Raw genomic sequence first — 136,535 nt, 5'->3', positions numbered from 1 at the left:
TTTTAAAACAACTGTAGTTGTCATACTACATGGTTCATAAAGTACTAGTTTTGTGTTTATAGTTAAAGCACTATTAACTAGAGTCTAATGAAACTGCATTTTATGAAGTTTTTGCCATGTGGGTTAAAGCTTTGAATTAATGCAACCTCCTGTGATACAGTTTATTGCTCATCCCTGCCTTCTGTTGCTACTAAAGAGCTCTTGAATCTGTTACAGATGGTTAATACTTATGTCTTTTCTCTGGCATATTTTATGTCCGAATTCTATTGTATCCCTGGGATTATAATCTATGGAAATGAGGACCTTATGTCTCTTTTGAGCTAAGTGAAGCATATGGACTTCAGAGGATGGTGGTTCATTTGTGTAGTGAAAAATAGAAAATAAGACTATATCCCAGTTTAAACATTTTAAGACTTATTGTAATTACCAGTTATGAAATGGAGTATTTTATAAAGGCTCTAAGAGTCTCTGCTGGCCATAGAACTGTCGAACCTACTGGCACAAGCAGACCTGGAGCTTCGGTGGACACTTGTTAGGGATGGTGACTAGGGGCATCACATGGCCATGGCCATGCATCCAGATTACTGTAACAATCAGACTTTGCAGATGAGGGGGCCAGGGGAGGGAGAACAGAGAGGAGGGCAGACAAGACCAGAGAGCAAAACAAAACAAGAATAAACAGGCTGTGTTTTTATTGATGTTTCCTCATTATTCCGTTTTCCAGGTAGAAGGGGGAAATACCTTTGTTATCACATGGGTCTCTGTTAGACCTTTACAGCAATCTACTTGGTGAATGATGAATTTAAATTAAAACATTCAAACTTCTCCTGACCTCATCAACCAATATTTCTTTCAAAAATTTAAAACAGGGAACCAGGCAAACAGCCATGGAAAACAACGGCCAGGAATTCATAGACAACAAGCGCTATCTTCACAGAAAGCTTCCATCCAAGATTAGTTTATTTGGAGCTTCATGCTCCCTCATAAACTACAAAAACGAATGCAAAACCTGTACTCTCCCTCCCTGCCTTCTTCCTTCCCTCACTCTGACGTCATCCCTGCTTGCCCTAATAATACTCTAGAAACAGAGTAAGGAGATCTTAAAAGATTAAATTCATGCTGGAAAACACAGAGACAAAATAACAAATACACAGACACACAGACACACAGACACACAGACACACACACACACACACACACACTTAGACAAAATGAAACGAGAAGACGGGCTGTGGCTCAAGCAGTGCAGCACAATCTTAAATAGAAAAGCTAAAGAACAGCACCCAAGTCCTAAATTAAATCCCTATCAACAGCACACACACACACAGAATTAAGAAAGAAACCACTGTATCGCACGTTTACATGTCACACCTGTCATTTCCCAAGGACAGCGCCATAGAGACCCACTCTGACTTTGTACAGACAATTTGCACAGGTTCCTACTGATATTCTCTTGGGTGCCTTCTCATTGAAGCACTGAGAGAGTCACTGATCATAGGGCAGAGGAAATAATTAAAGGTAGAACGAATGGATCACAGCATAAGACATCTGTTTTAATTCTACAATGGCTTCCCAAATTTTGGACTGAGAATGTGGAAATGAACTAAATGTAAAAGTCATTCAAGAAGACTTGGCTAGCACGTGTGAGTGGCCAGAATACAAGAGCCAACCCTAAAATGTAGTTTAGAATGTAGAAATGGTAGATGAACTCAGAACTACTGTGCAGTTTCCTTACTAACACCTAGAATAAACTATGGAGCTTCAGCAATTAGTTATGTTTCTTTCCTTGCTCACATCTTTAGACTGTGTGTCTCTCAGGTCATTCAGTGGTTTATTATAAATTTATTGAATCTCTGTACTTAGGAATTAATGGGTGCTTTGCCTCTGGAGAGTTTGGCAGCCTGTCTTGGGTGCTTTGTCTCTGGAGAATTTGGCAGCGTGTCTTGGAAATCTTAGGAGGTTTGTACTGATTTCCTTTGAAGCAGTTCAACTTATCGGACTTTTCTTTGATGGATAGTGGATTTCTGTCACCCACCATAGCACCTACTAATCTCCAGGCTTCAGCTTTGTCCAGCCCAAATGTCACAGCGACCTTCCCTGACCTCTTCTGTTTAGGCTCTGAAGCTTCAGTGCTCAGTGGGTACAGGTAGAGGCTAAATGCTGATGGATGCCCTTCTGCAGGTGTGCTCCAGATGGACAACATCTCCTTAGAGCCAAATACTGTGAGCCTGCACCTCCATGTCTCCTGGGATTGACATGGTGAGCCTCTCTGCACAGATTCAGTCACCCTCCAACACCAGTGGCTTCACACATGCCTTCATATACCCTAGCAACCACACAGGTGAGCAGAACGCCACAATCAAGTTGCCCCATGCTCTGTTGGTTGATTGCAGCCATCTGGTGTGCCTTGAAGATCATGAGTTCAAGGCCACACAGTGAAAACCTACACCGCCCCCCCCCCCAAAAAGAAAAAACTCACTCAACATCATTACCCATGAGGGAAATAAGAATCAAAACCACAAGACATCACTTCAGAAACAAACAAAAAAACCACATAAAAATTATCAAGTATTGGTGAGAAAATATAGAGAAGTGGACATTGTTCATAGAAATGCAAAATTGTGCAGCAGCTGCGGAAAACAGTTTGGCACATGTGAAACAAAAGCTAACACTTGAATTTCCATAGGATCCAGCAGTTCTATTCCTACATATGCTGACACAAGTGTGAAAAAATTCACACAGAAGTGTGTGAATATATAAATGTTTAACAGCATTATGCACTACAGCAATTCGATGGAAACAAGCAAAGTATCTAAGACAAATAGGCAGTGTGCATGGGCAGTGTGCATCACTAAAGTGTTCAAGTCCTTCTGTATCATGTGAACTTTACTTCAATCTTTGAAAAGACTGCATTCCCAGAATACTCTTAGGATGAATTCGCTTCCCATTGTTACTCATATCTGACACAAATGTGATTCTTTCTCCCTCTACAAATTATGGAACCAATAACAAAACCAAAAGCAGTGATGGAGAGTTTATACTTCAGCCAGAAAATAGGGAAAATCTGTGGGAGAGACACAGCCCAGTTTCTCATCGAAGAGATGGGGTCCTGTTGCCTGAGGGGGTGGTGGTGAAGTTGGGGGGTTTGTGGGCTCGCGCTTCTCCGTCCAGCAGCCGCGGCCACTGCAGTCACTTCGCCCCACACAGTCTTCAGCCTCAGGGTCGTGCCGACAGCAGCCATGAGTGGCGGCGTGTACAGGGGAGATGAAGTTGAAGCCCTTGTTTCTGACATTGGATCCTATAATGTGAGAGCTGGTTATGCTGGTGAGGACTGCCCCAACGTAGATTTCCCCACAGCCATTGGTATGGTAGTGGAAAGAGATGATGGAAGCACGTTGATGGAAATAGATGGTGATAAAGGCAAACAAGGCGGTCCCACATACTATATAGACACAAATGCCCTGCGTGTTCCCAGAGAGAATATGGAGGCAATTTCACCACTGAAAAATGGAATGGTTGAAGACTGGGATAGTTTCCAGGCTATTTTGGATCATACCTATAAAATGCATATCAAATCAGAAGCCAGTCTACATCCTGTTCTAATGTCTGAAGCACCGTGAAATACTAGAGCAAAAAGAGAGAAGCTGACAGAGTTAATGTTTGAACACTACAACATCCCTGCATTCTTCCTGCGTAAAACTGCAGTTTTGACAGCATTTGCTAATGGTTGTTCTACTGGGCTAATTTTAGAGAGGGGAGCCACACATACCACTGCAATTCCTGTCCATGATGGCTACGTCCTTCAGCAAGGTATTGTGAAATCACCCCTTGCTGGAGATTTTATTACTATGCAATGCAGAGAACTCTTTCAAGAAATGAATATAGAATTGATTCCTCCGTATATGATTGCATCAAAAGAAGCTGTTCGTGAAGGATCTCCAGCAAATTGGAAAAGAAAAGAGAAGCTGCCACAGGTTACCAGGTCATGACACAATTACATGTGCAATTGTGTCATGCAGGATTTCCAAGCTTCAGTACTTCAAGTGTCAGATTCAACTTATGATGAACAAGTAACAGCACAAATGCCAACTGTTCATTATGAATTCCCCAATGGTTACAACTGTGCAGAACGACTTAAAATTCCTGAAGGATTATTTGACCCTTCCAATGAAAAGGGGTTATCAGGAAATACAATGTTGGGAGTCAGTCATGTTGTCACCACAAGTGTTGGAGTGTGTGATATTGACATCAGACCAGGTCTCTATGGCAGTGTGATAGTAGCAGGAGGAAACACGTTGATACAAAGTTTTACTGATAGGTTGAATAGAGAGCTTTCTCAGAAAACTCCCCCAAGTATGTGATTGAAATTGATTGCAAATAACACAACGGTGGAACGAAGGTTTAGTTCATGGATGGTGGCTCCATTCTAGCTTCTTTGGGCACCTTTCAACAGATGTGGATTTCAAAGCAAGAATATGAAGAAGAGGGGAAGTAGTGTGTAGAAAGGAAATGCCATTGAGAAAGCATTCCCAAACTTCTACCTTCCTATCTTATGTTTCATAGCTTTAGTACACTCAGGAAAGAATGACCATCTTTTGTAGAATGTTTATACATTTTTGCATTTCAATTTCCATTTAAATTTTTTAAGGCTTTAACTGGCTCTATAAAGAAAAATAAGTTTGTGCTTTCCTTGATATACACTTATTACAGCATTTTATAATTTTATATGAATGTTTATTTTTCTCTAAATATTTTGCTTTTAGTAAAATACTTTCCAACTCTGATTAGTATATTAATTACCACTGGATTGATAGAATTGCCTTTTATTGATAGGGAAAGTTACTGCCTATGCTTTTTTCCTTAGGCTTACCAAATTAACTAAAAAAGTAGTAGCCATTCCTGAAATGCTTTTTGGACATTGACTTCCTCCTTTTAAGTCCATGATGTATTGACCACTATTTTGAGTGATTTAAAAAACTAGGCAGAAGCACGCCAGATTTTGGTGCCTTAAGCCTGTAACCTAACTACTCAAGAGACTGATAATTGAGGATCACAGTCCAAAGAAGCCAGCTCGGGCAGAAAGTCCACAAGACTCTTATCCCCAACGACCAGCTAAAAGCCACACGTGGAGATATGGCTCAAGTGATAGAGCACCAGCCTTGAATGAAAAAGCAAGTGGTTCAGAGTTCAAGCCCCTAGTATCAGCAACAAAAATTAAAATGGGAGAAGTAATACAACTTCTCAGACTAAACATGCCATGTTAACCATAAGAACAACTAGTAAGTCATTTGATTTTTTAAAAATACTTTATTAACCACTTGATGTGTCTATTTACTTCAGTATACAGAGTATTGCAAGATAAACAAAACCAATATACTAAAGAGTTCAGACTTCTTAGCCAACACTTGACTTCTGGGCTTCAGAAAGACGTGAAAACTTTTTCTCAAGAAATTTTTTTTTCTTTTTCTGCAAACTTTTCTTTCTTGCTTTGATACGAGTTCATTTCTCAAATCTCAGTCTGGAATAAAAACAATAATTCATACAGAAACAAAATAGATGGGGTCCTTTTTAAGACTAAGGTCAAAAGAGACATTTTAACTGAGTAGAATCATTCACAACCTTTTTTTCAGGAAATGAATAAACAGCCAGTGGCTAAAATGGGTGTTGACACATCTCCTTCTGCATCCTGCCTCATGGGAGCAAAGGAGGCCACAGGTGTCTGTGTGGCTGGCTAGGTGGGGATCTTATCTGAAACAGGGCACTGGCTAACACAGGATAACTACTGGAGGTTAAGAAGTCATTTGCCTGGTGACACCATGGTGCCTCCTCAGCATAGTTTCCAAGTCCCTCCATAGCCCAGTGCTACCTAGAGCATGGCCAGCCAGAGTCTGCATTTTTGTGGCCCAGACACCTTGTTTACTCAGCTCCTAACATAAACCCAGTGACCATCTTTTCATACCAGGTCCTTGTCACCTTCTCCCTGATGCCTCCTCAGATGACTGGGATTACAGTGCTCAGTGTCCCTGACCTACAGTGATGCTAACTTCAGAATGGTTTCTGATGGTCGTCATCTCTCAATAAATGGAAATCAGTGTTCTCTCAGCACCAACCATGGGCAAGTGTCCTGCTCAAAAAAATGAAAACCTCACAACAACATGCTATGTGTGTTTAATCCCACATGTAGAAGGGAAGGTGAAGTCCAGGTGATGTGACCCCGATCCTGTAATTGCATAGCCTCTTAGTGCTTCACACTCAGATTCCCACCCAGGGTAAGAACCCCAAGAACTACTCAGGGAATCTAACAGCCCAGTGAACATAAGCACAGGCCACACAGGGTGGGTAGGGGCACTCCAGCTGTGGGGGTTCACGTGTGTCTGGCCCAGAAGTGGCACAGATTCTATGTGAAGCATCGGGAGCCTCACTAGCCAGAGTCTCCCAGTGGCTGGGCCCTGGAAGTGGATCCACACTGGTGTCTTACACTTGGTTACACATGAGGATGCCTGCTCCTCTCTTCTGCCCATACCTCTCCCACTCTGGATGCTAAAGACCTATTCTGGGCATGCCTTGCTCCCACTGACCAGGATCTGGCCACTGAGGTTCACCAGGAAACTCTGTCGTCTCTGCATATCCCAAGAGCAATGCCTACCTTAGCTAGAAAAGGCTTTGGCCTTAGGGAGCCTGTAGCTGCAACTACTTTCTACCCAGGTCACAGGGAAATTCGAAGCTCCAAGGAAGTATCCCAATGTCTCAGTGCCCAGAATGAGAGGTAGGAACCACCAATAGTGGCATTGTAGTGGGTGTGTCCCCTAAATTCATATGTGGAAGTTCTCACCACTGAGTACCTATGAATGTGACCATATACAGAAATGGGCTCTTGGAAGGTATTGTTAGGGTCATCGCTATGACACTTTTTTTTGTGCTTTCTTGTGTACAGTGTCTTTGTTCCCTCACTCCCACTCTCTAAACCACTATTATTGTACCCCTTAAAAGGTGGAAACTGGGTCTGGGAATATGGCCTAGTGGCAATAGTGCTTGCCTCATATACATGAAACCCTCGGTTTGATTCTCCAGCACCACACATATAGAAAATGGCCAGAAGTGGCACTGTGGCTCAAGTGGAAGAGTGCTAGCCTTGAACAAAAAGAAGCCAGGGACAGTGCTCAGGCCCTGAGTCCAAGGCCCAGGACTGGCAAAAAAAAAGTTACTGAAGAGCTCAATAGACTTGTTTTACACTATCTATCTATCTATCTATCTATCTATCTATCTATCTATTGTATTAAGATGAAGATTAATAAATGCTTTGAATAAACATGTTGTTGGATCTAAATGTACAGAACTACATCATATTATGCTGTAGACAATTACACTATATACTGTGCTTGTAAGAGAAGGAGAAAGCAAAAACACATGGACTAGTGTTATCATACAAACAGTCTTGACCTTATAGACTCCCAGTAGCATCTGAAGACCCAGTGACCATATGGTGAGGGATAGATGCTCCTGAGCTTGAATTCAGGACCTGGGCACTATTCCTGAGCTTTTATACTCTACCACTTGAGCCACAGCTCTACTTCCACCTGTTTTGACAGTTTAGTGAAGATAAGAATCTCACAGGCTTTCCTGCCCAGGCTGGTTTCAAACCACAGTCCTCAGATCTCAGCCTCCTGAGTAGCTAGGATTATAGGTGTGAGTCACCAACACCCAGCTATATGTGATATTTTAGTTTCACTTACATTGTGGTTACTTCCTACTCCATGACACACCCAGAAGTGTGACTGTTAACCCTTGTCTAATAGTCCACTCCTATGTCTTGCTTTATCTAGCCTTCCTTATGGTGCTGCATGCACATTGACTCATGCTGCTGTGCATAAATAGTAAATTAGGATAAGTCTCTGAGAGTAGAGTTACAAAAGCATTTAGCTCTTAACTGCATTTGCCTGGTCTGAGCTAGTCTGAAGTAAATAGGCTTAAAGTTAACACTACCAGTTAAGCAATAAGAAAAGTCTATTTAGATAGCTCTCGTCAATATCTTACTAGTCCAGCTCCATTTTCCAGTAAATTATCTGCTTAAGAGATGGAAAATTATCAATATAAATATAATTAATTTTTTCTAATAACAAGGTCTTTAAGCCAATTTTACTTATAAGTTAGTATTTTTAATATGTTCAACTTTTGTATGAGTTCAGCAACTATACTTAAAAGGTAAAACAGTTAACTAATTCACAAGCAATTACCATCAAAACAATAAAAGTTCACTGGTATTTAAATTTGCTCTGTGCAGATGCAGTGCTGGAGAGCTCTAGCAGGTGGATACAATGAACTATGCTGAACAGGTGAGCAGCCAGAGGCAGAGTTAAAGCTTCTCAAGCAAACAGAGCCCAGATAAAATCCTGTGTATCTCATATCACATTGCTGCCACTCATGAAGAAACCACGAGAGTTCTAAGTTATAAAACAGGTGGGGTTTTTTCAGATGACAGATAAAGGCATTGAGAAGTTGGCCAGCTTTCCAAAGGAGAATGACTAGTGAATGGTTAGCCCAGGCTTAGACACACTGCAGGGCTTAGGGTTCTCTTAGAATTGCTGCTGCTGCTGCCTATGAGGAGATGAGAAGTCACTCTCCCCAAACAGTGACAAAGGTTGTCTCCTGAGACTTAGACAGTAGGAATGATGGGCAGAGAGCAGGCCAGCCTTTGTGCCCCAACTCCTCCGCCACTAGCATCCTGTATAAGCAGCCACCACTCAACCTAAGAGTGCATTCCCTGTCAGAGTCCGGTGTATCCTGTGTTTTGTCTCTCCCCACACTATTTAACCTATTGGGCCATAACTTCCTTTTCCCTGTGAATTTTCAACCAAGCCATCTGGTAGTCTGGTTCGCATTCTGGGCTTCTGAACCCGATGGGCACATCTGCTCCAGACCTCTCCTTCCTGTAGGAGGAGTGCATCAGTGTGCGTCCACCGCAGCTTGGGAAAGCCGGGACCTTCTGGAGCTGGTCTTCACATAGAAGGAAATCAAGTGTCCCTGGCAGTTGCTTTTACTTATTCTGTCCATTTTTTGAAAGAATGCAATCTTGGAAATATTTTTTAACTTTCAACATTCCTAAACTAATAATCTTCTCGGGAAACCCACGATTTCCCCATCGCCTGAATTACAGTAAGGTAAGGATTTGACTGGACTCTTACTGAAAGCACAGCGTCCAGCCGTACCAGCCAGTGACCTCTGGACAGGAGCCAGGTACCTGCCAGGCTTATGGGTTCTTTCTGCTCAAATAAGCGACCCTAACTTATGAGGCATTTTCTTTCCTTTTATATCCTATTCCTTTGCAATAATATGTACTCAGGTAGAGACTGCTGAACTGAACATTTTCAAACATGCCGAGGTCACTTTAAGAATCCAAAGGACCAGAGGTATGTGTCCCGGAGGTCCTTCTCTGTGGCTCCCACCCACTTCCTACGAACCCCAGAACTCTGGGGGCTAGTGGGCAGCAGAGGAGACCCAGAGCTCAGGGACTCTTGTTCCTCTCATTCCTGGCTGTGGGGCAGGGAAATAGCCTGGCACTCCCAGCTTTGGCTCAGCTGCCAGGAAATTGGGAGTGGAGGGGTGGAGAGGCCTTGGAGACAGAGGTGGGGGCGGAGGGAGGCCCAGGGTTGGGAACACCTGGCCCAGGCCGGACGCCAGGGGCGGGGCGGAGCCAGCTGGAGGGCGCTGGGGTGACTCACCGATCCCTGCCGACTCTGGCTCGCCAACTCCAGACTTCGGCGACGGCCCCCAGGAGCGACTCCCCGCCCCACGGGAACTTCGGAATCCACCCGGGACTGACCGGCGCCTAACACTTAGGCTCCAGCGGGACCGGCAGGTCCGAGCTTGGCGAGGATGCGCGCTCCTCCGGCCTTGGGTGAGCAGCGCAGCCCGAGGCCATCTCCCCGAGACGCTGAAGGGACCCTCTACTCCCAACCGGCGCGTCCGGCATGCCGGAGCGCGGTGGAAAGGCTGGCCGCCGACCGCGCCAAGTACGCGCACAGCCCCCCTGGGTCAGGAGGGGCCCCCTCTTCCGCGGGCCGCAGCCCCGGGGCTGTCAGGGGGCAGTTAGGACTCGAGGCCCCCGCGGCCCTGGCCCCGGAGCCCGTGGCCCCGGCGCCCGTAGCTCGCAGGGCGGTCGCGCGGAAGCCCCTGAGGCCCGACTCGCTGGTGATCTACCGGCAGAAATGTGAGATTGCGCGCGGAGGAGCCGGAGCCGACCGCTCCAGGGGTAGCCTGGTGAAGAAGCTTTTCCACGGACCAGGCAAGGAGAAGGCGCCGGGGCCGCTAGAGACGTGCCGGGTGGAGGCGGGGGAGGCCTCGCGCCCCAAGCCCTGCTCGGTGGCAGCCGCAGCGCCCGAGAGCCCGGGGTCTCCCCTCGCCCCGGCCGCCTCACTTTCACCCCCAGCGCAGGCCGGGACCTCAGCCGTGCCTGCCGCTACGCTCCCTGTCCTCGAGAGGCGGGTGGCCAAGCGAAGGGACCTGCAGCGTTCCCGGTCGGACCTCGGCTCCCGCTTCTCCACCGCCAGGCAAGAGGTGGACACCTTCTTCAAGTACTGCGGACTGGACCCTGAGGTAGTGGAGGCTCTTGGGAGGGAGAACTTCTCTGCCCAGTCCGACCACACCGCCCTCAAGGTGCGCAGCGTGAGCTTGGCCACCTCTGACAGTGGCTTCTCCCGGCAAAGTGAGGATGGGCTGCTAGGGGAGGAGCTCGCTGAACAGGTGCCCAGCGCCACCTCTGTGGTTGAGAGGAATGCCCGTATCATCAAGTGGCTGTACACCTGCAAGAAGGCCAACGAGACCCCAAGGCAGGGGCTGCAGGGCTCATCGTGACCACTGTGCTTGAGGAAACCAGCCCCCAAGGTGTGTTGTGTGCCCCGGAAGCTGAGAGGGGTGGGGCTGGGGGTTGTGTGCGCGCGCACACACACGCACACACGCATGCACCCTCGCAAGCAGTCTTTTTTTTTTTTTCAAATTATTATTATCAAACTGATGTACAGAGAGGTTACAGTTTCATACGTTAGGCATTGGATACATTTCTTGTACTGTTTGTTACCTTGTCCCTCATGCCCCCCTCCCTCCCCCCTTTTCCCTCCCCCCCCCCCAGGTGTTCAGTTCACTTAAACCAAACAGTTTAAGCAGTCTTAATAGTTGCTTAAAGTTCAGTCCCTACGGTGTGCAGGGAATCATGAGATGAAAAAAAAAAAAAAAAAAAAAACAACAAACCGCTGGTCTAAGCCACACACAATAGGCTGAAGTTCTAGTCACTGTGCTACATCTGATTTCCTGGATAGTCCACTAAGATAACGCCTTCTCACCTGGCATATTATTGTGAAAACAGGAGAAATCAGAATCATAAATACTCTTAGCATGCAGTTTTACTTCTCTGTTGTTACCATTCCACTGGAATTAGTCTCAGAGCCCTGGCTTCTCTACGCCTTTGGACAAACTCTCTAACCTTCTGGAGGCTCCTAGGTGCGCATGCCACTCCAGACAGGCACTGCTGTAGCACCTCCAGTAAGGAAGGCTCCAGGTACTTGAGGTCTTAAATCTGGAATGATGGGTTCTTCCCACAGTTTGGCACTTATTTAGCAAAATAAGTTTGTTATTTGGCTTTTATTTTATTTGTCTTATGGATTCAGGTTTTGTTTTTTTTTTTTTCAGAAGGGAATGGGACTACATTGCATCAGACTTTAAAGGCTATGATGCTGGGAGCTAATGAAAACAATTCTAAATGGCTGTATTCTATTTGTCCTTATTTGTCTCTGAAGATAATATAAACTTCCCCTTAGGACTTCCAGGAGCAAAGAACTGACCTCAGGCCCTTCTGCTGAATGAGGATTTCCTGGTGGAACTAACCCTGTACTTATTTTTGGGAAATCATGAGGATAACTTATTTGTTTCAGGGTTTTCTTTGAGAACCAAGAATTTAAACATTGCAACATTATTTTTCCCTCACTCTTCAACAGCAGCTTGGTATATCTGCCTCTGTAATAACAAATGAAGACTGGGGGAAGTGGGCAGCAACAGAGATTCTCGTACTCAGATAATTTGTGTCTCAGGATAAGAAAAAGCCCCCAGAACTTCAGAGTGGCCTTACTGAAGAGGTGAAAATAGCAAGGAGAGGTAAAAACCCAGAAGGCTCATGACTGAATTTCTCCCTTATAATTCATTAAAGATTTCAACTTTATACTCACAAACATTCCCAGAAATTATGTACAAGAAGTCAAAACTTCTAAAACATTCCATGTAATTCCATGTAGTTTCAAATTGCAAGTTGTCTTTTGGATCAGATATGTGTGAAGGCTGAGTACCACAGCCACAGTGGACACCCAGGCATGGAGGAGGATAGATGGGGGGCTCAGAGGGAGATGCAGTCTTGGGAATAGGATGTAGCAGAGGGAGCAGGAAACTGTAAAGGGCCTGTCTCCTGTGCACACTAGAATCCTGTGCTTTAGGCCAGGCATTCTTTGTCTACAAAATGAAGGGAGATAGGCAGATGTTATCTAGTCTCTCTATGTTCTGTTCAGTCAACACTTTTATGTCTATTCTTAAATTGGAACCTGGAAGGAAATCCTGGGGATAGGGAAAGTATTGATTATTGGACTGTTGAGCAAGGACATTTATGAATAAGGTCCCTCCAGGTGGCCATTAGGTAGGATTGGAGGTATAAATACTGGTAAGATACTGGTAAATACTGGTAAGATGACATGCAATCAAACTGAAATAAAACCTGACACTGTAAAAATAAAAGCAGCTACTCTAATTTCTTTACTCCCTCATCTCCAGTGTTCCAATGTATAAGTAGTAGTCTGAAGTACAATTTAGGATGTTATGTACAGAGTGGCCTTCCCAAAGACCTGTTAGGTTTGACATTGGAAAAAATGCAACAAGTTTGGTTCACCTGTGACAGCTCTCACATTGTGACAGACAGAAGTGAACTGAAGCAAGGGGAAGTGAGGGCTAGAATGGGAAATTGCCCAGGGAGAACAGATGAGGGCAGAGGTTTCCTGGCTGTCTTACCCCTGTTTTTCCCTCTGCTTTACCCTGTTTCTTCCAAATGGGGATATGTCATCTGCCCTCTAAGCCACTGCACTTTATTGCTCAGAGCAAGAGAGTGTCAGTTCCTCAGAGCCCATCCTGGCTCTTATATGGCATGAGCAATCACCAGCACAACATTCTTTACAAAGTACTCCCCAAGACCTACAAGGCAGTCTCAGAAACCGTTGTACTTCTTGAAGTTGTGAGGAAGACTTAAGTGAGTTTCCTCGGTGTTTTCCACCTCATGGGTTGATATCTGCTCAGTGCCACAGCCCCCTTCATTCCCTCCTAATACATGTGTCTTCTGAAGAGAGCTTCAGTTGAGATAGCCAAGACAGGAAGCCCACAACCCAAACATGCAGCCATGGGTAGTGTGATAGCCCCAGCTACCAACACCGGAGTTACCAGTCTGAAACCATTCCTTCCATGTTTCTGCAAGATTTGGAAGTGCAAATCCAAGTTCTGCCTCTTCTCTAGTTTACCAGTACATTTGTGTTGGAATAATTAGGGATTTATGTGAGAATTTTATGAAAATTTCCAAAAATGTCCAATGAACATAATTAAGTAGGCTTTATAATTCAAAGGATAAAATATAATTTTATGTAGATTTTATCCCATTGGTAAACTTTGATTTATAAATTGTAATAATTAAAATGATTCCACCTGAACTAAATTGCAAGTTTCTTACCCCATATGAAAAAAACAAAAGGTTGTTGATGAAAAATGAAAAAATCAACACCAGACAATGGCTCCTAGAATCTGCACGCAGCCCACTGTGGGAAGTTCTGATTATATTTCTCCTAAACTTAAATTCATGAAAATTCAACGAAAATTATTTCGTTTTGGGGCGGGGGTCACCTTCCTATTTCAGTTTATCAAATAATGTGTCCCCAAATGTCTTTTGTATAATGTATAAAATGGTGGTTTTAACACTGGTTATAAATATTGCTGCAGACAAAAATATTCAGATTTTCACAGGCCCCTCTACATGACCCTGTGATAAAGAAGTAACTGTGAAGTTCCAGTAAGAGTAGGATAGACTTGAGTCTTACTCCTGAAGAGTGCCATTGTATACATAAAAGAAAAACACCAGCCTCTACTTCCTCTCAGATGCATTGGGGAGTTATGCAGTTGCTACCAGGAGCATAGTGTAAGTAAACAGGTGGATGAGGGGTACAAGGTCACAATCACCAACTTCCTGGTCAACTTCCTGTGGCTTTGGGAAATATTGGTGTTTGAAAAAGGTGGGTTGTTTATCTTCAAGTATTTGATTGGACTACCTACCATGTTTTCTATTTTATTTTCAGCTCTAGCTAGGACAATTAGCACTGGCCTTGTCAACATTTGAAGCCAACTATCCCATGAGTAATTGGAGACAAAGAGAACTTCAAAAGCACAGAGAAAGGCCTGCAGAGAAATTTGTTCCATCTGATGATACATCTTACTTCTCCTTGATAAACTGGCTGACTTTTCACAATTTCAAATACAAGAAAAGGGGTATTTCAAAACACAAAAGATGTTGAGCTCTGTAGCACAGTTACTATAGCAAAAGGAGGCTGAATCGTTGTATTTTTCTCTTCTCAGGAAGCAAAAATTCCTGATAACAAAATTGTGGGTGACTTGGGACTTTAGGGCCATTTGTGCTGTGTGCCCAATAACATGAATTTCTGCTTTTCCAGGAATAAAACACCCTGCTTGACAAGGCTTACATAATTTCCAAGAGTTTGAAATTCTATGGAGGAGATGGGAAGACACACCCCAACTACTGGCTGAGTTACCACTGCTAACAGCAGATCTACTGAGAAATGTTCTTTTTGTTAAAATGTATCCACTTCCTGTTCTCACTGGGAAGCTGTGAAAAGAAAAGCTCTTTGGAAATGTTTTCAGAGGCCTGTTTATGACTGACTTGCTGACATAAATACTGCAGTGCCTTTTGACAATATCTAAATTGACTTTTTAAAAGGAAAGCAAAACCCCCAAAAGAAGCTTGAATGCTGTGGTATTTTCTCATTGTGCTAATTTTCACTGCTTAAAGTAATTTAACTATGAGAAAGTATTTTCTTAAAATGATATGTGTTCACACACCATAGCATACCTAAATTTCCAGATATCATTACAATGTAAACTGAAATTAATTCCCAAACTGTACAACTAATTATTTTGTTGAATGAGTCAGAAAGCACATTCAAAATCACTTGAGGATCACGAGGTCATTTAATTAATGATACTCACTGCTGGGTTGTAGCCATGTGAAAATACTCACATAAGTGAGATAAGTGAGAGCTGAGGTGCTTCGGTGAAGTTTTGTTGTTTTTTTTCTCTAATGTTTCTCTATGGTTTAGACATTTGGCAAGGAATCTTAGAATGCTGTGGATTCTGTAGTAGCATTCACAGAGTGCATTCCACAGTGTCTTCTTCCTCAGAAGAAGGTAGAAACATGTTTCATGTGGAGCATGGGTGTGAAGGAAAAGTCTTACCTGTCTTGGAGCTGAGGTCTACACCTCAGATTTGGCACCAATCCACTCTTCTCTGCAGAAGGTGTGTTTCAAGCAAGAGGCAGCCTGCAGGGCTGGCAGGGTTCTTGGGTCTGAGTGTGAATATCAAGGAAGTGGACCCCTGATTCTGAACTTGCCATGAAACCCATCGTAACAGGATTTTAGATTCAAAGGCTTCTGACAGAAATTTTGTATTGGTAATAAACCCCTCAAAATCATCATCCACACAACTGTTTCTCAAAATACATCTGTCCAAGAGCAAAAGTATTTGAGATAAGAATATGGGAAGAAATGGGTTTCTCAATGGTAAAGTCTTTTATAAACCACTCACTTTTGAAACAATAATAGTTTAAAATATGTTCTGTACTTCTAACTTATACTTGAGAGGAGATATTTGCATGACATAACTATTTATTTTTGCCTGGTGCTGGTGGCTCACACCTGTAATCTTAGCTACTCAGAAGAATGAGATTGAAGATTTTAGTTTGAATTCAGCCTGGACAGGAAAGTCTGTGAGACTCTTACCGGCAATTAATCACAGTATAAGCCAGAAGTGGTACTGTAGCTCAAGTGGTAAAGTGCTAGTTTTGAGCAAAAGGAGGTTACCAATAGCACCTAGGCCCAGAGTTCTAGGACCTGGTAAAAATGTAGAGATTGATTATATCTATATGGTCACTAATCTTCAGATAGAATTTTTTTTCACAAAACTCTCCTTTTATAAGTTTCTTCTAAATTATTTACTTTTTTGTCATTTTTTGTATATTTTGTTTAATTTGTCTTTTGCATATGGAGTGCTTGTCACTTTGGAAAGTGTTCAGTTCTGTGTTGATTGCTTTCAGTTAAGTTCCAATTGAACACTTTTGGGGCTTTGTTGGCTAACAGATGGGCCTCCCTTGCTGTGTCACAATAGCAGGTTTCCTACTGGAGGAAATATTGCCCCAATGTTGCTCTGCAAATGCTACTGTTTTGCTGGTCACTATATTGTACTAAATTTAAAAAGATGTCAAAGATGACAGCAACTTTTTAAAGGTTCTCATATACCCAATTCCTTTATTTGTAAAAGTCCCATTAATTTATTATGTAGATGCTTTGAGCAAAAGCTTTTCTACTCTCTACTGTCAGAATAGGATGAACTGCATCCTGGACCATATTCACCATTGTGATAAGTGAAACATATGAAAAGAAACTGTTTTCCAAGCCATCAAAGTCTTTCAGAACTGTGAGTACTTTCAATAGTGGTATGATGTGAGAGAATCATTAGGTTGACATGAGCTCTGGAAAGATATACAGGAGACAGGGCCTGAAGAATAGGGGAAAAAGGCAGTGCAGAATGCAGAAAAGGCAAATTAATCCCCTCTTCCTTTCCTTCAAATTCAGACTCTTCTGAATGACTCTTGAGAATGTCATTAGGGGTAAGACATTCTTCTCTAAACCTGAATCCACCCCAGTTTGCTGAGTGACTTTAACAAATATTCATCTGTAGTTCCATCTGCATTAAAATCTTACCGCATTTTCTCTACTGCTGAGCAATGGTTATTGCTGTAAAACTTTTATTTTTCCATGAAAGAACAGTATATAAGTGATTTGGCTAAATGGAACAAAAGAAAACAGATTACTGTAAAGCAAGGAAAATAACTTGGTGGTGACCTTTCTCACTGGTATGTGGATTAAGATCAGTATTGTTCAGAAAGGTGTTAATGTACCTGGAAAATTCCCTCATATTGTGTGTGTGTGTGTGTGTGTGTGTGTGTGTGTGTGTATAGTCATATACATGGTTATTAAACCATGGGTTGCTGACAAGAAGAAGGAGGCTTCACTGGATTCTGCCCTTAGTAAAGGTTCAGAGTTCATTTTTATGTTATGATTGTTAGTGCCATAAAAATCTAGAAGAAGTGGTTGTTAACAAAGTTTATGTAAAGCATTTTTTCACATGCCATATGTAACTGGACTGCAGTATATTATTTTCTGTGTTAAAGAAATAAAAGTATCTTCTGAGTTGATCTTGAATGGTGAGTTTGAACAAGATGAGACTATCTTGAAGACAGTGTACTTATTGTAGTGTCTCCTGCCTGCACCTTCTCCCTTTCCTCTTCCAAGGTCACCTAATCAGATTACAAATGGAAATGAGAAAAGATGTCCAAGACTTGGCCTATGGGGATGCATGCAGCCTGAAGTCCCCTAGTTTTGGAGATGCGTTTCAGTATAAATAGTTTTCAGTATTTAGTACTTGATCTGTCTTCAATTGTCTTATCTTTTTAAAGCAAAAGATAGGAATCTTTTGCTTTAAAAAGATTTCATGTTCTATTAATTGTACAGTGGTTAGGTGTTTACATTTTACATATTTATTAACAAACTGCATATAATATTTGCATGTGGTACTAGGATGGAAACACTGAATAGAAGGAAATTGAATGTCTCAGACAGTAGCTTAGAAATACCTAGGAGAAGCTGATGGGGACAAAACTCAAACTTTAGGAAATGCACTCCTGCCCAATAATCTCATCCTTATTGTCTATGCCACCATGCCTTAGACTCTGGGAATGATTGGCATCCTTGTGATGATGTGGGTGTTAATCTAATAATAACTATTTGTTTTTAAGTGAAAATAGGTTATTATCATTTAGAAATTGAAAATCTCAACCACAGAACTATGTATATAGAAAGATCTGTATCTGGGCTTCAGTTGACCCTCTGGAATACTGTATTTCAGCTTATGTAGCAGTTTTACAATGCCAGGTCAGGGCATTACAGAACTGAATTAGCCCAGGTCTTGTGGTATCAAAACAGTCATGGTCCCAAGTAAGAGTGACTTTAATCAAGGTTGTCCTTAGTGAGAGGACTATTTATGCACATGCGTATATGAAAGAGTCCAATACCACAATAAGAGTTCACTAAACTTCCTGTTGTGATTGGTCTTCCATTCTAGTAGGGGTTTAGATATTTAAAGAAATAAAGAGGGAAGAAAAGATGATAGATATGTGTATGAGTGGATGTACATGTAGATGTATGAATGTATGCATTGGTGTATGTATGTATGAATGGATGAAAGGGTGGATGAGAATAGTTGGTGGATCTTTGGCTAAGTAGACATAGATGATACAAATAAAGGGAGAAAGCATGGGAGATATGTAATAAAGCAAAGAAAGCAAATAATAATGAAAAATGTTTTGAGTCTGATTTATAAATTTATACATCCTTTTTGGCTCATGAATTTTACTTGGTAGTCAATCTTCTTGAACCATAAGTAAAATTTAAAGTCAAAATCCTCAGAAGAATCAAGAGATGCATGCATGCAAATTTTCCTCACGAATAAGAAATATTTTCTTCAATGGAATGTTATGATGGATCTCTGTAGCTTTGAAGCTTAAGCTGAAAGGAAAGCAGAAGACTCAAATGAGGCCCTGAATCAGCCTGTATGCTGTTTAGAAGGTTGGTGGTCAGGAGCTACACGTGCTTTTCTTTTCCTTTTTTTTTGGGGGGGGGGGAGGGGGGTCTTATAGAGGAATTCTCTATTTCAACTTGTGTATAGAAGGGACTTACTTTAGCAAATTGTAGTATGTTTTCTTGAGTGACTTCTGAGAATTGCTTGTCTCTCAGACACAAACTGTGGGAATCAACAACAGCTTAAGTTTGGGCTAGTCAAGACAATGTTGTCAGTCCTTTCCTGGACCTGATTACCAAGTTGGATTGCAGTACTATGCTTCTGAAAGGCAAAATGCTTTCTGGTGCCCTGGGTGCCCCAGTGTGGGCTCCCTTCCAGGTCTGTGTGATGTTCTAGGAAGGAACACCAGATGGACATCTGAGAAGGCAAGCAGGGGCATGCTCAGACCAGAGGAAGTCACCACGAGAAACTACATAGTTCAGCAAGGAGGAACTCTCGGCTTCAAGCTCCTGCTCTGCAGCCTAGAAGACAGACCTTCTCCCTGCTGTTCTGGGGAGCCTTGCCTTAGGGAGGGGAACCTTAGTAGGGCCACCAGCTGTCCCAGTTAGGTTAGGGCCAGGGGCTAGGGGCAGGGCCAGGGCCAGTCCTAGCTACTAGGAAGTAAGTGCCTTGATGATACACACAAACCTCAACCTACATGCAAATAATTACCTCAAAAAACCAAAACCCTAAGTAACACACATAAAAAATGCAGAGGTTGGGGCTGGGAATATGGCCTAGTGTTAGAGTGTTTGCCTTGTATATATGAAGCCCTGGGTTTGATTCCTCAGCACCACATATACAGAAAAAGCCAGAAGTGGTACTGTGGCTCAAGTGGCAGAGTCAGTGCTCAGGTGGAAAGCTTCTTTATATATGTCAAGGAATAAAATTTCCACAAATTGAATTTATAGATCAAAGAGACTTTTGTTGGTGATCCTTGTATACCTGGCATAATCCCATCTAAGAAATGGATTGGCACAATGGTTAGCCTTGGTGTGGTAACCCTGGCCAGACTTCAGTGGCAGCACCAAAGCTGGGTGGTTGACACCAGCCACTTCACATGACTCTCTTTGTGGACTGAAGCACTGGCATGGATGATTGTCCCCTTGGTGGGTGACTGCTAACTTTCTGTTGTTTGCAAAACTGGACTGTTCCATGAATATGGGGCTGCTAACATGAGTGACACCATCATTGCTTGACCTGTTCTGCTGTGCTTTGTTCAGGAGCACATGCCAAAAAACAAACGACCTCCTGTAAAATTTATTAAACATATTTACTATTTTAGTATAGTTTAAGAATGAATTTTGCAATGTATATGGGTAAATTGTATGTTATGTGAGTTATAGTTAGAAAACAAACTCCTAAAAAACTCAAAAGAAATTAACTAAATGGGTAAATGATTGGCATAGACACTTTCACCAAGGATAGCATAAATGGCTAAGGAGAACAAAAGCTTTGGTCATCAAGACCTTATAGTACGACAATGAAAATTTTATCCTATCAGTTGTATGTGCTCAGAAAAATAGATTTACAATAAATCTGCTTAAGTATGTTGTAAAATACTGTAGTGCACATCTGAATGAAGTGATAAGCTTAGCTAAATGCTGGTGGCTCAGAAGCAGGGAAGTTGAAATAAAGACCCAGCTTCCTAAGAGAGCTCTTGGTCCCAGAGGTCCCAGGTTTTGACCTGAAAGAGGAGAGGGACCCCTCCATCCCAGGGCCTGGGCAGCAGTACAGCTGCCAGTGAGGGACAAGCAGCTATGGGTAGAACAGTGTCCTGAGTTCCGAAGACAAACACCCTACTTCACCCAAGGAAATGCTCTTTTTGTCAGTGTCACAAAATCTAAGTCTTCTAGGGGCAGAAAGAGGAAAATATGGAGACACTGGTGCAGGGAAGGAGAACTGGGACCCTCCTTGGGACAGGCCCAAGATGGGCCCGAAGGCCACAGCTGGGGCTCCTCTTCCTCGGGCTCTTACTGGAACCTCAGGACTGTCAGGAGGGGCTGGGGTTTTGGACATTTGCCTAGGGCAACTGTTGCCCTACCAGTGAGGAGTTTTCCCCGCCAGGCGCGCACAGCTGGGGCCTCCACGCTTCCTGCTTAGGGACAAAGCCCAGGCCCTGAGTTCAAGTCCCGGGATCAGCACCAAAGTAGAAAAAAGAACACATCACCTATTAAAAACTTGCTGAAAATGATATTGATACTTATGAAGGGTGGTGATCACCTTTCCTGGCTGATTCTCTCTAGTCTTTTTTCCTGAGGGACTGGCTGACCCAGACACCTCCTCTAGGGGCGTCCTTCCCTGGGTACTCCCTAACCCGGCACACCTCCCTCCCAGGGGTCTGTGGAGATAGGATTGTGATTGCCCCTGGACTGTGCCATCCTGTTTAAAGGCCCTGTACTCTTCCCTATGGTAATATGGCATCTGCTAGGGTGACCCAGACCCTTGGGTGGTCTGGTTCTGTGTGGATCACCTCTGAAGAGCAGTACAATGATGGAGGGTTCGTTCTGTGAAGAACATTTGGTGGAGTTGCTGGTACCCTGAGGGACCAGTTTCCTTTTTTGTGGCAGGGCCTCATGTGCCCCCACAGAAGGATCCTGACTTTGTTTCCTGTCCTGTGTGTATACTGGCATAGGTATCCACTGTCTGTTTCTGCTTCTAGAAGCAGATGGCAGGTATGGGGGGCAGAGGAGGTGGGAAGCTCTCTGTCTGCCTGCCCCAGGAGGACTGGATCCCTTTCTCCCACCAGGCTGGCTCCTCCAGAGTCAGAGGGAGGCAGCAGTGACTACTGCATTTTAGGTTGCTACAGTGAGTTCTATCTGTCTGTGTTCCACATGGAGAACCCCAGGCCCATTCCAGGCTTGTGGTCTTTCCTATATCCAGCAGAGCCCAGGTACCCAGCAAAGGACTACTTATGAGGAAGCTGGCCACAGTCAGAAATGCAGACTGCTTGAAGACTCAAAGGGCATTTGCTCTCTCCCATTCTGGGCAGGCAGCAGGCTCTCCTGAAAGTTCCAGAACTCTGACATGGCCAGCTGCTTCATGTCCACTTTGAAGAAGGTGAATTAATGCCCCTGTTGCAGAGTGTTGGTGGTCCTGGGCCTCCTGAGAAGGGTCACTTGCACACTTTTCAGAAGCCCTGATGTTGATGGAGTAGGAGCCCCTCATCAATCCTCAGTTCTGTGGGGAAGGGTCCCTGCCCTTAACATCCTGACACCCAGCCTCTTTCCTCCCTTTCCCCCTTATGGTTTTGCCCCAGGCCTCTCTGAGAAGGCCTTGGATACACATCCTGTTCTATGCTCCCCCCTTTAAAGGCCCAGCACCGGCTTGGTGGACACAGGTGAGATGCCATGACCAGGTAGAACAGCCTCTTCATGCATCTTCCTGAGTCACATTCCAAACTGAGTTTACAAGGGATGTCTTGGCTCTTCCAAACTATAGATGATCAAGCTCTGGGTTCTGAGGATGAAGCATCATCAGGGTAGAGGCTCACCAGATTCAGAAAGTTATACTTCTTGTCTTAATGTCCCCACTGCCCCTGAGATTGAGAGCTAAGGCAAGGGATGGCAGACAGACTGAAACAACCACCTGGCAGTAGCCATGGCCTGTGAAGGGCCCTGCTTCCCACAAAATCCTATTGGGTGACCTTGAGGGAGGTACCCATGGTCTGGAGAGAGTGTAGAAAGAACAGGACATTTCTGCGCTATTTCCCTAGAGTTGCTATGACAAGGCACTGCACACTGGGAGCTCTGGAGATCTTCTTTCACAGCTCTGAAGTCCACCAGTGTGGAAGGAAAGTGTATTATAGGCCACATTCCCTTGGGAGGTGCAAGGGCATGGTGTGTTCCAGGTCTTGTCCTGGTTTCTAAACCTGTGAGGGAAGAGTGTAGTTTCTAGAGTAATTCCCCTCTGTGCATTTCTGTGACTGAGTTTCCACTTTTTTTCTTTTCCCAGTCTGGGGCCTTGAACTCAGGGCAGGAGCACTGTCCCTGGCTTCTTTTTGCTCAAGGCTAGCACTCTACCACCTGAGCTATAGTGCCACTTTTAGCATTTGCTATATATGTGGTGCTGAGGAACACACCCAGGGCTTGATGTATATGAGTCAAACACTATACCACTAGGCCATATTCCCAGCCCCTCTTCAATAACTTTTAATAGTTCAAGAGTTACTCAAAAAAAGAAGAGGGCAAAGGGGAATGGGCTTTGAATATAGTTGCAATGTTTATTTTCAGAGAAAAGTTAAAAATAAATAGAAGAAACCTCTCTCAGAAATGTCCATTCATTACTTACAAATTTCTTTTTTTCCCTTTCACTTGTTGTTGGTGTCTGGTCTATAAAAAGGCATGTTGTGACGTAGTTACTGCTGTAAGTGCAGGGTGGAAGTCACTGGTACATCCAACCTAAGCAAACTAGGGCAGAAATTCTGAGATACACAGATCATCTGGAAGAGAATCTTGATGGAAAGACAGTTGGACTGTCTAAGGAAGAACAAGTTGGATAAAGTAACATGTAAAATGAAAGCCTTCTTAATAATTAAGGCTTGAAAAATAGATTGGTTCCACAGGAAATAGATTGGTTCCATAGGAAAGGGCTTTGAATGTTATGATTAGGAGCTTCCGTGTGATACAATCAGAGAATGAATAATTTATTGGTTTATAATACTAGAAATTGAATCAGCAGTTATATAGGATAGTTTCAAGTACAGACAGATAAATCTTAAAAACGACAATGATACAGAAGAGAGATTATTGGGTATAGCCAGCTGTGAAGGTGTCCAGCAGGGAGGGAAAGGGAATACATGTGAGTAATGGCAATAGGATGAATGTGATAGACAAGTCAAAGTATTTTACATAAATATACAAAAATGTTATGATGAAACTCACTGTTTTGTATAATTAATGCATGCTAAGTTCAATTTACAGTTCAATATAAAGAGGTGAGAATTTAGGGAGAAGAAAATTAACTGAGTTTTTGCTGTGCACACACCTGTAATCCTAACTACTCAGAAGGCTGAGATGTATGGGTTGTGGGTTGAAGCCAGCCTGGGCAGGAAAGTCTGTGAGACTTTTATCTTCAATTGTCCACCAAAAAGCCCAAAGTGGAGCTGTGACTCCAATGGTAGATTGATATCCTTGAATGAAAAAGCTAGGGGAAAGTGCCCTGGTCCTTCTTTCAAGCCCCAGAAATTGTACAAAAGTAAATAAATAAAAAAGGAAAGACAAAAATGTTAACTGGGTTTGGGACATCTTTATTTTAGGCTTTTGTAGTTTGTTGAAATAAATGAGGAATAGGTGTGGCTGCAAAGTATAATAAAGCTGTCTGGGAAGGTAACTTGTCAATTCTGTGGTATGAATTCAGGGGCTGTGCTTGTTAGGATACCACAAAACCATACCTTCATCTGTGAAGGTAATTTGTATTGACAATCAAGTAGTAAAACCCTGGCAGTGGAATCTGTGCCAGGTACAAAGGGAGTGTGTGGGGGCGGGAGTCTTTAAACAAGACACTACTGCCTAATGAGTGTGTGTTGGAATGGGGACAGGAGAACATGGAGGAGCATAGAACATGTTGCATGCAGGAAGGGGAAAGCGGTTAGTGTGATGCCTATGATGAAGAGTGATGAGAAGCTCATGTCTGGAAATTGTGCTGTGGAGACTACTACACAGGGGATTTGAGAGTGAATTGTACAAATTAGGATAGAGTCACTTTCTTAAGAACTTGATGGTGGAAAGCAGAAGAACAATTACTTGAAAAGACATCCAAAGGATCCAAAGGAGAGGCTTCCTTGATGTCAGAGGCATTTGTTGCCAACACCTGGACAGAAAAACTTCTATATACAGATAATGGAAAAATCCCTGAATTTAATGTGAAAGCCTTAAAAAATTACTAAATTCTAATCCTTGAAGAATGAATTCTCTGTATTCTTTTATTCATGCTAAGTAGTTTGGAAAATGACATTGTTACTGAATTGCATTATTATGTTCTAGTTAAGGTAACAGAAACCTATGATACCAGGTTGCTAATGGAAAACAGATTCAGGATTTATTAGAATATTTACTAAATGATAAAGCACTTTTCACATTTTGTGAAATGAAATATAAATTATATTCTCCATCAAAAGCCACTTATTTTCAGTAGACTTTTTGAACAAAAATACTGTTTACTGTTTTTTCTAAGTAGTCTTAAGGTAGGCCTACTATAGGAAGCAGAAGTCTGTAGGGCTGGGGAGATGGGGCTCTAATAAGGCCCTAGTTTGAACCCTGGTACTGCCAAAAAAAAAAAAATAAAGAAAAATGTTGTCTGATTGCAGTTAGCTTGTTTGCCTACAATATTCCTGCTTATGACTACTGCATAATTATCATTACACTGAATAACTATTCATACTGCCTTTTTACTCTTACAACTATCTTGGTTTGGATAGTGGTTTAAACAAACTGCCAGTTCTAACCAACTTTGGGGCTTTGTGCAGAGTAATTACTTTTTGTGGACTCAATCTCCCATCTTAAAAATAAGGCATTTGACCTGTGTCATACTTCACATTTGAAAAGCTATGATAACTTGTGAAGATCTCTGTTAGGTCTGAAGGTTGGTATTTCCAAGCTATTTAAGTTCTCAAAAAACAAACAAACAAACAAACCAAACTCCAAGAAATTAACATAAAATCTTCCCTAAAAGGAAATCAAAATCTAAAAGATCTCTGATTAAACTGTAGTATGCTGGTATTTGCAAGTTCTTTGTGACTCATCTCCCCTTGTATAGGCTTGTCCAGAATGTCAGAGCTCTCAACATCCAATTTTGTCATATGTAGGCACTTCAGGCTACTTTTTCTGAGTATGTAAGCCGAGGAAAGACATAAGCAGTGGAAGAAGAGGAGGAAGGCACAATAAGAACCATCAGCAAAATCTGTGACGAAGTAGATGCAGGCCTATCAGAAGGCAAGAAAAATGTATGTGGTGAACTTGGGAGGCGGCTCGATAGCCTCTAGTCAGTTTTGTTGAGAACACCTCTAGGAGAAGGACTTCTAACCCAAGTTCTCTTCAAAGGAATACCTAAAGTCTGTTTACTATTTAGAGTATTTTTTTTTGGGCTGGTCCTGGGCCTTGGACTCAGGGCCTGAGCACTGTCCCTGGCTTCTTTTTGCTCAAGGCTAGCACTCTGCCACTTGAGCCACAGCGTAAAAATCCACTTGGAAATTGTTCAACTATAGGCTTAATCAGGGCCACAGATTCCTGTGCTTTAAAACAGAATGATGTAATTCCCCTATGTGGTAATAGAGCATGAAGCACAGCCACATCCAGGTAGCCAAGCAAAAACAAATGAAATATCTATTGATATTGTTCTACTGGCTTCTGTCAAGCCATCCCTAACCAAACAGAGAATGCTGATATCCATGTGGTAGCAAATAACATTCCTAAAGCAGATTCTTCATCTTTGGACTTCATGAGGGAATAATGGCTTTTGTGGGAAGAACTGAGAGTGCCTTGGAGTCCAGTTCACAGTATGGAACACATGCAAAGATTGTCCAATATAGATGCTGCCATCCAATAATTTCTCCTCTTCAAGGCTTCATGCATGCTAGACAAGTATTAGGCAAGTACTCTACCATTGGACTGTGTCTGCAGCCCTAAAAAAATTCCTAATGATTTCTACATTATATACACAGAAATGTGCTAGATGCCCAATCTGCTAATGGCAAAAGTTGGTGCTTTGTATACAATGAATCTGACATAAGTAGAAGTGGGCACCAGGGAGGTAGGTAATGGGCAATAATGATGATACACTCCACAGAATGGGTTTAGGTTGGACTTTAAAAAGTAGAATCTGAGCAGGTTATAAAACTAGGTTCCCAAAGATAATTGGTTAGGAGAGTACTAAGGTCATTGGTCCCTATCAAATAGGAGCATAAATTACCTGGAGCACTAAACCAAAGTAAAATTGAACGCTCCAGCAGGGCTTCAATTGGCCTGTAGGAGTGCTGCTTCTCAGGTGGCTGAAGGGCTTTGTCACAGTTACAGGAAATGTCCCTAAGGGTCCCTAGAAAACAGCTATGGGATAAGCTCGGCAACACTCTTCTTATATATTTTTGTCTTTGTGATTAAACTTAAATGTCAGATTTTGAAGTATTAAGGACTTCGAAAAGTCTGCTTAATTTTGTTTGCTATGTGACTTCTCAAACTTACCAGAAGGAAAGTTGTTCTTTCAAATACTATTCCTAGGAGGCTGGGAACGTGGCTTAGTGGTAGAGTGCTTGCCTAGCATGCATGAAGCCCTGAGTTTGATTCCTCAGCACTACCTAAACAGAAAAGGCCCGAAGTGGCACTGTGGCTCAAGTGGTAGGGTGAGTGCTAGCCTTGAGCATAAAGGAAGCCAGGGACAGTGCTCAGGCCCTGAGTTCAAGTCCTGAAACTGGCAAAAATAAAAAGAAATATCCATTTCAAAAAAAAAAAAGAAATATCCATTTCAAATGCTATTCCTAGGAACATGACTGATGGGCCTGTGAGGAGGGTAGCAAACTCATTCTGCATAAACAATTTTAATACTCAAGAAGTTGAACAAGTATAAAAGGCAGGAATGTATTTCTGTATTTGTCTCCTCACTGTCAGTATCTGAAAACTCTCCTCTGGTCTGCTATAGTATCTGTTTGGTTTAAGCCAATTTCCTCCAATTGATTGCCAAAAACTTATGGAAGAAAATGAAAATAATCTCTTATAAAATCCCTTTACTTTAATAACAAAGGTTTTCTTTTTGGTAACTTCCTTTAATGTTTTCTTTTGCAATTTACTGATTACTTTGAGTCACTTCCCTTGCCTTCGTTCAACTCTGATTTGTTTCTTTTCTCTTTATTGTGATTTACTGTAGGTCAATTCTGGGTCAACAGAAAACAAGAGAAAATATGGGGAATTTGCTGAGTCATTGCCTGTGGAAGTTGGGGCTGAATCCCTGCCCTCGGCCTGAAGGCACCGGGAGGAGTCAGCAATCTATGAGTAAGCAGGTGAAACATTACCCACATCCACCCTGGGTGCAGATTCCTCAGCTTGTTATGGGAAACCAGTCAGAATGACAAAGCGGCTCAATTGTTCTTTAGCAAGAACTCGGGTGGGGGGGGGGGGGGGACTGGGGATATGGCCTAATGGCAAGAGTGCTTGGCTGGTGTACATGAAGCCCTGGGTTTCAATTCCTCAGCAGCACACATACAGAAAACAGCAAGAAGTGGCGCTGTGGCCCAAGTGGCAGAGTGCTAGCCTTGAGCAAAAAGAAGCCAGGGACAGTGCTCAGGCCGAGTCCAAGCCCCGGGACTGGCAATAAAAAAAAAAAAAAACAAAAAGAACTCTGTGTGCTTAGTATTAAGTTTAGCACTTCAAATGCTGATATTTCAACCAGAGTGAAAAAATGTTGGTGTCAAACTGCAGTTGTGTGTTATTCTCTCTGTAAAGCTTTAAAGGCATTAGGTCATGCTAATCTTCCATAACTACGGCTTTACATTAGCAGTTGGCAGATCCCATATTACCTGGATGTATTCTCATAGGCAGGTGATGCTACAAAAGCCATAAAGCCCATATCAAGAACCTAACTTCTATGTTCATGGCTGGGTCAATGCATGAAGAGACGCTGGGAAAGGGCCAGTCCTTGGCACATATGTGTTGATGGCCCAATGACAAGAATGTCTGTTTTTGCCAGAGTTTAGTAGTAACCTGTTAGGTTTTTAAAGTAGGTAGCCGGTAAAGGAGAATGCCACACGGTATTCAGGCAGGAGAGAAAGTTTATTACCGAACTGCTGGCCTGTGGCCAAGATGATCCATGGCCGGAGAGAAGGGAGAGAGAGAGAGAGACCCACCCAGCTCTGCCTTATATCTAGGGCAGGGGCAAGGGGTGTGGCCAGGTGGATTAGGATGTGACCTCAGGGAAAGGGGAGGTAACTGCCTCCAGGTCTGCAGGTTACCCAGGTAACTGGGTGGAGACTTAATGAGCTGGGGGCATCTACATGGAGCCCTCAGGGAGAGGACCTTACATTCCAGCCTTTTAATAGTTATGAAAAAGGAAGAAGACTCTCTCTGGCTGCTTCCTGCTGGCAAGGGGCGTCAGCATTAAGGGTAAAAGGCAGAAATGTGGCCTCTCCTGGAGAAGGCGAGCAGCAGGGTCCCTTGGTGGTAGATGCCAGTCCTTGAATGAAGCCTGGAAGAAGTCTCATGAGGCAGGGGCTGGACAAAAAAAAAATATATTAAGGCAAAAGGAAGGGCTTAGGGCACAAAATTAAAAATTGAGTGACTTGGACAGTTCTTATACTCAGGCATGGACATTAGAAGGACAAGCTATTATCTCTTGATCCCCCGGCTCTGATTAATTTTGAAAGGGCAAGACAAAGCGACTCCATTTAGGATGTGACATAATTCTCCTCTTACTCCTCTCCGTGATCCTTGTTCCCCGAACTGGCTGAGTCCCAGGGGGTCTAAGTGCTTGTTGCTGGGATGGCTTGCCCCCGTTGGCATTCACGGGGTTTGAACTCAGGGCCTGGGCACTGTCCCTGAGCACTTCTGCTCGAGGCTAGTACTCTACCACTTGAGCTCCACTTCCAGCATTTGGCTGGTAAGAGATAAGTCTCTTCAGCAATGCTTCCAGCCTGGCTCTTCGCTGATTAATTGGGAGATGGAGTTTGAGAGAGATTTTCAGCCCTGGCTGGCTTCGAACTGCAATCCAAGGAGTCTTTGCCACAAAAACCCTTTTTTTACTTCCAATTAAAACAACAAGGAGACCAAGGGGACTAGAGCTTACCTGTACCTTGCCGAGAATTGACCAAATACTTGCCAGAATTCTGCAATGACAAAACTCAGTAGATGTGATATATAGCTAGATATATAGCTAGATGAACATATTAACAAATGACATTTACACAGACATACACACTGTGCACATAGGTTTTACAGCATGCAAAAATGAATTTCAGCAGTAGACTCTTTTTGAATTCCAATAGTAAATGACTTTTTTTTTTGCCCAATATTTTAAAACCATGTGGTCAGTTAGAAAAACAATTTTGCTAGCAAACAACAATTATCAGATTATCAAATGGAGAAACCATATTTTGATAAACTCCAGTGGGATGCTATGCTGAGCGGGGTGGCAGGACACAAACACACTAACAGAGAACACGCGGCATGGCATAATGGCGCCTGAGCTGATGCCTGTTAAACCCAATATTCACCATGTGGTCAATGCTAGAGAAAAGAACTTTTAGATATCTTTGCTGACAAAGCACATTGGTGGTCAAGCCTCAGTTTCAGAGGTCTGTGAAAAGAGGCAGCTTTGTGAGCAAGGCACACAATGATGGTACGTACGACTTGGGAATTTTATAAAGTAAGCAAGTAAGCAGGAAGATGAGAGAGAGTGAGAAAAAGGAAGAGAAAGAGAGGAAAAGAGAAAGAGAGAGAGCCCTGAATATAAGTGACTTCTAACCATTTACCATTGCAGTGGCAAAAACTGTATCTGAGCGAGTATTTCGAGCAGGCCTCATTGCACTGTCAAGAGGCATGCTAGCAGTTTCCCGGCTTGGGTGTGACTGTGATACAAAACCCAAAAAGCACGGGAGGGAGGCGCCTGGCGAGTGGATGAGAGCTTACCGGGCAGAAGCAGCAGAAGTGGCGGACGGAGCAGCAGAGAACCCGAGCAGCAGCAGTTTCACTCACCAGGGTAGACAAGTGGTGTGGATGTGGATGTGGAGGTCAGCAATGGTATTAGTGAAAAGTACCAGTGGCGACTCGCAGCAGTTCGGTTCGCGGAAAAAGGGCCGTCAGGACTGGGGATACTCACAGAAAAAGAAGAAAAATAGATGGAAATTCTGCCTGTCCTGAGTCTTAAGCCCCATCCGAGTCACGGCACCATATATGTTAGGTTTTTAAAGTAGGTAGCCGGTAAAGGAGAACGCGACGTGGTATTCAGGCAGGAGAGAAAGTTTATTACCAAACTGCTGGCCTGTGGCCGACATGATCCATGGCTGGAGAGAAGGGAGAGAGAGAGAGACCCCCCAGCTCTGCCTTATATCTAGGGCAGGGGCAAGGGGTGTGGCCAGGTGGATTAGGATGTGAGCTCAGGGAAAGGGGAGGTAACTGCCTCCAGGTCTGCAGGTTACCCAGGTAACTGGGTGGAGACTTAATGAGGTGGGGGCATCTACATGGAGCCCTCAGGGAGAGGACCAGCATGTTCTGCATTAAAGAAGAAGAAGTCTCTAAAACCAATTCCTAAGAACTGGTATTCATTATACAGGGAACTAATTAATATATTACTTATTCAAATGTATATTTTTCTAAGGTGATTGCGAAATTTAATAATTAATTTTACACTAAAAGGAAGAGTTTACTGATTTGGAGACTGATTTTTTTTCCCTTAAAGCTTAGGTATTAATAGACATGTAGATACAGGCCATGGACATATGTGTTCCAGTTTTGGACCCAGAGGGAAATTTCTAATTATGAATTAACACAGTGCTTGAAATGAACACTGGTTTTAAAACCAGGTGGCCTGTGGCCAAACGTGACCTCTCACTTGCTGGTTTTGTGGCCTGGCCAAAGTCAGCAGCATCTTCTCAGAACTGGGCAAGGTGGCCTTTCCTCTATACCCGGCATCACAGGAGGGAAAAGTCTGGCAGATCAGCAGCTTCCTCGCATTCTCCAATAAATCTCTTTTTTCCTTAACTCATAGCTATTCTCTCTGCCTCTCCAGACTTTAGGGTCTCTGAAAGCCAGCACCGTGTGCACACCATTGTCTGTGGGTTTCCAGAGACATCTAAGGTGAACTTTGCTACACAGTAGTTAGAAAAGCACACTGAAAAGTTTTCCCAGAAAGTACATTGGAAACTTCCTACAGGAACCAACTACTACCCCAATGGTGAAGATTGATATTGACATTGCCTTTCAAGTCCCTGTTCAGTGCTAGAGTAGTAAAGAGGTACCCTTGAGCTCCAGGGGATTTGGATCATGTCCATGAAAAAGTCCTGCCATTCAATTAGAATTCTTCTAGTTTTTAAATAATACAGAGGTAAAACAATGCATTTGAAGAACTCTCTGTCACTACTTTGGTCTCTAGAAAAGCTAGGAATATATACTTGGAAGATCGAATACATGGTACAACTCATTAACTTCTCACCATTCCTTTCCTATGGCTGTGGTCTTGCAGCTCCTCCCACTCAAAAGAAGGTCCTCTCTCCTCAAGGCTTGAGAAAAGTGTGTAATTCATGTTATGAAGTATATCCTGCATTCATGTGATTATTTAATGTGGAAAATGTATATCCTGTATTCATATAAAAATATATCCTATATACATACTGTGTTCATGTAATCAATTAAAATGGAATTATTCATGTTTCTTAGGTCCTACTGGGCACTGGTGGTTCACACCTGCAATCCTAGCTACTCAGGAGGCTGATATCTGAGGATCATAGTTCAAAGCCAGCAGAAGCAGAAAAGTCATGAGATGCTTATCTCCAATTAATCTGCAAAAGGCCAAAAATAGAGATGTTGCTCAGATGGTATAATAGCAGCCTTGAGCATAAAAGCCAAGAACCTGTACACACACACACACACACACACACACACACACACACACACACACACACACGGCGGGGGGGGGGATACATGTAGAACCAAATAGCTCAAAACTGAAGATAAATGGGCAAATAACCATGGAATTTGGTGGCCTTCTAGGACTCAGGTTGACACACAATCATAAGCTGTTTAAATACATTGTCTTTTGCTCTAACAGTGCAATGCTTGGCTCTGGGTTTGCTTAGCTGAGCACTACAAAGAATATTTCCTAATAAAGAAGATACCTGTTTTGCACTGTTTTCAAGAAGAACTCTTGGACATCATTTATTCCATTTTCCTAGCAGAGCTATATAATCACAAAGAAAGCTTCATGCAAACCTGGCTGATCAGGCAGGATAACTTTTCAGGGAGAACTATAACAACAACAACAACAAAATAGGCCTGAGTTCTGGTCTCACTTACTGAGTGTTTCATGCTTGTCTCACATCTGAGGATGAGGCCTGAGTCAAATACCATGTAGTGTTTACCTTCTTTAGGAACATAAGATTCTGGCAATTGGATAAGTACAGCAGAATCTGGGCCTCAAGACCTAGGAATGTGCAATGAGAGGCCATGGCACAGGTGGCTTTGACAAGGAGACAGTATTCTTTCTGGCAACAGCACAGGAGAGGAAATGGGATGAATGTCACTGGGCAACTGGAGGGGGCAAATCCTTCTGCTTATTAGCAGAAACTGTGTGGGGTGTAGGTCATGGGGGCTGGAAAAATATTCCTTAAGGTGAACAGATGTAAGCATGCTATTCAGTATACACTATGTGGAAATGAACTATGTAACTTGTGGGTAGGGGTGGGAGGGGGAAACTGGGGGAAACTGAAGGGAGAGGTGACATTGTTCAAGAAAAGAAATGTACTCATTACCTCTCTGTATAACACCTAACTAATAACAATGAAATTATATTTTAAAAAGAATATTCCTTAACTATAAATTGCTGATTATTATTTTCAGAAATGAGCAAGTAGTTCAAATACATTTGGACACTATTTTAAAATATGTTTTTCAATTTGTTTTGATTTTCCCAGAGGGATTCTGAATCATGACTGGACATCCAGCAGTGTTCTGTGCACACATGCATAGCTAGGAATGTCCACAGATCTTGTGAGCTGCTGGGGATAGTATCTGTTCAGTGAGGAGGAGCTTAAGCTCTGTGCTTTCTAAACCACTTACTTTTTTATTTTCTGCTACTGAAGTTTGAACTCAGTTTGCTTGACTAGCACTCTACCACCTGAGCCCAGCTTTTTTTGCTGGTTATTTTGGAGATAGTCTCATGAAATTTTCTGCCCAGGTTGACCTTGAACCCCAGTTCTGTGGAACTCAGCCTCCTGAGTAGCTAGGATTACAGATGTGAGCCACCAGTGCTTGGCTTAAAAATTACTTTTAACAGAAATGTTTTTATTTATTATGTCAAAACTGAAACTGTCCACATTTCTGTCCTATATAGCTTTTGCACAGATAATAAATGTAATAGGGAGGCCAGATCTGCCCAGTGCCATCAATAGCTGTGGAGGGACTTTAGGTTGACTCCAGCTCAGATTAGAGCAGAAGCCAACTCCATCTCCACTAAGCCCTCCCACACCCTATTCAGGGAAGCTCCCCTTTACTATGTAGATTGACTACCTGAGGCCTGGGAGCTTCAAGGGAACCTGTGTCCTCCTCTTTATTATGATAAGTTATGTAGATTAACTGAGTCATGGGAGCTTCAAGGGAACCAGCTATGAGTAGGCATATCCGCCTGCATCATGTGAGCCCCGCCAAATCCATGCATCAATTCTAACTAGAATGATAGGTTAGTTCAAATGAATATTATGAGACAGACTGTAACTCTATTGGCCACCTGCGTGCGGCCTAGCATGCCCTGTAAGTGTTGTATCTTCATTGGTCACCTGCGTGTGACAAGTTTGTCTGTGATGTTTGCCTTATAACCAGGCTGGAAGGCCACACGGGCATGCGGTCCCAGCTCCCGAGTCTGGGCTGCACAGGTGTGTGCGGTCCCAGCTCCCGAGTCTGGGCCCTGATCCTGCACACGTGGTCGGCAGTTTCGGCTCCCGAGTCCGGGCTGCGACCAAGGCCGGTCGGTTCACTTTTTGTTCACTTTTTACTTCCCCAATAAAACTGTCTTTTTTTCACCTTGTAGCTGGAGACTGTGTGGTGGACTCTTGGGGGAACCAGGAATCCCCTCCCTTGGGAGGGGACCCTGTTTCATTGTAGCGAACCCCCACTCTACTTCAATAAATACATACACAGAATTCATTTAATAGTTTGAAGAGTTTAATTGATACAAGTGATTATTTTATTGATGACACATTTATTTATAATATACTTGAATAGCATGATTTTTTATTTATTATTTTACCTTTTAAATATTCAGTTATAGGAAAGAATAAAGCATATTTTTCCCATTTGCTTTTAATTTCTTGAAACCCCAAATAGGCTTCTACACATCAGAAGTCACACACACACACACACACAAATACACACAAATTCTCTCTCTCTCTCTCTCTCTCTCTCTCTCTCAGCTTAAAAAGGGAAGGTAAAGGATCTTCCTGGACAACTAGGACCAAAGCCTTTTCTAGAGAGATTTAGAATCTCAAAGTGGTGAGGCTGACTAGCCAATGGAAAGTACAATAAGAGTTTAATGGGAGCTTGTTAGAAGGGATTTCCTGGTGGCCCACTCAATTCTAGTGCAGTGCCCTAGATGTACTTAGTTCCCAGAGGGGTTGACATATGCATGTAGTAATGAATTGCTTGGAGCAGCAAACTTCCCCACTTACAGAGGCATCAGCCCCCACCTTTGGAAAGGGCCAGCAATAGACAGTCAGACATGACAGTGGGAAGCGTAGAAGATAAGGTTCCACCTAAGCCTCCTTAAGGCTCAGCACAGCATATGAGTAGGACCTCTATGAATTGGGATGCTCTATGCCTTCAGAGTTACTGCAGAAACAGTAGACTTACAAAAGAAGAAACATGAGCTTTCTGAATTAAAATAGTGTGGAACACTAAATGGTTGTAACCTGGTTCTTCTGAAACATCACTAACACATTGATACAATTTCAGATAGGCTTCATCCAATTAAGAGCAATTTAGAAATCGCAAATGTTTGACCTGAGAATGGGAAAATGCAATTGTTGTTGAAGTACTTTATTTGTAAACAATGAGTGTCCTTGGAATTTTCTTAACTTCTGGCTCAAATAACCACAGCAATGTGAAACCTCTTTATTTCTAATATAATAAGCAATTTCCTGCCCTGTCTCTGTGAGCCTGCTTGCCTGGAGGAAGGGTCTCTGGGTGGAAGGCATTGGAGTCTGACTCACTTAGGGACCCCATTGCTCCTCAGAATTGTGGCATGATTACTGGCTATAATCATGCCACTAGAGGGCACCATGAGATTATTGCTGGAAGCACAAGGGGCTAGGGTTTAGGGTCAGAAAATCTGTTCAAAATCTCTTGCACACCATAGACAATAAAGGAGAAGCAGAATAAATGTGTGCTGAACATGGATAAAGGGAGTATAAATTCATTTTCCCCTGAAAAAAGTTTAATAGCTACCAAACAATATTTGAAATTTCAAACATAGTATCAATTGATATGCAAAAGGAAGATGTCTGATAGCAAATAATAAGCCAAATCATACTAGATTTAAGTGTAACACTAAAGAACAGTTATTTCTCCAAATAAAGCATTATATGAAAGCTTAGTTCATGCTTCTTTAGTGTAAAAAATATCACACAAATGTGGCATAATAATTCACTCATTCTTCCATTGGAATTTAGGAAACCCAGTAATTTGGTGCCTAAATACTCAAATGAGGGTGAAATAGCTCTGTGGTAGAATGCTTGGCTAATGTGTATGAGGCCTTGAGCTCTATCTCCAACACTGTAAAAATAATACAACAACAACTATAACAAGAGTAGTAATAGTAGTAGCAAATGATCCTCAAACTTGGATTATTGTTTATTTTTAAAGTTTTCCCCAAGTTCTATGATTCTGCTTTTGGTATAAGAAAACACTTTCCACATAAAAAATGGAAGCCCCAACCTTCAGTTGTGATGTTTCTCTCCATTTTCCAGAACCACTATGATGACATGGCTTTGTTAGCATTTCCCTAGCCTCAGATCCTCAGCTTCTCCCACTAGCCCCCAGATCCACCCATACCTAATGAGCCACTCCTACTCACTATCTAACTACTTCACCTTTACCCCCAGAGAGAGAAGCTGCCACCTAGATAAGGTGCAGACGCCATGTAGCTCCCTCTCTTGTGGGAACTATGGCCCCACTAATAAACCTCCTTATGAACCTTCTTCTCCTGTCTGTGCTTATCTCTGCATGGTGCTCTGGGATGGCCGATACCTATGCTTTCATTTGTGCTGAACCTGGAATAGGCTCCCCGGTGGATTTGCTCCCCCATTTATGGGGGGTCCAAGCTGCCTCCGGGACTTATTCTGCTGTCCTAAGTCCACCCAGATGACCACCGAGGTAACTTCTGACTGAGTGCTCTACTTCCATCCACCAAGACAATCTACAAATTTGCCCTCAGACCCAGGGTAAGTGATCATCTAAATGAGGGCTTGGATCCGATTTTCCGATTTACCTAGGGCCACAGGGCCATGGCTTCTGGGCCACACCAAAAATCTTGGCGCCAAGTTCCAAGCCCCACTCAATGACCATAGCATAGGGCCACAGGGCCGCGGCCACAGGGCCACACTCTGCACTCGGTCCAAGACACCATGATTGGGGTGACAATTCCTTCACTGATTGTCTCTCACATTTCAGCTGACAAGAATAATACTGAGGACGCTCGGTATTTAACTCCTCAGCTCCACTAATCACTTACCATGGGAGGGGCACAATCATCCACCACAACAGATTTGAAACTCCAACCAGGGTGAATGACCAGAGTGAATGAATCCAAGCTGGGAGCTTGGATTTCCCATAAGGCCACTGGGCCACCGTAAATCTTGGCTCCAAGTTCTGAGCCCCACTTCCAGGGAAGGCCACTGGGCCGCCAACCTTAAGCCACTGGGCTAGGTCAAGGGAATCAGCAATTGTGGGTGTTTGGAGTCAACTGATCTCTAGTTCAGCTCCGCTGGTCACTCATCAAGTGGGGAACCGTCTAAAACTGCTCAAGTTTGAGCCCAATCTTACAAATTTGGAATATTTTACAGGACTTACATAACTTCTATGAGTGCTCGGGCAGATGGAGTTCTCCCTCTCTCTTTCTCTCTCTCTCTGCCTCTATTTGTTCCACAAAGAAAGGTTTTCTGTTCTTGTTATTGATGTTTGTTAAGCTTGGAGATTTGGTTAAGTTCTTCTTGTTGTTGGTTAAATCCTGTTTTCTCTAGCATTGACCACATGGTGGACAATAGAATTGGTTTTAGCAAGCTCCATCTTGGTTCCATCAAGGTTCCAAAATCTCTTGGAGGTGGAGTCCCACCCATTCCCCAGGTGATGGGTGTGCCAAATTTCTGGAGGCTGGGCAGGGATGTGGAGACTCAAGCTCCTGGTAACCCTGACCCCCACTCTGAGCTCTGTAACTGTGGCCTTGCAATTCAAATGCTGAAGGTGAAGGTGTCTTGCTGTGAGCCTGTTAAGGCTCTGACCAGCTCCACTGCCATTAAGCCATGCCACGTGTCTGTGTTCTGTTAGCCTCCTGTCTCCCATCTCCTGGATATTCTTGGGTCGTAGCATCCCACTTCAGCTCCCCATTGGAGCTGAACTGGTTTCTCAAAATGTGGCTTCTCCATTTCCTTGCAGGATAATCTGTGAAAATTTTTTGTTTGCTAAGAAAGCTTTTCTTTTCTAACTGACCACGTGGTTCTAAAATATGGGCAAAATAATATCATTTTGCCACTGGAATTCCAGAAAACTTACATGGCCAATTTAAAAGAAAAAATTTCTAAGTGCACCTCAAAGCTTGTGCACAACTTTCTGTGTAGCTGTCTGTTGGTAAAAAATGTGAAAAAAAAAAAAAACTGGCATCATGGTTTCAAAATTATTTGCTTTTTGACTACTATTTTAACTTACTTTAATTCTTATGTTAAACTGGTCTTTGCAGCCTGTGGGTGGAGTCACAGTGAACAAACAACCTGGAGGCAATCCTGACTCTTATCACCAGACCCCAAGCCAAAACAAACAAACAAACAAAAAACCCAGGTTTTAAACCCAAATTGATCATATTTGGGTGCAAGCAAATGTGTCTTAAAAAAAAAACTCCAAAAGGTTCAAATATGCAACACGTGGTACAAATACAATGATGTAAAACAGGTGTTATTCTTTATGTCCATCTATGCTAAAAGTCAAATGTACATCTGATCCTGACAATTCTTTGGTATACACTAAGATTTTGCTTCTCCATTTTTTCTCTCCTGTGCTCTCATAAGCTCTTTAAGATCAAGGGACCAGAGTCATTTTGGAATGAGTGTGGCTGCTAACCTCGATTTTCCTGACACAGGATTAATTAATATTTGCTTTATAGGATGCAGGTCAATATGTGTGCTAGCTGCGTGGACCGTGGACATGTGTGCTAGCTGCGTGGACTGTGGTGGTCCATGGCTACAGGAAGCTACCTCCACGGTCTGCTCCCAAACTGCCTGGTTTCACTACTAGTGATTCCTTATTCTCTCTCTCTTGCAAAACTGCTCAGAAAATCTAGAAGTCACCGGTGATATTCCTGTGAAGATTTTGACAGGCCCAGAGTGCTCCTGCTCTGGCTCTGGACCCCCCCCCCCGCCCCCACCCAGGTTAGAGTTGGGTTTATAGCAGGCCTATGATGACAGAGTTGCAACTGAGACTTACTCCAAGGTTAAAAACATCAGAGTTGTGTTTGGTGGCCACAGGGTTGCATTGGGGTAGCATTGGTGTCTTCCCCCTCCATGTCTCAGAAACTGTCATGGCTGCTGCAGACTGCAGACTTGGTTGGCCTTTGGTCTGTATGGATTTCTAAAATCTGTTTAAAGTTGTCACCCTGCTTAAACTAGTAGGGCACCAGCCTACAAAAGCCATAGTACTCAGAGTAAGCAACCAGGGAATAGTGGGAGATTTCAAATGTCTTTAACCAGTCTTGTGTAGAAACTTGCAGGCAACCCAGCAGGAGGTGTGACAATCTATCCAGGGAACTCTGAGATGCCACTACAGCCTCACCCAGATCCAACTCATCTCTCCTGCCTGCCTCCATCACGCATGCCTAACAAAGCCTGCTGATTCGGGATGGGAGACACAGCCACTTCAGATCCGCTGAAGCTGAGACTTTTACATTGTCCTGACCCTTTGCCCTCTTAATTGTTATTCATTTGTGCTATCTTCCACCTGCCAGTAAGGTTAAATGATATGATTTGATTTGATGGCACATGGATCTCATTCAGTCTGCTGTTCTCTAAGTGTTACATCAGAACTCTGGCAAGTACTTGTTGGTCAATTCTCGACAAGTTACAGGTAAGCTCTACTCCTATTGTTCTCCTGTTGCTTTAATTGGAAATAAAAAGGCCTTTTATGGCTAAGACTCCTTGGATTGCAGTTCGAAGCCAGCCCGGGCAAGAAAAAATATCCCTCTAAAACTCCATCTCCCAACTAACCAGTGAAGAGCCAGACTGGAAGCTTGGCTCAAGAGAACCAGCCACATGCTGAAAGTGGCACCGTGGCTCAAGTGGTAGAGCACTAGCCTCGAGCAGAAGTGCTCAGGGACAGTGCCCAGTTCAAATCCCGTGAATGCCAACTGGGACAAGGTATCCAAGCAATGAGCACCTAGACCTTCAGGACAAGGTCAATCCTGACAACGAGGAACCATGGAGAGGAGTTAAGAGGAGATGAAGTCTCATCTTAAATGGAGTCAATTTAAACTTCCCTTTCAAAATTAATCAGAGCTGGGAGATCAAGAGGAATAGTTGTTTACCCACCTAATATCCATACCTGTCCATTTTCCATCTGGACAGAAACTTGCATTCTTGCCTTTGTTACTTGCTATTTGTATATATATCTATATAGCCTTTCACTGGTTACTCCCAACCAGTCCACTATCCCTAAACACTTCCTTCCTGCCCCCAGTCCAGTTATTCCTCCTTGTAATGGGCCACAATTGGGTTTATGTTTCAAATGGAACTTTTCTGGCTTGTGCCAAGGGTGTGTTCTCCCTCTCATGTCATTCATGTTAACTGGTCCTGAGAACTTGTCAGCCTTTTGCCTGACCCTTTTCAAGTCTCTTTTAACAGGATAACATCCCTCACCTAGGACGCCACCTGGGAACTTGCAGTTCAAGACCATCCTCTTACTATACTGCTCTGCTCAGCACAGATCTGGACCCTGAAGACCCCAGCCCCAGTGACTCCTTGATGTGCCCAAGCTGCAGGAGGTAGCCAGAGGAGACCATGACACCCATTGTCCCTGATAACCATTCTCATGGAAATGATGAGGACTTTTACCAACCAAACTGGACAGTACCAGGCCAAATGACGAATCAGGGACCCCTGACTACTTCGCCCCTTTTCAGCAGGAAGTAGTTCCAGAAGAAACAATCTCTGCCCATACTCCCAGCCTGGTACCCCTCCTCTGTTATTAGTAAACAACAAATGGGGGAATGTTAGCATTTCCCTAGCCTCAGATCCTCAGCTCCTCCCACTAGCCCCCAGATCCACCCATATCTAATGAGCCACTCCTACTCACTATCTAACTACTTCCCCTTTCCCCTCAGAGAGAGAAGCTGCCACCTGGATAAGGTGCAGACGCCATGTAGCTCCCTCTCTCGTGGGAACTATGGCCCCACTAATAAACCTCCTTATGAACCTTCTTCTCCTGTCTGTCCTTATCTCCTCATGGTCCTCTGGGGTGGCCGATACCTATGCTTTCAGGCTTGACCGTAACTGTGGAAGAATGACTGACAGGAATGGAAAGTAGATATGTAACTAACACAAAAGAATAAAGGGTGCCCATAGCAGATGGAGACATAGTGCAAGGATCCTAGACAATGGGATTCAAGGGTATGTGGATTAGAATACATAGACAGATATCTGTAACAGTAATGCATCAAAATCTGTACAGTGTACAGTCAAAACTCTGTCTTTTTGTTGTTGTTATTGTTGTTGTTGTTGTTGTTGTTGTTGTTGTCAGTCATGGAACTTATGGCCTCGGCCCTGTCCCTATGCTTTATTGCTCAAGGCTAGTGCTCTCTGCTTTCTACTTTGAACCACAGCTGGTAGTTTCTGGTAGTTAATTGGAGGTAAGAGTCTCACAGACTTTGCATGTGCTGGCTTTGAACCCTGATCCTCAGATCTCAACCTCTTGAGTTGGTAGGATTATAGGTATGAGCCTTTGGCACCGGATAGAACTCTATGTCTTACCTCCACTCTCCTTTGGTGAATAGAGGATAGGCACCAGTAGCTAAGTCTCTACCTTCCAGTAAGAGGAGGAACTCTATTTTACAGAAATGACTTACATCACTTACTAGTATCTGGGAAATTACCAGCATCATGGCCAACTAAAATCAAGATCATTAGACAAGTCTCTGAATGGACAACCTGGATACTACTACTCCCCTTTTTGTATCACTCACAATGTGCATTGACAAAGGGAATGCCAGGAGTTTACAGAAACCACATGTAGATGAGAGACTGAGACTAGTCTATAAATTATGTTTTAGAAACTAATAGTGTAGCAACATGGGAAACAATTACGTTTTACATAATTATTCACCAATGGATACTGATTGGAATTGCAGTCTTTAAAATCCATCATTTTGGTATATTTTCATTATTAGGACAAATAATAGAGAATTGCTACTCAGAGTTCAAAATCAACAATGTATTCAAATATCAGCAATGTTACATGTTCAACATAATCTTTAAATAATGAAAAGTGAATGGAATTAATTTGAAATCTGGCAAGCAACCAAGGAAGAAGCTGGGAGGTTTTATAATTACATAATTCTAAGCAAAATATAAAATTTTTATTGACCTTTAAAATTTATAAAACATTTATTTATCTTAATTTGTTTGCCCTTTAAACAGCCCTATACTTATAATTACATTCCATAAACTTTTAAGTGTTGAGAAATTCTAGATCAAAATAAACTACCTGCTTGAGTGACAGCTGTAATGACTGGTGAGAAAGGGACAGAACTCAGATTGCCTAGCCTTACGTATCCAACCTCTACTTTGTAAGAGGGTCAGGAGATGGAGACTTGGGAGGGACCCAAGATGGAGGCCATGGGAAAAGAGCAGAGCCAAGGATGATACACAGAGGTAAAACAGGGAACAATCTAAACACAAAGCCATATGTCCATGGGGTCAGAGGTTATGTGAATCCATGTAATTAGAGAATGTCTTATAGACAGTCTCTTAGGCTGACCCAAGGGAATGTCCATGACACTGATTCCAAGAAGGATAAAGTTGAAATTTTCCAGATGTGAGCAAATGAACCCTGTCTCGGAAGCTGTGGCCCCAAAAGCTGTACACATGTTCACATTAAGAAACTGAGAAGAATGTGTACTCAAATAAAAATAGGGAAAGGCTGACTTTTGTCAGATGTTTCTGGAGACTAAATTGGTGATTGTGTCACAGTCATTCACATATCCACAAGTGAACGCACATCTTCTACACACTCATACTTATACACACACACCCCTTCACAGATGACTGACAGCTGTGTGAAACACTGAGCAGTCTTTTTCTCCATGGCACCTTCCTCCAATTCACAAACAAAGGACCATGTGCTGCTAAATCTAACTCAGTCCCTATAGGTCCCAACAATACTTCTGCAAGCAAATGATTTCTTTTTATTTTTGTATGCATCCCACAGGAAATGTGAGGACAGTTATGAGACAGAAAACATGTGCAGTACATAGATGGAACAGGTGCCTAAAAGTACCTTCTATATATTCTGTCCCCACAACACATGGATATTTGTGTGGTGATGAGAGAAATTGCTAAAAACCAGAAAACAGAACTGAGGTATAGCTCTTTGTAGTGAACATTTGCTGCAACCACCGAAGCAGTAGGATTGTCACCAGACAGAGGTGAGTTTAGTGAAGCTTCCCTTTTTTTTTTTTTTTTTTTTTTTGCCAGTCCTGGGCCTTGGACTCAGGGCCTGAGCACTGTCCCTGGCCTCTTTTTACTCAAGACTAGCACTCTACCACTTGAGCCACAGCGCCACTTCTGGCCATTTTCTATATATGTGGTGCTGAGGAATCGAACCTAGGGCTTCATGTATGGGAGGCAAGCACTCTTGCCACTAGGCCATAGTCCCATCCCGTGAAGCTTCCCTTTAAAGATAGGAACTCTTCACTTGGAGTCCTTGACTTTAATCACAGAATAAGAATTTCTGGACAAGTCACCATGGTAAGAAAACTTGGTAGAGCTTTATTAAGTAAACAAGCAGGCAAGCAGACGCACACAGAAGAGCAAGGGTACAATCTGTGGGTGCTCTCATAGGGAAAAACACACAGTTCCTTGACCTGTTGGGGTATTTGTAGGGTAAAGGCAGGGAGTCTAGCTTCCAAGTCATGTAAGGATAGGTGCTTTATCTTTGCTGTAATCACACCTGGTACTACTAAGCATGCTTCCTGCCATAAAACAGATTCTTATCCTTGAGATAAGAAGACACCCTGCTATCTACATTTGGGGTCAGGTGGCTTCTCAGGAAGGCATATATCCTTTCAGACAAGTGTTAATTCTTGGGGTGAGGAATGCCTCCCTCAGGAAGGAATGCATCCTGTTGTCTCTCTTTAAAGCAAAAATAGCATTTCTAGGTTTCTAACTACCGTGTTTCTGAGTTGCCTTTACCAGGCCTCAGTTTCCTTAAGTTATCATGCTTCATTTCCCCTAAAATGACTTTTGTCCCCTTAATCTTAAGGGAAGTACATGAAGGAATATCTCCTATATTTGCTGTAAGCTGACCATACCTCATTTTCCCCCCTAGTCTATTCTACTTCAGGAACAGATCTGCCTTCCTAAAAGATCCATAAAATACAAGGCATCCTGCCTCTGTTCATTCAGTTTCTCTGAAGATTACACATAATCCCTCCTCCCTCCACTTGCCAGCCTTCTGTTGAAAAAGTGACCAAGGTGCCCACTCCAGGGAGAGGGCTTGGGTTCTCTGGCAGTTTTAGAGATGTAGTGCTTTCCATGCTGTCACTCCCACTTCCAAACATGTTGCTTTCTTCTTCAAGAGGTAAGGCTCTGGCACAGAGCCGGGGAAGGCACTGTTCTTCATTGGTCTCCTGTTGGTTCCATATTACTCCAGTGCATTGCATACTGTGCTGTGCTCTGGCATTCAGACTGGTGCCTAATTGATTCAGATTTTCACTACTTGGGATATAGGCCTTCTTTATCTTTTCAATTATCTGTTTTGAAAATATATAAAGATCAAAACAAGTTGAAATTCTGTGACTACTCTGGAAAAGGAACTCACTGAAATGCTTACATTCTAGGGTATGCTGAGTCATAATTGATGCAAATATGTGATCTCTTAATCTCACTTGAATAAAATCAATATGGCAAGATTATTGCTGCTGTTCCTCAAAAGATTGTGACTATCAGCACCTATGTTATTGGCTTCTCTTTTCAGAAAAAAAAGGAAAAGGACATTTGAGAAAATGTCTAGAGCTCATTCTGCAGGTTTCTGGACCTGTAAGGTCCATACAAAGGAGAGAACACATAGCAACCAGGGCCTCACAGTCCCTAGGCACAGAGATTAGCATTACTACTGTGAGATACCATGATTTTGGCCTTATGGACATCTTACATTAAGCAGATCTCACTTGCCAAATGCTATAAGCCACATCTATAGCCTGCTTTTAAAGCTCATAGCCACCCAGAAGGCTATGCCTGCAAACTTCTATGCCACCACCCTCTCCGAAGTGTGTTTAGATTTTACACATTTTTGCTAGATATTGTTATATAAGTTTTATATTGTGAATGATTTTAATTTAAGATTTTTAAATGTTGACTATTCACCAACCTGGCCTGTAAAAAATACACACACACACACACACACACACACACACACACACACACACACACTCTGTTATATAATTTATTTTTTAAAAAACAAGCCTCATAAAAATTGTCCATGAAACTTTTATTTAGAATGTAAGATCATTTGGGGCTTAGTGTCATGTCAACAAAATTCTCTAAAATGCTTGAGCCCTTCTTTTGGGTGCTACACTCTGACAAGCCAATTGAGCCATGTCTTGTCAGCTGTTGGACAAACAAAGCTTCTAGTCTGGGGGCTCTTGTGCCAGCTGTCATGTCTCCCTGATGAGCCAAAAGCTCTCGATGGCAGAGTTACAGGAAAGCATACACATTTTAACTCCAAGCATTTCAAGCATTTGGATCTAACAAAGGTATATATACATTTTTTTATTGCAAGGAAAGTTGCAAAATAAAAGGGCTCTCTAGCTGGGGTCTCTGACTAGGGGAAAAATGGTATAAAGACTCTGTGTTCTTTCAGTGTCTTAGCTCATTGACAGTTTAGAGCCAGAATAGCCCAGAATACACAAGTGATTGGACTCTGAGTATGAAATGGACTGTGGAAAGAATCTGACACCACCCTTTTATCCAGAGCTTAGCTTAAAGGCTTGGGCATAACTTCTGAACTTCAATTTATTTTGATTACATATTTAAAACAATTTTAAAACAGCATGCATCGAGAAATTTGTTCTGTGGTGCAGTGCCAAAGACAAAGTTCAGTCCAGAAAAGGGAGTGGAAAAACTCACTCCTGTAGTCCTGTGTGAGGGCACAGAAGTCCAGAACCTTAAAGCATCAAAGTACCTTGTGTCAGTCTGTGAAACTAACAGTTTGGGTACATAGGAGCACTGTGGCTGCAAAGGCAATCAAGTCTGGGCCTGGGATCCAGAGGGGTGGGACCTCTCACCAAGTCTCTTTCTGTCTGTGTGGCTCTGCATGCTTTCCTCACTGCCGCACAGTCACCTGTAAGCAGTGCTGTACAAATTTACTCTCTCCTATGGAATAAAAGAGCAAGTAAAACGAACAAGGATATGTGGTTGGATCCAGGACGCACAGCCCTTCAGAACTGTTCAGAGTAGTCATAACCCCAGAGGAAGGGATTACTAGCCCAGCCTCTTGTTTCCAAGGCCTGTCCCATAGCTTTTACTCAGCAAAAGCCTGATCTGTAGACACCTCAAGCTGAAATAGGCCACAAATTAATTAATTTAAACAGTAGGGGGCAATTAGAGTACTGACAATACAGTTGTGTGCAACTTCTTTTGTATATTTGCAGAACAATAAGCAGGGTGACCATACTTTAAATGCAAGTTATTCCATTATCCAAATATTCACTACTCCCTGTTAGGCAAAAACAAAAACAAAAAAGACCAAAAACTTAATTCGGGTGTGTTTTGGTTTTGTTTGTTTGACTGGTAGACTTTTGCTTTAGACAGGGTGTGGCTATGTAGAAGACTGACCTCACCTCAGCTCTCTCACCTCAGCCTCTTGAGTACTAGGGCTGCAAGCATATGACACCATACTGGGCATAGAAAGAAACTACTGAGGGTATGATCTGTACTCCGATTCTTACAGGAATCTGAATAGAAACTTTTCTAAGGGAGGTAGAAATTCCAATTAATTTGTCAAAAGAAGTATGTCTCCATGGTAAGAGTTTGGAAGTATGATGTTTTTCTTTTTGTGGCATACATCATCCAACTGACCTGGAGGATGGGTTGGACGTGGTCAGCTGATGGTGACTTACTTCTTACTGGGAGCCCTTTCTAGATGGTGGCAGCTAAGCCACAGAGAGGCCAGTGACTCTGGTGCTGTGCTCCTGCAACTGCAAGGGCAACCTGCAATACCTGCTTCTAGCAAATGGAATGTAGCTAGAAGAATGAGATTTCCCCAACCATGAAGTCATCAAGTTTCTGGGCTCTGTGTTATGCCCTTATACCTGAGTCGCATCCACGACAGGCAGTTGTCCTCATCTTCAGAGACCTCAGAGCTGTGGCTCAAGCGGTAGAGCACCAGCTCTGGGAGGAGAAGAAAAAAATCTCAGGCCCTGAGTTCAAGCCTCAGGACCGCCACAAAACAGAACAAAACCAGAGACCTCAGGCCTGGCAATAATTCAGTTGCAGCTTTGTCTGGAGGCCAAAGAACCCAGATGTACAACACCCAGATTCCCAAAGTTAAAGACTGTTCTCATTCAATAAGCTTTGGGGAAAGTTTTTAGGTCTCCCTGTGAATAAAGATACATTTCTCCACTCTGGCTTCTTACCTTTAAGGAACATTCTAGGGGGAAATTAACCCATCTCTCCAACTGATTCTCCAATGGTTAGGAGAAATAGCATGTATTTTAAAAAAATGTATAGAGACATAGACTGAAAAATGAAAACAAGTGATGGAAAATGCTGAAGGGCAGATTTTCATGTACAAAGATTTCATTTTTTATCAAAATTAAAAATTACCCATCATGTAAATGAAAAAGACCAGCTTAAAAAGGCCATGACATCAAGGGTAGATTTTTTTTTTTGGAAAAAAAAAGAAGAAAGCAAGGGGGTAGGTTGAGGGGTTGGGGGAAGAAAGAAGGGAGAAAAAGAAGGAAAGAGGTCACAAGTATGACAAGAAATATATATGTATTCACTACCTTAAGTATGTAACTGAAACCCCTCTGTACATCATCTTGACAATAAAAAAAGGAAAAAACAAAAACAAAACTAAGATAACTAGAAAAAAGGACATGAGTTAAAATTGGTGAAAGTGAATATTAGCAAATGAATGTGTGAACAAAACAAAAAAAATTTAGCTTTTGTTTCTTTATTAAGTGTGAGCAAGTGCTCCTATCTGGAGTCTTGAGGACCAAACCACAGGATTGGAAAACAAACACTGCCTTCTTCTATTCCAGCAATCCCTATAAGGGAGATCTCTGACTTGTACAAAGAAAGAAAAAATCATACAAAATTAAAACATTAATTTGTACATACATTTGTCCGGTTTTATTTAGAAAATATAAAACAGTCCTTGGACCATGGGTATAGCTGCTCCCAGATGTTCAGACGAGAAAGCTCTGTGGGTGCCAGTGTTTTCATGCCCCATTCCATTTTCACACTAGCCAGAGGCTCCATGTCCATGGATCACATTGTTAGATTCAAGCAACCACAGACCCAAGACATTTGTAAAAATATTGTATCTGTACCTTCTTTTTTTTTTTTTCCAGTCCTGGGCCCTGGCTTGTTTGCTCAAGGCAACTTGAGCCACAGCACCACTTCTGGCCATTTTCTATACAGATGGCACTGGGGAATCGAACTCAGGGCTTCATGTATATGAGACAAGCTCTCTTGCCACTAGGCCATATTCCCAGCCCCCAAAATACTGTATCTGTATTAAAGTTTACAGACATATTCCTTGTTATTATCCCCTAAAGGATACAGTATGACTTTTTTTATACTCTCATACTTTTTGAACTCAACTTGTGACAGTACTTTTGTCATGAGCAGATACTAAGATTATACAATAATATGGAACTTCATTTTCTTGTTGGAGAAATGAATTTGGTAAACTACCAGCTTCCTTTGCTAAAGTGGGCATGAGGAAAAAAACAAAAATATTTTTGTGGTCATTTGAAAAAATGTGTTCATGCCAAAATGTAAGAACAATTGCACAGTTTGTTTTTTTAATAATATTTATAAATGGGGCTGGGAATGTAGCTTAGTGATAGAGTGCTTGTCTTCCATGCATGAAGTTCTGGGCTTGATTCCTCAGCACCACCTAAACAGAAAAAGCCAGAAGTAGCGCTGTGGCTCAAGAGGTAGAGTGCTAGCCTTGAACAAAAAGAAGCCAGAGACAGTGCTCAGGCCTTGAGTCCAAGCCTCAGGACAGGCAAAAATTTATAAGTGGTCTAGAGAGAGATGCTTTATTTTTATATCATTAGCATAAAAACACATGTCACATATAATGGAAATAACACTAAGTTGTTTTAAAAACAAATTCTATGAGCATACAGCGTTCAAATCACTTGCTAATAAAAGTTTTAAGCAAAAGTAAAACTTAAATTTCTGTAAAATACCATTTTCCCTTAAAGTCTTGGTGTCCCAAAAGATTAATGCAGAATCTTGAAGGAGAATGTATGGGTTTCTGTCATTTGACTACCTACAAATAAAAGACACAAAATCACCTTCACTGCAATGTGCAGTACTGTTTGTTTGAGAAAGAAAAGTGCTTAGAAAGTCCAAGGGCGTAGTATGCAGAATGGTGATTCCAGGGGGGCAGCAGCACAGGAACTCCCAGGTCCCTGCACAAAGCCACAAAGTCAGTGTCTCCCTGAGTGATTCCGACACACAGCATGTGACCAGGAGGAAGGTGCTGTAGCATCAGTGGGGAGTACAGGGCACTCACTGCTCAGTGTCACTCATCACGAACACTGCTACAAAGGAGCATTCAGTTCAAGATGCCTGCACTGCTAAGGGTGAGAAGTCCTCATGGAAATGGAACCTCAGAATGGCCTGTCCCCATCTCTGTGTGTGCATCACAGTTCCTAACAGCAGACCTTGGATTCCCGGTCCACTTAGCCCTGAAGGGGAAAGTCTACCAGAGGGTTTCACTCACCCAGCTGACTATGAATCCCAAGCACAGATGCTTCATCAGGAAGAACAATCTGGTTGCAAAGGAGGCAAAGAGTATGAAAAGATGGACCATCATACACAACAAAAGATACTCACCCTCAGTAACAGGGAAATGCAGATTGGAACTATGAAAGCTCTCACAAGCATTAGTGTAGTCTATTTAAAAGGAAGAAAAAACAATGAGTGGCCGTGTGTCAGTCAGAAACCTGTTCACTGCTGGGGGGATCTCAACCATGTAGTGACTTCAGAAAACAGTTTGGCCATTCATCAGATAGTTTAAATGATCCTGAATTCTGCCTCTGGGTGTATGCCTCAATGAATTTGAAGCAGGGTCTTGAGAACAATTGTCATTTCCAGGACAAGGATAGAACTAGAGGTCAATCACCATGTTAAACAAGATTAGCAAAAGTGGGAAGGTCAAATATTGCCTCTTATCTCTCAGATGAGGATTAATGATGGGAATTTTAAATGAGTTATCTTTGGGAGTGAATACAAGCAGATAAGAAGAGGGCAGAAGGAGCTGGTATTGGGGGAGAATATGGTTGAAATAGTCTACACACAGGTATGATAGCACTACAACGAGACTTACAGAATTTGTTTCAGGAAGTGGAGAGAGAAGGGATGAGGGAGAGTGATAGAGTAGAAGAGTTTGATAAAAGTACACTGAATGAAACCCTGTGTACAACTAACATATGCTAATTAAAATGAGAAAAGCTGATTTTGCATCCGTTTTCACAATGGCTAGAGTTTGGAACCAGCAGTGTGGGTACAGTGACATCAGTGAGGAAGGAAGGGCACCCTAGTGCAATCCAAATGCCCATGGGAGGATGACTAGAGAAAGAAAATGTGATACTTACAGTATAATATTATGCCACCTTAAGAAGAAGGGAAATCCAATACATGCTACAAAATGTATGAGCCTCAAGGACATTGTTAAATGAAATGAACCAGTCACAACAAGACATACATGAAGTATCTCAAGAAATAAAAATCATGGAAACATATAAAGTGGTAACACCTCTCTCTATACAACAGCTGAACAATAATAATAAAATAACATTAAAAATCATGGAAATAGAAAGTGGAAAGGTGACTGCCAAGCACTGAGGGAAGGGAAGGAAGGAAATGAGTGTTTAATAGGTTTAAAATTTCAGTGTTAATAAATGAAAAAGTCTAGACATCTGATTGCAAAAATGAAATGTACTTAACATTGCTAAGTATTCACAAAATAATGCCTAAGAAAATTGATTTAATGTTTTCTGATTGTAAATACAGTTAATAATTAAGCAAAAACTTCTTTCTTCTTTTTCTTTGCCAGTCCTGGGGCTTGAACTCAGGGCCTGGGCACTGTCCCAGGCTTCCTTTTTTGCTCAAGGTTAGCACTCTACCACTTGAGCCACAGCACCACTTCCAACTTTTTCTGTTTATGTGATGTTGAGGAATCGAACCCAGGGCTCCATGCATGCTAGGCAAGCACTGTACCACTAAGCCACATTCCCAGCCCAAAATCAAGCAAAAATCTAAGAAGCACAAATGCTTACCTAATCATAACATAATGATAATCACTCTGAATAATAGGACTAATACAAATTTTAGGACGTCAAGTGAACAGAATACTATCATAATAATGTCCAGAGTAGGCAGCTCTTCTTTCCACTCAGTTGGAACCCATTTCCGTCAGCCACATCTGTAGGCCCACTGGCACCCCAACACCTACTCACGTGGCCGTAGCAGAGCAGTGGTGGCTCTACCAGGAGGAAGGTATCCAATCTGGCTGCAGCTGGTACATCAGTGGTTGGTGAGACTCTCAGAGAACTAAGCTGAACAGAAGTTACATTTTCCTCTAACAGTAGTGGGAGAAAAACAGGTTGTAGCATTATTTTTTTTTTAGCAAGAACACTAACCTGGAAAGAAGCACGTATTGAATGCCACCCGTGAGCCTTTGCATGCTTTATGCATGTCTCATATCTTGTGCTAGGACCTGGGCATCTTGTAAGTCTATGACATCTAGGTGACTTGCTGAGGACACCTGGCTGCAATCAGTGAAGGACACTTGCCTTTCAAAATCACAGGTGTGAGCTTTGTCCATTTTTTGTTACACTGTTTAGCACTTTCAATCACACCTTCATTTTTACCAAATGGCTAAAGTACTTCTCTTCAGACTAGTGAATAGATCATAGGATATCTCTTCCACAGGAAAGCTACTGTTCTATGTCTGCTTATTGAGCAGATGCTGGATTCCCCCCATCCCCATCCTTCCTAAGGCTTTTCTCCTTTGGCTCCTGTGTAATTACCTGCTAAACTCCACTTCCTGGGAATGCCACAGACCATATTACTGAAATTGGCTCATTAGCATCTTCTTGGACATTGCTGTGCTCTGACTCTCATGTGTGCTCAGCTCTCCTCTGCATTGAGTTTTGCACTCTCGGCCTATGAAGGGTTTGGATCTGTGATGTATACGCTGGTGCCTGAGACCCCCAGGAGTTCCTTCAGTTGCTCTCAGGGCAACTATAAATAAGACAGAAACAAAGTTCTACTATTTGGAATTATGAACTCTTCCCAGGGACATTATTTCCCTTCCCAAAGCATCTGACTCCTAATGTTTTCTTGTGTGGGGAAGCAAATAGAGACAGACATTTATTTTCGATTAAAAAAAACTTTCCAATTTTACATGGTCTTGGCCCTTCTGTGGCCTGCACAGACATTTTCCCATAACCAATTACACACAGGAGCCCAAGGGGAAAATTGATTTTAAAAAAAGATAACACCTCAAAGATACTGTTTTTCTGCATAACACACAACCTGTTTCATGGAGAACAAGACAGAAATAAGCTCAAACTAAATGGCACTGTGGATGTCTGCACAGGTTTCAGGAGGTGGGAAGTGGAAAAGCCCCACTGATAGGGCGCATGGCAGAGATTATGAACAACACTGCCACACCACAGCAGCAGCAAGATCCTGGCGAGTGAGGCCAGCCACTGGCATCATGTTGACCTCTGCAGTGGGGGTAAAAGCCCACCACAACCTTGCAGACACGCCCAGGCACCTGTGTTTTCACTGCTGACCTTGAAAATCACATCACATGTACCTGTTATGAGCCTTCTGTTTTATAGAATCTAAAGATCATCGGATGCAGAAACAATAACATTAAAATACAAACCTCAGAAGTATTTTACTTGTGCTAACAAAAGTTGTCTGACCAAACAAAATAGCATTTGTTTGTATTTTCCCATGTTGGAAAAACTTGGTGAATGGTGATTTTCTTTATCTCCCAAAGTAGTTGCTCATGCTCTATCTTTCTTCCTCCCAACTCCCTTAGGAAAACCGAACATATGTATGGTTTGTCTCCATCTGCAGGAAAACTTTGCATTTCTCAGAGCCTTGGGCCTTTCTTCCCTGTCTTCTATTACCCTCTGTATTTCTTGCAAACAAGACCTACTATGAACAACTAATACCTAGAAAGTCAGTCTGAGGTGGATCAGGCAATTTGGCAACTCAGATTAAACAGCAATATATTTTTCAAAGTCCTATTAGTGATCTAATGGACATTGTTCATGTCCAGAGTTTCTACATGTGGCAGATCCCTAGGTATTTATCCACTAGTCATGAGCCATGCCAAGTCTACCAGCTCCACCGATGGGGCCCTTCTGGCCAGCATGGAGTTCACTTATTATTCTTCATTGGTACCACGGGCATCTTTATGTAATAGCCCCACTGCAATGTGTCTGGCTGACCAGACAGACACTCATTTAATTACTTGTCTGTCTTAGGTCTCATTTAATTAAATATGGTCTTATCCTCAACCCAAGTCCTCCCCAGTACCTCAGCCTCAGGTCCTACCAGCACTGTGGCTGTAAATACTGTGTGTGTCTCTCCTCTAACTCATTGTTAGGTTTGCAGACACACTCTAGGCTTGAAAGTTCTCCTAATAGGATTAACATTGTCAGGAACATCTCAGTACCCTTTCCTCAATTTAGGCAAACACACATGTCTAGCAGTCATCCTTGAAGTTCTGTTGCTGTCTCCTTTGTATCCAGTCACTTAGGATTGGATTTTCATGGCAGTTTTTCCATGCTCTCTCTCATCATCCCCAGCCTTTTGGACCCATTCTCCTTTCCCCAGCATTGGCTCAAGTCAGACCATTACTCTCTGACCAAAAATCTTTCAAGGCCTGAAATGTGGCTCTTACCTGCATAGAATTAAGCCCAGGAGTATCACTAAAACTTTTCTCCCCAAGGAATATTTGCATCTATTTCTGCTTATACTAACTTCACATGTCAAAACCAGGGTTTGCAGGATACAGAGGCCTTGTATTCAGGAAGTCTCTGTGTTGTTTTCTTTTTCTGTTCCAACCAGGATTCAAACAGCTAGGTATTCTGGCAAGCCTTGCTCTCTTCTTTGGTGGTGTTATATCCTCCTTTGGAGGACTTGAACTCCCAGGAAAGACAGCAACCTCAAACTATATGACTCACCTTCAGTTCCCTGTTATTATATGTCACTTGGTCTGTCTCCTTGGATGGTTGTAAATTTAAAACATTTTGTTAGCCTTTCCTCCTCTCTCACTCTTTGCTTACCCTCCCTTCCTCCTGCCTTCCCCTCTTCCCTTCCTTCCTTCCTTTCTTCCTCCCTTCCTTCCTCCCTCCACCCTCCCCTCTTCCCTCATTCCTTGCCTTTCTCTCTCTCCCCCTCTTCTTCATCTTCCCTCCTTCATTCCCTCTCTCTTTCCTTTCCTTTTTTCTCCTTCCTCCTCCTTCCCTCCCTTCTTTACCCTACCTCCCTCTTCCTAACCTGACCTCTCTCCCTCCATGCCTCTTTTCCCCCATCCCTTCCTTCCTTCCATCTGTTTCTAAGTCAAATGGTTTGTGATTGCATGTGTAGAGTTCCATGCTGTCTCCCTCATGGCCAACATTTACTGGCTTTTCTGTGTGTTTTACATGCTTTGTAATTAAGCATAGTAAACATATTTGTATTAGTTGAAGATATTCAATCTATTCATTGGTGACTGCTTATAATGTGTCCTTAACCTCTAGCATTGCCCCAGGCTCTCCATTGCATGAGTATCTTGATGGATCAGCAAAGCAAAGCAAAAACCCAAAGTTTGCCCGTTTCTCCTCCCCCCCTCCCTATCCTGGTCCCTTGCATTCCCACAGTTTAAAGTTTATTTTAAACTTTATCCTTTCCCACATTCTTTATTTCTCTTAGATAACATGCATGTAATTATGAAAATAAATTCAGACCAAGGCTAGTTTTGGGGAGGTATGGGTACAGGGCAGAATGACCAAGATCTGCAAAGAGAGTGCTTCACTATGTGCTTTCTCTGTGGGAAGAAGGCAATGAGATTATTCTAGAATACTTAGGAAGATAATGGATAAAGCACTAAAATAAATTAGCTCTGCAAGTCAGTGTTCATTTTTAAGTTCTTCAAATAGGCACCCATCTTATCATAACCTATATTATATTACCTTACTCTATTAATATGGTGTCAACTTCTTTGTAAGAATGAAAGCTACAGGAAGACTTTCTTCCACTCGAGCACTTGGGGAGAAGTATGAACTAAGAGGAGAATGAAGTGCACAACACAAAACACCTTATACACTAGGAACTCATAGCCCTAGAGAGGAGATATAGAGTAGGAAAGAAAGTCTTCCAGAAAACACTATGATGGCTTGGATGTCTCTAGTGTGCCAAGGTGAGAGTGTAGCATGTCTGGGGGCTGCACAAACTGAGACTTAACTGAAAGCTGGCCGGCCATGTTGCTTAGTAAGACATCACAGTTAGTTCCACTAAAAACTACATCTAACATATTTGTGTGCTAACTTTCCAAGCTTGGAAGAGGGATGAGAGTACAAGTCGTCTTTGTTTCATACCAGCTCAGCCAGATAATTATCCAACTGGTTCCTAGATAATTCTCATACTATAGAACAGGCAGAATGCTTCCTTTTTATTTTTCCTTAGTATGCACAGAGGCTCAAATAACGTCTGGCACATAGTAGATATTCAACATATTCTGTGGATTGAATTAGTAGATGATTGAATGATCATTTAACATAATGGATGATGTTGCCAGTAGCTCACAGTCCCCACTGAGTTTGCCAAGTAAAACCATTCTCATTTTCTGTAATGATAGAATAAAAGAATGGCCGGACAATATTGATTACACAAAAGGCATACTTTTATTATTTAAATAAAATATAATCTTATGATATTTTTACAACTCAAAGAAAACAAATTTTGGCATTTCAAGTAACATAAAATAATTATATGAAATTTAAAAGTTTTGTTTTATTGTTACTACTAAAGTATCACACCAATTAACTCTGTGACCAAAAGCCACTTTGAAGTCAGTCTATATATAGATACTAAACTGTCTCTTGACTTTATCTGAGCTAATAGGTATGACATCTCTTCATTCATGAAGCCAGAGGAAGTCTGGGGTCTGGCCATTGACATTCTCCCACCAAGGAATAGCAAGTACCCATTGCGACTGTTTCCAGACCAAGAAGGAAGACTCCACATTGCGACTGTTTCCAGATTAAGAAGGAGGACTCAAGACCAATTCTCTTCTGTTTCAAACTCACGATGAAGTCTGAGAAGCTTTCTCAGAATGATCACTCAACACCCAAGCATGCAGCATAAATGCTGTAGGGACAAAGCATTCAACACAAAACCTTCCTAGCACATAGCCAGATGCCATGTCCCAAGCAGTCTCTCTCCTCCCCTCTCTCATTTTCTGTTGAACTGCTTATACTAGAACCTATGTTGAGCAAAGATTTGTTTTCCCTGCTTTGATAATAAGAACATGGTAATAAATAGTACAAATGTACATATAAAAATACATAGGAACGCCAAACACAACAACAGGCAAGCCAAGCACAGAGAGTGTATGTAACTTGGCACTGCCATGAAGTCCTTGGCTCCAGGAAAGCCAAGCACAGGAACGTAGATCCTGCAAACAGTTCAAACAACCCTTTAAAACATCCATCGTAAAACTCCAAGTGAGGAGAGTCATAGAAATGGGGGAACAAAGGGTAAACAAATGCAGCAGTGGTACTCACTGGACACTAATGTTGAAAATGAACTATACAACTTGTGAGTGGGATAGGAGGGAAAAATTGGGAAAGAGCGAGGGAAGGGATGGCATTATCCAAAAGGACATGTATTCTTTTCCTGACTTATATAACTGCAAACCCCTCTGTTTTCAGTATTTCTAAATAAAAATAATAAAAAGTAAAATAAAGCTACAAGTATATAAAGGTCAAGTGCTTTTGTGTCTTTCAGTATTAAAAATAATTTTAGAATTATATAAAAATAGATATCCCTCATAAATTCCAATCAGTTCTAATATCAGGGTCTTACATACTTCAGGATATAGATCCAGATCAAGAAACAAATAGCTGCTTATACCTTAGGTAGATCTTGTATTTTCTCTTTGAAGTTCTCTTTCAAGATCAAATCCAAACTCACACAGTACATTTATTGTGTTCACAGATAACTTCAATATCTACCAGTCTCTTGGATTTTTTCTTTTGTAAAAATAACTTTTAGTACTTTGGAAGGACACTGGTCAGGTAATTGTTGACTTTCTCAGTTGGTATTACTGACAGAGTTAACCCTGATAGCCAGTCTAATTATGCAGAGTTAAAAATTTCCCTTTGTAATTAGTAAATATCTTGGAAGTGTAGTACTTGAGGCTGTGTACCCTGTTAATATATGCTACCAACTCCACATCCATAAGCTGACTTTGTGTGTTCCTTTTTCATTATCAACTCACACCTTCCTGTTAGGAAGAGTGACTAGTAACACTGTTGTTTATACACTGTGGATTGATTCATCAGTGTCAGTCTCATGTTACAGTAAGATATTTTCCTTGTTTATTTTCTCACTCATATTAAACTCTGTTTAATGGGGTCTTCAGGGTGGGAGGCTCTGGTGCTGACTGCTGTCCTTGCTCATTATGAGCACATTAAGGCTGCGGAAGTTGCTCCTCTTTTCCAGACTGATGAAACCAGCCAATTCTCTCAGTCCCCTTTACTGGCATTTACATGGCATGTTTTTCATGTGTAGAAACAGCAGACCTGGGAGTTGAGGACAGGTGTGATTGCTTCCAGGTAGAGCTTAGAAATGTTATTGGATTGGGGTCACTGGGCCCAGGGACCAGGAAGTTCTTATCTCATTGGAGAAAGAATTCATGCATGGGTACAGAGGAGATTTAAGTATGTTTATTAATGCAAAGCACAGCAAAAGTGAAGCAAAAGTGTATCTCTACACAAGAGGTTGGTAGGCCCAAGAAGGAGTGCCTGCTCTGTGTGTCCCAGGACCCAGGCTTCTAGTGGAGTCTGCAGACAAGGAAGTGGGCAGTTCTGGAAACTGGGTTAATGTGTCATTAACTTCTGGAGACTAAGTTATGAGTCATCAACTCCTCTCACATGCCAAATAGGAGAGTTCTTGGCCTTGGACAGTCAGACTAGGCTGACATTTTCACATGCTATGGGGGTTTTGGGTCAGCAAGTCCTTGTTGCATGCCATAGGTCATTCAGTTAGTGTCAGCACTCAGGCTATGATTCCCTACCAACCAACTTGTCGTTTTTAGCTGTCAGGTTTCCTTACTCCCTGTTTAAGTCTCTTATGAAAAACAGTATTTGACTTACATAAGCTTCACTTCAGAGTCTCTCTGGGTTCATACTATGCCTCGGATTCAAACCAACAGACACTAAAGCTTCACTCTGCCTTATGCCTGGTGTCATTGTAATTTCTTTCTTTTTTTGGACAAAAACAAACAAACAGGTCAGGAAATATGGTCTAGTGGCAAGAGTGCTTGCCTAGTGAAGCCCTAGGTTCGATTCCTCAGTACCACATATATAGAAAAGGCCAGAAGTGGTGCTGTGGCTCAAATGGCAGAGTGCTAGCTAGCCTTAAGCAAAAAGAAGCCAGAGACAGTGCTCAGGCCCCCCAGTCCAAGCCCCAGGACTGGCAAAAACAACAACAACAACAAAAAAAAAAACCCACAGCACTCATTAGCTGCAGTGCATTTTCTATTCATTCCACTTTAAGATTTCCTAATAATCTCACCAATGAACAGCAAATTTTCTAAGGTAGTGTGTATACTTTATCACTGATTTTTTTGAGTCTCACCTTTCTGTACATTTTGTGGTTTTAAATCATTTCTCATGCCTCCTGATGCTTTCAGAGCTGTGAAATGGGTGTTTCTGTCAATCGGGTCAAGAGTTGCCAATCTGTTTTGGAGGGTTAGCTGAGCTCCTTATTCTCCAGCAAACCATGACTTTCTTTCCTTGCCTGAGAATGACATTTATCTGAAGATTCACTATGAGTTAAGAGCATGGGCATTCTAAGTCCACTATATACTTGCTTTTTGATTCAAATTTTAAAAATTATTTCTGAAGTTTTATAGAGGGGTTTCAATTCAACATGTCAATTTATGAGTATAATGCATCCTGATCATTGTCACCCCTTCCATCCTGCTCCCCCCACTGTTTATCCCACCCCAATCCATCCCCACACTACCTAGTTTCATTTCCACATTGCATACTTACTTTAAAAAACTATTCCTTTGCTAATTCAATTTGTGAGGTGGGTAATGAGAAGACTTGCCTTTATCCTGGTTGAATTATATCACATCAGGTTTGGCCCTTTGTCATACTTTATGAAAACATGTGGAAACTGACAAGTCTATGTTTTTAATCCTTTTAATGCCTGCCCCAAGTGCTTGCCAGTTTAGAGCTTGGCATTCCTTGTAGCTTAGGGAACTGCCAAAGATCACACTGTCAACACATACTTCATTTCTTCTTAGTCTCTACTCAGAACACCATTTCCCCAAGCTTGAAATGCCTTCTCTTCTCGGTTGTTACTGTTGAAACATAAATTACCCTGGCTACTGTTTCTATTAGCAACTGTGCACAGGTATGGCCCACACAACCCTTCTCCATGTCTCTTTTCATGTCTGGAGTGTTGAACTTCCCATCAGGTGTTCCCACATCCATCTTCAGATCTCCTCTCTTTGCTGTGGATTCATACTTAGTCTGCTCAGAGGACTAGGGGTCACTCTAAAATTGCCATGGCTAAAAATTAGTCTGCTCCCAGTCCTTTCCAATGGGATTTTTTTTTTTTTGCCAATCCAGGGGCTTGGACTCAAAGCCTGAACACTGTCCCTGGCTTCTTTTTGCTCAAGGCTAGCACTCTGCCTTTTGAGCCACAGCGCCACTTCTGGCCATTTTCTGCATATGTAGTGCTGGGGAATTGAACCCAGGGCTTCATGTATGAGGCAAGCACTCTTGCCACTAGGCCATATTCCCAGCCCCTCCAATGGGAAATTCTTGATTCTTCCTTTCTACAGACACCCTAGGTAGAGTCTGCATCTGTACTGCAAGCCTTCTATAAAGAACATACCCCAATTGCTCAGATTATGTCCACAGCCCCTCGCTCTCCATAATCCTATCGAAGCACTCCACTTGAAGACTCTATTGGATCATTTTGCATCCTTTGTAAAGTATGTTGGGATTGGCTTAAGGGGAGGAAACCAAGTGCTGGTGGCTCATACCTGTAATCCTAGCTACTCAGGAGGCTGAAATCTGAGGATCAGTTTGAAGCCAGCCCAGACAAGAAAGTCCACAAGACTCTTAAAGCTAGAAGTGGAGCTGTGACTCAAGTGGTAGAGCACTATACTTGAGCAAAAGAGCTCATACACAGCACACAGGCTCTGAGTTCAAGGCTCAGGACTGGCACAAAAAAAGTATGTGTGTGTGAGGTGTTGAGATAGTGTTGGAGTATGAATTTGATCAGAGCACATTGTGTGCTTATACGGACCTGTCAAATGAAACTCCATTGTACAACTAATAGATGCAAATATAAAATAGATGAATGCAATGTTATCTGGGATAACATTTTTTTAAAGGTAACGAGGAATGCAGACAGGCCAGGATGAAACCCTCCTGTGGTAGAGCTCTGTGACTGATGACAAAAGCCTTCGTTCTGTGCCTGGCTTCGCTCTACCCCCCCCCCCCCATCCACATGGGGGGGTGGTCCTGGGCTTCTCTGCCTCTTCCATGTGTGTGATCCTTTCTTGCTCTCTCACATCCCCTGGCCAGTAGGGATTAATCATGGGAGCGGGGACCCCAGGTAGCCTCAGTTCGCGTGTGGTCGTGAGACCCCATGCCCGCCATCCCAAGAAAGACACGGCGCGTGGGTGTCCCGGAGAAAGCCTAAGGGGCGTTCTGGTTTATTCAAAGGAGGGGCCAACAGTTTATACTCCCAGAGTTGAGGAGGAAAGGGGCTATTGGATCGGCTGATGGACTGTCCCTCAGGTGATGTCACGGAACTTCCTCTATGGGCGGGGACCACAGCCCCCCAAGGACCGCTTGCCCCCAGGGGCCTGGGCTTCTCTTCCGGTTGAAGGTGGAAGGAGGGGGGATGGGCTAAAGCCAGCTGTCCCCTCTTAAAGGCACAGCTGTCCCCAACAGTTCTGCCTTCATTTCTTCTTCAGGTTTGTTGATCACTTTTCTTCTGATTAGACCATGTGCATCAATCCAATATTGCTTTCTTTCCTTTTTTTAAAAAAATAATTATTTTAATTGTCAGGTAAAATTGTATGTATTTGTCATATACAAGCAGTTCTGGGTTAAGTTTACATTGTAGATTGGTTTAATATGATTACTGTGTATATTACTTCACACACTATTTTTTGTAGTGAATGCATTTAAAATCTGCTGTATCCATGATTTGCAAGACTAAGACAAATTGATACTAACTATAGTGGCCACACTACACACTGGGACTTTCCTAATCAGTCCTCTCAGTCTGGGGCTCACCTTAGAAGGGTCTCTGTCATCTTCAGTGTGGTAATGTTCTTGTTTACATCCACCACCAGTTTTATTTTCCTTATAGTATTCTACATGGTTTATAAATGTCTAAGGCAACTGTGCATATTTTCTGTCTTCCCCTATATAAGATGGCCTCATTCAGTTTTCTGTCGTTCTCTCTATTAAACCTCAGTTTTCTATAAATAAAATAGGTACACTAAAAGGGGTTCAGCCCTGGCAGTGTCTCTATATGACCTATGAAGGGAAATTCCATAACAGTAAATATCCACCTTGCCTCTAGATTCAACAACCACCCTCCCATGTCTGGAGAGATTTCCTGAGCTGCTGATAAATAGGGATTCTGAGAATGGGCTCTAGAACTATGGCAGGCCTTGCAGAGTCTGGCTTCATGGAGACATCCTGAGCATCATAATGCTGCACTAATGTGTCATCTCTGAACCAGGACACAGGGACAGGACACTGTGGAGAAGAATGGAAGTGCTTGTTTGTCTTGTGCTGGAGTCTCCCAGTTGTTATCCTAGTTTCTTAGGAGGCTGAAATATAGAGGACTGTGGTCCGAGGCAAGTCATCTTCAAAATAACTAGCCAAAAACTGGGCCCAAAGTGTTACTCAAGTAGTAAAGTACCAGCCTAGTAAGCTTAAGGTCCCGAGTTCAAACCCTAGCAACACAAAAGTTAACTTTCCTTGCACTGTATTTTATCTACAGTTAGCTCAACTGGTGACTTAAAAAAGACTGTTTTAAGTTAGTGTATTGATATGCAATAATAGTTGTTAATGTTTATTAATCTCTTCAAAAGCTCAGCTCTGTTCTAAGGGTTTAAAATTGTGTTTCACATAATCAGATGTGGGAAAGTTGAAGCATAGAAAGGATGGGTAAATTGTTCAACTGGTTCTGGGCTTATGATTTCAATCACTGTGTGTACACTCTCATACAAGGAAGATATTTACTGTACCATTTAAGAAGACTGCATCTTGCCAACTGTAGAAGAGGAAAAGAGAACATCCTTCTTCCTGCCTACTATACCAGGTCACAGATGACACTGCTATTCCAAAAGACAAGTTAATAAGAGAAATCCACAGTACACTTATTTGCTCATCATTTTGTGTGTCATGGTAATCTTCACACTCAAGACGTAAAGGCCAGGGAAAAATCATCCAGTTTTATGGTAAGGTTGAAGAAATAATGTGCAAAACTGTGTCTGTACAGAATATTTTGATCTCCCGGTGCAGCCATCTTTCCTCCCAGACATGGGCAGAGCCCTCTGGATCAGGTGTTAAAATTTACCACACAAGGCAGGTCAAACTGTTTAAGACCAGCTCTAAGACAGTAAGGTAGAGGATTAGGGGAAGATCAATGTGTTTAGGCTCAATGGCTTGCTTTGGGGAAAGGGCAATCTATTTTCTTTGACCTGCCCTGGGAGAGAGAAGACCAAGTTGCTATGACTCTTCAGGGAATGGAGATAAGAGGACAGGAGGTAGTGGTCTCCACTTCCAGGTACTATTGTGGCCTTCCACACTAAATGAGTTCTATCACATATGTCTGTGTTTGCAAGGGAGTAGTTCCCCTCAGCCCCAGTTTAGCAATTACCTGCAAGAGGACTTCAGTCAAAACCACGTTAGAAGTTCCATGCATATGTGTAAAATTAAAATAGGTATTTATGCTGGTTGCTGGTGACTCATGCTTATAATTCTAGCTAGTCAGGAGGCTGAAATGTGAGGACAGTGGTTCAGAGCCTAGACAGAAACATTAGCAAGGCTCTTATCTCCAATTAACTAGCAGAAAGCTGGAGGTGGAGGTATGGCTCAAACAGTAAAGTGAAAGCCAAGTGGGAGGTCCCAAGTTCAAGTCCCAATACTGGAACAAAAGTAAAGAACTGACTTTTTAAATCTTCCCTGTGCTGTGATAATAGCCCCTTCTTGGGACTAACACTGTGTTTGTTACAAACATGGACTGAGCATGAACCTCAGGAATCCAGTGGGAGAAAGCAGGTACCTCTAGAATGGCCCCACTTTGTCCAGCTGGGGGCTATGAGTCTTCCTGTCCATTATCTAATTCCATCCTCCAAAACTTGTTCAAACAAAATGCTAAAACATTATCAAGGTCCTATAAAACTGATTTCTCTCCATAATCCATACTGAAGTGCCAGACTTTGAAGTCAGGCCCCACTTTACCACGTGAACCCCATTTTACCACCCTGAACCTGAAGGACTGGACTGGGAGGCCCTTCTAACGGGCGCCCATCCAGTCCACTCTATATTTGGGGTTGTCTGGTCCGCTCCTACACAGGAACGGGAGAGAGAGAGCCTCAAGACTGTGTGGTCTGCCCCCTCACAGGGGCAGGAGAAACACAGTGAGACTGTGTGGTCTGCCCCCTCACAGGGGCAGGAGAGACACAGTGAGACTGTGTGGTCTGCCCCCTCACAGGGCAGGAGAGACACAGTCCAACCTGTAAGCCGCGGCTCCCTAAGTCTGTCTGTAAGTGTTGTCTGGTCTTTGTGCCTGTGATTATTTTTGTGTGTTTCTTTATTGCGCTGTGCCTGACTGACAAACGGATGATGGGGAATGTTCCTTCCACTCCCCTGGACATGACTTTAGCTCACTGGAAAGATGTACAGGTGACAGCCCACAATCAGTCAGTCAGTGAGAGTGTCTGCAAAAAAGAACTCTAGGGGGACCCCCACCCAGCCTTCTTAAGCAGAAAATTGGTGCGCTAAAATGTTTTACTAAGACTAAAAATGTTTTACTAAAACTATCAAGCCCTGGAAAATGAGGCTGGAGAATGCTAAAACCATTTGTTAAAGGTTTTTGTCTTAAAATGTACGGCCGATGCTTATTCTGCGCGCTTTAAGATCTTTTGAAAATGTATGTGTGTGTGCATGTGTGAGTGTGAACATGTTCAAGACTGCAGTATGATGCAAAACTAAGTTTAAGTTTAAAGTCAAAGGGTCATCAAGTTTGGGCATTACCAAATGCTTTAAAGGATTTCGCAGGGTTCTTTAATTAAAATTAAAAAAAAAATCAGAGCTAAGTGTCAGAAATTTGGATTTAAAAGGATACATATATACATATATATATATATATATATATATACACTAAACTAATGGGGATAGAAGTAAACTCTCATTAACTCTATGTATGTAGGAAGAAATGACAAAATGGGCCAATGTTTCTCACTAATATATTGGAAAGCAGAATGGATAAGTATTTCTAATTGTAATTCTTGCATTAAGGAAAAATTCAAAGGTCTTCATGCCATGCAGTAACTGGGACTGAAGAAAAAAAAAAAAGAGGCTCTTTTGAAACAAGCAGCCCGTAGACAAAGGGCGGCACCTGGTTTCAGAATGCCTGTGAGCTTCAGTTTTTCCAATGCAGGTAAAAGCTAAAGTGTTGTGTTAGTGTTAAAAAGGCTTTGGAAATCAAGAATACATTTCTAGATAAGAAATTTGGAAGTAAAATTGTCCTAAATAATTATTGCAAAGTGAGAAAAGGAGAATTATGGCTACCAAAATGTTTAACTGCCATTCCAGCTTCTTTGTAGGTTTTTTGTAACCATTTCCAGCAGGCCCACAGAGAAGCACAGGTGATTCCCACAAGTTTGTTGAGATCTAATACTGACCCTTAATAAGTTCCAGGTAAGAGAGCATGCTTAAAAACTACTTCTGTGTGGACCACGTTGTTGCTTATAATTGGAGTAAAGTGGCCCCTTATAAGACTCACTGATCTGAATCTGCGGTTCGAAGCCAGCCCGGGCAAAGAAAGGTCCCTGTGAGAGACTTGTCTCTAATCAGCCAGCAGAGTGCTGGGAATGGAGTTGTGTGGAGCTCAAAGTGGTAGGGCGCTAGTCTTGAGCTGGAGAGCTGGGGGACAGCGCTCAGGCCCTGAGTCCAAGTCGAGTGGAAAGTCACTCCTCCTGGGACAAAAGTGATGGAGCATCCAGAGGCAGTAAGCCACTGCTTGGATGGCAGAGATGGTGTCAGATCCTAGAGTCACTCCTGTTTGGCCTTTCAAAAGTTAATCAAAGCCGGGAAGTCCTAGAAGAATAGTTCATAAGCATGCCTTTCCAATGCCCATGTCTGTCTACTGGGCAGGAACTTGCCAGTCATCTGTGGTAGTGGTTAGTAAGGGTAAGTTTGTCAAATGAGAGGATAGATTCAAATCTCAACCCCCCGCATTTATTCAAAGCTCTGACTGGCAGTGAGAATTTTAAGCTGATACATCTGTTGAGAAAAGAAAGCTTGTAGACCTGAGATTGTGTCCTTATTGAGATCTGTCAAAGGCCTGCAAAGGTAACTTTTTAGGTAATCAGAGATCAGTTCCCCAGCCAGTCAAGAAAATGCTTTTACAAACTAGAATGTTAAAAGGCACAAATTTGTAAACCTGAAGTCACCCATCTGGGCTTCATATTAAAAGAGAGCAAGCGTTGGCTGTCAGATGCATGTAGACTGTGCTGAAAATCCCTGTGCCTAAATCAGCCAGAAAAGTGAGAGTTCCTGGGAACAGACTTTAGTAGACCCAGGGCCATGAGCTTTGCCTCCTGTGCCCCAGTATTCCCAAGAAGGCTTCGAGTGGATAAAGAAAATTCCCGGGGCTGGGGATATGGCCTAGTGGCAAGAGTGCCTGCCTCATATACATGAGGCCCTGGGTTCGATTCCCCAGCACCACATATACAGAAATGGCCAGAAGTGGTGCTGTGGCTCAAGTGGCAGAGTGCTAGCCTTGAGCAAAAGGAAGCCAGGGACAGTGCTCGGGCCCTGAGTCCAAGCTCCAGGACTGGCCAAAAAAAAAAAAAAAAAAAAAAAAAGAAAAGACAAAAAAAGAAAATTCCCATGGCCCACAAAACCCCTGGACAGAGAAGGAAACAATGACTGGTGGAAAACTTGTGAAGGGAAACTTATCCTGCTACAAGGGCTGGGTAAGGGGATCCTTAAGAAAATCTGAGCTTCTCACATGGGAACCCGAAAAATGCAGGACTTGCTCTGACACTCCAAAGTGAAAATTAGACAAGGAGATCAACTTATTGAAGATATTGTTAAAAATTGTAAGGCCTGTCAGCTCACCAACACCCCCAATCAACCAGTTACTAAAGGAGCTCGCCTCTGTGGGAATAGGCCAGGCGTGTATTGGGAAGTAGATTTCACAGAAATTACAAATATTTGCTAGTTTTTGTAGACACCTTTTTCAGGATGGGTTGAAGCTTATCCAACAAAGCATGAGACTGCGAATGTAGTGGCTAAGAAGATCCTGGAAGAAATCCTACCCAGGTATGGCTTCCCATCCACCATTGGGTCAGACAACAGACCGGCCTTCATCTCAAAAGTAAGTCAGGGAATAACCACTGCACTGGGGATGGATTGGAAATTGCATTGTGCTTATAGACCCCAGAGTTCAGGACAGGTAGAGAAAATGAATCAGACTCTAAAAGAAACCTTAACTAAACTGGCCCTAAGACTGGTGTAGACTGGGTGTCACTCCTTCTTTTGCTCTGCTTAGAGTAAGAAATTCTCCCTATCAGCTTGGCTTTACTCCTTTTGAAGTGATGTGCCGGTACCCCCCAGCCCATTATCCCTAGCCTTCAGACTGAATTGCTTCCTGATTTGGATGATGCTGAATTTTTGTGTAAATTCGATTATTTGCAACTCGTGCACAAGAATGTGACCCCAACTTAAGGCATTATATGATTCTGCTTCTATCCCTACCCCCCATTTATTAAGACCAGGGGACTGAAACCCTTAGAACCACGGTGGAAGGAACCCTAGACGGCATCCCCACTTGGGTTCATTGCTTCCACGCCAGGCCAGCTGACCCCTTTGCCCTGGACGACAACTACCGTGGTGGAACATGGGAGGTCTCCAAGCACCCAACTCAGCTGCTTCACCTTCGCCTCAAGAAAAGAAAGTTAGACTGAATATTGTTATAATTTTCTTTTTGCCTTCTTTCCTTACTGCCCTGGCTAGTGTTGATGTTATTTTGGCAGCTCACTCCAAAGTGAGGTGACCCCCTTATTTTAGGTAGTTTTGGGCTTGCTCAGGAATATGGGTATAGCCACCTGACCCTTAGAGCACAGCTGAGAAGTTTATGTATTATTTTGTTGCTTACATTTGGATACTAAACACTATACAGCAAATGGTAAGTCTGTATAGCTGAAAGTTAATTTTCAGTTTGCAGTAATCCTGCAGTCCCTTGGTAAAGTAGATAAGGTTATATGTTCCTGGCTAGGTAAGGTTCAATGCCCCTAAGTCAGCCTGAAGAAGTTACAGAAGATGGATGATCTTCACCCATCAGCCCCCCTTTAAAACCAAGGGACTAGAGTTGTTTTTGGGAAGATGAGGCAGGATAAACTAGAGGCATGCAAAACAGAGGTACAGAGGTACAGAGACTGTACTTGTGAGACATGGTGACAGGCCCTTTGGTTACTACTTTAGGCCCTATTGGCCCATGCCTTATCTCTATATCATCCCCTAGACATGCAAGCCATTGAAATGGACAGAATGGAGCCATGATTGGCTCCAAAGGTACCAAAAAGAAAAAGGGGGAAATGAAGTGCCAGACTTTGAAGTCAGGCCCCACTTTACCACGTGAACCCCATTTTACCACGTGAGCCCCATTTTACCACGTGAACCCCATTTTAGAATCGAACCCTGAGCCAATCAGATTTGTACCTGTGTCCTAATCTTGCTTGCTTGAACAGCTGATTGTTGTAACCTTGTTCTTTGCCTTTATAAGCCCTGTGTAATCACAGCTCGGGGCTCCCTCCTAACCTCCGCTGTGTCGGTGGGTAGGACGAGGCCCGAGTTGCAGCTCGCTTAAATAAAGCCTTGCCTTGCTTTTGCATTTCAGAATGTCTGAGTCTCGGTGGTCTTCTTGGTGGTGGTCTCACGACTTGGCACAACAATACCTTCCTCTACACTAAACAAAGCAGATACAGCGCACAGCTGAACTACAGGCTTAGTAATGTTTGATCTACACAAAGGAACCATGACCATAGAAATGATGAATATTAGCTCTTAGTATGTGTGATAAAATTAGTACAAAATGTTGAAAGACATGGAAGTTAAAAATTTATTTATATAAAGAGAAAAAAACTTTTACAACTGAATTAAAAGTTTGAAAGGCAGATGTGTTTTAATCTTACATTAAACAATGCTTAGCTGATGTTGAATCCTGTCAGTGTAGAAATACTTTTTTTCTAACTATCAAAGAAGAAAATAATATAAAATCTAATCCATGGATACATAGTTGGCTGGAAAAATGCCAGTTTGACCTCGAAGTGTTCCTTCCCACCAATCAAAATGTGAGTCAGATTTTGAAATAACTGTGATTCTGTCTCCAGCTTGAAAACTCAAGTCCCCAGGCTGTTGCCCTTCGAAAGAGTACAGTGCTGTCACTTCTACTGGTCGGTTAGAGCTGCCTAAAACAGGAAAAGAATGCAAGTTATTCATGCTTTCTAGAGGAAAAACAGAAGGATGTACATGACAGATAGTGATTGCTTAGGGTTCAGTATTCTGCCTCGATGGGTGGAAGAACCTTGACATACAATCTCTGTAATGCTTGCACAACATCAAACTTTTGAAAACATCAAATGTTTAGCAATATTTCCCATATCCACACAAGTCAGAACTGCACATTATTACATATCTGGCAAGTGTTTGTGGTATAACTGTGAATTTTTTGTTTTTTTTGTGTGTGGTTCCTAGTGTTTGATATTCTGCAGTAATCCTGCAGAAAGTATATACAGGATGAGGTTGTGTGACTGCTTGTCTTGTGTCTAAGTAAAGACACAGGTTCCTAGTGTATGATGTTCTACAGCAATGATGCAGAAAGTATACACAGGATGAGTACCTGTGTGCACTTATCTTTGCTTCCTGATACCCTGTGAACTACCCTTGGAATACACCCTTTGGATCTGTTCCTGAAATTGACGTGAGCAGACCCCTGTAATCCTTTAAAAGCAGAGGAAGGGAAAGATTTTGTCAGTTTTTCATTTCTTTGGTTTAACTCATTCTTTGTCACATGGTGGAATTTAAATATTAAACTATTAAAATAATTGTAAAATATCATTGCATGGGGAATCCTTCATCCATCATCATCATCATCATCATCATCATCATCATCATCCATCATCTGCTGGACAGCACTAGCAACATCTCAGAATTAAATGATACTACAGACTACATAGACTTGACAGACATCTACAGAGTATTTCATCCAACTATTGCATAATATGTATCTAACTTTCCCCCAAACAGGTCACATTTAGGACATAAAGCAAGTCTTACCAATTACAAGAAAATTGAAACAATTCCCCATATTCTATTAGACCATATGGTACAAAATTAGATCTCAACAACAAAAGAAGCTACAGAAAATAGAGACAGAATAACACATTATTGAATAATGAGTGGTCATTAAATAAAAAAAGCATAGAAACCCTAAAGTTCCTAAACTTCACAGAAAAGAGAATAAAACTTAGCAGAACCTTTTGGATTCATCAGTTCCTATATCAAAAATGAAAGTGTTATCTTAAATACATAGCCTAATGATACATTCTGCTCCTAGGAAAGTAAGAATTAGTCAAGCTCAAAATTAGCAGATGGAAAGAAATAACAAAAATCAGGGCCAAAAGTAATGAAATAGAGCCTTAAAACCTAATGAACGAATCAATGAAACACAAAGTTGACTGTTGAAAAAAATAAGATAGATTAGTCAATCTGATTAGGGGAGGAGGGAAAATAAAAGATGACATAAAAAGATGTAAATAAAGGATGAAAATGGGGACTATCACAAGAAATACAAAAGAACATTCAGAAGTCATGAAGAAGTATTTTGGAAATTTATATTCAAGTAAACTGGAAAATCCTGAAGAAGCAGATATATCTCTATGCATTTGACTTACCAAAACTAAACCAAGAGGCTATACCACTTGAACAGATCTATAAAAAGGGAATGAGACCGAAGCAATGTAATGGTCTTGCAGCAAAGAAAAGCCCAGGACCAGACAGATTCACTGCTAACTTCTATCAGACCTTTAAAGAGAAAACTACCAACCAACACTTTTCAAGTTTTTCAATGAGAGAGGAAGGAAAAGAACACTACCAATGTGCATCCAACATGCACACACAAAAATAAAGTAAATTTGATACATATAAATATACTTATATACAACACAGCCATAAAAAGAATGAAATTATATTGTGTACAAGAAATGGATGGAACTAGAAAACATCAGGTTAAGCAAATAAGCCAGGTTGGGAACGACAAAGAAAGCATGTTTCATATGTGGATGCCAGCACTAAAAGATAACGGTATACACAAACACACAGTGTCCTATATCTGTATGCCTGCATATGTTTTCATATAAACTCTCTCTTTTCACATTTTCCATTGTGTAACTAAGAATATTAGAAGAAGGTATGATAGAGGGTGAATAATACCAAAATAAATATATTGTATCTGTGGATGTAGATAGTAAAAATGAAATTGGAGTTACTATAGATGGGGAAAGTGGGACTAGGCAAGGGGTCAATTTGATTAAAATATTGTATATGTATGTGTAAAACCCCTTTGAATTAGTAACATACACTAAAAAAAAGTGAGTAAGCTGGGTGCTGGTGGCTTATTCCTGTAATCCTAGCTACTATGGAGGCTGAGATCTGAGGATCATGGTTCAAAGCCAGCGTGGGCAGGAAAGTTCATGAGACTCTTAGCTCCAATTAACCACCAGAAAACTGGAGGTAGAACTGGAGGAACAGCATCCAAGCCCTGAGTTCAAGCTCCATGACCACCACCACCACCAACAACAACAACAAAAAAGTGAATGAAGATTAGGAATGTTAAACAGGACCTGTCTGGAATGAGGATGGGAGGAGAGAGGGCAAATGGAAAGGGTTAAAGAAGGTAATATAGACAAAATATGTACATATGTATAATGTAACAATGAAGCCTGTTGAGAGTGGCTGGGGAAGAAAAGGAGGGGGCTGAGGAAGAATAACAGGAAGGATGTGTCTTATTAAGGTCTATCATATATAAGTTTGAATAGTTCAAAATAACCCCCTCCCTTGTATAACTAATTAATGCTACTAGAAATGTAAAAACAAAAAACTGATTGTAAGATGGTTATGATTCACTTTCAATGAACCATTTTTCATTTACCAGCTCTCTCATGATAGCCAGAAAGCTCAGGATACAGCTTATATTCATTTCTGTTACCTGAAAGAAAGGGAGAAGATTTAGAAACTTATTAAGGCTTACTAAGGCTCAATCCTTCCTAGAGGCGTGGCTCAAATGTAGAGTCCCAGCTGTGATCAAGTAAGCTAAACAAGAGCATGAGACCCCGGTTCACCCCTGGTACTTACATACACATACATACCTGTTATTCCTTAATTGAAATAAATGCAAAATGTGCTGCAAATACACTTTTTAAAACTATCAAGCTTATACTGAACTGAAGATGTCAGTTAAAAACTATGTAGCAGCATGACTACACATTGTCTAGAATTGTTTTAGAGATTAAGCAAACAAGAATACGTAGAAGTCATGGATTTGGGAACTACACTTCTTTCCCTGACTTTTGTGCTCAAGGCTAGTGTTCTACCAAGTGAGCCACAGCTCAACTCCAGCTTCTTGCTGCCAAACTGGAGATAAGAATCACAAAGACTTTCCTGCTCACACTTACTTTTGAACCTCAATCCTCAGACGTAGCTAGGATTACATGCATGAGCTACTGGTGCCCAGAGGTATTACTGGATTTTGAATCCAGGTCTTACTGCTTCCTAGGCTGATGTTCTACTGCTGAAGCACCTCCAGTGCTTTTGCTCTGATCAGTTTTGAGACAAGTCTTGCTTTGTGGCTGGCATGGGACACTAGACTCTGATACACGCTTCCCACCATAACTGGGGTAACACACCCTGCTCCTTCTGTTGAGATGGGGTCTCATGGCCTTTTCTACCAATTGGCTTCAATCCTCCAATACTATCCTTCTGAGTAGCTAAGATTACAGGCACAATGCACTCATTAAGGTATGAAGTACATCTTATTTTTTTAATGAGACTGTATAAGTTCCAGTGATCCAAATCCCACTATCACTAGTTAAAGAAAAGCAACAAGCTACTTCTAGAAGTAAGAATAAAAAAGGCTCACTTTCAACCTTTGAACCATATGTCCTTTCATTCACCCAAAGATTGTACAGTAATACTATGTAATACTTTCTATAACAGAAATCTGTATGTAAACTTATTTAAGTAATCAGGGGGTCTGTTAAATAGCTTCTTGTAGACTATTAAGAGTCAGATTTGTAGACAAATATATATACTATGAATTTGTTAGTTTATTAAACATAAAAGTAAGTTAATTTGAAATGCATCTCAATAGATGGATGGGATAAAACTTCCTAAAATTAGTTTGTATTCATAGAATGGTATTTCTCATAGCTAGAACATCAAAGTTATATTTCAGTGTTCCTTTCTTTAGATACAGGTGCAAGAGAAATAAAATGTTGTTTGATTTTTGAGACAGTCTCACTACGTAGCCCAGGCTTTGAACTTCTAGGCTTAAACAATTCTCCTGCCTCCACTTTCTAAAGTACCTAGGACTACAGGTGCTACAACAATAACAATAGGATAGTTCTTATTAAAACTAGGCAAGGCTGGCAGGAGGTAATTTATAATAATGTAACTAAATTATTTTACAGTCCTAAGACAGAGAAAGAAATTTCAGTCATCATCAAAGCAACATAGTTAAATATTTATAAGATAATATACTATTATGATGCTAGATGTTTCTCTGGATGACCACTATGTGACTTCTAATTACTATATAACTATATTAATAATTATGATACAATTATGATATATTCTCAGTATAAATTCTCATGATAATTCAATCAGATCTTTCCTCAAAGTGAAGAAAGAAAATAATCTATTTATAAGAAGAAATTATTTTTTTTCTTGAGTTTTTCTTCCTTATGGTTTAGCCACTGTTGTCCCTAATTTGATTTTGGTGTTTATCTGAATTAGGGAAGGAAAGGAGAACATCAAAATTGTGAGGCAAAAGACAAAGGGCAAACCAAAGCAACAGTGATACTTGCAAGACAATACGTTGTAAACGAACTGTGCAACTTGGTAGGGTCACTGGGGAGGAGGGAAGGTGGGAGAAAAATGAAGGAGGAGATAAGTTTGACAAGAAATGTTACATATGTAACTGTACCTCACCTCTGTACATCACCTTGACAATAAAATTAAATTTACAAAAAGATTAGTTGCTGAACAATGAAGATTGGGGAAAAATGGGTACAAGATATATAGGAGGAGAAGAAGCTTGCTGATCTCTGAAGACTTTTACTACTCTTTCTATTCCCCCTTCCACTAATAATAGTTTCAATTTCTGAATTTTTCTTAAGGCACAATCTAAATTAAAGTAATCTTTGTGTTTCCCAAAGTCACAGATAATAATCTATAAATGAAAGATTTCCTAATTCAACATAATTTTATCAACTGGCAACTTTTATTCACGACATAAAGAATTTTAATAAGTGATTCATAAAAATAAATAATACAAAAAGACAGGTAAAGAACAAAACAGTGTTTCATAAATTTCAAATAATTTAAAAATACTTTACAGCTACTTAGGAAGCAGAGAAGGATTGCAAGTTCAAGGCCAGTTAGTAAGATTGCCTCAAAATTAAGAGAACTGAGGGATGTGGCTCAAGATTTTGTAACTCCTGCCTAGCAAACACAATCCATCCTTGGGTTTAATCTTAAGCAGAAAATAAAAAAGAAAATAAGAAAGTAAAGGAAGGAAAAGAAAAGGAAGAAAAAAAATCACCATCTTATATAATCCTGAGTTCCCAGAATGTATGGTAAAATAAATATTCAGACATGTACATCTATGAGTATGCATGAAAAGATAGACTGTTCCTTTTTAAGTTACTAGGATAATAGTCCTCAGAAGAAATAACAAAGTAACAATTAAAAATCACAGACAAATCAAGGTAGATTTAAGAAAGCATTTTAGGAATGAGAACAAAAGTTTTTATAAATTATAGGACTGATAACTTGACTCATGATTTAAAAGCAACAGAGCATTTATTTTTCTCTTAAATGCCCATTCATTTTCCTATTTGAAAGTATAACAATACTGCTTAATAACAGTATTTACAAATTACTCATTAAGTTTTCATTTAAATTGCATTAAAATATTTACTTTGGGAGCCAGAGTTCAGCTGGCCTGGTCCAGATGGCTGCTGTGGTCTTGATGATGGTTTTGGAGGCAACTCCTTAGCCTGAGTAAAACAAGGACAAATACAATTTTATGTGAGTGACTCATGTAACTGTAACCCTTTTTTTTAATAAAAGATTTTTTTAATAATAAAATTTTTTTAATAAAGATTTTTTTAATAATAAAAAATTCTGCTCTCTCTCCCTTCTCTCCGGCCATGGATCATCTTGGCCACAGGCCAGCAGTTCAGTAATAAACTTTCTCTCCTGCCTAAATACCACGTGGCGTTCTCCTTTACCGGCTACCTACTTTAAAAAACCTAACATATATGGTGCCGTGACTCGGATGGGGCTTAAGAGTCAGGACAGGCAGAATTCCCATCTATTTTTCTTCTTTTTTCTGGGAGTATCCCCAGTCCTGACGGCCCTTTTTCCACGCACCGAACTGCTGTGAGACGCCACTGGTACTTTTCACTAATACCATTGCTGACCTCCACATCCACATCCACACCACTTGTCTACCCTGGTGAGTGAAACTGCTGCTGCTTGGGTTCTCTGCTGCTCCGTCCGCCACTTCTGCTGCTTCTGCCCGGTAAGCTCTCATCCACTCGCCAGGCGCCTCCCTCCCGTGCTTTTTGGGTTTTGCATCACAGTCACACCCAAGCCGGGAAACTGCTAGCATGCCTCTTGACAGTGCAATGAGGCCTGCTCGAAATACTCGCTCAGATACAGTTTTTGCCACTGCAATGGTAAATGGTTAGAAGTCACTTATATTCAGGCTCTCTCTCTTTCTCTTTTCCTCTCTTTCTCACTCTCTCTCTCATCTTCCTGCTTACTTGCTTACTTTATAAAATTCCCAATTCGTACCATCACTGTGTGCCTTGCTCACAAAGCTGCCTCTTTTCACAGACCTCTGAAACTGAGGCTTGACCACCAATGTGCTTTGTCAGCAAAGATATCTAAAAGTTCTTTTCTCTAGCATTGACCACATGGTTTTAAAATATTGGGCAAAAAAAAAATGTCATTTACTATTGGAATTCCAAGAGTCTACTGCTGAAATTCATTTTTGCATGCTGTAAAACCTATGTGCACAATGTGTATGTGTGTTCCATATGTGTATGTCTGTGTAAACATCATTTGTTAGTGAAATATTGGAAAAGGGAATTGAAGAAACAGTGTAGGAAGAAGATGGTATGGGTGTGTCTTAAATTCATACAAGACAAAGATTGTAAAATTGGCGTACAATTGTTGGCTGTGACTTAAACACTGATATAAAACCTGTATGCCATTCTTTGTATGTCCATCTAGCTATATATCTGTGCTAAAACTCATCACATCTACTGAGTTTTGTCACTGAAGAATTCTGGCAAGTATTTGGTCAATTCTTGACAAGGTACAGGTAAGCTCTAGTCCCCTTGGTCTCCTTGTTGTTTTAACTGGAAATAAAAAAGGGCTTTTGTGACAAAGATGCCTTGGATTGCAGTTTGAAGCCAGCCGGGGCAGAAAATCTCTCAAACTCCATCTTCCAACTAAACAGCGAAGAGCCAAGCTGGAAGCATGGCTCAAGAGACTTATCTCTTACCAGCCAAATGCTGGAAGTGGAGCTGTGGCTCAAGTGGTAGAGTACTAGCCTCGAGCAGAAGTGCTCAGGGACAGTGCCCAGGCCCTGAGTTCAAACCCCATGAATGCCAACAGGGGCAAGCCATCCCAGCAACAAGCACTTAGACCCCCTGGGACTCAGCCAGTTCGGGGAACAAGGATCATGGAGAGGAGTAAGAGGAGAATTATGTCACATCCTAAATGGAGTTGCTTTGTCTCTCCCTTTCAAAATTAATCAGAGCCGGGGGATCAAGAGATAGTAGCTTGTCCATCTAATGTCCATGCCTGAGTATAAGAACTAGCCAAGTCACCCAATTTTTAATTTTGTGCCCTAAGCCCTTCCTTTTGCCTTAATATATATATTTTTTTGTCCAGCCCCTACCTCATGAGACTTCTTCCAGGCTTCATTCAAGGACTGGCATCTACCACCAAGGGACCCTGCTGCTCGCCTTCTCCAGGAGAGGCCACATTTCTGCCTTTTACCCCTAATGCCGACGCCCCTTGCCAGCAGGAAGCAGCCAGAGTCTTCTTCCTTTTTCATAACTATTAAAAGGCTGGAATTTAAGGTCCTCTCCCTGAGGGCTCCATGTAGATGCCCCCACCTCATTAAGTCTCCACCCAGTTACCTGGGTAACCTGCAGACCTGGAGGCAGTTACCTCCCCTTTCCCTGAGGTCACATCCTAATCCACCTGGCCACACCCCTTGCCCCTGCCCTAGATATAAGGCAGGGCTGGGTGGGGGTCTCTCTCTCTCTCTCTCCCTTCTCTCCGGCCATGGATCATCTTGGCCACAGGCCAGCAGTTCGGTAATAAACTTTCTCTCCTGCCTGAAAAAAAAATTTTTTCTAATGAAGTAAGGTGGTCAAGTCTAGCCATTGCCATCTTGGCACATGGTTAATGGTAGGGTCTAGCATCTTGTCTTGATTGTGGGGAAAAGTGACACCCCCAACTCCCAGGTGATGGGTGTGCCTGAATCCCTGAAGACAGGGGTAAGCACTTGGCCTATAGGTTACTGAACCTGTCACTCCAGTGCCTGGGAGATTCCAGTGACCCTGCCCCATGACCTGACACTATTTAGGCCCAGAGCATCTCAGGTGCCATTACTCTATGCCATGTGTGTTCTTGTCCTGTCTCCTATCTCCTGGCTGTTCTCCGGTTACCATGGCATCCCAATTCAGCTCTCCATTGAAGCTGAATTGGTTTGTTGGTATTGTTTTTGTTCTTTCTTTCCTCTCTGGCCTGTTTTGTAACTGTGCTAAGGGTATTTGTGGGCTGCAGGCCTTTGTAACAATTGGCTGTCTGCAGATCCCTAGTGCTCCAATAAAGACTCTAAGATTTGATCTCTCAAAATGTGGCTTCTCTGTTTTTACCACCTTACAACACTAAGACTTGGTTTTAAGTCACTGAGCACAGAACAGTTTCTGTTTCTCATGAATTTGTGGAGCAAATTTTGTCCTATGTACTACTAAGGAGGTACCCTGAGTGATCACATGTAGGCTTTGTGGCTCTATGTGGAAGAGGAAGCCTAAATATGGGCAGGTGAATGCCCACCTTTTATTTTTGGTTTAATTTATTTTCAAGGACCAAAAGGAACCTGAACACTGTTGTGGGGCAAGGTGGTGACACACACAAGGGCTGACAGTAGCAGCAGCTGGTATTTATTAGTTTTATTGATTAACACCACCAAGTTTCATTCTTAGGGAAACTGTCGTTAAACTCTCCATAGACAATGACAAAGTCACAGGACATTTTAAACCAAACATTATGTAAACAAGTCACAAAAGAAGCCTAGTTAGATATAGAAACCTGATACCAGAGGAAAAAAATTGCTGGGACCACAGAGAGAAACAGTGAAAGTAGACACCACCATACCTTCCTCTGCTCCCTGGCTGCTTTTCTGGCATTGACTCGTTGTCCTTCATTCTCATACTTTTCAGTAAAGGAATCAAGAATTTCATAAAGATCTTCTGCTTGAGCAGGTCGTGGAACATCTCCAAATAAAATGTCATAAGCTCGAATGTCTTGACAGTAAAATCTAATAAAAATGAAGATTTAAGAACATTTCTTTAAACTTAAAACCATGTCTTTTAAGACACAGATATTTCCTAGTGTGAAACATACAATGTGCACACATGACCACATTCATGTCAAGTGTCCACATTTTAAACTCTACAAGCTTTAACTTGTTCAATTCTTAGACTCGCCTCTAAGCTCTATACAAAAAGCACAACCACATATACATACAACACAGACACCTATACCCACATTCATAGAGAATTACACATATATATATGCATATGTTTTCATAGGTTTTCACTTTTTTAAAAATTTTATTTCTTTATTGTCAAAGTGATGTACAGAGGATTTACAGTTTCACATGTAAGGCAGTGCGTACTTTTTTTTTTTTATCTGACTTGTTACCTCCTCCCTCATCACCATCCCCCCATCTGCCCCCTCTCAATTTCCCCCCGATGAGTTGTACAGTTGGTTTACAGCATACAGTTTTTTTTGTTTTGTTTTGTTTTTGTTTGCCAGTCCTGGACCTTGGACTCAGGGCCTGAGCACTGTCCCTGGCTTCTTTTTGCTCAAGGCTAGCACTCTGCCACTTGAGCCACAGTGCCCCTTCTGCCCGTTTTCTGTATATGTGGTGCTGGGGAATCGAACCTAGGGCTTCATATATGGGAGGCAAGCTCTCTTGCTACTAGGCCATATCCCCAGCCTGGTTTTCACTCTTTAAATCTGTTATAAAATTAGTTTTCCCAAATATGAAATTTCTTTAAAATGTCCATTTTTTAAATCAAAATTAAATGAAATTTTCCTTGAGACTGGAAGCCCAACAATTCATTAAGGAGTTGTTTCCGTTTTTCCAGGATGAAGTTGAACATTAGCAGAAATATCAGCCAAAGACTTAGAAAAGGAAGTTTCTAAAATCATGTGTTAGGCATACTTCTCAAACTGGGGAGACCACAAGTGAAAACATTGCTGATAGCAGGTGGTCACTTTTTCCTATTTCCAGGTCTGGTGGTTTGTTACAAATGCCCTACTAATTCAGAAACTGGCCAAGGGCCTGGTAGAGGCTCTCTTCTCCCCCAGGGTGTATGGGAGGTCTGGGCCCTATCATCATGCCTCATGGGTTGTCTTGGACCTGGGGACTCTGGAGTCTCCAGGTCCCATGAGTCCCATTGTCCTTCTCAGCCACTCACACTCTCTTGTGCCTTATGCATTACACAGTCATGATTTCTAAGAGCAAATATGGGAAAAAAAATATCCAGACACCAGTCAAACTTTTCCTTTCAGCTTCTATGATACTTCCAAACCTTTTTTTCCCAAAATTTTAAAAATAAAATTGATCTCTATTTGATATGGAGGGAAGACAAAGGAAGAGTGGGAAAATAGAAAGAAGTCTGTCACAATGAGACACTTTTGACTGACCCACAAATTTTGTCAGCAGGTCCTCTATAAATGTTTGCAGAAAATAGACTTATGGTGTCTTCAGCTAGTAGAACCATAAGTGAATAACCTGTGCTTATGAATCTTATTCTAAATGAACAAAACATATCTACAATTAAGCATGTATCATGATTATAATTATATTTGGCTAAACAAAGGGAAATCATGCAGAAGAAAATGTTCTAAATTAGAAAAAGTAAAATGTAAAATCAGTCTTAAAGTAGAATGTTTTGTCTTTTTTCTGAACTTTCTATAAACATATAATACTTTTATCTTGAATTTCAAAATATAAAATATATACTTAGGAGCATATATATATTTTTGCCAGTCCTGGATTTTGGCTCGGGGCCTGAGCACTGTCCCTGGCTTCCTTTATGCTCAAGGCTAGCACTCTGCCACTTGAGCCTCAGTGCCACTCCTGGCTTTTTCTGTTTATGTGGTGCTGAGGAATCGAACCCAGGGCTTCAGGCATGGAAGCCTACCACTAAGCCATATTTCCAGCTAGGGGAACATTTTGTTGCATTAAAATATATATGTGTATTTCAGAGTCATAAACGCTACATCAACTTTGAAAGTATGATCGTCTCATCACACATTGTTTAAATCACTTAAAATAACTTTGATTTGAGCTTACTTCCGATTAGTTTCTTTCCTTTCAATCAGGCAGCTCCCTTCTAGGGAGATGCCAGCAAAGAGTCCCCTGGATTTGCAGTAGGTGAAGACAGCTGCAGAGCTTCTCAGGGCCACATTTCCTTCTAGGTTCCTGAAAAGAATAACAGGGGCGAGATGACTGCCTGACAGTCTAAACTTTTAGTCATGAGAAATGTCTCATTGTGCCCTTGCTTGTTTGTCTCAGGGGGGATTTCAGATGGCTATGCTAGTATTTTAACGTGGCCTACACAGAAAACAGGTCAGCAAGAATACCTCATGTGGCATCACTGCAGAATGGAATGACGGAGTGAGAGGGTCACACTGGAGGAAGAGATGGGAAGCTGGCATTTCCACACAGGCAAACTCATCTCAAGAGTGCTAAAGAATGTGGATGCTTCTTATATCTGGTGTTTTTGTGCATCTGTTCCATGATTTTACTGTTAAATTTCTACCTTGCTTAATAACCTAAGAACAGTATTTCATCAGCAGAAAAGGAAATACAATTCAAGTATTTTAAGTACTGTTCAAGCAAGGCTTAACCATTTCAAAATTTCATGACTTATTTTAAGAAAAAAGTTTTTCTTTCTTGATCAAAGCTGTCCTTTTTTTAATTAGTAAAATTTGACTTGATTTGGCTTTGCCAAACTCAAGATAAAGTTTTGTGCTCAATTTCAATAGAAGCTATGATTGTATTTCTGAAACTTGTTTCTTCTTGTGAGTTCTGCTTTGAGATTTTCTAGTGCATCCCACCAGCTAGTATGTTTGTTTTTTCTGTGTATGTGCATGATTTTTTTTTTCTTTGTGTGATGGCTTCAGTCCTCTGGTGGATATATAAGTCATAATTTGGTTTTTTGTTTTTTTTTGCCAGTCCTAGGGCTTGAACTCAGGGCCTGAGCACTGTCCTTGGCTTTATTTTGCTCAAGTCTAGCACTCTACCACTTGAGCTATAGCACCATTCTATATATGGTGCTGAGGAATTGAACCCAGGGCTTCATGTACATGAAGTGAGCGCTTTACCTCTAGGCCATATTCCTAGCCCGATTCATTCTTACTTCCAAAATATTTTATATGGCTCACCTTCCCAAAGGCCCAACTGCCACAGTAAAATTTCCTCCAAGTGTCAGGTTTCCACCCTTTGCAAAAGCTTCTACTGCTCTGTCATAATTCAAAATTATTACCAAATCCGATACCTAAAATGTAGAAAGCCACTTCTTTAAAAACTGTTACAACTAGGAGGATACAATGTATGACAAATACTGAAAGACTATAAAACTCTAATGTGACATTTCATAGTTTAATTCCCAAGCAATAATTATTGAGTACACTTAAAGCATCAGCTAGCGGAAGGATGTTGGGACAGTGGGGATGGCTGGGTCCTTGCCTGACAGGCCAGTGTTGAAAAACAGTCCAGTGAGCAGCAGAACCAACTTCTTTCCCTCAGCTCTGATCCCATCTGCCGTCCCTGAGGTCTGATAATGAGCCAGACCCAGAGAGCAACAGTTGAGGAGATTCTCCTTGCCACTCAAGCAACACATGCCTTTTCTGGCATGGGAAAGATAGTGTTTTGATGATAAAAGAAAAAAAATAAACACCAAAAACTGTCACAACTAAATACCATGTAAAGTACATGTTAATTTGAACTCAAATACATCATAAACCATGTAATTTCAATGTAGCGAGAACAAATATGAAGAGCCATTATTTTGGGCAGATGCAGGAAAAATCCAACATTGTGGTGATAATTATGACAGATGCTTGTGGCCTATGCCTGTGTCAAGCTTCCCCGTGATGTTTCCTGCCCAACTTTATTCCCACCAACCACTCACAGTGCAGTTAGTTCAGCTGACACCCAGTGATGCTGCAGGAAGTCACTACTGATAATCAGAACAGAGCAAAATAAGTAGCCTGAGCCACCTTGCTGCCCAAGTAGTCTTCTTTTTTATGGTAAGGAAACTTGGTGGAACTTTATTAAGTAAGCAGGCAAGCAGACAAACAGATGAGCAGAAGGTCAGGGGCACACTCTAGCAGAGTGTGGGTATTCTCACAGAGGAGAGAAGAGAGAGAAAGGAGAGAGAGAGAAGGAGATATATATATATATATATATATATATATATATATATATATATATATATATCTCAAGTAGATTCTTCATAAGTGTCGAATGCCTGGCCCATGCAGGTTTCTCCTTGTGAAGTAGGGTACTGGGTTTAACTGGTGCTATCTTGGCAACATGGCAGATGATAGGGAATTTTTAACAAATCTTGTAGATGACACCCCTACCCCATCCCCCGGTGAGAGTGTGTGCCTGAATGCCTAGAGTAAGGGTTAGGGACTTGGACAATAGGTTACTGAACCTGCCAGACCTGAATCATGAACTCCAGAGACTCCTAAGACCCTGCCCCCTAATCATGACCCTATCTGGGTCCTGACCACCTCAGCTGCCATTTTGCATCATGCCTTGAGTCTCCTGACTTTCCTCAGGTCCACGGTGACCCTCTTCAACTCTCCATTGGAGTTGATCTGGTTTGTTGAGATGTTTTTCTGTTCTCCCTTTACTCAACTACCCTGATGGCTGTTTCCTAACAGTATTAAGTGTATTCGAGGTTCAAGCATTTTTGGAAATATGTGTCTGTTCATAGTTGCCGGCTTTCTAATAAAGACTCCTGATTCAACCTAAAAAAAAAAAAAGTGGCTTCTCTGATTATCATGATTGAATTCCCAAGTTGCTGCTCTTTGCACCTTACATTTAGATCCTTTCTAAGGATTTTGGCATAGAATGACAGAGATTTATACAAAATCAATCACTTCTGTCAGTGATCATGTAACCTGTATGTAATAGGCAATTGAGATAACACATGACTTTTGTGGGTTTTGGTAGTCACACTCAGACAATATAAAATTTTGACCTGATCTTGCAGCCTCTTTAGTTGTTTCTCTATTAAGTTCCTCTGAAGTAAGATGATCTTCTGTTCATCCAAGTGTGGTTGCTCAAGCCTGAAAACTTAACTAATTGGGAAGTGGAAATCAGGGATTCATGATTGAAAAGTGGGGAAAAAAGGGGTTCAATCAACGAATATGTGCAGTGCTAAGTACCACTGCACAAATAGGGACTGTAATTCAGGCTAGTTTGGATGTAAAGTAAGACTATCTTGAAAATAGCCAGTGCAAAAAAGTCTTTTAAAATTTATCTTTAAATAATTGTGCAAAAGTTTCAGTTCAAGATGCCGATTTGTGAGTATAATGCATTTTTTCACTGTTTCTTTTTTAATAAATTTTATTGACAAGGTGATGTGCAAAAGGGGTAGTTACATAATAAGGTAGTGAGTACATTTGTTGTCATATTTGTTACACCCTCATTTTTCTCTCCCTACCCTAGTAGAGGTAAGCATATATACAATATCCAGTGTACCAAAATCATAGTATAATGCATCTTGATCATTGTTACCCTTTTCACTATTCTTCCCATTTCCCAATTACCTAGTTCCATTTTCACATATATACACTGAATATTATAACCGTATTTTCCTCTCCTTCCTCTCTCCATTAGTCTGACACCCCTTCCTTTCCCCTCCCCCACCACAACACATGTTCCAGTTTCCTAGGATTCATTTTGCTAAAGTGGAAATTAGTTGTTCAAAGGAGTTACATAACAGAATCTTCTTCTGCATATACCATATTTTAGTTAATATGTTTGTATATGACCTTGAACATGTTTACATGTATATTTAAACTTTAGATCTAACTATCTGATCTATCTGTTCCTGACTTAATGTAACTTTTTCCTGTCCATTCATTTTCCTAATTATATATTATCATCCTTCCTGATGGATGGCTAAAAGTCTAATATATATATATATAATTTTCTTGATCTGGGTTATTTCCCTAAGTTTGCTATTGTGAATAGTACAACAATAATCATGTATGTGTATGCAAGTGATTTTATTGTATCCTGTCTTGTAACCTTTTGGATAAATGCCTCAGAGTTTGTATTGCTGGATGGATCATGGGGTAATTCTATATTTAGTTGGTGTTTTTTTTTGCCATATCTCCAAACTGTGTTCCACAGTGGTTGCACCAGCTTACATTCCCACCAGCAGTGTAGTAGGGTTCCTTTTCTCCCACATCCTCGCAAAAAAAAAGCATCTTACAGTCTGGCTTAAGTTGTAGAAGGCCTGTCTAGAAAGTATGAGGTCCTCAGTTCAAGCCCTTTTTAATACTTAGGAGACACAGAACTAGCCACAATCTTTTGCAGCTACAAAAGTGTGTGAGCACTGGCAGCTCTGGGTTTATTATTTCCACAGTTGAGAATGAGGAACACAACAAATTCTCTGCAAGATAGCTGGGCAACAGGGCAACACTGAAACAGTGGGCTATGATTGAAAAAGAATGCACCCAGATATAATTAACAATTAAGGTACAAGTTATTCAACTGTGATAAACCCTTAAATGTAAGAATTTAAAATGGCAATCACCAGAAGGAAAAACTCAGGGCAATATTCTCAGGAACCTTCTGCTCTATGACCTACTCTCTTCAAGCCATTTCAGAATCTGTGACATCTCCTTATATCCCTGAATGGCCCTCCCATATTAAAAAAAAAAAAATCTTGCTCCATTGGTGTGATACATGGTGGCTAAAAGTGGAAAAGTCCATATCTTGGTAAGAAGGCCTGAGGTTTTGTTTGTTCCTGGAAGTGTCTCCCTATCAATCTTCCATAGATCTTGAGCCTTTTTCCCCTTCTCATTCTTTAAGCCCACCTTAGACCTGCTTAGAAGCTTCCTAACTCCCCTGAAAACCTTAGTGTCTGGGTGAAAACCTTTGCATACCATGTACATGAGTGGCACCGCCAATTTCACAAAGAAAAATCAGGTTTGGATATCATCTCACAATATCTTCCATCCCTCACACAATTGCTTAGTAATAAAGTAGCAGATGAAAAGTTAGCAGATCAATGAGAAAGATGAGTCCCACTTGGCAGACCTCTGCCAACAGGTACAACCTAATGGACAATTTTTAATGCACTTTATAACAGTCATAATCACCAGAAGAATTATAAACAGAAATAACATGAAATTAATCTTCAGTTAAGGCATTTGAACATCAAATGTTCCAGAATAGCAATCTGCCACCGATGACGACAGGTTGTATTAAGCTTGCTTAGCCCAGTGATCCAACTCCAACTTGTCTAAGAGCCCATGGAGGGAAGTGCCAGGTGATGGGGTGCATTTGTTATATGGATACATACAAAATGGAAACAGATAAAATTGTGAATGAAAGAAGCATGCATAAGGCACTGCCTTCCATCTTCAGTATAAGGGAGAGAGAAAGAGGACTAGGGGAGGAGGAACAAAAGGAGGGGAGGATAAAGGGCAAGAGGAAGAAAAAGGGAAGAGGGAAGGGGGGGGGTGGGAAAAGGAGGAAGGGAAAGAGAGGACAGGAGGGAGGGGAACAGGAACAGAGAAAAGTGAAGTCTTGCACTAGGAAGTCTCTCTGTTTTTGTGTGTTAAGTTTCTACATTTAATCCACTTACCTCAATTCCTATTTCAAATCCCCCACCAAGCCCAGCTATCCCAATGGCTGAAGGCGCAGACCATTCTGATAAAGCAAACAAAAACTTATTGAAGCATTTAATGTTCCTACTATATGAATATAGGAAAAAATATTTCTTTTTAAAACAAGACTCACATGTTTTTCCTATGTATTAAAATTATTTGTAATCTTTTAAGAGCTAAAGTTATTTGACAGATATTGAATATTTAGCATGTATGTCTCAGACTCACAAACTCATGCTCTCTAAAGCCTTCCCTAACAAACGTGCATGATACCAGACCATTAGTTTCCTGGCCACTAAACACTTGATAATTTTATTTACATATATATGTATATATATATATATATATATATAATTTTCATTTTCTGGAGTTCATTTTAATATTTTTATAATTTAGCTGCAGTCCTAGTCTTTGGTTGCAATTTTTTCAGACTTAAGGCATCAGGATTCAAGAGTTCATTATAATCACTCCTATGGTTAATATGGTACTAAATTGTGCAGCTGTAATTTTCTCATGTCAAAAACTGTTTGGCTCCCTTTGTGCCTAGAAGCATAGAGCTAGGCTATAAATTCAAGATCATAAAACTCTAAGGTGAATGTCTTTACATTTGGAAACTAAGCACAACAGTTCCATTTGGCATGATAGAGTGTACTTTAGGACTGCTGTGTACTTAACTTTTTCTGATATAGAAACCATTATGTAAAGCAAGACTAAAAAATGTATTTTTAATTTGGTGGGGAAGGTCACAAGAGTCTAATAATGCCTATCCTCTCCTCTTTTTTCCTTTCCTTGCTGGTACATGCAAATACATGCTAGCAGACAAGTGTTGCTTGACACATCAAAAACCTACCTGCTTTGAGGAGCTGTGAGTATAGAAATCAGTGTCTGATAACCCTAAAGTTATTTTCCATTTCCTATGTTAGGAACGGCCTGGCTTATGGTTTCTCCTCTGGGATTAGGAACTTGCCTTGCCTTATTTGGACAGCTTTAAAATTACTTAGCAGAGTGTACAGGAGGATAGGGGAAATAAGTTTTTGAAACCAATAGAAAAGCATGAACAGGTACATCCCCTTTCAGCAACAATCCCCTGACAGAGGGACTGAATGGCCCAGATTCAGGACTTACCTGCAGAGACCAGTCCCTTCTGACAAGGATCCCTGCCTTCCCTAAAGGTGCCTATGGCTTTGGTTTCACTGCTGAGATGTTTTTTTCATGAGCATTTTGTCAATGCTTAATAAAAAAAAAAAGTATCAACTTTTACAACTCTTTAAAGATCTGACACTACATGTATAAGCTTTTGCTTTAAAATTTGTGTATTTAAAAACTTTTGACAAGTAATTGGTTTAATTAGCTGAACTATTTTGAACACATGCTTCTTTTATATTAAGGGTCCACCGAGGGAAGACATTTAGTGAATATGATATAGGGAATACAATGTGCCTCAATGATCCGAGCCAACACTGATCTGTGAAAGCAGGGTTGCTATGCCAGTAGAAATTCCTATCTGTTATAGGGACACAGTGGCAGGAAACACCAAATCCAACCAGTTCATACTTAAAGAATGTGTGCTTACCAACACCTGTATTTATTGTCTGTAAGTGTAAATTATTTATGATGAAAAAGCTACAACTGATCAACAGTTTTCCTTGTATGACAGAACAGCAAATGTCAAATTATACAGAAGGTATTTTAATTGATTATGATATTTACATAAGCTTCAAATATTAATATAAACATTGTTTATATTTATATTCAGGGCAAGTATATTTTGAGTTTAGTTTTTAAAAGAAAAGTAATAGATTTTATCTCAGAAAGTAACACCAAATTATACTATCCCAGACATGATTCAGAGGATGGAGTGGGAAGAATATTTACTTGACTTTACTTGTCACTTCCCTATGGGAAAATCCATGAAGAAAACAGAACAGAGAAGAAATACAGTGTCTACAAATGTTAACTTACTTCCATCTGGAAGGCGTGCCAGGACAATCCCACTGCCTCCCCTAGCTGTCACCAGAAACCCAGCTTTTATCACAGACAGAACTGCAAGGCCTTTTGCCTTTGCAATCACATGGGCTGTAGACAAACAAAGAATAATGATTAAAAGGCAGCTTGTATCAGAATTCTGATTTTAAAACAATGCAACTATGTTTGCCTCTTATTAAAATGAAATGTTAGGTTTAACAACAAAAATTAAGTGACATTTTCCCACTTCAAAAACTTCTAATTTGGGGCTGGGGATATGGCCTAGTGGCAAGAGAGCTTGCCTCGTATACATGAGGCCCTGGGTTCAATTCCCCAGCACCACATATACAGAAAACGGCCAGAAGTGGCGCTGTGGCTCAAGTGGCAGAGTGCTAGCCTTGAGCAAAAAGGAAGCCAGGGACAGTGCTCAGGCCCTGAGTCCAAGGCCCAGGTCTGGCCAAAAAAAAAGAAAACTTCTAATTTCATAAAATGATTTTATATAGTATTCAAGTACTTAATCAGTACTTGAATTTAGTATTAATTATAAAAATACTATCAATTTACTTTACTGGCACACTACTAGTACACTAAAGATACTATTAATTTACAAAATACTAGTTGAATCACATTTCAGAGATTTATTACCTAAAATGAGATTACTAAATTACATAAGGCAAAGCGTCCCTGTTCTGGGTTCTGTGAATTTTACTCAATAGCACATCATTCAAACAAAGAAACTAAATATCACTAAATGATAGTTCTATAACCTTCTTTGTCAAATATTCTGTCAAGAAAATGGGAGCAGATACTGTTCTAGAATACAAAACGTCTTGTAGATGTCCCTGGAAATGTGAAATTTCTAATATAACTCTGCCATTTTAAAACTTACATTAGTGATAGACCCTTGGACATTATGCATTGCAAAGCACTATGCCAGGCCAACAAGCAGAAGAGCGGAGGAGATATTCTATAGAAGAAGTTATAAATATATGGCAACAGATTGAAATCTATAATTCATATTAAATGTTTACTTTTATAGACATGTCTTGACTGTATGTCCCATATATCACATCTTCTGACTTCAATGCTTCTAGAGTTATTATTGTATTTATTTAGAAACATTAACTACAACAGTATTTAAATGAACAAACTCTACATGCCAACTATATTTTTATACATTATTCAAATTCAGAGAGGGCAAAATGCCAGTACAGGCAATCCATAAATCATTTTCCAATTAGTCTTTTCACTTACAATATAGGATGCATCCATGTCAAAATTACTTCCTAAATTAAGTTCTTACATCCCAGAGCCTTTTCACATTAGGTGAGGACAAACTTATACCACTGAGCTCATAAAGTGGCACTCAACTACAAGTCTGTGTACATCAAATGCTTTCCATGTCTTGCTGCAGAAGACTGTTCTTGAAAATTCAGGGTTTTCTGCTTGACTTTTAAGCCTGAAAGCTGTGCTTCTGAAATGGTTCTATGCACACAGCCACTGGGGACCTTGTATGAAGTGTAGATTTGTGAGGCCTGGGCAGGTATTTCACAAGCTCACAGGGGATTCCCAGCAGCTGAGCCAGTCTGCACATAAGAGGAGTAGTGGAGCTTTCTTAGGATGAGGGAACACGCCGCGCCAATGTAACCATAAATAACATTACTAATACTGATATAATGACAAAACTCTAAAATGAACCTAAAACTCTTGTTAATAAATTCAGAAAGTCTGGCTCAGGATAATTGAACTGGCTTCCTTAATTCAGGAGTCATATACTGTGATAAATTAAGCAAGAATGAGTCTGCAGTACTATCCAAGCTAACTGCATATGAATCCTCATGAGGCAAGTACCTCGTGAACCACCTTTGGAAATATCTGTACAGTGGATGTGATTCTCAATGACTCACCTTTGAGCCAGGTTACATGTGATCAGTTTGATCACCAGTTGAATGAAGAGCATGTTAGACAGAAGCATCCCTAGTCCACTGCTCTAATTCAGGGCCTATATCTTAATTATTAACTAGGGGGATATGGAGGCACAGCTGTGCTGGGAATTATTGATCAATGTGTTTTTAAACCAATATTAAATCTAAATATGCTAGGTAGAAGGAAAAATAGTAAGACTAAAATTTACTTGTGAGACTGGCTTGTGAGTTTGCAAGATCCATCTCAATGTCTTCAGGATGTGATGAAAAGAACAGGAGAATTTTAGGAAATCTGGAGCAGTTTCCTAAAGAGACTTGGGGACTTAGGGCTCCGGCACTTCTGAGCAGAGGCAGGAGGCAGAGGGTGGGAAGATGCCCTCACTCCTTGGCTGTGATCTGCTGCCAGCTCTGTTGGGAAGATTGCCCAAGAAGCACATCCTTGGGTTAGTTCTGATTTAAAAAAAAAATTATCTAAATACCAGCTATTGTCAATGGAAACAGCCACCTGACAAAGCTCAGGAATGCAAACGCAATTTGGAAAACAAATTTAGAAAATTTTACCTACCAGGAATGATCTTATCTGGTCCATTTCTGGAAGTTATTTCTGTGAATTCTCTTAATATTTTTGCAGCCTTCTTTGCTTCTGATTTTAGGTTTGAAGGTATAGGGTTATTCACTGAAAAAATTAAAAAGATACAGTAATTAAAAATCCACTATATATTGTTATTCTCATACAGACTAACAGGTCACATGCTCCTAACAATTATGACTCCTAGATCCTCATATTATTAACTTCATCTGGCTTTTCCTAAAACATCAAATATACTTGTAGGAAAACCCTAAACTCAAAATGTCAGAGATTATAAAATGATGGGATGCTAAGGATTTTAGACAAAACCTGTTCCCATTCCCCAAGATGTCTTCTCTCCATAAAATTAACTCACTTTAGTGGAGTAACATTGTTTTTTTTTTTTTTGGTGTATTTATTTTTTATTGTAAAAGTGATGTACAGAGGGGTTACAGTTACATAAGTAATGAGTACATATCTTTTTGAACAATGTCACCCCTCCCGCATTTTCTCCCAGTTTTTTCCCTCTGGATCCCCCTCCCTCCCAGATTGTATAGTTCATTTCCAACAAAGTATATAGTGAGTATCACTGCTGCATTAGTTCACCCTCTCTAAATGACACTAATTTACAGCCAAGGTTGAGAACTACCATGGCTAAGCACTGCACCTGCAGTGAGGGTTTCAGACATGTAGGAACAATTACTGATTTTCAGTAACAATTTGATTCTCTAAAGATTACGTTTTTTTTTTCTCAAATTTTTATTATCAAACTGATGTACAGAGAGGTTACAGTATCATACGTTGGGCATTGGATACATTTCTTGTACTGTTTGTTGCCTTGTCCCTCATGCCCCCCTCCCTCCCCCCTTTCCCTCCCCCCCCCCGAATTTTATGCCTCTATCAGAAAGAATGACATTGTTCCATTTGTAAGGAAATGGAAGGACTTGGAAAAAGTTATACTAAGTGAAGTGAGCCAGACCCAAAGAAATATGGACTCTATGGCCTCCCTTATTGGGAATAATTAGTACAGGTTTAGGCAAGCCATAGCAGAGCATCACAAGGCCCAATAGCTATACCCTTAGGAACACATAAGATGATGCTAAGTGAAATGAACTCCATGTTATGGAAACAATTGATATATCACAGTTGTAACTACTTTCAACGTCCTATGTGTATGTGTAGTTTCTATTATGATGTTCTTCTATCACCTTCCTATGGTTGTACCTACACTATCTCTGTAATCTTATCTGAGTATATTGGAAACCGTGTTTACTGGTATTGGAAGTAGGAAATTCAAAGGGAATACCAAATTTGAGAGACACAGGGTAAAAAAAGAGAAATAACTACAAAAGCAATACTTGCAAAACTGTTTGGTGTAAGTAACATTGTTTATATAACAGACAATATAAAATTTATCTATTCTCATCAGAAATGTTTGAACTGGCTGTTGGAATGCTTTCTTTTTTTTTTTTTTTTTTGGCCAGTCCTGGGGCTTGGACTCAGGGCCTGAGCACTGTCCCTGGCTTCTTTTTGCTCAAGGCTAGCACTCTGCCACTTGAGCCGCAGCGCCACTTCTGGCCGTTTTCTGTATATGTGGTGCTGGGGAATTGAACCCAGGGCCTCAGGTATAAGAGGCAAGCACTCTTGCCACTAGCCATATCCCCAGCCCCTGTTGGAATGCTTTCTACAAGTAAAATTCTGAGATACTCAGGGATTGACTACATCCAGCAATACATGCTTGTCTCTGTATAGCATTTTATATTTCCAGTGTTGTCTGAACACCCACAAACTCCTGTTTCTTTTTTTTTATTATTATTATAAAGGTGATGTAAAGAGGGGTTACAGTTACACAAGGCAAGTAAAGAGTACATTTCTTTTGGACAATGCCCCCTCCCATGTTTCTTTGTTATAACTGTGTGTATAACCTTTGAACCCTTGAATGTGCTGGGGAAAGCCATTCATTCTCTTACCACTGAATGAGAGATCAAAAGAACCAGCAGATTCTAGCAGTTATTGTGTGAGGCCAGGAGATAAAAGGATTCATTTTTGTAGTTTATGCAAAAAAATATGTGTGGTATGTGTGCATTCCTTTAATCCTTTGGCATTGTAACAATAGTTTTGTCTTGGCATTCTGCATGTTTTACTCTATTGTATTTCAGAATAAACACTGGCTCTTTATGTAGTGCTCACAATGTAACTGACAAAAATGAAATTCAAAGGTATGTACCACATTTCTGTTCCCTCCAAATGCTTCTTCCCACTGTAGTCAATTCAGTCTACCACCAGCACCAGCTGGAGATAAATACCAATTTGATCTGTCACTGCATGTTAGTTCGTTTACTTTCATTTATAAGTATACCATTTTCTAATTTCATAAAGCATAAAATGAACGGAGGATTTTATTTTATTTTTTTTTCTTACTTCAGGGTGTCTTCTCATGTCACATTCTTCATGTTCTTCCTGTCACATACTGAAAGACAACTATTTCGCTTCCAGTTTGGGATTATTCCAAATAAAACTGACATAAATATTCCCATAAAAATCTTCTGTGCATAAATGTTTACTTTCTCTTGGATAAATATTTAAAGTAGAAAATGCTATTTCAGAATGTTAAGTGCATGTTTTAATTATATAAGGAGCTGTCAGGACATTATCTGAAGTGATACTATTTTAGTTTCAGCACCAATTCCTAAATGGCCCAGTCACTTCACATCTCACCAACACTTGTTATGAACAATGTTTTAAATGTTACTTCAGTGCAGACTTTCATTTCCCATAAATAACATTGTTGACATTTTTCTTATTGTATTTCTGTTTTTATGGCTTATGTTCAAGTCTTTTACCCATTAAAAAAAAAATCAAAAACCGGTACTCAAACATCTGACACTTTGTGCTCATTGGCATGCACCCTTCCCATCTGAGCCATGCCTCCAACTCTTCTTTTGCCCACTTTAAAATGTGAATATTTCTCTATTGTGAAAAATCTCAATACACCCACTTCTCACACTCACACACACGCCTTTAATTACTTTTTTTATGGTTAACCTTGTCTTTTCTTACCTTAAAATTTATGGGCATTATTTCTTAAAACACATTTAAAAGTTCCTTCCCAATCTTATTGCTCCAAATCTACTAGGTCACTGTTTTATTTTCAAATGCATCACACCCTTCGCTATTTTTGACTGCTGTGTCTTCAAGTTCTATGCTATCTTTTTTAAGTCCTACAGTCCATTTCACAATCATGTTGGATACCTGCTGGTAGCAGTCACTTCCAGTCTGTAGTCATTTTTTACTGTCTCCTTTGGGTTTCGGATTGTGTTTTCCTGTCTTCCCCTTTTAGTAGTCTGAGAGTGGCTAGACTTTGTAACCATGGCCAGGTTGAGAGCCTACATCTTCTGTGTCTGTCATGGTGTACTAGAGTGTGGCCTATGGCTGCCCTGGGCCTGGTTCAGCCTCCCAGGCTTGTCTTGGCTGATATCAGAGTGGCCTTCCAGTTCAAATCCTCTGGTTTTCCTGGTGTGCTTAGTGTTGCTCTCCTTGTCCCTTCACTTCAGCTCTTCCTCTGCTGGAAGGACCCCCTACCCCAGTGAATTCCACCAGATCAAGAACCTCTACAGATTCCTGATTTTATCTTGGTTCTCTTTCCAGTTGTCTTTCAATTAGATCCCAGGTACTAGTATCTCTGCCCTCTGGATTTGCTCTCTGGATTTGGGGATTTGGTTTTGTGGTACTAGTGTTTGAATTCCAAACCTTATATTTGCTCCACTTGGCATGCTCATCTGACACAGTACCACTTGAGCCATGCCCACAGCCTTGTTCTTTGTTGATTATTTTGGAAATGGAGTTTCACAGACTTTTCTTCCTAGGTTGGTTTCTAATTGCCATCCTCTGGCTCTAAGCCTTTTGAGTATCTAGGATAACAGGTTTGAAGCACTAGTGCCTGGCTAGAACCAACTGGTTTATATCTGTATTCTAGTCACTTGAAAGGTAAACTATACATCAAATATGATCTCAAATATGTTAATATGGGAGATCTAACTATGTGGTATACCCAAGGCACTATTTGCAAGTCCTTTAAAAAAAAGCAAAACCACAGTGCTGCTTTTTCATTAATTGTTAAAATGGATATAAAGATATGTTAGCTTTGCTGTAGCAAGAGTTCCCAATGGCCTGAACACCTTAAAACAATGTAATGTTGTAGAGTTAGGCCCGGCACTGGCATCTCAGGACCTTGGCTCTGCTGTCTGCTACTATGTTCTCCTGGAGCAAGATTCTCCAGGGTCAAGATACAAAGGATAGAAACTTGAGGGCCAGCTATGGAAGGTGGATTCTGAAGCCAAAATTAATAGCTACAGCAAAAAATAAAAGGAAATGACATACAGGGCTTCTGGAAGCAGGAAAAGCTTCCAGCAGACTCAGTTTCCTGGGCAGGCTGCCAGGTCCTTGAGCAGTCAGCCAAGGTGAGGGTGCTGTGTCTGGATGGATGGGCCTGAGGAGGAACTTCTGCTTGAGGTCCAAAGGCCTGGCTGGTGAGGTACCCATGACCTTTTGCGGGGCTCTCCATGACCCATGAGCTCACACTAGGGGTTCCTCATTTCAGGGGTATCTCCAAGTGCTCTGGGAGGGCAAGGCCCTCCTGTGAATAAATGGTCCAACAGGTTTAGCAAGCTATGCCAACGCCAGAGCCAGCCTCTGCCTCCCCCTCCGCCAGAATTAATACAAAAGAAGACCAATATTTTATGTGGAAAAACATTTTCAGGAGCATTGCATTAGAGATTGATTAGCAGTGAATGTTGGCATTTGTGTTGTACTAGATAAAAAAAAAGTGTAGGTGAACCTACATTTCTTCCAGTCTTACCCATGGACCTCACTGTAGAGAAGCATTCAAATAATATTGTTTGGATTTTTACTTATTAAAATAGTTATTATAAAAGTATGTTTTCTCTCTTGATAAATGCTAACCTGAGTCGGTGCAGTAGCTCTCATTTGTAATCCTAGCTACTTGGTATCAGGAGGATATAATATCAGGAGGGCAAAGATTTGACTCTGGTCCAGGTAAAAATTTAGTGGCACCCCCATTTCAAACAATAAGGCCTATGTAGTGACGTATGCCTGTGATTCAAGCTATGTATAAAGTATAGGTAGGCAATAAATAGCCAAAGTGAAAAGGGAAGGGGGTATGGCTCAAGTGGTAGAGCTTTTGCTTAGCAACAAACCCCTAAATTTAAACACAGTAATGCCCTTCCCCAAAAAGTGCCAACACAACATCCTAAATTCCACTCCCTGCCCTGTGAGGTCTAATTTAGGTGCCTTCTTGTCTTTTACAGAAAACAAAAGCAACCCCTGACCTGAAGAGTTATACTGAATGCTGCTTCTAATGGATACCATTCTGCTGCAAGCCCCACCAGCACTTAGCTCCCCATCCCAAGAATGGGGTGACAGCAGCCACCTTAGGTCTCCTGGTACCTTGGGAATTCCCCTGCCCCCTACGTTGGATTTCTGCAGGAGCCCCCCACTTCTGTCTTAAGTGGAAAGGGATACTTTGCTGTTGTTAATTGCCTTCAAGGCTGTCATCCTCTCCCAAGTCCTCCCTTTCAGTATCTGAACCTCATGTGGCCTCAGAGGCTTAAAGCATCATTTATATTTGACTGCTTCTCTCAATTCTATTCACCCCTTAACCTCTCCTGAAACTCCAGCCTCAACTGTAGCAGCTCCACAGGAGCCACTCACCTCTACTCAGATCTGACTCCATCCGGACCTGCTGGTCACATGATCCCAGGCTTTCTCAAAAGACAGGGTTAAGAGAGCCCAGCCCAAAGCCACGTGGTAACTTTTCTCCTTTACCACAGGAGATCAAAGCCTGTGGAGTTTACTTATATTACAATCAAATCTTGCTTCCTTCTCTACTGTCCTAGAGTATATTATTCCCTGCTGTGTCTGCTCACAGCTTCCTTTAATCCATATGGCCATTTCTACAAAGTCAGGCTCTGTCTAGATAATATCTCAGAAAACATGATTCTGTTGCTTGATCTCTCAAGGTTTCCATGTACCCCTACCATATGTGTGCAAGAATGTGTGGCATGCACATGTAAATAAGTACAGACATGTGGTATGTGTATGGGCTATGTCCACATGCATGTGGGGATAAGTGTATAGTACATGTGCATATGTTCTGTATGCACACATGTTGCAGGCATGTGGTGTTTGCACATGAGCTGTGTGTGCTGTGCACATGCATGTGATGTGTGCAGTATGTGTACACGTGTATGATGTGCATGTGTTGTGTATGTTTGTGTGCATATTGTATGATATTTTAATAACTAATATCTCCAACACTTACAGTAATGTCTATTTGTAGTAAGCACTCAGTAAATTGTGGTAAAAGGAATACAACATTTGTGTGGTTTGGGGGGTACACATAGCCAAATACCTATGAGCAATCCTTAGGAAGATCATGTACAAAAAACCCAGTGAATTTAGGTGACAACATTCTGAGGAGTAGCATATCTTCTAGACTCTCAGATTATATTTTTGAGATCTCAAGAGGAAAGGAGGACCAGATAGTATCAGAGCAGCAGAGTTGATGGGGGAATGCCCAAACAGCTCTTACCCAGGAGGAGACCATAGGCGCAGATTTAAAAAATAACTGTAATTCTAGCTACTCAGAAGGCTAAGATCTGAGGGTTGCAGTTCAAAGCCGGCCCAGGCAGAAAAAGTTGCTGTGACACATTTATCTCTAGTTAACCACCAGAAAACCAGAAGTGGTGGTGTGGCTCAAAGTGGTATAGCGCACAGACAGTGTCCAGGACCTGAGTTTAAGCCCCATGACTGACCAAAACAAAATAATACTAACAATAACTTTGAGGTCTGAATTTCTGTGGAGCCCAGAAGAGTGGGTCATGGGACCAGCCTTACTGCACAAGCTCAAGAGATGGACCACAGGTATCCCGGCATACCTCACAAGCTTCCTCTAACCCAGGAGGCTCTGGGAGCAGTGATGTCATTTGTGGAAGGAAACCTCAACAGTCTGAGAGAAAGCTGGTCTTTCAGATTCACGAAGGATACAAAGTCACCAAGTAGTGTCCTTAGCATTGATAACAAGGACAGCATGATCCCATCTGAGTGGCAGGAAAAAAATAACTAGAGCAAGAGGGTTGAGGATGTACTTCAAATGGTAGAGCCCTTATCCCACAAATGTGAAATTCTGAGTTTAAATGTGCGTGTGTGCACTTCAGTCTTAAGTGGCAGAAAGCTATAACTATGTCTTATCATACCATGGGCAAATAAGCCAATGAGTACAAGGACTGTGACTCTCCTGGAATAGACACATAGCACAATATTTACCTCTGACCAGTGTCAACTTTGCTTCATTTTGAAACAGGAAACCCTTGTTTGAGAAGTCTTAGTAGTAAGAAGTCTTCTGAGTGGAACATCTCAAATGTTTGTATCTTGAAGATGAGGGGTAGTACTGGCTAATCTCACAGAAATGTTTAAATAGGATGAGTGAGTCAGTAACCAATTTTCTTTAATTTAAATGTAACAAATAGGACGGATGTTACCTCTTATTCTGAATACTTTAATTTCCAACCTAGCAATTTTCAGAACCTGCCCGTATGTTTCAATAACAGGCCAGCTTCTTGGGGTAAACAGCACCTTGAATCAGAGACCTATTATTCTCCAAACTGCATATGCAGATTTTCTGACTAACTCATCATTTTTGTCTGGGCGCTGTCCCCGAGCTGGGCAGCTCAAGCTAGCTCGCCAGCACGCGGAGCCACAGCGCCACTTCCGGTTTTCTGGTGGTTAACTGGAGAGGAGAGTCTCAAGGGAACTTTTGTGCCCCGGCGGGCTTTGAACCGCGATGCTCAGCCCGACCTAACTCATCATTAACCCAAACATTTCCTCACGACTGAATGCGGGACAAGCACATCCTATAAACAGAAACAGGTTTCTCTCAGAGCAGAGCGGTCCTGGCACATTCCCGCCCTGCCCACGGCCGGGCGCCGGTGTCTCCAGTCCGCCACGCAAGTGGTGGAGACACCCGCCTTGGTGGGGATGAAGGGAACGGCGGTGCACTTTCAGCCAGCGGTGAGTTTCCAAGTCCTTGGGGTTATAAACCAACTCGGAGCCGTTTCACACTTTAAAAAAGAACTGTCACGGCGGCATCAAGACCCTCAGCAGCGGCGGCAGCTCGGCGGCCAACGCCACCCCTGGGGTTGCCACCCGTCCTCGGTCGCGTGAACCAGGGGCGCTGCCCGAGGGTCGGGGGGGCTGCCCGCGACCCAGCAGAAGCAGAGGCGCCGCCCAGATGGGCTGGGCTTATGAAAGCCGTCTACCAGGGCAGTTTCAACCGGAAGATAGCGAAGGGCTAAAGGGAAGCCTGGCGTCTCTTTCAGGAGCGGAGCCGCGGCTGGCGCCCAGGTCGGCTAACCCTGGTCCCGGTCGACCCGACCACCGCCCCCGTGTGCGCGTCACGGCGCCAAGCAGGGGAATCCCAGCCGCCTGGAGTTCGCCGGGCCCGTCCCGTCGCCCTCTCTAGAAGGGAGGGCGGCTGCGGTGACCACCCACCCGTCCGGACCCCAGGCCAGGCTCCGGCTCCGGTACTCACTTGTGCCCCCGCGCTGCCGCTCGCCGCGCCCCTGCGGCTCCGCACACCTCCCGGCGAACAGGAAGAAGCCGGGGCCGACTCCGCCCCGGGGCCGGCGCACACCGAGCCCAGGTGAGGCAGCAGGTGTCCGCCCAGTTTTGGCCCGGGGTTTTTCTCGGGCACTACCCCGCAGCGCCCCAACTCCTCACCCCTGGTAGTCCTCCACGACCAGGCCTTCCACGACGCCCTACTTCCGAAGCAGCCCCCCCACCCCACGACGGGGGCCTTCCACGACGCCCAACTTCCAAAGCGGGACCCCCCACGACAGGGGCCGTCCACACGCTCAATTTCCGGTTCTTCGAGACGCCCTACTTCCAAAGTGGGGTTCTCAAAGATGGGGCCCTCCAAGACCCGGCCTTCCACAAGCCCTCCGTGGGCCCTCCATGAGGGCTCTCCTTGAGAGCCTTACACGACGCCCTCTTTCGCGTCGGGAAGCCCACCCACTGTAAGGTGGCCGCATCAAAAGGCTTGGAGCGGAAGCGTGGCCTAGGGACCTGCGTCCAGGCAGAACCCGGCTCCCAGGGCACGTCCACCAAGGGCCAGGGGTCCCAGAGGTCACCGGGCCTCCGCCCCTGAGGGCTCGCAGGCAGCTCTAGCCTCCGTGCCCCGCCCCGCCCCTCTTCCCTACGCCCCGCCCCTCCCGGGCGCGAAGGCCACGCCTGCATCAGCAGCACCCACCTGCCGGACGAGACCAACCACAGCAGGCCTGACCTAGCCTTGTGGCCCCGCCTACCACCCCGCCCTCAGCCCATGAGGACACGCCCACCCCAGAGATGCCGGGCCTTCCCGCCTACCGAGCGGCGCCTACTCAGGGAAGCCAAGTGCGTTGGCGCGCGGGATATTCGCAGTGCGCATGCGCTGCCTGAAGACGCGCCGACGTGGTCTTTAGGCGCCAGCGACCACCCAGGAAGATGGCGGAACAGAGCCCCAAATCCGTACTATTCGTGTGTCTAGGTAAGGGTTTACCCGCCTAACACTCTTGCTGCTGGGAACGCTCGTGTGCTCCAGGCTGCACACTCGGATGCAAACTTTGGCCTGGGGAGGCGGCTTTGGGTGGGCCGGGCTCCCAGTGCACTCACCTGGCCCTCTTCCCCAGCCTGGGTCCACACTCATCCGCGCTCCTCCCTCACGCGTCCTTTCTCTTCAAGAAGTTGACCACCGCCTGCCGTCCTGGGCGGCCTGGCGTCGGCAGCACGGCCCTGACGCCGGCCGGCGTCCCTGGTTTCCATCGCTGTGCCGGGAGGGCCCCACGCTGCTCGAGGACGTGTTCTGCGGGACCGCTCCAGCTGTAGCTGCACTGGCTGGTTGGCGGCGCCCTGGGCTGCAGTTCTTAGGTGTAAGGTTATCCAGAAAGGAAAGGAAACCCGCCACGTGTTTCATGCAGAAAGGAGTTTATTGGGGCGGGGAGGGGGGAAGCAAACTGCCAGCCCACACAAGATGGAGGCATGTGGAGACAGAGGGGAAGGAAGAAGAGAGAAAGAGAGCAAAAGAGAGTAAGAGAAAAGGAAAGAGAGCGGGGACTGTTTTAAGCCTGATTATTATGGTCAGGTGGATTGGATGTGACCTCAGAGAAGGAGGAGGTAATGGCCTCCAGGTGTGCCAGTTACCTAGGTAACTCAGGTACTGGGCGCAGACTTAAAACAGGTGAAGGCCATCTGCTTGGAGCCCTCCCGGGGGTGGACCTTACATTAGGAATATCAACCAAGGGAAGATGAAGGCCTAGGTTCCAGCTTCTCAGTATTCCACATTTTCTGTAACCTTGGTCTCCAGCCAAGCGCATGAAAATTGAAGTTTTAAACGTTAATCCTTCAAATGCTTTCTCAGAATTAGTTTGACTCTTAGGATTTCCACGTTGAGGTTTCCTTACCCAAAATAGAATTCACTCTTTAATTTTTTTTTTTTTGGCGGGGGAGGGGGGGGCGGTCCTGGACCATGAACTCAGGGGCCTTGAACTCAGGGCCTTAGCACTGTCCCTGGCTTCCTTTTGCTCAAGGCTAGCACTCTGCCATGTGAGCCACAGCACCACTTCTGGCCATTTTCTATATATATGGTGCTGAGGAATCGAACCTAGGATGTATATGAGACAAGCACTCTTGCCACTAGGCCATATTCCCAGCCCCACTCTTTACTTTTCAGCACTCATTTTCAGTGCCTCAAGTCCCTGAAGAGGAAATGCCCAACTTGTCAGTAGTCCAATTCTTTGAGATACCCATTTTCTACAGCACAAAGCAGCTCCTCTTTAGGATGGACTTTTGCCAGAACTTTGCTGCCCTTCCTTACCTGTTTCCACCCACATCATATGGGTACTGTCTCCCCAAATTTGCTGGCGTGATCCAAATACAGCTCTTATTAAGATGCCCTGCTTTATGCCCCTGGACATGTATATTCAATACATGATCCTTCTTAATAGCTAACCATGGAGAATTGGTACACTGTGTGGGATGAAAATACATGTGGACAACAGTTTCTATGATAAGGAATGTTGATAGCATACATCAAGGTAGATTGATAGGATAGTGTCTGTTAACCCTGCCATACATAACTAAAGATTTTTGAAAGGGAAGGATTTATCTCCCTCTCAAAATAGTGTTTTGAAAGGGCAGAGGGTGAAGTTTGAAGCATAAATAGCTGCTTTAAGTTTGTCAGAGGCACATAGATTAACTTCTTAAAATGAATATTTTTATTGACAAAGCATCAGGATTATTTTCATGGTGAAAAAGTTGGGCTTCTGGGTATCTTAAAATGTATCTAATCAAAAAACAGTTAAAATGTATGAAAAGTAGGACTATCCTGAGTTGGTTTAAAGAATGATAAGTATCAACTCTGATAAAAAAACAACACTGCTTTATGAGTTAAATTTCACACCATTTTGCTGCTCAAGAAAGGTCTTAAAGTAGTTAAAGGATGCCAGCATCTGTAATCAACAGCCAGTGAGTCAAAAAAGATATATTGCTTTTACATTGGGTTGCCCAATAGTAGCTACAGGCTGGAAATGAACAGCCATCTATACATGATGGGATTGCTGATTCAGACTTTCCTACTCATAAAATTTTGTTATGTCAGTTCTAAAGCCATTTTATAGTTCTGCAGTATCCCTTTTCTACAGCCTTAATAGCTACAGGTTTTTTTCCCCCTAGTTCAGTTTTTGTTTTTACTATATATCAAAGTTGTACTCTGAAGATCAACAAACCAATTTGAGGTAAATTACATAGCCCTTTTTTCCTCAGGTGCTAAACAAAGGCTTATAAAATGGATAACTGCTTTAGTAGAGTCTGCTTTATTAAAAATACATTTCTTTTGCTAGGTGTAAAGATCTGGTGTTAACAAGTGGTTTTAATATGTAAATATGATCGAATGCCTTTAGTTGCCCTTGTTTATTATTCTGTTGTCATTTATCTTTTATAGAGGATCCTTTCAAGATCTTGAATACATTTCATTTAGGTATTGCAATTTTAGAATGAAAACAACTGTTAGATTAAGCCTGCTGCTGCTATGAGAACTGAATAAAAAATGTGATGCACTTTTTACATTACTGTATACAGTACATATACCATAGTTTGCTTTGATACATTTTCTGTAGCACAGTCACTAACAAAAATGAAGTTCATAATGCCCTTTGGGAGGAAATTAGTACAAGTAACTAATCGTAGTTGGTATTGGTCTATGAAGGACAATAACTTAGGAAAATAAAAATTCTATTAACACAGTTTTTGGCATTAAAATGTCTTCGACTACTGAAAATATTTTAGCTTTGTTTCTGTTATTCCCTCCCTGCCTCAAAAAGAATTGGGAAGAATGACCTAAAGGAAATAGTATCATTGGTTTGTTACTGATTTTTAAGAAAGAAAACAATTGTCAACTCTAGTTTAGCTGGAGACTTTGTGTCCAGGAAGAAGTAATGCTGTTCTGTACCAGTCAGATATACTCAAAAGTTTCAAACTGTTTTGCTTCTCTAGCATTTTTTTTTTTTACTTAGGGTGATAAACTTAAGTATATTAAGAATGCTACTTGACAAAAGGAAAAGTCATTTCTCAAGCACATACTCAAATGTGAAGGAGATGGAATTCAAAATAATGAGAGAACATTATTGGAGGAATAGGAAAGATTTGTGGTCCAGTTACCTGGGTTATATTTTGATGTTGCCAATATTGCAGAACCAAAATTTTAATTTGCTTATTAATATATTTGTTGGCCAGAGATCTATTTTTATATCAATGTGCCTTGCATGTATATTTAAAAAAATTGGAAAGACCATGTAGTAATGTCTGAGATAGTTGATGGTTCTTACCACCTCACAAATTTTTATGCAGTATGGAAAGCTGATTCTGTTGTGCAACTGGTGCTCTGTTCAAAAGTTATAGATCTTCTCAAACTGTAACTATTTTACAAACTAGGGAAGTGACTGCCTTTCGGGTTTATTTTTTTTGTTTTGTTTTTAGTCTTGTTAGTGGCTGTTCTCTTGTGAGAAGTAGTAAAAAGAATTCTTCACTCCCACCCCTCCAGCACCTTCAAATGTGATAACACCATTTCTTGTGTGCTTTGAAAAAGTTTCAGCTTGTTGTCTCCGTTAGTGTTATAAAAAGTATTATTAAAAGCGTTGTTTGCAAAACATAGGGAGATGATGGAGTCCACATTAATTTGGGATCCTGTATGAGCTTTAATCCAAGTTACTGGCTTTCTAACTTAAAATTTTTTATTGTTAAAGCACCTTGCTTAGAAATTTTTAAATATTTATGTCTGCAACAATTGTCTCAAAATAATAAACTGTGCAATTTTGTCATTAAAGAAAAAAATCTGAAAAAAAAGATGCCCTGCTTTTATTGGATACTGTTTTCTTGGAAAAACCTTGTGTTTTATAAGGTCAAACTCAAATATACCCCTTTGCTTCCTCAAAGGAGTATATTGCTTCCTTTAGCCCTTGAGACATTTTGTTCCATAAATTTCATTATAATTATTTGACAACCTGTTGATCCTAGTGGGATTTAGCTTTCTTGTAATAACTGTGGCATATTTTCCTTTTTCTTTTTCAGTTTCAGTGTAGTATGGTATATAAACCTCATTAAGTATTTGTAGTAGTTGACTTTTATGAGGCAAAATGTAAACAGCCCATCCTGTTGATAGTGACCATCATTTACGTTTTGAGGTCCTTAATGAACACCAACTGGTGAAATCAGCAGACTTATTAAACAGTTTGTTTCAGGTTGAGTAGTTATCAGTGTCCCATTGCTGTGTTTATTTTTTCTTAATGTTGATTTTTTTTAGCATAATGGCTATTAATAGGCAAGCATATGCTTGCCTATATTTTTCTTTAATGCAGCAACTTTCTTTTCCAACTCACTATATGCCAAGCACTGGAAATGGTAGAGTAGTGAACACCACAGACAAAACTTCAGAACTATCTCAGTTACTATTTGTCAGTTGAGCAGTTCTAGTGGGCTGGGTCACTTAAAGAAAAACCAGGAGTGGGATGTGAGTGGGGTGCAAGTCTCACCTGAAGTGACCTGTGAGCAGAGACTTAAAGGGAATGAGCAGGGATGTTCATTCTGGCCCAGACTGGTCAGCTGGTGTGGTTTCAGGCAGTTCTACTGGCCATAACCCCAAATAGGGAAGCCACTGTGGCCAGGCCTGGAGACCAGGTGGTCTTTCTCAACCAGGGTCCTCCTTTGCATCTGAGGAGCCTGCAGATAACTTGACTGTTTTCTCTGCTTCCATAGATAAAACCAATATGATTCCAGATGCATGTAGAGACATTAGGTCCTTACACATAGTGGATGCTGTAGGCCTGATTCGGCATATCCTGTAAAGAGCCAGAGTGAATATTTTAGCTTTGAGGAAACAAGTGGTTTTGCCCCAGACAACTCTTAAATTATCAAACTTGACTATATTCCAGTAGAACTTTATTCATAGACACCAGCAGTAGAACTTTACCTAATTGCTACATGTCACGTTTTTCTACTTTTGCATTTTTTTCAACTAGTTAATAATTAAAATTACTCATGGCCCTCTGTGCAATATACAAAGGTGGTAGGCCAAGAGATGTAATTTCTGGACCCCTATTTGAGGAGGCTCTGTGCAGACTTGGGCTTGCTGTGGGTTAGATAAGTCATTGTAGGTTTGGAGCAGGGATGGTGAGGGATGTAATTTGGTTTCGGCTGCAGCGATGAGATTAGACTGAAGGAGGGGCTGGTTCTAATGAGGATGCCCTTGCTTAGTGAGGTGGAAAATCTGGTGGAGGGAAGTATGGATGCATTCTATATAGTAGCCCACTCTGGAGAGGAGACAGTTGGAGCTGTGTGCTCGGAGCCTTTAGTTAGGCTCTTGATACCGAAGTATAGAAAAGCAGCAGAGGTTTGTTAGTGTTTGGGCTATTGGTTGGGCAGAAGAGCTTCTTATTTCAGCAATGTTGTAAGAAGAATTTTGTGCTCTTAAGCCATAGAACTACTGGGGAAGGTGGCTTTGATCTGAGCCCCAGCCAGTGTGGCTAGTAAGAGAAGCGTAGTTATCTGGCCTTGTTCTGAAGGCAAAGACTGAGGTTCTGCTGGTGGCCAATTGTGTTCCATTTTCTATTGTTTTTATCGGTGGACAGGATTGAACCCAGGGTCTTGCATATGGCTAGGAAAGGTCCCTGCCACACAGCTACATCCTCAGTCTTTAGGGATTTTAATAACATATTTTATAGTATTAACCTTGGGAATCTGGAGACACCAGATTGCAAATTACTAGCATTTGGAGCTCTTTTAGGTTGATTTTACACTTAGTATTACTTGTGGTTTTTGCAGTAGGGCTTTTTTTCAGTCTATACTTTATAACACTGCTTTAAGTATAACTATCTGGAGGCAAAGTATGGGTGAATATGCCCTTAAATCACTGACTGGCTCAAGTTTTTGTATTATTATGGGAAAATTAAGCTGTTATTTTTACAGTTGATGATAATTATTCGTAAAAAGGTGGAGTAGGGCTTGTTTGGTGGTGGTTCTGGGGTTGAATTCAGGGCTTGTTCATAGGTAGAAACTATTATCTCTTGAGCCACAACCCTAGCTGGTAGGGCTGCGTGCACGTGTCTGTGTCTGTGTGTGTCTCTGTGTGTGGCTGTATGTATGTTTTCCCTCCAAGCCATCCTAGATGGCATACTGAGGTGAAGTCTTATCTTTTTGCCCCTTGTGGCCTCAAACTGTGATCCCTGATCTGTGCCTTCCAAGTAACTGGGTTTACAGGTATGAGCTACCATGCCCAGCCTAGAGTTCATCTATTTATTGTGGTTTTTAAGTGCTGAAATGTAGACATCTACTATTTCTAGAGTGCTGAAATAACACATCCTGATTTGGCATACAGTGTTAGGTGTCAACGTATTGCCAGGGTATACTCTGGTGACAAGTGAAGGGATCATATACTCTTAGGAAGGCTTTCAATAATAAGATGTTTGCTGATGACAATACTTGTTGAAAAATAGAACAAAAATTAGATTGTGGAAAGGAAAAATTCATGACATGCACTAGTATATAGAGGTCACTTAAAGTTAATTCTTGTCTTAGGTAGTTTTTTACAGCCATAGAAAACCACAATGTATATGAAAAGGGCTCAGGTCTTGAGGAAAGTGGAAGTGAACTGGTCTAGGGACTGGGAGATTAGTGTTTATCACATGCCAGAAGATTCTGCTTCATCTTGTTTACCAAAAGTTATGAGAGTCCAGCTTTGGATGATAATGTCTGTCATGTAGTATTCCCTCTTCTGTTTCACTTTCCTCTCTTCATTGTCTATAGCCACCTTAGTAGTATTTCCTAATGTTGTCTTACATGATACCCCAAAATATGGTGATTTATCTTGCTGAGTACTTTGAACAAAGTCTCTGATCTTCTACTTTATTATTTCTTATCCTTGAAGCAAAGTTAAATTTCTCTAAGGCATATTGTAAGAATAAAGAATTCCTCTCTCTCAAGCCGTACACCTAGAAGGATTACTCCTCCTTCCTTGGGCACCTTCATTTCAGTAGGGTCCTGCCCCATATTTGGGAAGACAGAATACTATATAGAGAAGTCAAGAATAATCTGTCTTGCTGAATTATGCTCTGTCTTTCACCATCACATAGTAGTCTTTGTCCTGTCATTGAGCACAGTTTTGCATTCTTCATTGAATCTTAGCATGAAATTGTAACAATCTTTGCATTTTCATTCTGAAGGTTTCTGTGGCACATAAAGTTGATTAAATTTGTCATGTTTTTCTTTTGTTGACCTGTCATGTTAGAATTGAGTGGGTGATGCTTAGATGAATGAGAAAAGGGATCACACCTTTCTACCTCACACTGTTCTCCATTGGCTTTTTAATATTCACCTCATAGATGTTTTCTTTGCCTTCAGTTCTGTGTTCTTCCAATGTTCTCTTAAAGGGTCAGCAGTTATTTTCCTAACTTGTAGCAAGGAATTGTGTTGTAAATAGCTTCCATCTGTGTGCCGTAGTTCAAAAGTAGTAAGGTATTAACTCTTTGTTGAACTGATAGTGTTGCCTTTTCCCTGGGGCTTACAAGTACTGCAGGCTGTACTGAGTCTAGACCTGGGTATGTTGTTAAGACTGCCAAGGCCTGGCCTCCTTGCGTGCATCCACTGCCATCTGTTCATGAACCGGCATAATTGCACCCTTAATTCTTGCCATCCCTGAATACATTGCTTCTTGATGCCTTTTAGTACCTTTCATCTGTCTAGTCAGAATTTTCCTTAATTTTGTCTTTGTAGAAAACTTAGCTTTCTGTGCTTCTGTAGGATAGTGCTTGTCTGCATTTATTTTATTTTGATTATACCAATTGTGTCTCCCCATGGACAGGGCTGACCCTTTTGTCCTTTTCCCTGTGTGGCCCTTCTGTTGGCTCTAGGGAAGTCACCTCTAGTTTCTTGGGGACTTTCTAGGAGTAATAGAGTGTCTGTTACAGTGGCCCTGTACTTTATACTACAGAGAGAAACAGTCTTGACCTAGAAGCCCTGTGAGCCACATACAGCAGGGGGAGAACACAGAAGTGAGTTTAGCCACATGACCATTTCAGTTAATTAGTTGTTCTTCTTTAAATCTCAGTAGCAGTCCTCTCTACCAGCTTTAGAGTGAGTTTTCTGAGTAACAGTAGTACTCTTGGAGTACTGTCAACATTTGTGGCAAGAGAGCTCATCATCCCCAAGGGCAAAGAAACTTTGTAGTTTGTACTTTCTCCTTCTCTGGCTAGGTCCAGTCAGTATCTTCTTTTAGTAAAACTGTGACATGTGTATCAAACTTCTTGAGTATGGTGAGTCATTCTAGAGATTCATAGATTCACAGGGTCTGTGAAAATTCCAGATTTGTAGTCAGCTAGAATGGAGTGAGAGCAGCTCTGGGGACTGTAACTTGGCTATTGCTGTCAGAAGTCATGGGCAGATGTGGCAGGAAGGCCTAACCTTGAACCTCAAGCTGGCTGTCTTCTGGTAGCTACACTCTTCCTAGCATAGGGCTTTTGTACATGATCACTGGGTAGATCGTGTTGACTAAAGTTAAACATATTTGTTTATTTGGGTGTTGTTTTATGAATTAACTCGTCCTCAAGTGTGATGTGCTCCAAGACCCCCCCCCCCCAACTGCTGGAAGGGGAGACAGGCACTTCCAGTTCTGATGCTTCATTTTAAACTAAGAGTTGCAACCTGGGGCTGGGGATATGGCCTAGTGGCAAGAGTGCTTGCCTCGTATACATGAGGCCCTGGGTTCAATTCCCCAGCACCACATATACAGAAAATGGCCAGAAGTGGCGCTGTGGCTCAAGTGGCAGAGTGCTAGCCTTGAGCAAGAAGAAGCCAGGGACAGTGCTCAGGCCCTGAGTCCAAGCCCCAGGACTGGCAAAAAAAAAAAAAAAAGAGTTGCAACCTACTTTGTTGATTTCATGACCTGCTGGCTCATTAGCATCCTTGTAAGGGGTGATTTGACTATTACTACTTTCTTCCTATTTTGTACCTGGGCAGTTGGTAACATCACTGTACTTGTGTTTGATGGCTGCTGTACATGAGGGTTCACCCTAGACTGCAGTGTTGGCCTGTGGCCCTCCACAAGGAAAATTACAGCCACTCTGCCTTAGACACACAGGGTGGACTGCCTTCATGTTAGGAGTCACTGTCCACCTTTCTACCACAGCTAACACTTTGTGTGCCCTCTTCCTTCTTTCGAAGGTAACATTTGCCGGTCACCCATCGCAGAAGCAGTTTTCAGAAAACTTGTAGCTGACCAAAATGTTTCGGATAATGTAAGTACCATTCAGTATCTTAAAGAGGCCAGCCTAAACACCTTTGGGCAGGAAGTGCTGGAACGTTCTTTTTCTCTCCCACAGTGGAGGATAGACAGTGCGGCCACATCCACGTATGAAGTGGGAAATCCCCCTGACTATCGAGGGCAGAGCTGCATGAGGAAGCATGGCATCCCCATGAGTCACATTGCCCGACAGGTACTGTACTAGAACTTGACTTGTGTTTTTTGTTACAGTGGGCCATTGACAGCGGTGCTGTTTCTGACTGGAACGTGGGTCGTGCCCCAGATCCAAGAGCTATGAGCTGCCTAAGAAATCATGACATTAGCACAGCCCATAAGGCAAGACAGGTAGAAGAGATCTTGTTATAATTTCTGCTGCATAGAATCTCATAACCTGAAAAGTTGTGAGACACTGACCAGGCCTGTGTATTAATGGATGTGTTTGTATAGGGTAAATTAGCCTAAAGTTTAGTGTACTTCTGAAAGACTTGCATGACTGGGATTCTGTACTAAAATGTACATAAAGGTTACATAAATCATAATGGAAGAGCAATGGCTACAAGCTAGCCTGAGCTTTCCTATTGTGTAACAATTTCAATGAAGATAGCTTTGTACTAATATATACCAGAAGATAACAGGTGTAAAGGACTCTTAAGAGTTCTTCATTTACATTAAATAAGGAAGGTTTTGCCATATCTTAAATGGAATTTTCATTGAACAGAAAATTAAACATTTTCATAGCATTTATTCATTTTGATCTCAGTCTTTTGCATACCTGGCCAGTCTTTGCCACTGCCTAAGGATATGGCTTGATTTTGAATAGTCCATCAAATTAGGAGCCATCTGATTTTAAGGTCTATTTTTTGTACCCTGAGTATATAATAAAACTGGATGCAAGTCAGTATATTGGCTCTGTTTATATGCTCTTTTTCTTTACTCTTGCCACAACTTGTGTGATAAGTATTCTAGTATTTTGTAAATCTTAGTTTTTATAGTACTTTGAAGGTAGGTTTAATAAATAGCATAGCCTTAAGGTGCTATTTCTTTAACTCATGCTGTGTCTTAAATGTGAGCTATCACTGTGGTCAGGTAGGTAGAGATTTCCTCTTGTTGTATATACTTTCCTTTGTTCAGTAAACTTCACTAACTCAGGCACATTCTGAGTTCCTGAATCCCGTGACAGCTGCTTCCCACTCCTACAGCGGTGATCTTAAAAGTTGTTTCTGCCTTTCTCTGCTGAAGTGGGATCTTAGCAAGGTCACATTCTCTTCAGTCAGCTCTGTGAGAGTCCCCAGGCTACTCCTCCCAGCATTTGTTCTCTCTTGTTCTCTCTTGTCTCTCTTGTTCTCTCTTGCTGGACACATGAAGAATTCCAAGTTTGGAGTTAGATGGTGCTGCTGTAGAGAGGGTATGGCACGTGCATGTGGTTCTGAAGGAATTATACCCAGCATTGTATTCCAAATGTCAGCATTACACAGCCTCATGAAACAGCCCTGGAGATCTGCCTTTTTTTTTCTTTTTCTTTTTTTCTTAAGAAGACAGAAGTAGAAGACAGTATTTCTGATTTAATCTTTTGGGAAGTTTTAGCTCATTAATTTTTTGTTGTTGTTCCTTTGAAATGGCTAAGTGCTGTAAGGGTTTGTTCAGTCATTAATGTCAGCAGCTTTGTTACGGGATTTAAAGAATGCTTCCTGAACTGTGGCTGGATGTTTTTCAACAGTAAGTTGTTTGGAAGGACAGCCTGAATAACTTGAGAGTTAAAGCTACTCTTGGGGTGTAAAGGTTGCGATCTCTGCAGTAAGGTTCAGTCAATGCCCACAGAAGTCTGGAGGTAAAGCCTACACTGTTAGGTGCTTAGGGCATTTGGAACACATCCAGACCTAATTTTCTGCTGCTTGTGGATGCATTCTTGTTACAGTTACAAAGCTGAATACTTTCTGGAGAGAGAGTGTCCTGCAGAGCCAAGTCATGGCTGAGGAGCATATTTATAACTTTGAAGATGAATTTTGATTTCTGTGTGTTTTCTATTTTTTTTGATAATGGGGTTGATTTGCAGAAGCTACATCCTGTCTTGCTGTAAGCAGAAATGCTTTACTGTGCATTTTTGTAAGATGTAAATCAAATCTCCTTCTCTTTTTCAATTATTTTAACATCTAAAAATCATGTGTTGGGCTGGGGATATGGCCTAGTGGCAAGAGTGCTTGCCCCGTATACATGAGGCCCTGGGTTCAATTCCCCAGCACCACATATATAAAAAATGGCCAGAAGTGGCGCTGTGACTCAAGTGGCAGAGTGCTAGCCTTGAGCAAAAAGAAGCCAGGGACAGTGCTCAGGCTCTGAGTCCAAGTCCCAGGACTGGCCAAAAAAAAATAAAAATAAAAAATAAAAATAAAAATCATGTGTTGATTGACTTAGTAAGTTCCTAAGCATTTTTTAGGATGAATTAATTACATTGAGTCCCAAATAAGCAATAACACAACTACTTTGGAAAAGTAATATAATATTTAGTATTATAATATTTGTTCTAATAGATTTTGAAATAAGTTAGAATTGTGAAATGTTAATACAGTATAGAACTTTGTATTTGTTTAAATGGTACACTAAAAATAAAGTACCTACTTTTATAAATGTTGGCATTTTTTTTTTTAATGTGCAGTGAACATTTTTTGGGTTTTCGCTCATGTTGTTTTGGTCTATCCCCTTTGGCCAGGTTTTTAGTGTTCCTTATATAATTTCTTTTTACAACTATGCATATATATTTAAATGCATTTCTCAGCCACACCCCCAGTCCCTTTGGTTTTTAGTTTGGTTTCTGCATGGTATCTTATGCTTTTCTTCAGGTCTTACATTGCGGTCCTATTGCTTCCACCCCCTAAGTAGCTGAGATTATAGCCATGAACCAACACAACTGAGTTGATTTTAATTTTTTATTTTTATTTTTATTTTTTTTTGCTAGTCCTGGGCCTTGGACTCAGGGCCTGAGCACTGTCCCTGGCTTCTCTTTGCTCAAGGCTAGCATTCTGCCATTGAGCCACAGCGCCACTTCTGGCCGTTTTCTATATATGTGGTGCTGGGGAATCGAACCCAGGGCTTCATGTGTACGAGGCAAGTACTCTTACCACTAGGCCATATTCCCAGCCTGATTTTAATTTTTGCCTAGGCTTGCTTTGGACTTTGATCCTTCTAATTTTGCCTCCCAAATCAATCGAATCACATGTGCCACCATAATAACCTTAATATTTTAGACTTTATTGTTGAGGAAGATTCGTTATTGAAGCTTTATTGTTAAAAATTATTTTCACTTTTGTTCTGAAATGGGGTTTTGATAATTTATTTTCCTTTTCTTTTTGATTCCATCATTATAATAGTCAAAAATCCACAGATAATTCTTTCACTAACATTTTAAATAGGCTTACATTTATGATGTCAGAAGATAGTACGTTTTCAGATTAGTCAGCAAAGGTCCTGGGAAGAACCATTTTCTGTGTCAGCCTAACTTGTGGATTTTGAGTCAGAGAGAAGAAAGCCCTACATTATAGAGAGCCAGTCAGTCCCTTCCTGGCCCATATTTGGTAGTCTTCTTGTAATTTTCCTCTCTGCTTTTTTTTTCTTAGGGGCATTTGTCCTCTTGGGTAGTCCCACAAGGACAAGGTTCGTCACTTCAGCTGGTGTATATCACCATGGCTTAAGACATTGGGTGCTTATGAGAATAGAGAATGGAGAGGATTAAGTATGAGGCATTTTGGTAAAGCATCAGAAATACAGGTGTCAGTTGTTCCTAGGGGACTGAAACTAATGAGGAACTTTTGTGTTCATATCATACACTATTATGTAGTTAATACCAAGGAACCTGTGATAGGAAATTTTGCAATGTAGTTCAGGAAATACTTTAACTATGTTTTAACCTAAAAAATGTCCTCTGAGTTATTTACTTCAGTGGGTTAGTGAGTAATAGACTTAAATACAATGTATTTGTTTAAACTACTGTTTCTGACCATGATATAAATGTAGAACCTCTATTTTGACTTATTTACTCAATTTTAGGTCACCAAAGAAGACTTTGCTACATTCGACTACATGCTGTGTATGGATGAAAGCAATCTGAGGTAATCATATTTTAAAGAGTATTTTCCCCCCTCTCTCAGTTCAGTATTAGGCCAAGTGGTTTGTTGTCCAAACTGACCTTTTATTATCTTAGTATTATTGTACATTGATAGTTACAGTGTACAGTATTGTTTATTTAGAATAGCAGGACATTGCTTGCAGTCTGTTTATAAAGATCTAACTCCAGAAGGAACTCAATACCATTGGAGTTGTGACCTGTATTGTAGAAGAAAATGCATTGATTGGTTTTGTTACCGCTATAGTGATTTATGGACTGTGGTATTTTGTTATCTTATTCCCCCATGAACATTGCTCCTCTTTCTCCCACTAAGTCTGACAAAATAGAAGATGACTTTTTAATAACTGAAACTGATGGACTAGGTTATTAGATAGCGGTGACTGTGGTGTTGATTTGTTCTGTAGGTTCTAGCACTTCATGGGTAGATTATTATCAAAGAAGAAATTAAGGAACAGAGCCTAAAGTTACTTCCCCTACTTCCTAGAGTGGTGGGTGGATGTGGAAGACCTTATGCACTGCAGTAACCACTGCAACCACAACCCACCCTCTGTCCTTCCTCACTTGCCTTCCTCTCTCCAGTCCTTACTTGGCCCACCCTTGCCTGCCCATACATGGCTTTTTTAGTTCCTTTTTATTGCCTTTGCTTATCTCTGAAACAATATCCTTTTTTTTTAGTTGTGTCAAAATATATTAAACAGAAGAAAACTTAAAAGTGTATACTTTGTGTGGCAGAATCAGTGAAAAGGTGCTATTGTTGCATGCTGCTGCCTGAGAGACAGAGCTGACACAGCTGCATGGGGGTCCTGCAACTCTACAAAGGATTATGTTTCATTTCAATTCAGGTCACGTTGGCTGGACTTTGATAACAATATTTCTTAAATCCTTAGCAGATGTCCCTGTTTAACTTGAAACCATAGGTCAGAAAAATAAGTTCATGTTTCAATTTTGCAGAGATTTGAATAGAAAAAGTAATCAAGTTAAAAACTGCAAAGCTAAAATTGAACTACTTGGGAGCTATGATCCACAAAAACAACTCATTATTGAAGATCCCTATTATGTAAGTACAGTTCAGGTTGTGGGGCTGGCATAAAGATGGGCAAGTTATATCCTGTCTTATTAAATAACAGGCTGTGGTCTCTTAAGGACATCTTTGTTATGCATAAGCATTGCTAGTGTTTCTTCTTCCTATCCTTTCAGGGAAACGACTCCGACTTCGAGCTGGTGTATCAGCAGTGCCTCCGGTGTTGCAAGGCCTTCCTAGAGAAGGCCCACTAGGTTAGCACTGCCCACAGCCAAGCCAACAACTCGCCCACTAGTCCTGTGCCTAAGTGAAGAAGCTTTCCTTAGCCCCAGCCCTGTTGTTTCTTCAGCTGACTTACTCTTATCTTAAACATAATTGTAGGTGACAAATTAGTTTTATTTACCCAAGAAGTTAATTGACTTATTTTCTCCTGATTACAAAACAGTGGAACAAGGAAATAGGGAAGAACAAAATACAACCCTGTGAAGTAATAATGACCTGAGCTCAGGAAGACCTGGACAGTGTGGTCTACCTGGCATGTTGCATGCCTAGCACTGCCCAGTGCTACTGCTTACCTTGTACCTTGCTGACCTGGGCTCTTGTAGTGTCACAATAGCTGTACTGATAGCAGCTCCTCTGCTCTCAGAAATGTTTTAACTCAGTTTACTCATAGAGCACACTTGTATGTTTAAGATGCAAGGCATGGTGGTGCCTATAAATCCAGCACTAGGGAGGCTGAGGCAGGAGGATCATAAGTTCAAGGCCAGCCTGGGCTATAACATGCCTCAAAATATAAAATAACAACATAAAATATGAGGAAGACTGGTGAATAAATCTTTAGTATTCTTACTACTTGTTGCTTTGTATTTAGTTTATTTTGTGGGAGTCAGCTTATTTGCTCCAATTTGAGCCACTTTGCCTTTAAGAATTGAATTCTATATTGGAAGTACATTTGTATGCAAGTTACCTTCAGTAAGTGGAGAGAATGTTTTCCATACACATGCAACTCAAGTGTCCAACCAAAATTGACCAGCCATGAAGTTTTAAAAATTGCAGGGTCCCATTAGGTTGATGTGCTGTAATGATATGTTGGTAACTATTCTTTCATCAGCATTTAGTAACTTCCAGGCAAACAGGTAACTTTGGTTTACCATCAATTAGCTCACCTCAAATTATAAGGATTTTTCAGAAAAGATTGTTTTCAAAATAAACAACTATGGAGTTATATAAGATAAATCTGCTGTTGGTCTGCTTTGTTATTGACAAGTAAAAAGCATTTGCAAACATGCCCTTATGTGTTCCTTCTCACGTGGTCAGTAGTGGTATGTGTATTATCCTCATTGGGAAGTAAATGTTTGGGAGGCTGCACATTGTTGCCCCATGTAGTGGGTTTAGGTTATAGGAAACTTCCAGGAAACTGCCTAGAAACGTCCTTGCCAGAGCTGTCCTTCACGGAGTCAGTGCCCCAGCCAGGCCTCAGGTTCAGCAAGTGAGAGGCTGCTTTAACCGCGACCTGCTCATTGTTCATTTGACCTCTAATCCTGGAGAATTTTTAGTCAAATTGTGACTTGTTCTCAAAAGCTGATAGGAAGAGAGGAGGCATGGGTGCATGGCACCTCCCAGGCCAGGGCTGCCATTTCCTATAGCAGAGGACTGATTAGCCCTTGACTTGCCAGAGGACAGAGCTTAACCTGGTCTCTTCTGAGGGAAAATGGTTTGCTAGCCATGTCTGGCTTCTGGGCAATTACTGGTACATACAGAAAACTTAGGAGGGCAGGTTAGATTGGGACTTGGGTAAATTAAAAGAATTGAAAACTTAAGCGGTCAGCCATGAATAGGAAATAGTCAAATGAGGCCAAAAGGTTTCTTGTTATTGTTTTTCATCTCAAATTCCTTCTTGCATTCAAGTAAAATTCTAGTTTTCTTTAATGTTTATCCATATATATGAAATAAGTCCTCAAACATGTAGGACTTAGTGTTGTTCTTTAGTGCTGGTTCAGATAGCACCATCTTACAAGGGCTGGTGAGAAAACACTGCTGGATTTAATGGCCTTGCTAAATGAAACTGACCTTTGTAGTTAGATCAATTAAATTTGTTTAAACTCTACCAATAAAGGTCTGGGACTGCTGAGAAGTCTTAAAAGAGTTACTCTTTGTTTGGCCTTGTCATAACAGATATGGGAATAGTAGATGCGCTTACTTGTGTCAATTATCAAATCAAGCCTAGCTCTTTCAGGAAATGTCACTAGTATTTAGGAACCTCTACTTAAAAAAAAAATGCCAATTTTCTTGTGCAAACAGGAACCTTTAAGTTTGATTTATGCCTCCTAAGTTCTGTGACATGCCAGTGAATCTCTTGGTAGATGTGCAAGTCACAAATTCCTAGAGCTAAATTTAGCATTTAAAATCACTTTGAAGATTCCATATGACAAACATTTCATTTATTACTTGTTTTTATTTACATTATTTACATATTGCACAATAGCTGGGATGCTATTTTACATTCTTACATAGGATAAATGGGATTCGTTTGGATATATGCAGATTTATACTCTCTGTTCTCTCCAAAACGTGAAGTTTTTTGGCTTAGTTTTTTTAAGTTTTTGTGCAGTTCCAAGTAATACTTAGGGAGTTTAATTGCAAAAGTAATAACAATATCAAGTCATATTGTATGCTCTATGAAAATATAGTTTTAAGATTTCTGACTATGTTTCTAAGGAAATACTCTCATTTGCCTAACCAGGAAAATGAAATATTTTCTTCTAGCACAACACATCAAATGTAGAGTGTTTTCTTGTTGTTTTTTTAATAGTGACAAGGATCATTGTCAAGTACACTTATTTACTGAATATATATCTGCACAGTGTCAACGTACAAAACAAGGGAATTATGGAAGTCTATCTGCAAAAATAAATCTCTGTCCACAGGGAATGGTAAAGAAGATGGTTCTGCTCCCTGTTGTTTTCCAAGGCACTTCTCAGGGTTCCTGGCACGTTGCTCCTTTGCAGCTGAAAGCAAGTACATTTGGTTTCATATAACTACTCAATTCTACAAGACCTGTAAACAGCAGCCATGTAACATTGTAAACAAGGAATTTCAGTATGCATGTGTGTTTATGGACCAAGAAGTATAGTCACCCTAACCCTAGCAGTGCCTATCACACGCACAGCACAGAGTATCAAACTGGTGAAATTGAGAGTTTTTCCCAAGCTGTCTTAAGTGCCTGAATTCCACAGCATTTGCATTAGGAAAATGAGTGAAAATGAGAAACGTGCACTCACATTTCTGCCACTATTTTGTAAAGCACTGAGAGCAACATTTACAGAAGACAGCTAATGTATGTAAATTTTTTGGCCTAATAGTAATACTCTAATTCAGACCTTTATCAGATGTTATAAAATCTGTGGAGGAAGGTTGTGTGGACCGTGTAGATGATTTGATTTTTAATTTGCCATGGTGCAAAAGCTATGCCCATTCAGTAAAGATAGTGCTCCTTTTGACCCAGTCTGACCACTAGTGCCTCATGCCTGTAATCTTAACCATTTGAAAGACAGATTAGGGAGGTTCGTAGTTCAAAACCAATCCAGGGCAGGGAGGTAGGGATGTTTACAAGACCTCCCTCTCAACCAATATTTGGATGCAGTGGTAACATGGCTGTCATCCCAGCTATTCGGGAAGCTGAGATCAGATGCAGTTCCATGCCAGCCAAGGCAAAAAAGTTCTCAAAATCTAGTCTGAATATAAAAAAGCCTTAGGTGTGTTAGCATAGGCCTGTCATCCCAGCTACATGAGGAAGTATAAGTAGTTGTATCTTGCTAAAGGCCAACCTGGGCAAATAGCAAGGCCCTCTCTCAAACAGAGCAAAAGAACTGAAGGCCTTCCTCAAGTGGTAGAGCATTTATATGCCTAGCAAGCTCCACGCCCTGAGTTCAAGCCCCAGTTCTGCAAAAAATGTTTGGGTGTGACCTGTTCCTGGGTTGATAGGCAGTACCATTCTCTTGTGTGTGATGAGCAGTGGCTATAAGCCACAGCTCCCAAGCAGCCACATCTAGATGTGAGTTAAATGGAAAGCATTTTCAACTGGTGGATCTATCAGGAGGTAACTTGTAAACTGAGGAGCATTTGTATTTGTTTATGAGTGCTAGTCAACATGGGAAAGTCTTAAGTATGCATGATTTCAAACTTGTGCCTCGTCCAGGTTCTCGGAGTTGAAATCAGCTGTGGGAAGTGTGGATAGTGACACTGCCTGGCCACTAAGAATGGCCAGCAGGGGGCACCTTTTGCTCACAGACTTTTTTTGACTGTGTCAAGTTTGCTAAGAATAGGCTACATTCGCCAGAGAATTCACATTTTATACCCCCATGGATTTTTTTTTTTTTTTTTTTACATCCCAAATGGGGTTCTGATTGGCGGGTCACCACCATGACCCTTTGGGAACTTACCTTATCCCTCCATGCACATGGGACTGACAGCCAGTCTGGTTAGAAGCCTGGCACATCTTTTATAGTCTACAGTGAAAACAAATCACAGACCTTTGTCAGTTACAGAGCAAAAACATACAGTGGCTTTGTTTTTGCAAGTACATTAACTTCATTGCCCATTTATTTCTTCAAATAGTGCCCTACACTGACTCAGAAGCAATGTGGAAATCTGTAATCATGGGCCCTGATACATTTGTCTGTGGTCCTTCAGGTATGCTGGTAATGCACCAAGGTTTATACACAGTTACCCTTGGTCACATGGCTAGCAAGCTGATGGAGATGACTGTAGAGTTTTTTCTAGGGAATGATGACATATTTCTACACTCTTGTGTGACTTAACTTTCAGTTCACCTACAGACTGAGTCCTGTCTGAGCTAACTATAACACAAAGACTTCTGCATTAGCACTCTGAGTCAAAATTAACAGCTAGGTAAAAGAAACAGTTGGGTATGGTAACATGCCTGGAGTCCTGGACCTCAGGAGGCAAATAAAGCAGTGGCACTGCAGGTTTGAGGCCATCCTAGCCTACATAGCAAGATCTTGTCTCAAAAAACCACCCCAAACTATGGTGCTAGCCTTGAAAAAAAGGTTAGGGTAAGTGCCCAGGCCCTGAATTTAAGCCCTAGGTCCAACATGAAAGACAAACGGAGGGATGGAAGGAGGGAGGGAGGGAAAGAGGGAAGAAAAGAGAGAAAGGGGAAGGAAAAGAAAGGCTCACTCCAAACAAAAAATGAAACTACTGTTGCAGACATTAGGAATTGACTTGGAAGGGAAGCAATAAGCTGATTTCTGATCACATGCTGGTGTTCTCTGTATAAATTCCCATTCTGTTCTTCTGCCAGTTGCTACCTCAGAAACACATGTAAAAGTGTAGTGGCTATATCTGGGAATTTCTTCAAAATGAAGTTCAGTAGAAAGCTATAGTTGATTATAGACTACTTAAGTTTTATTTCTGAGGAATAGAAAGGGCTTAAAGGTTCATACTCAGAACCTGGATGAAAAGTAAACTGACAATAATAAATCTATACAATGCTAGATAAGCTAACTTGAGTTGCAAGAACATGCCTTCCAAATATTAACAATATATACCCTTCAGTTTGAGGGCTGGTCCTGTAGATCACTTCTTTATTGCGCATCTCCCACACTCTTAGGAATGTAGTTTCCTAAATATGTACCAAACGTGAGTGGGTTTTAAGTTAAAGGACTGATCTCATTCACAAATCCACTCCCATGTGTAACAGCTCTGGAGACTGCAGTTGGTCCCCATCTCATTCAGTACAAAGTCTCTGGCAATGTCCCTCTCACCCTAATGCACATTGAATAACCTGGGGATCTCAGATGCAGATTTTGTTCTTTGGGATAGGTAGGAACCTAGTCTTGCATTCCACAAAGCTCTCATGGCCCGCACTACCTGAGAAGGCTCCAAGGTCCCTTTCAGTCTAGCTTTTCAGGATCTCAGGGATTTCCCTTGGTATTGCCTACAGTGGCCCAGTGCCAGATCCTGAGCTTTGTATACTCTCAGCAGAGATGGAAGTAGCCCCAAATCTCATGCACAGCTGACTCGGACTTCCAGACATCTAGAGGTGCAGGAGAAGCTATGACCAGGACCTCAGGCTTACAGAAAAGGAGATGGCTACCTTGAAAAGGCTTTGCGGAAAGTTGGACAAGAGCCCAAAGCTGATGCCCAAGTGACAGCACTCAGGCAGTCCTTTATAACTTGTCCTTCATTCACAAGTTAAAGAATTGTACGAAATGACCCAAAAGTTCAGTTTCAAAGGTAAGAGCCAATGTTCCAAGTCAACAAAATGCATTCACATTTAAACAATTGAAAGCTTCTGTAGCTTCAGGAAGCAATTTAGTAATTTTCAACAGAGGATACTTCTTCAAAAGAAGAAAACAGGAGGGTAATGGGACAGAGGATTCACATGAGAGCCCAGAGGATGGGACCAGTTCAGGGCTCCAAAAATGGAAAACTGAACTCTGCAGGGAGCGTGTGCTCCCCTTGCACTGTGAGACTTGCTTGTTTGAAAAGAACTAGTAAGAAGGCCTTATTGGGCCAAGACCCACAGATGTGATGTGGCCATGTGCCTGGAAGAGTGTCCCCATACAAACAAAGCAGCCCTGTAATGAAGGTATTACCATTCAGAATGGTTCTGTTGCCTGAGCAGAGAACTCCTATTCCATGTAAAACTTTTTGGAGCTTTTTGGAAGGTAGGATGGGCTGCTCTAGTTTGCTGGATGTCTGGGTTATCTGAAAGCAGCCAGCCGGGTTATCTGAAAGCAGCCAGCCAGGTTCCTGGTGTGTCATGGCTTTACTCCTTGAGCTTTAAATGAAGTGAAAGTTGCCATCCGGTTTTAAGAAAAAAAAGAAAAAGATTCCACGAAGAGCACACAGAATTATTTGGCAAAATAAAATACTGTGTTATGGATAAACAGCCATAACAAGCCAAAGAGAATGAAAAGAAACCAGAAGAGTGAAAGTTTTGGTTAAGATTTAGACAGGAGCGGGAACTTCACATTTCTGAACTGAAGAGTAGAATTTAAAAATAGCAAATAAAATTCCTGGGTGATGAGGTTATTATTACTGATGGAAAGAAAATGCCTCCGTTCAGAACTGTGGAGATGGACTGGAAAGATTAGCACTTATTCCAGGTAAACACTTTTCAGTGTAGTGTCCACTGCTGTATAATTTAGCTGTTTGCTCAAGTACTGGCTCCTAACTCAGTCAGACAGATATGGACATGGCCCTTGCACGTTTCAGATGTCAGAGCCTACTGCATGGAAGTGTGTGGAAGGCTGCTGGTCAGTTAGGTATTGACTTACATGCAGGGATGGTGCAGTCTCGAGTGTTGTGGTAAAGTCTGTGGAAGTGTTTGCTGCACTTCGGACTGAAATAAAGAGGCCCTGGAACACAGAAGAAGATGGCCATGAAGGCTTTGGGAGGAAAGGAACAAGGAGGGATGAGAAGTGAGAGAATACGCACCTGTGAGGTGTTTCAGAAACTTGTCCTTCATCCTTAGATCTCTGGGAACAATCTCTGGGGAGAGAAATCATTACATTGTTTGAATCAAGTACTTATCAAATGTGATTTTAAGTGAACATTGAAGAAAATTTTGAGAATCACACTGCCAAATTACAAAGCATCATATAAAATCCTTGACTCCTACATAGAATACAATGTAAAGGCAGATTGGGGATATCTTTTCCAATAGAATCAACTTATAACGTTCCGATATTATCTATTTTCTATGACCATGATAGATTCAGAGACTATAAAGTTATAAGGTGAAAAATTTTATTTTTTTCATGTTTCCAATGAATAAATCACATTAAGACCCTTCATTTTGAAGAGCTTGGGAATCAAATTCCACAGTATTTCAATGTTATAGAAAGAAAATCTGATCCTACAAACAAAAGATGTATGAAAGTTCTATCTTGAAGGTAAATGTGTAGCAAAAAGGACAAAATGCCTTTCAAACCACTTGCTATGAAGGCTGGTAGGCATGAATGGGAATAGACCACTGGCATGGTTTAGAACCAGAGCTGGGTTCCAGGAAAAGGCTCTTTCATACTTTCACTCTCCTTTAGAAACTCTGCTTTCTGGTCTAGGCCTTAGTTTTTGCTTTTATTACAGTTCTCTGTGGTCAGTTCCCATTCCTCAGAGAAAGCCAATATGTCACTTAGTGTCACATTTTATTTTACCAGAAATAATTCTTGGTCCCTTCCCACATCTCAAGAAGGACATGGACATTTGGGTCTTCCACATGCAGGATGGGGATCTCGTCCCAATGTCAGTCTTCATTTACTTTTCACTTGAATCAGTCTGCACAAAACTGACCATATCATATTTGACCTAATTGTGTCATGAAAGCATTAAAAGCTTGCCTGCTTCTCTGGGAAATTCCCCGTAGGCAGCTGCTCTGGGAAGGGCTCCACCAAGGGGAGAGCTCGGACCATTTCCTTCTCAAGCAAATGAGATACTGAGAACAATTCCCTCTCCAAAATACCAGAAGCCAACCTTGTGCAGAAATTCCTAACCTAGGCAACAGCTCCAAGTTTTAGATGTAAACTAGGAATGGTTCTTTGAGGGGCTCAAAAACGTCCTGTTATTACCAGGTTGTTTTTTTCTTTTTTCCAGAAAGAAGGAAGAAAGGAAGGGAACAGGAGGATGGGGAGGAAAAGGAGGGAAGAGAGCCAGTGAAAATCTTTGTTTTTCTTTAAATAATCAAAATTGATTTTTACAATGTGCTCAAAGTCAATTTTATTTGCAAGAAAATATGAATCTTGTTACTAGGCATCTGAAGGGCTCTACTGTCAGGATCCTGAGCAAGGGGCAGAAGCCCCTTGACCTACAATGCTGGTGGCATTGTCTTCCCTACAGGGTCTACAGTCCTGAACCCTCTCCCACTGAACCCTCTCCCACTGTAACCTTGGGCCCTCACCCACCGCCCCGGGACCCTCTCCCACTGTAACCTTGGGCCCTCACCCACCGCCCCGGGACCCTCTCCCACTGTAACCTTGGGCCCTCACCCACCGCCCCGGGACCCTCATCCATCTGTCGCTGGGGCGCACCCTGCCCAGACACTTACCCACTCTCTGCTCCTCGGCGTCGGCCCCGTATTCCGCCGCCTCCCTGCGGCCCAAGGCGAAGTCCGGTTCCGCGAGCACTTGGAGCTTCTTGGCCTCGCCCAAGTGGAATTTCTTCAGCTCCTGGACTAGCTCCACGAGGAGCCTTAGCAGGGTCTGTCGGTGCGCCGGCCCTCGGGGCTGCGCGCGCCCCCAGCCCGGCCCCGCCGAGCTCAGCACCAGAAGCAACCCCAGGAGGAGGGGGCGCCCAGGAGCGCGCATGGTCCGGTTTGGAGCGACGGCTGCCGGAGGGAGGGAGGCGGCAGTGCGGGCCGTCGGGGCAGCCCGGCCCGCTGGTGGAGAGCGGGTCCCTCACTTATTCTGCGCCCCGCCCTACGCCGGGGCCCGCGGCTGCGCCCCCTCCAAGTTCCCGCACGCGGTGCCCGGAGCGAACCAGCGCCCGCACAACTTTCCACAACCTCCCGGAGGTCGGCAGCTCCAGCCCAGGCTCCTTCCGCCGGCCCGCCGGTGTCCAGAGCCACGGAGGGGCAGGACTCCGGGCCGGAGGCTGCGGGAAGGCCCCGCTTGTACCTGCTGCGGCTGCGTTCGATCACCTGCCTCCGAGCCCCTGGGTTCCCCGCGCCCAGGCGCCTGGGTCTCGACCCGCGCCGCCTGGTCCGCAGGCGCCCGACAGAGCGGTAATCCGCCTCCGGCCGCACGGGCTCGTGGGGTGCAAGGACGCGGGGCGCGGGGCGCAGTGCTTAGAGGTGGATCGCGACTGCCCGGTGCTCGCACCGAGTCCCGCCTGGCCACGGGCGCTTCTTATCCCCGAGACCGCCGACGTCAGGCGGGTCCCCCGGGCTCCGAGCGTGGCTTTAATTAGAACCGCTGAGTGCTGCTAGCCGGTGCGGATATTCGTCAGACCCCCCCCCCCGCCCCCATTTTCTATCCGCCCATCCTCCCTTCCCACCTCCCCCCCTTCCCACGGTCCCCCTCCCCACCTCCCCTCCCCGCCTCCCGGCCCCGCGTGCCGCTCCGCGCCCTCCCCTCGCCTCCGGTCCCTCTCCCGCAGTCATTTCCCCCGTTCCTGTCACTGGTGACAGGATGAGAAGCAACGCCTCTACCAGGAACTATCTGTTTTTGTCTAAATGTAGATCGCGGCTATTAAAAAAAAAAGGAGCTGCCTGATCGACTAGACATTTAATAAGTCAGGCACAGTCTGTTTCTCAGGGACCTGCGCGTGGCAGGACTGTTCCCGTCCCGGGGTCCGAAGAAGGCGACGAGAAGGCCCTTTGGAGATGGCCGGGCCAGACCCCGCGCCCCCTGGAGCCCCGACGGCTGCGAGGTCCCCTCCGGTGCGCTGCGCCATGCAGAACGAAGTGAGCTCCGGGTCCCAAGCACCGGCCTCCAGGGCTAAGTCTTCAGGAAACCTGGTTCTTTGGACGTGGCCATGCATATTTACTAGGGCTCAACGATTTACTTCCTTCACTTTTTTTTTTTCCTGTAAAATGTATTGCCAATCAATTGCGCACGTTCCCATTTTATTGTTGCTTTCTGGGCAAGAGCTGGACATTTTCCAAGTCAGCGATTTTTACTGGGAACGGTGTTCCGACTACACCACCAGAAAGCGATCGGGGCAGGATGAAAAGCTCCCACTCCTAACCCGCAGTTGCTGGGCGGCGGTTGCTCAAAGGCGCCAAAGACACGGGGAAGCCGGTGCGCAAGCTTTGGGACCATGCTTCTTAGGGGGAGCCAGAGCTGCCGGGCACCTGACAGCTCTCCTGGTGTGTTCCTCCAACCCTTCCCCTCCCACCCCCAGCGCTCCTGGTGGATCTCCTATCCGCCCCCTTCCACCCCTAGCGCTCCTGGTGAGTCCCCAACCCTCCTGCTCCCACCCACAGCTCTCCTGGTGGATCTCCAACCCGCCCCCAGCACTCCCCCTCTCACCCCCAGCTATCCTGGTGGAGCCCCCCAACCCCCCATCTCACCCCCAGCACTCGTGGTGGATCCCCAACCCCCTGCTTCCCTCCCTCTCCACTTTCCATCTGTCCTTTCCTCACAGTCTCCCTACCTTCACTAGGTTTGTTGCCTAGGAAGAGAAGTGCCTGGCAGAATGGGGGCCGGGTAGAAATGGGAGGTTGTAAAATGTGGTCCTGGGAGGTGGATGTGTCTATCTTTGCTCTCTTTAAAAGCAAGTTATTTGCTTCCCAGTGACGGTTTGGGAAGTGTTTTTTTTTTTTTTTTCACTTTAAGTGTGGCTGAAATTATGTTTCTGTTGAAATACAAGAGAAAAAAAGTAAAGTTTCATGCTGAACAGATCTGAGGCTACTAAAGTGAGGTATTTTTTCTTTCTTCCTTTCCCTCCTTCCACCTGTGTGAGAACTTTAAGTTCCTCTAGCAAGAGTGACAGCCACTGCCTACTGCCCACCACTTTCCTCAGCCTCAGGGTCAGAGTCCACAGAGCTCCTGGCATCTGCAGGCTGTGCAAGGAGTTTACAGAACAAGGGAAGCTTGAGAAGCTACAAGTTGCCCTCCCCCCCAATTTAATCATATATTAACTTACCTAGACACTTTTTAAAATAGTGCTTCACAAAATAAGAGCCATACTTCTAAAAAAATACAAAGAGGCTCTATCACCACAAATTCTACCAGTGGAGGAAGCCGGCTGTGATGAATGTTGCCCTTTTGTCTTTTGCAGTTTATAATGAGAGAGCTGGATTCCTTGAAAGATTCCTCTCCACCTTGAAGCCATGGCTGCTCCTGCAGATGTCAGCCCACTCCTGGATACATGCGTACACTAACAACACTAGTGCTTGTGTGGTGTCTGGATTATTAAAACCCAGCAATCAGGGACCAGACAATTACTGTGTTTGTTCATTTGTTTTTGTAAAGTTTCTTACTAAGATGACTTCAGACATCCTTTATTTTGTATAAACAACTTTACAGACTTAAAAAAGGCATAATTAAAGGAGTGTTTTGGTGTGTTGATTTATTAAGCTTTACTGAACATTTCGTTTTTCAAAGTTGCTACGATGAACTTGGTAGAGAGCTCCAGTTTCAAGATGTGTGTGTATGTTGTGATCATCAGATCACAATCAGATCTGAACACAATGGTTGGGGGCTAATCAGAGGAGAGTCCACACACATCCACACAAACATATGAAGTTATGTTGACAAAGCACTTTCTTTTTGTGTAAAATGAGGCAATCAGGCATTGTCCCTATCTAAAAACTGTATAATTCTATGGCTGTAACATAAAAAGAAGCCCCAAAACAACAGAATCAGTCTTTCCTATGAAAAGATGAAGATAGCTCATTGGAGTCATCACTGTGTGTTTTCAGGCAAGAAGAAGTAAACCATTCATAGTCAGTAATGTAAATCCCTCCTTTAGTAAGTGGACAACTACCTATTGTCAAGGATCCAAAAATCTAAAAAGATAAGAGAAAATTAGCTGTAGGATAACTGGCAAAAAATGAATTGCTAGACTTGAGGTAGTTTGGTTTTGTTTTGGGTAAAATTACATTGTATCATTGGAAGAAACAGATTGGAAAAGTTGTATTTACTTTACTTCTACTATACATCCATGATGTGAGATGGGAAAGTTAGCTTTGCTTTACAATCAGTATAAATACCGCTCCAACATTTCAACTGCAGTCATTTTTTGTCCCTACAAGGTATCATCTAATTTTAGATTAGCATTAGCTGCCTTCCAAGACTACATATATATGTAAATATAATGTATAATATATATGGACATATCTCAAAATGCATGTTACATTTATTCAACCACTATGTTAATTATCTAATAGTCTGACAACTCTTCTTTTTTTTTTTGCCAGTCCTGGGCCTTGAACTCAGGGCCTGAGCACTGTCCCTGGCTTCCTTTTGCTAAAGGCTAGCACTCTGCCACTTGAGCCACAGCGCCACTCCTGGCCATTTTCTATATATGTGGTGCTGGGGAATTGAACCTAGGGTTTCATGTATGGGAGGCAAGCACTCTTGCTACTAGGCCATATTCCCAGCCTAGTCTGACAACTCTTTTTTTTTTTTTTTTTGCCAGTCCTGGGGCTTGGACTCAGGGCATGAGCACTGTGCCTGGCTTCTTTTTTTTTTGTTCAAGGCTAGCATTCTACCACTTAAGCCACAGCACCACTTCTGGGTTTTCTGTGTTTGTGGTGCTGAGGAATTGAACCCTGGGTTTCATGCATGCTAGGCAAGCACTCTACCATTAAGCCAAATTCCCAGCCTGACAACTCTTATTAGAAAAAAAATAACCATCACTTTTCATAAAAGATCACTGTGTAATGAGGAAATATTCTTTAATGTTAAACTTTTAGCAATTCTGTTGTTTTTACTATCAAAAAACTAGCAATATACTAGTAACATATTAGAAACTGTATAAATCTTTTAAGAAGACAAAGTCCCCAAGGATATACAGGCTCTTCACCTGCTTCTCATTCTTTGGCGCCATTTTTGCATTTCTAAAACTGCAATGCAGCATATGTTCAGAAAAGCCATGAGCCAAAGCTTTTTTTTTTTTTTAAAGGATTGGAATACTTAATAGTATGACTGATTTACTTTTGCTCCATTCTCTTATCCCGTAGTCCAGGTAAAGAGTGTCTTTCGCTTGGGAGACATGTAAAGGAAGTATAGCCTTTGGTCTTCTACCTGTTTTAGTAATAAAATCTAGCTGCAAGTGATGTATTTAAACCCATTGGCATATTTTACCTGTTGGAAGCTTCATCCTGGCATCTTCCAATGGCAGAAACAAGAATAAATTTCACTGTGCACACTCATTCTCAATATTAAAAAAAAAAAGGTCCTTCCTGTGGTATGAAGAGCATGTGAACAGCATATATTTCCTTTTTTAATTTAAAATTTATTTTTTGTCAAAGTGATGTACAGTGAGGTTACAGTTTCATATATAAGGCAGTGAGTACATTTCTTATCAAAATTGTTACCTCCTCCCTCCTTTTTCTCCCACCTTACCCTCTCCCCAATTCCCTCCCTCCCCACTGAGTTGTACAGTTGGTTTACAGCATGTTGTCTTGTAAGTACTGCTGTTGCATTGGTTCATCTTTTACTCTTTGTCTCTTCATTTTGATGTTCTGCTTTTCTTCCCTACTTCCCATAAACATATATACAATACTCAGGGTACCAAAATCAGCTACAGTGACATCAAGGGTAAAACCATGGGGAAGGAAAACAAAAGAAAAAGACATAATTTCACACAATTATTTCTTGTACATGGAAATATATGAACAAAAGAGTCATTGTGCTCAGAAACCACACAAAAAATACCTGCATTCTGTTGTTTCTGCAAGAGATAAATATCCTGATGAAAAGTGACACATGGAATGATGCAGGGCCAGGTAGGGACCTATAAATTGCCACGAAGTTGCTTTGTACCAGACCTAGACATTTGTTTTGGTTTTTGTTTGATTGTTTCTGTTGCTGTTGTTGCTGTTTTAGGATAGTCTAAGCAATTGGACAAAATACCCATACATGTTAGCAGACTCTTGCACAAAACCTGTTTCTTTCTCTAGCCTATCAGTGGTAGGACTGCCTCCTATGCCTTCAAATCCCTTCCTGTCTGGTACCTTGAGTCTCTGCTACAAACATCCTGACACTGAGCACATGTCAAGGGATATAAATTTAGTTTCAAGAGAGAGGCAAGCATGCCACCTATCACTCTCATTCATCATTTACAAAAGCTCTCCAGCTCCTCCTCTTCCAACATGGGTGGATTGAAATCAGTATGAAGAAGAGGAATGTGCTTCTACAGAAAGCTGATATCTGTTAGAACATTTTCTTTCACCTTAAGCATTCCCAAGCCCTAGCCAGATGTTTGGCAAAGCCCATCTCAAGGACAATAGGCAGAAGGGACTGTTAACCACAGATAATCTTCAGGTCAGGGGTTTTGGATGCTGACCTTTCTGGAGTCCCCTTCTATCTCAGTCAAGCAGTGGTGGAGTTCTGTATGGAGGACCTCAAGGAGATTTTGCAGCAGTCCTTTGCAGCCAGCCTCACTGACCTCCCTGGAAGTGTGACCTGGAGAACCTTGGCCCCTACTGTCTTTTGTCCAGTACATTTGACTTCCCCTCCCCCACACTTGGCTTTCATTGACTAATTCATCTTATTTTCACCTAGATATGGGATCTCCCAAAAAACTCTGCTTGACTTCTATAGTCAAGATTGGGGCTCCTTGCATCCTGTGCTTTCTTTCTTTCCTTCCTCATTTCTTTTTATTTTTTTTTTCGTTTTGTTTCTTTCTTCCTTTGTTTGCTTCTTTCCTTCCTTGCTTCTTTCTCTCTTTTGCCTGTCCTGGGGCTTGGACTCAGGGCCTGAGCACTGTCCCTGGCTTCTTTTTGCTCGAGGCTAGCACTCTACCTTGTGAGCCACAGCACCATTTCTGGCTTTTTCTGTTTATGTGGTGCTGAGGAATCGAACCCAGGGCTTCATTCATGCTAGGCAAGCACCGTGTAACACTAAGCCACATTCCCAGCCCCTTCCTTTTTAAAAAATCACATCACAAATCTTTTTTTTTTCTGTTTAGTTTTCTAGTATGTCTTGGATTACATTTTTTTTTTTTTTTTTGTCTTCTAGTCAACTATTGCATCCTTGTAGCCAGGGAGTGCTTTGGGGTATTCTTTTTTTTTTTTTTTTTTGGTCTTTCTTTGTTAATCAGCATCACAATAGCTCAATAGCTATGTACATATGCTAAGTGAAATGAACTCCTAGTTATAGGAATAAGTGGTTTATCATTGTTGTTGTTATTTTCAACATACCATGTGAAATTATGTCATTTTCTTTTGTCTTTCTTCCCAATGGTTTTACGCCTGATGTCACTGTAACTGAGTTTGGTATTGTATATATGTTTATGGGAAGTAGGGAAGGGAAGGGGAACATCAAAATGGAGAGAAGAAGGGTAAAAGGTGAACCAATGCAACAGCAATACTTTCAAAACTATATTCTGGCTGGGGATGTGGCTTAGCAGTAGAGTGCTTGCCTAGCATGCATAAAGCCCTGGGTTCGATTCCTCAGCACCACATATACAGAAAAAGCTGGAAGTGGTGCTGTGGCTCAAGTGGTAGAGTGCAAGCCTTGAGCAAAATAAGCCAGGGACAGTGCTCAGGCCCTGAGTTCAAGCCCCAGGACTCCCCCCCCCCAAAAAAAAAGAGAGAGAGAGAGAGAGAGAGAGAGAGAACCTAAAACTATGTGCTATAAACTAACTGTACAACTCAGGGGAGAGGGAGGTAATTGGGGAGGGGGAAAGGTAGGAGAAAAATGAGAGAGGAGGTAACAAGTTTGATAAGAAATGTACTCACTGCCTTATGTATGAAACTGTAACCCTTCTGTACATCACTTTGACAATAAATCAATTTAAAATTTTTAAAAATCAGCATACATTGAATGCAAGTGAATCTCATTGTGATAATTCTATAGATGTAGAAGTGTACTTTGAACAAGTTTGTTTCCTCTATTATGTTCCCTTCATCCCTCCCCTCCTGTTCAGTGTTATATCTCAAATGCATGGCAGAGCAGAAGGTGTACACAATAATGTGAAGCTGGATCAACAAAACATGAGCCTTTGTGGAATATTTAAGTTCCAAAGTATAGAATCCCTTATCTTTGTATCCATGGGTCCTAAAAGCTCATTTCTATTTCACAATGCAAAATACATTCAATCTATCCCCAACAATCCCCAGAATTAACAGTCCCAAGCTTGTTCCAAATTCCAAGTACAGTATGTTCCCCCTAGGTTTCAGGCTAACCCACCTGTGAAGTCTTGTAAAAGTAAAAGTCATATGCTTTTAAGACACAATGAAGAAGGAACATTCCTATTCTAAAGGAGAGAAATGGGTGAATAGAAAGGAACCAGTCCAAAGCCAGACCCAAACCCAGCAGCTTTATTATTAAATCCTCAGATTCCATAGGCAGCATTCAGGATGCACCTGGGCCCCTCTTCCATGGTCTGGCTGACTGCAGTCCACATGCGCTTATACCTGCTCTCTGGAGTAGTTTTCCTCAGCAAATATCCTAAGCTCCCAGCATTCTAATGTTCTGGGTCTCCACTGGAAAGTTGGCATTGTCCTCACAGCTCCATGTATTATTTAGTTGGGTCTGCCAGCAGCACCCTGATTCTGCCATGTACTACCTGGCTTACCAGTTCTTCTGAATATCACAGGTAGCCTCCATTATGCCAAAATTCTTGCATTCTTTTTTTTTGGCCAGTCCTAGGCCTTGAACTCGGCCTGAGCACTGTCCCTGGCTTCTTTTTGCTCAAGGCTAGCACTCTGCCACTTGAGCCATAGCGCCACTTCTGGCCGTTTTCTATATATGTGGTACTGGGGAATCGAACTCAGGGCTTCATGTATTTGAGGCAAGCAGTCTTGCCACTAGGCCATATTCCCAGCCCCAATTCTTGCATTCTTCATGTTTGTAAAGACTACATCATGTAGATTTCAAGATCTGCTGCTCAGTGAGCTGGACCAAACCCATTTTAAGTATAGCTGCAGCAACCTCTGAGTTCTCTGGTGATTGGACATGATAAAATTACTCCTTAGGCAACTTTAGGGAATGGAAGGCACCCTGGATGATTCCTGGAAGGCTCTGAAACCCATCTGCATGTCTGCCTCTCTGAGGTTCTAGTGGCTATAGTCTTGCTGGCCCTGAGCCACACTCAAGGCATCTTTCCTAAGATCCAGTGCCAAGCATTTGACTTGCTTTCTTGCTGCTAATAATCAAACCCTCATCATCACCATCTTAAGATGTACTGCTTTCCTTGTTAAGGTGTGAGTTTTTCACATCTTTTATGCTCTGCTCCTCTTTGCTTTGAATGGCTACTGTAAAACTGACTAAAAGCAGCCAGCAATACCCATGCAACATTCTGAGTGCTGTATTCTATTGAGAATTTTCCTGTCAGTTAAACAAGTTCATCACTATATCATTCAATCTCCCCCAAAGTCTCAGGGCATGGACAAAATGCATTCAAATTCTTTGCCAGGCTATAATAAGAATGATTTCGAGTTCAAGTTCCCACAAAATCCTTGTTTACATTCAAAATCTCATCAGTCCAGCCTTCACTATCTGTATTATTTACAGCCAGTATTCTGGTCTTGTGAACCCTTGCCAGAATTTCCCATCAAATTCTACTTATAGGATTCTAAGGGTGTTTTTAGTTTTCTTCTCCAAGCTTTTCTCCAAGATTCTTCCTATAATTCAGTTTCAAAGTTTTCCCCTCTCATAATCAAATTTAGTCACAACAGTGACCTCCTTTCTACTACCCATCATCCCTCAATCCAGTCAAGATTAATAAAGATTAATAACTTGTGCCATGAAAACCAGTGTTGTCAAAAACTAAAGAGAACTGGAAATGGATTGTGTCTTTAGGAAGTATATGAGAGTATAAAGATATAATTATTATGTTGTTAGTAATAATGTTATTTGAACATCTTCAGAAAACTTTGTAGGAAAAGTTACATTTTAAAAGCTCAGAATGCTAGCTTGGAATCCCTTATGTTAGTCCGGAGATCATATACCCTGGACAGAAGGAAATGAACTAACAAACGCTCGAGCAGAGGTCACTCAGGGGTCCAACACAAAAATGGGTTAAGAGGGAGAGGAAGAGTCAGAGAGGCAGTTTTCTGCCCTCCACTTTCTTTCCAGAATGCAAAAGAGTAGAAAAACTACAGGGACAGCTTGGGTTCTGATTCCTGACCTCATTAGTGTGACACTTCCTCTGGAAGCCTTCTTTATTCACATCAGACAGAAGTGACAGGAGTATATATCACCCTGGGGCTTGTGAACATCAAAACATGCTAACTTCTTAGTATAGTATCAAAAGCTAAAGTAACACTAATCAATAGTTGCTAAGTCTTTTCATATTGTAGACTGTCTTGGTAATATATCCTCACTTCAAAAGAAAGCATCTTCCAAATCATATTGAATGTCCAGTGCATCACAATATGGAATTTGTCCACAGCTGCATAGAAAATATGTAGTTAGAAAGTGGATGGATATATCTGGAATTAATAAGGTTTTATGTGGCTGACCAGTAATCAGGACAGTGACCAAGGATCAGGACAGTAACTGAGAGTCTAGGCCTGTAGGTGCTATGCATTGCTGCAGTGTGAGATATGATATTAAGAACATACACACACACACACACACAGCAAACACACACAGAGCACACATTTGGTTAATTACAGATGTAGAGCAAATAAAAATTCTTCAGGATAATCCATATTTTGTGCAACTGGACCTTACTTAAAATCATGAGGACACTAGGTACATTCTTATTGCTACAGTACAGTCTTTTAGGCAAATGGGATGCTATATTAGCCCATTTGGGATGCTATCATAAAACACCATACACTGGTGGCTTGTAAACACATATCCATTTCTCACAGTTCTTGTGGCTAAGAAGTTCAAGCCCTACACATTCACAGGTGTGCAGTGTGAGGACTGGCACAAGGACTACCTTTTCTCACAGATAGACTTTTTTGTGCCTTTTTCTGAGGTGGAAGGGCCAGTGGCTCTCTGAACTTCTTTCAGAATAGCTCTAATTCCATCATAAGACTTCGTCCTTGTGACCTCCTCACTTCTCACAGGCTCCTTTTCCTAATTATCACATGGATGATAGATTTTGCATATTTGGTGAGGTCACAAGTGTTCAGCCTACACAGATGATCTTTGCCTTTCAAATAGGGACTGATTCCTGGTCCTGGTATAATTCAGATTAAGTAGACATCTGATAGAAGCAGTTCTGTATCTCCATTGAGGATAGAAGGATTGTTTTCATATGCCATTGTCATGGTTTAAGTCCTAAAATTCTCAGGCAAGGTGTGAGGATTTCTACCATACAATGTAGTTAGGTGTTCTTGACCTTGTATGGGATAGAGACCCTGTGTGTTGATGGATGAGGTGGAACAGAATCAAGGAAGGGCATGAGTAAAGAGCATTAAAGTATTAAAGATCATGACATTTCAGTTTGCAGAATTTCCTCCTGGAGCAGAGTAAGGGAGAAAATAACAGAAAAAGGACATTCCTGGTGCCTTTCTCAGTTCTTAGAACGTTATCCTGTAATCTGTGGTAAGTGGCTGGTGAGGTTTCAGGAGAAGATTGGTATAATCAAATTCATATATTTAATTATGTATATGTGGATAATATATCCAAAGATTTTGAGCTAACCTTCCCACCCACATCCATCCATCATCCATCGATCATCTATTCATTTATCCATCCATCAATATTCTTTCAACATTCATTTATCTATTCATCATCCATCTATTTGCCCAGAAATCTGTCTCATCACTCATTCCATCTGTCACTCAAAAGAGAGACAAGTATTACAACAGGTGCTGCAGACATGATAGACTCTAATTCTTAGAGTACTTGCTCCCAAGATTAAATGTCAGAAACTAATGAACTAATTAAAACAATAGAAAAAAGTATAAGAATAAAAGAATAAAGAAAGAGGAAAAAACTGCAATAGGCATGAGATAGAAGAAAACTTACATTTGATAAGGAGCTTGGAGAAACCATCTGTGAAGACATAGCCTTTGAACTAAAACCTTGGAATGGAAGCAGCCACTTTTGTAGTAACATAAGTTAAAAACACAAGTTAAAAGAGGAAGAAGCCTAGAACCAGGGTGTGGAGAGGAGGATGGGAATAAAGAAAATCTTGTCTCTCTGAAAAAATTATCTGGTATTCCCTGTTTCACTGAGAATGACTTTCCCAGTGATATGTGTTTTTACAAGTGCATTTAAATGTAACATAGAAAAATGATGTAAACTTGAACTGGAAATGGTCTATAGCCTCCATAAAGCAATATTCATATACCCAGCAAAAACTGATGAGCTTTCTTCACAGTTGGACACAGTTCTAGGTAGGTTAGGAATAGTGTAGTAAGCAAAGTTTGCTCCCATTACTTGGCTTATTTAAGATATAACCTTAGGTTCCTTAGGAAAGAAATAGGAAATTTAGAAAAAAGCAAATACTATACAAAAATAAGCTTTCATAAGAGTAGAGACGGGGCTGGGAATATGGCCTAGTGGCAAGAGTGCTTGCCTGGTATACATGAAGCCCTGGGTTCGATTTCTCAGCACCACATATGTAGAAAATGGCCAGAAGTGGTGCTGTGGCTCAAGTGGCAGAGTGCTAGCCTTGAGCAAAAGGAAGCCAGGGACAGTGCTCAGGCCCTGAGTTCAAGACCCAGGACTGGCAAAAAAAAGAAAAGAAAAAGAAAAAGAGTAGAGCCATGTTATTAAGGTTTGTCTGAGTACTGAGAATAATTCATCAGCCAGGACTTTTTTGTGGCTCCATGTGTGGATGATTGGTGTGTCAGAGGTGGCCTGGGCTGAAGGCCAGCCGTGTTCTCCTCAGTACACAGGTGGTGGGCACCTGGACTGATGAGCCCCTGGCACTGCTCAGAGCTTTGCTTGTGGGAAGGACTCTCGTGCTGTAGCTGTAGTCTACTACCATCAAGAAGCCAGGAGAGGAAAGTCATTATGAGAACTGAGAACACTGCTCATTTGCTTTGCTATTAAGTTTGGGTGACATTTGATATATGTTTTTGC

The 136,535-nt window shown here is 41.9% G+C and overlaps 4 protein-coding genes and 1 pseudogene across 14 annotated transcripts; 3 read left to right on the top strand and 2 right to left on the bottom strand.

Moving 5' to 3' along the window:
* The first annotated feature begins 3,179 nt into the window (after positions 1-3,179).
* LOC125356022 lies at positions 3,180-4,519 on the top strand (annotated as a pseudogene). The gene has a single exon (XR_007211803.1). The product of XR_007211803.1 is annotated as an actin-like protein 6A (transcript).
* A 5,092-nt stretch (positions 4,520-9,611) lies between these two features.
* Positions 9,612-16,058, top strand: Fam110c (family with sequence similarity 110 member C). 4 transcript variants are annotated; one of them, XR_007211961.1, is made up of 3 exons: positions 9,614-10,881; positions 14,367-14,556; positions 14,739-16,058. XR_007211961.1 is itself a non-coding variant. In XM_048353487.1 (2 exons), exon 1 carries the CDS (start codon positions 9,874-9,876, stop codon positions 10,849-10,851), a length of 978 nt encoding a protein of 325 aa, XP_048209444.1. In that variant the 5' UTR covers positions 9,612-9,873; the 3' UTR covers positions 10,852-10,881; positions 14,739-16,058. The 4 variants fall into 4 exon arrangements, 3 of the variants coding, with proteins under 3 accessions (XP_048209444.1, XP_048209446.1, XP_048209443.1); XM_048353487.1 differs by lacking the exon at positions 14,367-14,556 and having other exon boundaries at positions 9,612-10,881; XM_048353489.1 differs by lacking the exon at positions 14,739-16,058 and having other exon boundaries at positions 9,612-10,653; positions 14,367-14,574.
* Positions 16,059-68,983: 52,925 nt separating this feature from the next.
* On the bottom strand, positions 68,984-100,070 carry Sh3yl1 (SH3 and SYLF domain containing 1). 3 transcript variants are annotated; one of them, XM_048353484.1, is made up of 10 exons: positions 99,476-100,070; positions 90,865-90,975; positions 88,372-88,485; positions 86,388-86,452; positions 81,937-82,049; positions 80,843-80,971; positions 78,631-78,793; positions 75,146-75,224; positions 72,098-72,154; positions 68,984-69,356 (listed from the first exon to the last, which is right to left on the bottom strand). In XM_048353484.1, coding segments are annotated over exons 1-10 (1,023 nt in total). In that variant the 5' UTR covers positions 99,477-100,070; the 3' UTR covers positions 68,984-69,165. The 3 variants fall into 3 exon arrangements, with proteins under 3 accessions (XP_048209441.1, XP_048209440.1, XP_048209442.1); XM_048353483.1 differs by having other exon boundaries at positions 99,959-100,060; XM_048353485.1 differs by lacking the exon at positions 72,098-72,154 and having other exon boundaries at positions 99,959-100,062.
* Positions 100,071-100,299: 229 nt separating this feature from the next.
* Acp1 (acid phosphatase 1) lies at positions 100,300-126,949 on the top strand. Of its 3 annotated transcripts, none has more exons than XM_048353478.1 (6): positions 100,300-100,468; positions 109,687-109,760; positions 109,845-109,958; positions 113,807-113,868; positions 114,837-114,942; positions 126,652-126,949. In XM_048353478.1, the coding sequence occupies exons 1-6, from the start codon at positions 100,426-100,428 to the stop codon at positions 126,697-126,699; spliced, it is 447 nt and encodes a 148-aa protein (XP_048209435.1). In that variant the 5' UTR covers positions 100,300-100,425; the 3' UTR covers positions 126,700-126,949. The 3 variants fall into 3 exon arrangements, with proteins under 3 accessions (XP_048209435.1, XP_048209434.1, XP_048209433.1); XM_048353477.1 differs by lacking the exons at positions 109,845-109,958; positions 126,652-126,949 and adding exons at positions 109,997-110,110; positions 115,083-115,235 and having other exon boundaries at positions 100,301-100,468; XM_048353476.1 differs by lacking the exon at positions 126,652-126,949 and adding an exon at positions 115,083-115,235 and having other exon boundaries at positions 100,304-100,468.
* Positions 115,996-124,262, bottom strand: Alkal2 (ALK and LTK ligand 2). 3 transcript variants are annotated; one of them, XM_048353481.1, is made up of 5 exons: positions 123,977-124,262; positions 122,371-122,424; positions 122,211-122,291; positions 119,349-119,414; positions 115,996-117,914 (listed from the first exon to the last, which is right to left on the bottom strand). In XM_048353481.1, the coding sequence occupies exons 1-4, from the start codon at positions 124,233-124,235 to the stop codon at positions 119,350-119,352; spliced, it is 459 nt and encodes a 152-aa protein (XP_048209438.1). In that variant the 5' UTR covers positions 124,236-124,262; the 3' UTR covers positions 115,996-117,914; position 119,349. The 3 variants fall into 3 exon arrangements, with proteins under 3 accessions (XP_048209438.1, XP_048209437.1, XP_048209439.1); XM_048353480.1 differs by lacking the exons at positions 115,996-117,914; positions 119,349-119,414 and having other exon boundaries at positions 121,395-122,424; XM_048353482.1 differs by lacking the exons at positions 115,996-117,914; positions 119,349-119,414; positions 122,211-122,291; positions 122,371-122,424 and adding an exon at positions 123,579-123,788 and having other exon boundaries at positions 123,889-124,262.
* Positions 126,950-136,535: the final 9,586 nt, after the last annotated feature.

The sequence above is a fragment of the Perognathus longimembris genome, chromosome 8 (genome assembly GCF_023159225.1).
Source record: "Perognathus longimembris pacificus isolate PPM17 chromosome 8, ASM2315922v1, whole genome shotgun sequence".
Taxonomy (NCBI): Eukaryota; Metazoa; Chordata; class Mammalia; order Rodentia; family Heteromyidae; genus Perognathus; species Perognathus longimembris.
The sequence above is the reverse complement of the archived record's forward strand: the minus strand, read 5'-3'. Positions and strand labels throughout refer to the sequence as shown.

Excerpts from the sequence above, each read along its gene's own strand:
- Fam110c (XM_048353487.1), top strand. The coding sequence starts at position 9,874 with ATGCGCGCTCCTCCGGCCTTGGGTGAGCAGCGCAGCCCGAGGCCATCT.
- Sh3yl1 (XM_048353483.1), bottom strand. Across the intron at positions 88,486-90,864 it reads ACCAGATAAGATCATTCCTG|CCCATGTGATTGCAAAGGCA; the intron begins GTAGGTAAAATT and ends GTTTGTCTACAG. Across the intron at positions 78,794-80,842 it reads AGGAAAGAAACTAATCGGAA|ATTTTACTGTCAAGACATTC; the intron begins GTAAGCTCAAAT and ends CATTTTTATTAG.
- Acp1 (XM_048353477.1), top strand. The coding sequence starts at position 100,426 with ATGGCGGAACAGAGCCCCAAATCCGTACTATTCGTGTGTCTAG. Across the intron at positions 100,469-109,686 it reads CGTACTATTCGTGTGTCTAG|GTAACATTTGCCGGTCACCC; the intron begins GTAAGGGTTTAC and ends CTTCTTTCGAAG. Across the intron at positions 110,111-113,806 it reads CAGCCCATAAGGCAAGACAG|GTCACCAAAGAAGACTTTGC; the intron begins GTAGAAGAGATC and ends ACTCAATTTTAG.
- Alkal2 (XM_048353480.1), bottom strand. The coding sequence starts at position 124,235 with ATGCGCGCTCCTGGGCGCCCCCTCCTCCTGGGGTTGCTTCTGGTGCTG. Across the intron at positions 122,425-123,976 it reads CGCCGAGGAGCAGAGAGTGG|AGATTGTTCCCAGAGATCTA; the intron begins GTAAGTGTCTGG and ends TTCTCTCCCCAG.